At 30.2% G+C, this 130,649-nt stretch overlaps 4 protein-coding genes and 1 long non-coding RNA gene across 6 annotated transcripts; 3 read left to right on the top strand and 2 right to left on the bottom strand.

Annotated features, from left to right (window-relative positions):
- The first annotated feature begins 12,496 nt into the window (after positions 1-12,496).
- Positions 12,497-68,023, top strand: LOC113554379 (discoidin domain-containing receptor tyrosine kinase B-like). Its single transcript, XM_026958196.1, has 16 exons — positions 12,497-12,628; positions 25,871-25,976; positions 36,312-36,543; positions 49,086-49,233; positions 49,343-49,519; positions 50,820-50,953; positions 54,441-54,648; positions 58,325-58,438; positions 58,990-59,412; positions 60,356-60,522; positions 63,181-63,303; positions 63,953-64,062; positions 64,490-64,690; positions 65,230-65,322; positions 65,426-65,567; positions 66,474-68,023. Exons 1-16 carry the CDS (start codon positions 12,550-12,552, stop codon positions 66,777-66,779), a joined length of 2,763 nt encoding a protein of 920 aa, XP_026813997.1. The 5' UTR covers positions 12,497-12,549; the 3' UTR covers positions 66,780-68,023.
- A 728-nt stretch (positions 68,024-68,751) lies between these two features.
- Positions 68,752-107,505, bottom strand: LOC113552902. 2 transcript variants are annotated; one of them, XM_026955919.1, is made up of 5 exons: positions 107,450-107,505; positions 106,471-106,547; positions 85,444-85,663; positions 71,524-72,263; positions 68,752-70,180 (listed from the first exon to the last, which is right to left on the bottom strand). In XM_026955919.1, exons 3-5 carry the CDS (start codon positions 85,598-85,600, stop codon positions 69,803-69,805), a joined length of 1,275 nt encoding a protein of 424 aa, XP_026811720.1. In that variant the 5' UTR covers positions 85,601-85,663; positions 106,471-106,547; positions 107,450-107,505; the 3' UTR covers positions 68,752-69,802. The 2 variants fall into 2 exon arrangements, with proteins under 2 accessions (XP_026811720.1, XP_026811719.1); XM_026955918.1 differs by lacking the exons at positions 106,471-106,547; positions 107,450-107,505 and adding an exon at positions 102,766-103,170.
- On the top strand, positions 83,041-85,535 carry LOC113552903. Its single transcript, XR_003405186.1, has 3 exons — positions 83,041-83,391; positions 85,218-85,345; positions 85,405-85,535. It is a non-coding gene; the product is annotated as an uncharacterized LOC113552903 (long non-coding RNA).
- A 5,644-nt stretch (positions 107,506-113,149) lies between the features above and the next one.
- On the bottom strand, positions 113,150-119,825 carry LOC113554083 (selenoprotein F). The gene is made up of 5 exons (XM_026957770.1): positions 119,649-119,825; positions 119,468-119,586; positions 119,074-119,186; positions 115,438-115,547; positions 113,150-113,457 (listed from the first exon to the last, which is right to left on the bottom strand). Exons 1-5 carry the CDS (start codon positions 119,688-119,690, stop codon positions 113,359-113,361), a joined length of 483 nt encoding a protein of 160 aa, XP_026813571.1. The 5' UTR covers positions 119,691-119,825; the 3' UTR covers positions 113,150-113,358.
- A 1,057-nt stretch (positions 119,826-120,882) lies between these two features.
- LOC113554084 (ubiquitin-like) lies at positions 120,883-123,777 on the top strand. The gene is made up of 4 exons (XM_026957771.1): positions 120,883-121,042; positions 121,244-121,350; positions 123,319-123,536; positions 123,594-123,777. Exons 2-4 carry the CDS (start codon positions 121,248-121,250, stop codon positions 123,723-123,725), a joined length of 453 nt encoding a protein of 150 aa, XP_026813572.1. The 5' UTR covers positions 120,883-121,042; positions 121,244-121,247; the 3' UTR covers positions 123,726-123,777.
- The last annotated feature ends 6,872 nt before the right edge of the window (positions 123,778-130,649 follow it).

Genomic DNA, 130,649 nt, shown 5'->3' on the forward strand with positions numbered 1-130,649 from the left:
TTTTATCGCTTGTTGGTCATGCTTTTAATATTATGTTAAAGAGTAAGTACAAACAGTTTTTATTAAATTTAGTAAATGTGTATATACTTACAATTATTAATAGAATTTATACGTATAACTTCACATACAGTGGCAATATATACTATAATATATTTTATTTAATTACTATCTGCAGTCCCTATTATATAGGATAAAAACGTATATCTATAATGTAGACATTATTAAAACATAATATTATTATTCATAAAAATAACATGCGTAAATCAATGTATGCACACATTATATATACTCATTAACATATTAATTTTTGTGTTACATTATCATTGACACAACAAATCTTTATTTAAATTTAACTTGCTAATTTATTTTTAAAAATCGTATTAATATTTTTAGTCAAGGATTTGAGTAAAATTCGACATTATTCTTCTCGTCTTACTATAAGTATCATATTTTAGTGATCTAGTTTTTAGTAACTTGTGTTCGAGATTACATTATTATTGTCTACCTACCTTTGTATGGTATCCGTCCCACGCGTAAGTATTATGGTTTAGTATTTATGGCCTTATGGAGCATAAATTGTGTGCTTATTGAAAACGTACAACTCTTTGTGCCAAAGGGGCCGGATATTTTGAGTATATCACACGAAGTGTTGAGATGATCGATCTACGGTGGGTGGGTTATTACGATAAATCAATAAACACAAATACTTGTTGAACACTCCAGGAGAGCCCATGGGGCGGTTTCATACCGTATACTTTTCTCTCTTTCAGAACCGCTTTCTTTCGGTGCACCGCGTCGATGGTAATCTCCTTGTGCCTCAGGCTTTATCGGATGTAGTTAGATATCCCAAAACATGGATAATTTATGCTTTTTAATTCAAAATACAATGTGTACTGCATTTAAATACCTACACTGTAGCGATATGGTTGTTCGAATTGTACAATTTTCTTTATAGTCTCTTATATTTTTGACTAGTTTTTCAATTTATCTAATTTTCTCCTTCTTGGTCAAACTTAAAAATAAAGTGATTTAAAATTTTTATGAATCTTGTAAATTACTGAATAGTGTTGTGTAGATACAAAAAATGTATTTATTATAACTTTTAATACAATATTTAATTGTTAAATCAAAACGTTGTAATAATATGAAATATATTGTTAGTTTAGAATTATTAATCTGATTATATTGATGTCAATTTAATTTATATAGTGAATACATATTAACTAATTATACTCCAGATTTTTTTTTAAATTAAATGTTATTGAATGTTAGTCTGATAAATAATATTCTGTTTTGCAAAGAATATTTCGTACCAAACATTAATATTTATAAATTTTATTAAACAATGTTGTTATCATTGAAACAATTTCATAAATTATCGAAACATAATTGTTTTTTAAATGTTGATTGATTGTTAAAATAAAATTTTTGCAAGGTCTAATTCTGCATATTAAAATGTTGTTAGTAAATAAACACGTTCAAAAAGCGTACACATGCATGATGCGTAAACATATTGTTCTGAACATAGTTTGAACATTTGTTTTGTTCGAACATTATGTATTCCATATGGCGACGAGCCTTTAAATACACAATAATCTAAATTATTAAGGCTTATTTTGATACGAAAGAACAAATTGTAGAATTACATTCAAGAATTTTTTCAATTTTATTCGATACAACATTTTGAATTTTTTAACGGAATTTGCACTATAAAATTTCTCCAGTGACAATATATGTTTCAAATATACTCAACTTAATAAACTTGTTTTTAATGTAGAATTTGTTCAAAATAATCTGTTATACAATATTTGGAATGTTATTTACATAGAAACAAGATTATATGTTTAATTATTAGCATTTTATTTTTCATTTTATGTTTTCATCTGGTTCAGCATTGAGAAAAATATACGATTACATTTCAATTTCAAAGCTGTACGTCGAGCGATATAATTTGTGTAATGCACGTGGACGTCGTCTTGAGTCCTAGCCGCCGTGCTGTTACTTTTATCGTCGAGCTCAAGTTTTAACGGCGTCGTAAAATTAAAAAAAATATATTTACAAAAACACATAGTTCGTTCAATCTCATACATAAAACTTAACCCTTTCTGTGTGATAATTAATATAAGTAATTCATTTTTAGTTTATCTTTAGTGAATATATAGCGGCATTTTTTATATCTCAATGTCATATTGTAATTTTATAATATGCATACCTAATATTGAATAAACATGTGAATTTATAAAATACTTCTACAATATAGTATAGTGTGTGTAACGCTTTTGCACAAATTTAGTTACTAATTAGTAAATATAATATAATACAAGTGATAATTACGTATCTAAATACAATTAATTTCTATCATTTACTACATGTCCTAATCAAACATTCAATATGATAATTAATAAATATATTAATATACATTTTGCATAATTACATACAGGAATACGTAGGTATTCGTAGTTGTTGAATTTTTACCCATCAATGCTTTGATCGTATACATCATGCGTATATAAAGATTTCCCAACGGACCCTAGGGGGATCGAAAACCGCGTTAAGCCATAAATATATATATATATATATATTTATATATGTATTTTACGATTCTATCCGATATTTTTTTATGAGCAATGAGAGGGTCGCAAGGCCTATCGTTTTCACTTTTTACGTTTTGCCTTTTCGTTTTTTTATTGCTTCGTTACTGTTCAATTTATTTATACTCGCCACGAAAACAAAATGACGAAAACCTTCGGCTACCGTTGATTTTTGGTTTACTCAGTTCGGGCGACAGATGGACGGGGAAACTCTAAACTGAATCCATCACCACCAACTGTTCCCATACAGCACATGTCAATCTGTGCCTGTGTTCTTGGATCGTTTGATTTCGAATTAATTGCATACGCGTTCGTTGTTCGTTATACTATACGCAATACAAGGGATGTGGACAAATCGTCAATTAATCAACTCTAGTGTTCAATACTTAAGTACAATAATATGTATTATAGTCGCTTCACATGGTATGTGCGTCAACAAAGTCAAACTTTTATTTGATTGAAATAAAATTGGTTGTTCGGTTGAAATGTCAAATTATATAGTAAGTTAATTGATACATGCAGCTACACAGTTTTATTGAATTGGGTATAGATTATGCTATCAATATTCTTAGAAAGTCGTTGATTAAAAAATAATTCCATGAACATTTTAGCTCATTCAGGCCTGTATATATGTTATATGTTCATAGTTAGTTTTCTAGGAAATTGATAATTTCTAAAAATGGTTATTTGATATTTTTAATGTAATGAACCGGAAAACTCTAAACTGAATCCATGGATTCAGTTGCAACTGTCCCCACACAGCAGCCGATATAAATCTGTACCCGTGTTCTTGGACTATTATGCTAGGTTAGTTTACAATGTAACACAGTTATAATTTTTAATACATTTTTATTCATTTTTATTTCTAATACGTTATTACGTGTAATAACTATTAACTATACATAAAATCGAGAATGTAATTCATAATATATATTTATATATATATGTATATTAGAGCCAGTATTAAAATACTAAAAACTTACCTCGCTCGTAATTGTATGATGTATATTATTATTATTATTATTATTATTATTCTTAGTAGTAGTAGTAGTAGTAGTAGTAGTTGTAGTATAGGTACCGGTGTGGTGTGGGTGCCTATCCTATATGTCTCACGCGTATACACATATGAAAATAGTAAATAATATAATATGTGCTCCCCAGAGGCTATAGTCAGTGGCGGCAGCTAACCAAACGTCCTACTCGGAACGGCAACAGACGAGTGTATAAGCGTGTGCGTATATACTTTGTATAACGATAATAATACTTCAGCATATATAATGTTATATTATCTGAGTGTAGAGGATAGGGAACGCCCGTACTGTGCGTTCCTGTGCGCTCGTCTTCGTATTATACCGCGTCGTCGGTAACATAAACAACAATCTGCCGCCGAACTGCGTAGTCATATAATATTATATGTTTCTTGGTAGGTTTATATAACTATGTGTCCGGTATACGAGTAAATGTATTATATTACTGTATGTATATATATAGGTGTACTGCTGTACGAGTTTTTTGTCCAACGACAAGTCCCGAACCACGCGTGAGGCGTTTAGGTAAACACGTAATGTTATTATTATTAGGTATTGTTATTTTTTTTTTCACAAAATATTATAATATCATATCGCCGACGAGACACCCACCAACCAATGCCTATATACACGTTTAGTATACGTATGTGTAGGTCCATGCCATATTTTTATCACATTACACCGGTTACATACTACGCATATGCGATCTTATCTCAACCCCCCGGATAGAGTCGATATATACTATTATATATTACAATATAATATACGAGGTATTTACACGTGTTTTCAAACTCGATATGGCGAAGAGAGGGAGGTACGCCGCGTGTTCGATGATCATAATATACTGTATAGGTATGCGCGATTATTATCATCACTACGCAGCAGCACACCCTTTCGAATCGTAAACACTGGTCGTTGTTTTTCTTTTTTCGTATTTCGTTGAAAAACCCAGCAGTTATTTTTGCCTTTTAACGAGCAAACGCTTCGATCTATATATATATTTTTTTTGTAGTACGTCGTGTGATTGCCACATAGGTAGTAAACGCTCAGCGTAGTATTGTGCAGCACATGAAAGTATTATTTCAGTATAGTCGTTCAACAGCTTATTTTATTTATCAGTTAACATCAATACAAAGTCAGGCTTATATTATATTTAGTATATGAATCTAGTATTTGTGTTTGGTGGATGCAATACAAAATGATTGTTTCCCGAACGACCTAATATAAACGACACGTACGATTTTACAAATCAATTTCGTTGTAGGTGCATACCTAGCTATTATATATTATGTATCACCGACCGCCGTATTGTATTATACAATATTATGAACGTGATGCGTATGCGCATCAATAAAATATTATATATACATAGATTGGGTTATGCGTGTATGCGTTTTCTTATTTTGGGAAAGCGCAGAAAAGGGTTTCGCTGATGTAATTGAAAAGTTCGGAAAAACAGAAAGAAATTCGATTTCGTTATGTATTCAAAGCGTGCATGAGCTCATTTTACATTCAGCTCGCATGCCAGACATCTTCGGTTGTCGAATGTGCTCACGCACGTGTTATAAGCTGATTTCTATACCGCTTTCGAGTAAATAACTTTTCTATTTTAAACGTTTGCTTGGTATTTTTCACGAAAATTGCTTACATTTTAATTATTTTAAAATGTGTAATATAAATTGTTTCGAATTGTCGCAAAATATAAAAACAATACTAACAATCGAATTCACACAATATATTATAGTCCAGATTGCTTTTCAGGTATTAGCTGTTATTGTGCATGTGAATGTCAATATAATAAAAAAAGTATACCGGCGCAGAGAAACTGTATAAATATTTTAAAAAATGAGGATGGGCATTGATAAAATCGTTGTATGTACGAATGTCACTGTAATTGAATAAATAATGGTCAAATTACAAGATGTTCAAATAATACAATCGATCAAGAAAGTAAACGACACGGCAATCCCAGCAGGGCGATTCGGGCGTAAAAGTCGTCTTTTATAATATCCATACATCTCTAAATATTACCAATGGTGTGTATGTTTGTAAATATGTATTTATCTATATATAACATTAACATTCAATGTGACGTTTAAAGGGGAGATGAAAAATAATAAAGATATACGCGCGATAGTGTACAATATTATTTTTATAGATCTTTATATATAGTTCCAAAGTTTACTGAAGTGTTTTTAATACGCTGCGATTCAGGAACAGTAGTGGGTGTGGGTTTGTATAAGGATATAGTAGAAGTTATGCTAACGGTCATCGATGTATGGTAAAGTCGTCTCGGGAAGTAATCCTGGAAAAACAAAAGCTGCCCAACTGAAGTGTTTCGGGTGGTTGTCGGCGTATCGGTGACAGATGGGCGGTAGAAGGGTGCGTGATGTCGTTGTGTGATGGAAAAATAACAAGCAGTCGTCGAGTCGAAAACATTTTTTCGGTAATGGAAAAGTAATCCAATATGTATATGCTCGGGCAGCAGAGAGGGTTAACGTTATGGGCTGCAGACGAGACGAGGAGGAGCTAGCGGTGAATATACCAAGTTGGTGTACGGTAGTAGAGTAGTAGTAGTAGGACGAAGAGGATGTGGTATTGGAGACAGTTGGTCGGGGTCAGAGCGCGGTGGTAGACACGAGCGTGACGTTAACGAAAGACAAATCATGCGACAAACGGGTGACAGGTGAAGGTGACAAATTACCGCCGCCACCGACTGCAGACGTCTCGTCGACGCGGTGGCGGAGCGCTCTCTACGGTAGTCGCCGTTAATTAATATTATTTTCGGACAGACCTCTTGAAGCGAGTGTATAGTAATATATTATTCTATATAAGTACTGCATATATACCACTTGCGATACTGGCTATATTATTATTGGCAGATTTGTTTTACAGTCATACATATTACATATTATATTATAATATATACAGACGTAGATAGAACACGTCGGAAAAGGTTTGATGGAGTGACACGAGCGCTCGGGTTTAGTTCAAACTGCTAAAAGTTATTTCGTTTTAAACAGAAAACTTCATTATAAGTTCCTATATAGAGTAATGTATACGATCACAACTGTGTGATTTATATATATTTCCACGAGATGACGAGTGTGTTATATCAACTGAACAAAAATAAAACAATTCTACGCGTGGCATGACTTTTTATTCTTCACTTTTCTTAAAATATTACTTACACGGGGTTTTATTTATAACAAACCACATAATCATGGTCCACCACGTAACCGCCTCCTCGCCTCGCCTCGAATGACATAGAATGGCTTCGGAAGGCAGTCAACTTTAAGAAATACGTTCTTCGCCACGCCACTGTAAAATATAATAATGCTATATAATATGTGCCGTGTAAATATTTACGTTTGCTTTTGTTTACCTTTCTAAATATTATTTTAATTATTACTACGTTGTGTTGTTATTGTGGTCTTAGCTCGTATACCCGACACGTATTGAATGTCAATGATTAAATGCAAAAACGATTGGGACTATAAGAAAAACTAAAAAATATATCCAATTATCTAGTGGATCTAAATAGAAATACATATACCGTGGCGGATTTTCGCTAAACATTATACAATAGACCAGTTATCCGACTGAAGGAAATATAATAACTTATTATACTACGTATTATAGTCACGTCACTGTAATTGTGATCGAATCGTGTCAATACCTGCAGAAACGCGACTTGCAGGCTGCGTAAGACGAACACTCAATGTATCCCATCATATAAATAAATGTATAAAAAAAACATTGCGTTTCAGGTTCATTAAAATTTGACGTCTGTCCAGTAATCTATGTATGCACCTCCATATACGAGTTTTACCGCTTCATGCCATATGATATTATTATTATTATTATATGATGTAGACCGCGCTCGTATATATGCTTATCCACGCGATTTAGTTTATTCAACGTGCTTTATATTATATTATTATATTATATCGACACGATATCCGAATGTGGACGCGGGGCCAGACGGATAAATCATTAAAACCGTCCGGTCATGCGAAGGAACGAGCTCCCCGTCGAGATTACACCATGGTTATATAATGTTTTCCAGCCCTTCGAAAAACCGTGTAATATTTTTTTCTTCTTCTTCTTCGTCTTTTTTTTTTTTTTTTATCTAAAAGACAAACCGCCGAGTATATACGCGCCGCACGCATCACGACGTCCACTAAAAACAAGTCGTTAAAATAATCGATAGGATACGAAGGCGTAGATTTACGGCGGCATCGGTCTTCATCGCCGTAACGCCCGTCCCCCGCCTTCTCGTTGTTGACCCTAACACTGCGTGTTTGCCGTCTGGCTAAAATGAAACATGTTTGATAAGTAGTCTTACTTGAAAATGGGAAAAAAAACTAAACGTTTAGGACGCTACGTCGTGCATGGTTGTTATCACATCGCTCGCGTAAAACAATGTACACGCGACAGCCGCAAGCGCCGACGCAAAAACTGGGCGTTTGAATATACGAAACGTTCAAGTTGGCCGCGTGCGAGAAAATGTTTTTATTTTTTCCCCCTCATCAAATCGGACGGCCGTTTCTTCGATCGGCCTAATCAATAGTCGTCTTGTGCACACGTAACATTTTATTTTATTATTACGTTCAGACGATGTAAAAGCATCTATTAGACCGGAAATTGTGAAATAAGGAAGTAAAGAAGCTAAGTAAAGTATACAAAAGGTTATTTTTCCGCTTTTCGGTAGTGTAGGTACTTGGTTTTATATTATTACTATGTATGTATGTCCATCGAAAATAGATAGTAATTTTATTTTTTATCGAATATGTACTAAACAAATGGCAGTCGATGTAGTCGCATGCAGTTAAGTATGTTTATAAGAGGTACCCACTATAATATACATATTATTATATAGTATATTGTGGTTCGTGGTTAGGATTTATGAATATTCCCGACGATGCGATGGAGTTTCGAAGAATAACATCATATCGTGACCTAAAAACCCTCAAGGATTATAATTTTTTGTAATATACCTATATATTATTCATTTATATATATATTTATGTATATATTTTTCAGCGTATGTAAAAAACCTGTACAAAAATAATGCGCATAGAAATATTATAGGTACATAGGTATATATTAATATCGAGCGATATTTCAGAGCTAGGTACTTATTTATACACTGTTTTAGAAAACTTGCCAGATACCACCAATGTGTAGGTACCTATCTACAGTCTACACCTATACGGTTATACCTATATTATATTATCATCCGTAGGTTTACACGCACCGTGTCTTTTACAGAAGGCGTTCTTTAAATACGCGCGTGTTATCTAAACTTTATTTTCGTACACCCCGAGCGTGTTTCGTCAACATCGTTCTGACTTTATGGCGCGTATCGCGTACCTATGTAATAAACGTACGCGCGCGCCCACGACATTATAATCTGATTATATATTATCACCGCGCCGCTCTAATTATAGAGCTAGTAAAAGATTAGTACGATAATAATATCGTACGGAGGTGCAATTAGAGTTAGTCTATACGTGTGTAATTTTTAGAGGGGTTTTATCCGCGCCGCATGTGCTGCACAGCGTGCCACGTTGACGTATCGCGTCGTCGCCGTTGCTCTACTTACTTATCAGATCATCCGGGTACAAACACGCGGCCGTGTCTTGTCGACAGCAGCGAGATGAACCGAATATTAATAGGGGTGAAACAAACAAAAAAAAAATAATAATAATATATAATAAAAAAATACACGTATTTCATAACTCCTGTGTGATGCGTGCGGGGGTCGAATGTCGAGACGAGAAACCACGACGAAAATATCGTCATCTCCTTGTGCTCTATCTCTCTCCTCCCCTCTTCTCTCTAGATACACGTTTGACGATCGGAAACGGGTCGTATATGTATAATGTTATATATACATATGGGTGTGTGCCATCGCAGCACACAACACTCGTGTGTTTCTTAATGAGGTGATTTTTTTTTTTACGTAATATAGCACTCGTTTCCATAGATAAATTTTGTTTTTCCAAAAAAAAAAAAAAAAAACACTGAGTTATAAAATTGCAATATTTTTAATTAATTTTTAGAAAAATTTTGTTTTTCATGTTTGACTAGATAATAGTGTATAATTCTTCAAAAAACAAGTTATTTTAAAATGTACAATATTTCGTGTTTAAAGTAAATAAATAACACCTCTAAATACTTTTTTATTATGTATTAATTATTAAAAAAACAATATGATACATATTTTAATTGTTGCTTATGTATCGGTTGTATGAATACTGAAATCTGTACCCTTAATAGACGCATCCTCATCATACAGAGTATTCGAGTGCCATCATGCACCCGCATCGAATGACAGTCGAATAAACGTGGGAAAATGTAAAGCAACCAACATATCATATCATATTGTCTTTCGGGAGACCGATGAATTATGATGCGATAATTCAAAGTTCTCGTGAAATATATTTTCTGCTTGAGATCTTTAAGCGTGTTAATCGAGACAGTGGTATTTTTGTATAATGTATATTTTAGTTTGACTTATAAATAAGAGATAAGAATTAAACTAAATGCAAAAAACTTCAGATAAAATTGTATGCCATTCTACAGCCCAATCTTTAATAGTTATGTCTTGCATTTTAATTTCTCAGAATTTTCAATGTTCATGTGTCATAAATATATATATAACATAACATAACATACTGACCCCGGGCGTACATCGTTACACACGCGACACCGTGCGTTAGAGGTGTTTTCCAATTATCTCGAAAATTATCCAACGCGACCTGTCTATGTCTGTCGGCGGCGGCATCCAAATGGTTCACGTCTATAAAGGATAATTACAACAAAGAAATTTAATTACCGCAGGTGGTAAACACGGTAACTCCTTCGTATTATAATCACGATTATGATTATTTTTTTTTTATAAACGGAAAACGTCCGAATTTCGTTTACCCCTTTCGGATGAACTGGTGTAAACCGTCAATTAGACCGGGCGGTATCCTTTTTCATTGAAATTGGGAAACACCTCGTCAATATAGCGTATAACCCTGGTTTACCACTCTCTCTGTGTCCGTATAATTACGACCCGTCGCTGTCAGGTATCGTACACACCCGATAATAACAACATTGACGTCATATCGTCGGTATCACAATATAATAATATAATATGATCGAGCAACCGTTTTTAAAATCTCAACAATGACCGGCGAGGCCAAAGGTGATATTTCGTGCGCATTGTGATCGATTTAATTCGACTATATGTTAAATATATGTATATTATACGTGTACTTATGTTAAATATGTATAATATTATATTAAATATCGTGCTCCACACCGGTGAAAGTTCTCATCTATGTAACTTATATATATAATAAATAGGTACTGCACTATACCTGCAATGTTCTATGTTTAAACATGATGTTCATTCGAGTAGGCCGGATTTAATCTCAAAATCGAAATTGTTTTTCGGAACAGAGCGTAATATTGTCGATTCTTGATTTGCTGCACGTACTGTTATATTATTACTATTTTGTAATAATAAACGGAATATTTCGTACACTAACGTACTATGTACTCCATATAGGTACCTACTATATCTATAATATCACTTCGTATCTACCTACCACATCGCCAATGTCTTTCATCTTTATTCGCATCATCCGAGTACGAGTACCTGCTAGTCGACTGATCGTATATTGAAGTAATTTTGATTCGGTTCACACAGTAGTTTTGTATTACAGTAAAATATATACATACGTGTGTGTAAATTCGTGGATATGTATAAGTACACTCGTCCCAACCGTGTTATTAGGAGACGTGTTCGGAGTAGGTACCTTCCCACCAATATACATGTTTATAGTTATACTCTATGTAGGACATTTTATTATATTATAATGCTCGCACCCATTCCATTCCATCTGTGAACAATCGTATAGTGCGTACTCATAGGCGCCGCACAGTGGTACGCCGTCTCGTTTTCGATAAATTAAAATATTTCAACCAGTTCGTCAGAATGACGATGGCTGTTTCCTATATGCACATTTATGTGTAGGTACGTTATACGCACAATAGGGACCACACTAAATCTTTCAAAACATCCCCCTAGATGCTACAATAATAACAATAATACCCGGTCAAGAAGGTTTAAAGCTGGATTAAATCACAAAATAAAACAAAAGGGTATTTAAAAGCTGAGTTTTATTAAAATTTAAACCGCGTTCATTTGCATATCACTGAGGTATATGGTATATATTGTGGAACAGCGCTTAGAAACTTGTTATTGTTTTAACAATACACTCGAAACATGAAAAAATATATATTAACGTATACGGAGCGAGAGAGTGTGGTGTAGCGCACGGCACAAAAAAAGTACTTTTGTATTGTGTATATATTTTTTTTCCTAGAGTGTAATTGACCTTAATTTTCCATATATAGAACGTTTGTTTTCCTTTTTTTTTCCTTTTCCGTGTCGTAATAACACAATGAGAACGCACATTATTAATACCTGTTGGTCAACACACATAGAGAATTTTACTATACATATAACATAATATATTATCTACTGCAGACACACACCACATACACCAGTGTGCGTGCGTATAATATTATTATTAATAATACAATGAACGAGTGCGCGTATAAAGGGCGCTCAGCAGAGACGTATATGCAAATGTCATCGGCACTTTATATATATATAATATATATAAGGATAATCAATATATAGAAAACCGATTTACGGTAGAGCAGCAATGGTGTAGTGTAGATAATTATAATGAGCGAAAAAAACAATGACGAAAACACAATCCTTATTGTCGGCTTGTGTACCTTTATACCTTTAATACTTTAAGAAGGCGACGATTAGAATCTCATTGATCTTTACTTTTGTTATTGTTTTAGATCGTATTATATGAATTGGTAGTTGTGAAGAGTCTGATGGCAAAGCAGCAATGATGTCGATCAATTTGGTTTGGCTGTGTTCCCTACTGGTGTTGTTGGGTTACAAATGGACCGATGCTACAGATCTATGTAAGTACAAGTGAAAAAATAACATTCTTACGTGATAATATGTAATATAAACAATTAATTTTGAGTTTCTTTACGATGACGGTTAATATATATATATTTATAGTTGATAATTGGTTATAATCATATAGTCACACATACAATTTAATATTAATAAACTAACAAAAAGAACAATAATTTTTAATATACTATATTTATGATTTTAATAAAAAGTAATGATTAATAATATTATTGTATATTTGGTATATTCGATATATGATATTATAATGTATTATAAATACTTTATTTCGAACCACAACGTGTATTCTTGTCTGGCTGCATGATGGCATTATAGTAAAAGAATCTTGTTAACGTACACGCTGATGAAATGCGTGCTATGCGAGAATGAACATTCACTGACGACATTTTAATGTCACATTAAAAAGGCGAAAAAAAATCAATGTATATATTTAAACGACTGAAATGCAAAATTATTTTCCTCTTCAATAAACATTTTATTAGCGATTGTTATATCTGAGTGATTCGATCAGCACGGGGTGGTATGGAAAACGCAATCCATTAGTTAATAACTTTTCGGGTAGGGGTTATAATATATATATTAACATTGCAATATATTAATGGCTGCAGCTATACGTCATATAATAATTGCAACTTACACTTAACCGTGCTCCGTAAATGTAAAAATAAAAGTAAAATATTTCACCTTACCGAATGCACTTTACTTTATTTTTCCATGACATATTTTTGTTTTATATAATCGTGTTATGTGTATATCAAATGTATTTAATTAAAATTTCGGCTTTTGTAATATCAGTAGGTGCATAAAAAATATTATGTGTTTATTTATTTCTATAAAATAGTTTTAACTATTGCATTAATAATTTATACTAAATTAACTGATACTGCTTGTTTCGAAAACTTAACGGATTTATCGCAGTTGTATAGATAAAATATAGTCGAATTAAATTTATTAATTAATATTAAATATGATACATTTATATAAAAATTATATTATAAAATTAAAAATGTACAAATATTCAAAATGAAAAAAATAAATTAGTTAGGACACAGAATAAAGATGAAGTGTTTGGGTATAGCTTATATTGTGTGTGTAGCATGTGATAAGTAAGGCAAATATTGCCGCAATAAAACAAATTATTTTTTTCCTAGGTTTATTTATAATTTAAAATATAGTTAACAATGAGTTTAATCAAAATAATGTTTTTGATATAAAATAGGCGTTCTTGATAAACTTAAGATTTTTATAATTTGTTAAAAATACTTACACAACATAATTAAAAAAAAAAATGGAATCATGGTCTGAATTTTTAATATAATATTTGCATTTATATTAACATATAATACTACTTTAAAATTACTCTAGATTGTAGATATAAAAACACACAACTTGCCAGGAAAATCGATCTCATATAACATAATACAAATGTCTTCGTAGAACTTACCATCTCAATAAATATATAACGTCTGAATAATGCGTCTCTGATACTATGAAATAAAATTATTAAGCATGCTACTTATTTAGCATATTTCCTATTTTAAACACAAAATACGAGATAAAAAAAATACCATGTCAATTCCGGTATTAAATGATTCAATGGCTCAAATTTGAAACCGAATTGACAACAAGAAGCGATTGAAATGAATAATACGTCACGTTTTTGTCATGCATATTTATTTTATAATAATCAATCGTATTATTTTGTATATAAGCGTATACTCGTCCATTTCATATTGGCACTCGGTAACCGTTATGATTTAAAAAAAAAAAAATAGTGGTCTAAAAACTATATTATATCGATAATTTAAATAAAATCTCATAATCCTACTCTTTATATTAGTTTACGGAATTATGATACTTTTTCAATATAATTTATTTTTCAAAACAGTTAAAGAAAAATAAATAAATATTTTTCGTACCTAATGCCAAGATGAACTGAACGGGTTATGATATGTATTTAATATGTATGACATGTGTATCGTTTTTCTAAAAACCTTGTTTGGTAGCATGCAACAAATAGACATTTTATAAATACCATGTTATTTTTATTATTATAGTATATTTAGTATCGTGTGTTTAGTGTTAAGTTATTATCAATTGTAGTAGTAATAATTATCATATTCAAATCTGTAGTATTATGTTACGAGACACCATTCTTCGGCTTTCATCGACGTTCTAGTCCCCCGGGGGTGATGCTGCGGTAGCTGGGGTGGCCCGCGCCTACTGTGCTCGGTCTACACGCGAAGGGATTCCAATTAAAAGTTGCGGCAGGTGAGCAGCGCCGAGCGAGACGCGGGCAACTCTGCTAGCTACGACGGCGGCAAAAACTATTTTATGTATACACCAACTACACCGCTTGTGTTTTTGCATGTATGTGTTTGTGTATGCATACGTCAGATAATTAATCGGAGGGGGCGCAGCTGTTCTAATTATACGAGTGCACCGTTTATACCTCCACCCACGGCGTGTTCCGGTCGTGTGCGCAGACGGAAGGTGGCGGTGGCAGTGGCGGTGGTCCGATTAATTTTTCAACGTCATGCGCACGCCACGCTAAATTTTCGGAAATTCTCCCTGCAAATTTATTTATCCGTATATATATCAATAGAGCTATATATATATATATATGCATTGAGAAAGAGGAGAGATTATATGATGTACACGTGCCTTAGGCAAACGTTTCCATTTCCACGGTTCCGCTGACCTGCAAGCTCGTGCATATAGTATTAATATTTTAATCTCGAGACTAATAATCGGAGCCATATCATGCGTTGGTTGTGAGTCGTGAAAAAAATGTCGACGCATTTTTGACGTACGTATGCAAGTTTTTCAATTCGTGCCAGTGCGTAATAATTGTTACGCACGATTTCTACCCTGTACATTGTACATGTATATTATACGTGACGGTAATGTCTGTTGTGGCGTTGGCGGGTGGGTCGTACATTGAAAAGAGCAAACATGCCACTGCAGCCAACCACAAACGTCGAAAATTGCCGATCAGCAATAATTATTAGTGTACGTGCGATATCCCCTTGCGAAGGGTAAGCACCTATATATAATATAATATACATATACATAATATATTCTGTACAATGTCTTATGGGCAAAGTACTACGTATTATACTACATAGCTATGAGCTGTATGTTGTACACTTATTTTTATTTGCACGGTTTCCACGAATGATATAATAAATTTCACAAGTAATCAATTAGTGAACTGTTCGTGTAGTCGATTATAAAATATCGGAGGTTGGGAAAGATGTATATTTTTTTTATCTTTATGAATGTATTGATTATTTATAGTTCCTGAATTTCGAGTAATGGTGAATCAATGTTCGAGCGCATCAGAAAATTAACTGAATACTTTAGCAGTTTTTTAAGCAAAAAACTCTAGTTTTATTTCTAAATATTCACTGTTTGAGTATTGAGTTACAAATATCATAGTCGTGTTATAGTAGTATTATAATAATATTATTATGTACGTCTAATCAAATAATGGATCATACGAAAATGTGTACTGAGTTGCCTATTCATAACGCCGTGTAAACACAATGATTTTATCGAATTATAGCTACCAAACCGGAACTTTCGATTTACACACTTAAATTATACTAACTTGATCTGTAGTCCATTGGACGTGTTTTTACGATTTAAAATTAATCAGATGTTATTATGTATAGCTTGTTTAAAACCATTCGCGCGCGTCGTCGCGATTATATAATTTAACGGCTATATTTTAGCATTGTATTAATCACATTAATTTGTGTGGGTATATTTAGGCTGGTTGAAATGTTATATAAATGCTAATTTTACATGAAATATATTTCAATATTTGTATAAACTATTGCAAAATAAGATAAAACATATTCATTTATGTATGACTTAAAAAATATATAGCAAATAGATTTTATGTCATAAAAATATAGCAAATAAGTATACAATCAACTACACACTGATCTGTAAATTCAGTACATATAGCCAATAGAATAGATATGTTTCTATTATAATACTTTAGAAGTGATTAGTACGGTTAACCATGTTTAGCCGACTTCCGTGAAGTCTCACGTGTTCTTTTGGAATAATAATAAAAAAAATGTGTGGTATTATTTCCTTTTTTTTTTTCATTATTATTCCTATTCGTTTTAGAAAAGAATCCATACAATATAACCGTCGTAGCTGCACGTCCGCCTTATATATATATATATATATATATCACCGACGAGCGCGTACTAATTTATTTAATAATATGTTGTATTATTTCTGTTTACTAGCGACATATTATACGCTTTCGCGTCATCCTGTACTATCCTTATTTCATAATAATATAATGAAAAATTCAATATGCGCACATAGTGTATTATATAATACACACATCGGACTGGCGCAAAGTCACGCCGCTCCCTTTCAGGTGAAGGGTTACGCCCGTGGCCGGCCGGAATTCAATCTTTTTACGGGTGACGTGCGTGTGCGTATATGCACGTGTGCCCACAGTACATAATATATACCGCAGCCGCAACCCTATCGCAAAACAAACATTTGCGAACAATGGATAAACTAACCGGAACACAACGCTGCCGGTCATTGATAAGCCTTTCCCCGGCGTAATATTTTACGCATTCCACTGCCGTTGGTTTTATCATCCGGAGCGCGCACCATGTTATCGCGCGTAGGCGGCTCATTCCCGCACGCGGGCGCGACATATAACCCATATCATTCGAAAATATGGTATACGTATATTTTATTATGAAATTAAAAAAAAAAACCGGCGATGTTCTTCTGTTGACTTTTAGCCGTCAAACGTACTTCATCGTTGAGTGGGCCACTGTAATGGATGTGTAAATTGTTATTTAACGATAAATTATTGTATATATAGAAACGATTTTGAGCGGAGACGATCTGTCGGAGCTTTTATTTATAGGAAAATGTAATTCTCATTTATGTTGCTATTAGTAATTTATTTTTATAGACACTGTACTTATAATGTCAAACTTGTGAAATGATAAAAGTTTTGAACAGGTAGAAACCTTTAAACTACAATAATATATAACCCTATATATTTTGATTTTCGACAGAAGTCGATTGGTTGCGATAAAAACTGTAGAATCATCGTGTTCCGTATATACGCTGGCCAGGAGCGAAAACAATTCGATCGATTTACGTGAGCGACCCTTCGAACAAAGTGTAATTATTTTCGATGCTACGACAACGCGCTGTCTACCGCGTGCGCGTTCGATTTCCGCGAAAAACTTTCAACTCGGGCGCCTAAAAAAAGTTTGCGTTGAAGCATCTGTTTTTACATATTTTTATTATAATAATGATATTGCGTTCACAACACCGCGAGAATTCAAATACCATTTCTCGGGTAGATGTATAATTATTATATAAAAAATATTGTCAATTTATTTATTTTGTTTTATTATTATTAAATTGCTTTCTTCACTGTTGTAGTATTATGATGCGGCGAAACTATTTCTCATTAGAAAATAAAAAAAATATTTAAATCAGTTTCGTATCCGATAATCAACAAATTTATGTAACATTATTATACTTCATTAGGAGAAGACTTTCTAAAGTTAAAACTATACTTGAAACTTTTTATTTACTATATTATTATATAACTCGTATATTAATATATGTAGTTTGAATTATAGCTCATACAAATTGTATATTATACCTTTACTACACTTATACTAATTTTGAGTTGATCATATACACTATATAGATAGTAAATATAATTACATATAGTTACAAATTATAAATATTATGAATTATACATTAAAATACGCACATCGTCCGTTAACGAACTTACATCGTGGGAGTCCACATTTATGTATAATTTATAAATTGATGTTAAAAATATTTAAATACGGAATTGTCATAACTATGCAAAATTTAATATAGAGTAGGTATTAAATTAATTGAAATAGCGTAGTCCACATTATTCTAAATATATTATATTTGACTTTCAAACATCAAAATATTGCATTGAATTAATAATATAATTAGTTTATTCTCTACAGATTTACATTGATATAATTTAACAATGGTGATGTTATTTCAACTAAAAATTTAAAACGCATATGTACTAACAGTTATAGTTATACAAAAATATTATGACCTCGAAAACATTTATAATGTTTTAATCTTTAATAACTATTTTGAAAACGTCAACATTCCGTTTTCAATGAACACAAATTTGGTCCTTTGAGGTTTTTAAGAAAATAAAATTAATTAAAATTATTATTACACGTATAATTGAAAAAAACTTTTCAGAAACCGCAATAACACGGAGTTTATGGTTTTCTTATTATATTTGTCTTATTCGATCAACGAATGTTGGTTACTCAGTCCAAGTGCCTTTAAGACTATGACAACAACGATGGTGATGATGACGATGACGATAATAACAACAATAATATAAACTTTAAAGTGAAAAGTTCAAAATCCAATTTCAAATTCTATATAACAGAACATTGAATCTGATTTGTAAGTTGTTACTCTTCCGTCGTCGACTTTTCAATGTCCTATGACAGAATATAATATTTCATTATGAAATAACAATACACATGAGTCTGGCTATTATATATAATTTAAATATGTGACAGTAAAATCTAGATAACGTTGGTTTCACCGCCGACGACGACGACTCATCACGCTAACGCTGCACGTTATCAGACTTACATGACACTGCATCAGGGACGTATATTAATTTTTTATTTTTCGATTTTTTTCTATCCGGTCGGTGGTGCGAACATAATGATAATATATAATATTGTTGCTGTTGTTAAAACATTTTTTATGTTTTTTTACGTCCGATACGTGACCGAATCTTATTCGCATAATATATTGTATAATATTATGGTTAATGCTATAGTGCTCAAACACTGAACGACTCGAGCTTGTGTATGTGTGTGATATAATTGAATGACTCGTTACGCATTCGAATATACGGCAGGGTAACTCCAGGTGGGATCCTGAATAATGCAATTTTGCACCGTCGTATAATATACAATAAAATTTATTTAAAAACAATAATTGTTACATGGATCACTAACTTACGACGATTATACATATAATATGTCCTTTTCTCCCACACTCGGCCATGATTTTATGAATATTATAATAGTATATATGCATTATCGTTAATGCGATACTTAAATCAGGTAAATTCAACGATAACGTTTCCACGGGAAATTTGTTCTTAGGTATCCGTTACAGCGGAACGAACGGCAAAGTGTACTCATAATAATAAAATTATAAAATAGACGGGGCGGCACTGGCGGAGATCATATATAACATAAAATATTATATTAATATACACCGCACTCGTGTCTGCGGAGTGTGCCATTCAAAGTTTTTTGTTTTGTATTCGAAAAAAATAAGAAGGCCGATAAATCGATTATTCGACACCGTCGTGTACGCCGTTACAAGCAGTTTGTGAAATGCGATGTTTAATGAAGCAAAACGCGAAAGCGTTCGGATGGTGGTGTGAGGTTCATTAACACTCGAACAAAATTTTTTCTTCCCCTTAAAAAGAGTAATATCCGCAAGAATGCTGTTGTATGAAAATGATCGTGACGCGAAAGTATAGTGATGGCTGACTGGCCGAGGGAAAATTGGGGGGGGAGAAAAATAAAAATAAATAAATACGTCTCGCGATTTCTAAAGGGGTGGAAAGTCGTCTTGGGGACAAAATGAAGCGGAAATTCGGTTTGGGCGTAATGACGCGTCTGCAGCGGGGTCGGTAGAAAACGGATTTGGTTGTCCTAGTGGTGAGGTGCAGTGTGGGATGCCGCCGTCTTCGTAGTCACGCATACAGGGTATAATAACATTCCGGCAGTGAGCGTATGGATCACAATAAAAACAATTGGGGACGTCCGACGCACCCTGTATACACACAACATGCGCCTGAGTTTCTTCGAGTTTATCAGAAACTAAATAACGCCGCCGGAGAGGGGTGACTTTTGCTTGGCCGAAGAAATCACAAGGGTAAACAAGAGCGTTTGCTGCAAGGCACTCGCGTATATAACGGATTATTTATAACGACTCGTAAAGTCGTAAAGTCCGAATCGAATATCAGGTGAATTATACTGCCCTAGCACCATAATCTCATATACTAGATATTTAAAATAAAACTTAAGTGTACGAGAACTTTATTTCGACAATCCCTTACCGTTCCAAAATACTACAATACAAGGATATATATTTATATTATAATAACAAGTATGTATAATTGTAGTTGGTGACGATTTTGATGCGATTGCTATGTTCATTTAGTGAGTTGTTGCAGTTTGTTTAAATCATCTCCAAAAATATATTGTCTTTCAGAAAAGCAATAAGAAAAAAAAACACTTTTTTGACATTTATCTTTGTCCCGATTTTAATAATGTATAAATATTTTTCACCTTTATAAAATATATTTATCACGGTCTCGAGTGCTGTCGCCCACTAAACCATATAGTATAATATTGTACGTATACGAGTATATTATTATTATAATATTTATTCGGAGACCGACGACGACGACGCGGCGGTTGATTTACGATCAACTCTACTCAGCCAGTTTATAATATAACGACGTTTTAATGACGACCATCGGAGGTGCTAAGCCCCCAAATTCTTACGTGCATTATAATATTTTATGGCATACGGTCGTACGGCGTACGCCATAATCATCATGATTGCGATGCCGATAGAACAATGATACAGAGCTGCGGCTATTATTTGTTATTATTATATTTTGTGTACGGTGGCGTGTGTAGTACACAGGCGAGAACGACCTGCCTATGTATGTACATGTGTGCTTGAAAAGAGTTCTATTATGTACGCGCGTGCATTATGCTATTATACGTCTTATTGTAGGTAACTACGTGCGTTCCTTTTATTGAAAAAATAAAACCTAACCTCTCACCAATCAAATCAAGGTGCGCGTTCATATTATAATAAAACGTATGTGTATTGTACCTATACGACTGGTGTATTATATATAATATATCTACATCATGCCGTAATACGGCCGCATACTAACAGCCGCCGCCACGATAATTGTCCGTTATTAATCAGAGTATTGAATTTTACGACGCGTACATAATGCTGTTAGTGCGTGCGTATGTCATATGATATTACGACTCCCGCCGTCGCCCTCGTCACAACCGCGGTTAGCGCGATGTGTATAGGTATATATACCACGATATTGTTTTGTGTAGTTAGACGTACGCAGACCTTTGACCACTATATTTTCCACTCCGTTTACAAAGATGTACCTCGGTGAACGCGTAATTAACAATATTATATTATAATACAATATATTTATCCGATATAGAGTCTGTGCATCTGTATATTGAGTGTGTATTTTGTATAGGACTTCACGACGGGTCAAGTCCTTGAAATTGCAGTCATAATATTATGTATATGTATGTCATACAACTGCATTTGCAGAACCACTACTGGTGCATGTATATATGCCGCGGTCTACTTCGGCGGGTGCAGCGGTCATTGCATCGCGCATGCGGTTTTATATATATTATATTGTTCGTGTCGACCCGGCTGATTAACGCGTATTATGCAAAACTAAGTGTATATATATATATATAACAAACCTCGTTAATTGAGAAACCCGACTGAAAGTTATAATTCCACAGTTTTGTTTTCCAAAGTTAATTCGGCAATTTTGCAGCTACCTACCTATATATTTATAGAATACTATATTGTATATATTTATTTCCCATACGTTACATGCTTAAACTAATAGATTTAAATTTCGAAAATATTATATCTAAACTGCATACCTTTGTATAGGCTATTTGCATGCTTTAAATTTACGTGTACGAGTATATAGTATATACGAGTACGGTATTATATTACACTGTTACACCAGTAAAGCTTAACACAGTATCAGTGAAAATGAAATAAAAAGATTTTTTTTTTTACTTTTTATCCTTATTTCTTTGCATTCGATATAAAATACAAGACTTTTATTAAACCTTATGCAATTCGTATCTATATTATTGTGAAGGGGGGCAATATACATAAAATTATATATTATTTGACGTGCAAATATGCAGTTGGCTTTTTTTAAATTTTATTTTGCGTTTTCTAATTTATATTTCAATCTACTATGTCTATGCACTACAATTAATACATGTAATCTTATACTAAGTTTAACATGCAAAAAGTGTAAAAAAAGGAGAGGGGCTCACTGCCGCTGTTGGGCCGCCTGAGCATAAATTATTGTGTTGTGATTACGTGGTTTTTTGTTTTGTTTGTTCATGTTGATTAAGCCTTTAGGCTTCTAGGGACCTGAGTTTTGGCCACCACGTATGTACGATTTAGGAACCATCTTAGATTAAGACGTTATTTTCTTAAAGCACTATTTGGAGAAGTTTATTTACGTTATTAGTGATTACGTTGACTTTCCATAATAGTACATGGTTTAGGATGTTAATATTATTTAACGTGGTTGACTTATTTATGTAATCGCGTTTGGCTAAATTGTATGATAACATAATACCATTAACACAGTAAATTAATTTCAAGGTAATTAATTTTATTTTTATTCGCACTTAATCTGCACTGAATATGTTTCTTTCTTTATTTTTCTTAATTAAACAAATACTACCGTGTTGCAGCTGACGTTTACATTATTCAGTTATTACTTGTTGTGTATATGTCTACGAAATATTAATTTTTTTTTATGTAAAATGCGGTTACTTGCTGCACCTGTATTATTATTAATATACAAAACGCAAAAAGTAATACGTATTTACGCAAAAATGAAAATCGTATTTTTTCTTTTCTTTTGTAATCTCGTTTATAACGGACGGCGCATAAAACTTTGTTAATCGATAAACGGCGTTCTTATAATATACATTCTCGTTGGCCAAGTTTTTGAACATAAATATTAAATAAAATAAAAATGTACTGTATATTATAATAATATTATATTTGGCAACTTGTATAGAAAAAAAACCAATACAATCGATTGTTTTTCAATAGAGGTCCAATGTAGTTGCTGATATATCTGGGCGAGTTTTTTTCCCACATAATAACGCATATACATAGTATATATTATAATGGTTTGTGAAATTATCGTAATAAATTCCCATTGTCAGACGGCGGTAGCGCGGCGGCAGTATCTGTAGTCTTATTTATTTACATATTTATTTTACGATCACTATATTATATTGTATTTAAATCCCTCGAGTATGATCGCGACTATAATATATATTTGTATATCGGTCTCCATCGTTTTCGTTTAATGGTTATTATGTTATGCTATTATAATCATATTTATTAAGATGATTTCTAAAAACCGACGGCGATGTCCAGCCCGCCGTCATAATCACCATCGCCGCCGACCATCCGAATTTCCAAATCATCATAATGCGAAGGACTGGGCTCATTATAAGTTTTCAATGAAGCCGAAACTATTGGATGGACTACCCTTGCTGCCACCGCATCAACTTACAACCACGTTTGCTAAATCATTTCGTGTTTCTGCAGAGTCGTCTATAAACTCAGGCGCTCATGATTTCTATTGTATCCCGATAAAAAAATTATTATTGTAAAGACTGTATATATTGTTATCGAATCGTTACGTTTTTAAAGCCAAAAATAAATGACAACACTGAACACAATAAGTGTCTTTTATAGTGCATCAATTAGAAACGGCAGAAACCCAATGTCATCTATATAAAAAAAATCTTTCAGATGTTTATATATATCGCAACTTGATTGAAGTTACAATCAAACCCTTATTTTAGCAAATTGAGTAGTAGAAGGAAAATTTGCGCTTACTTATATGAACAAAATAGTACAGTTAAAGTGTAGAGTTCAGAATTGACCAATATTATTATCTATTATATCCTATTCTATATATCATTTATTTGATATAGCTATGTAAATTTTTGTAAATAATTATTACTAAATTGAAATTTTATACAAATTTTTACGACCTTGTCAGAAAAACTTTATAATAATTAACAATAATAATAAAATAATATTATATTGACAAATCGGCTGTTCTACTTTATTGAAATTAAACGTAAGTTGTGTTATATTTAACGGTGACGGTGGTTACAATTTATTTTGTTATTGTTATTTCAATATAGAATGCATATGTAAATATAATAATAATAATAAACCGAATAACATATTAAGCTCTTTACACCGAACAGACAATATTATTATTTGTGCGCTACTATTGCATGTCTGCTGTACCCGGAATCAATTTATATTCATTTATTCTAGAAAAATCGTTGTGTTTATAGTAAAAATAATAGTATTGCTACCTACGCACGTATAGTAAACTTTCGAATCCATATTTCCGTTGGTCGAACCATTCTGTTTATATGATAGAAGAGAGGGTGTCGGACGACGGAACACCCGGCTATGTCGGACTTATATATATATATATGATAAGTATATTGTATATATTTGGCAAATTTATCATTTTGCCGTGATAAATATTATAATAATATCATCTCCCGTGCAAATCTCCGTGGAAATATTTCACACGTGCCGCGATTTTACTCACCCGTAATCCCGGCTACGGGTTGGGTCGGTTTATTGTTTTTATTTTTATTTTTAGATATTGCTTGTAGCAGCAGTTTTCCGTGAAATTTTTTGCGCGTTTATAATTTAAGTTGCTATTACACATAACCCCGATTACACGTTATAACATAATTTAATGGCTATATTAGGAAACACTCTTAAGAACGGCGTGTATGACAACAGCCAATGATAATATTTAATACATAAGAAAAGTGGTATAATATGCAGTGTTTTATTTGTGCCAATCACCCCCTTCCACTACCATTTATATAGCCTATGGTGGTTTTGTGGTTTTATCAACAAAAATTGTTTTCAATTTCAAATTATATAGGTACATTATATTAATATTATAGTATAGTATATTAATAATATAGTTAATTTTGATGTTATATAATATTGTACAGATACGGTATTCAGAAATTTACGACTATTGCATAATACATTATAATATGCAGTGCCACAATATTTTTTTAATATTTTATAAGTGTACTGAAATATGTATATGGGTTTATTATTTGAACACCAATACGACCGGAACTGTGAAACCCGATCTGCTGCTATCAGCGGGGTTCTTTCTCCTTCCCATGTATTGAATTATGCGTTCATGAGGTCATCGTTTGTAAATTTATTTTATTATTAAAATTATTATTATCATTATTGTTTTCTTTTTTTTTCAGCTCAATGCATGTCGGCACTCGGCATGCAGTCCGGAATGATAAAGGATGAAGATTTAACCGCTAGTTCTTCTTTCGAAATTGGAAATGTTGGACCGCAGAACGCCAGGTGAGAGCCGTTTTTAAACAACAACGCGCGTTACACAATATTTCTCACGCCCCGTTTGCACGCGAAACGCATACATAAGGGTATTTTTTTCTTCTTATTACAACAATGTGTATTTTGGGGTTACACTATACGCGTTATTATATGTTGACTGCTGGACGTGACAAAATGTTTATGGTGGCAATTTCTGCTGCGAATATTGTCCGCTAAATGGTTGTTTTCCTTATTCTATGAAAGATTCGGTGCATTTTATGCTCTATATTACGGGTATACCGTAAACTCAAAGTTTACGGCGTTTTTGGGAATTCTTTTTTTATAAAAATAGGTGACACCTATACGAAATTGTTTCCATTCTAGCATAAATCCTTCTACTTCCGATGGAATAGCTATAGGGGAAAAAAACAATTTTGCACCCTCCTGCAGATATGTTCATTTCACCTACCCTCTTCTTTTATTGTCGTCGTTTTAACACACGACAAAAGTACACCTTCAGGCTACCATTTAAAGACCCTCAAGATACTTTCGATACGTCGATAAAAGCTCAGGTGGTTCAGTTTCCCAGCAGCTTAAAAAATTTTTATTTTTTATTTTTTAGTACTTTACATGGAAATTACTACGCTTAAAGTATACATTATCCGCGTAGTGTGCAAAAATAAATTAGCGAACATTTTTTCTTACACGTTTTAAAATATATTTCGTATTCATTTTACACATTTTATTAAAACATGTATAATGTATTTTATAATTTCGTTATGTAAATCTACATATAAAGAATTTCTCCGAAAAAAAAATGAATATTTTTTCTTTTGGTTCAGTTTAGCTCAAAAGAATAAAATATTGGTATAGTCAATAATGTGTCGTTATTTTTCTTAAACTATATATTTTGTTACTTTATTTTGATAGGAAAATGTGTAATATCCCGTTACGTATATATAGGTATTAGGTATTCTAACTGAGCTTCCCTTCTCTGTCATTCCTACAATATATATGTACACTCCTTATGCAAATATATATATTTAGTAAGTTATTGGCGGTTAGAAAAGGATTGGTGTGAATAAAATGGAACTCAAAGCTTTGTGCTCTTGGTATGGATTTAATAAACGAGAGGGTCAGAATCCCTTGTTTTGAACTCTGACCACTAGTGCCCGAGGAACTCGTTAATTGGAACTTGCGTGTGACGTTTCAATTTGTTTTCATACGTTGAATTAAAGATGGATTAAAAGTTGTATGGTTAGATTTTTCTACGTGGGTATATTATTATGTATTGGAGTAAACTATAAATAAGGATTAAATGTAAAGACTGATTAAAAAATACGAAATGTTCTTAAACCCATAAACTATATCAGTCTAAAATTGTTGTCTTAGCAATATGTAAAACAATGTAAATAAACGACACTAAAAGTTTTTATATAACTGTGAATATGTGTATATTGTGTATTTATGTGCAATGATGTTTTATCAAACATTCAAATTCGAGTAATATTACTTTTCTGTGCATTGGTTTACTTGATGTAGATGTAAACGGGTAAAATATTTTTCAGCGAAATATGTCGCTTGTAAACATTTTTACTATATTATTTTTGATTTTCATAATATTTTATATTGTATTTTGAATAACACATTATTGAGTTTTACTCAGAATGTATAATTATGTCCATTGACTACTATATATTTTCAATTAGAATGCTATACACAATTTTTTTTGTATAATTTTAAATTTTTTCTATTAGTGTTTTGATTTGTTCAAAAATAATAAATGAAATAATATTTTCATGATTATGTTTTATGTTTTTAAGAGTTATTATAAAATACACACTATAATGTTAAGCATTATTAATACAATATATGCAATGAATAATATAATACAAAAAAATATATATATAATTTAGCTTAAACATGACATATTATGTTTGATTCAAAATATTTTCACACATTTAAAAATGGAAAATATATAAAGGGAATTCTTCTCAATCCTTTTGTTAATATTTGCTTTGTTCAAGTCGAGACTTTTGTAACCCTTAAAATACGTATGTGAATGAGTGAATGACATCAAAGAAAAACTTTACTGTGAATAGCAATCAGAGATAACCAAATATTTTAAACAGATTCTTTAACATATGTTTGTAGTTGATGCATATTTAACAAGGCTTTTTTTTTAAAACATTTTTATCCAGTTTAATACAATTAATTAAAAAACCAAAATAAAATTTTTTTTGTTTATGGATTCTTATTTGAATATGGTTTTTTATATGACCGCTACGCAGTTTACAAAAAATATTTTATCCCAAGTGTTTTAGATATGATGTGACATAGGCTTTTTCTTCGCAATTGTGTCCCCTAAAATGAAAATATTTCAGTTTGCTTTGCCATCGGCTTGTCTGATTTATTTTTATCGCAATTCTCTGAGTGTGTATATATATATATATATATATATATATATATATATACACTATTGAGTATGAAAAAACTCAATATTTTCTGGTTACCCGTAGGCGTCGTGCACATATAGAGTGGCAGTAGCGAAAAGTTTCGTCTAATGAATATTAATGGTCGTTACCAGTTATCTATATAGAACAAGACCGGTAGAAAAATAAAATAAGAAAAAGGTTTTTTTTCTGGTGTATTTTTTACTTTTATTTATTTTTTTCCTGGTCGAGTTACGACTTCAAGACAGAAAAAGCTAGTTTTATCGATACGAACTTTATATTTTTATTCTAACGATCTTTTTCAAATATAAGAGGTTTTGCTTTCTTTGCGACGTCGTGAGAAAGACAATCAATCAAAACACTAGAGATGTTTTAGGTCATAATTTTTTTATATATTTTTTTCAAGGGGAGCTCTACTGAAAGGGTACTTTTTGTGTACACCTAACGACAATTTATCTTCGATTATCGCCTGTTGACGTTTTTGTCACTTTTTACGAACACCATTATTTGAGAACATGAAACAAAAATAAAATATTGAATCAAAGTTAACTGATAATTTTGATTATAGTATATCCTAAATACATCTATGTTGTATAAGCATTAGTGTTTTGTCGTTTTTGAGGAATTTTGTTTTTATCAATTTGTCTATATTTGTAAATATTGGTACTTACCTATTTTTATTTCCCTTTTTCGTGTATTTTGTATTTGCTTCAAGGAAACGCGTCGTTTGCAGAGTAAATAAGACAAAATGTAGCTACGGCATGGAAAAGAATAAAATAAATATTTCCTGTGCCGTGATTTCGAAGAGAGATGAAAGTAAAAAGTTAAAGATTACGACGGCGGCGGATGGATAAAAATATGTCTGAGAAACTTTCTTAGCCACACATATATACTCGTGCAGGATATATACTTAAACTTGCTACTTTTATTTTATTTATTTTTTCCACCACCATGGGAATACCATGCGTTGACCGCGTTAACAGAAACAAGAAAAAAACATCTGGGAAAAAATCTGCCAGGAACGAATATAAAAATAAATAAAAAAGTTTTCGCTGTTCGGGTATATTGTAATATCTCGCGACGAGCACGCGGGAATATGTAGGTATACTATATAATATAATTTAATAATAAAATATTTTGTGATCTAAACCTCGTTAAATTCGTTCTTCCGGCAACAGCTCTATCGTGACACGTCCCTCCGATTGCGATCAAACACATTTTTCGGTAATCGTGTGCAACAGCAGCGTACCAGATCAGAAACCATCCTAGCGTCCGTACAACAATACTGCATACAGGGCATAAATACCCTTTGCGGCTCCCGGCGATCGTTTTCCTACGTCGAAAGTCCGATTGAATTTGTACCCAATGGGTTTCCATGATTACAGCCGTGGTAATGAACCCCAGTCACGTTTGATCCGCAGGCATTATCCCAGGACAACAATTCGTTTAGCCGAATATCGGCTGGGTCGATGCTTACGAGTGTCCAGATTTCTCTCTTGTTTCTTGGCATTTCTGCGAGGAGAAAAATAAAAGTTCCCGAAATCGGAAATATAATAAACCACACGATATTATATTACGATTTATAACTGGAAGTAGGTAGTATAATATCCTACGGAGCGGTCAATGAATGTTGCGTTTAAAAATGTGATCGGTAGTACAGTAATAATATATGTCGTGGATGATGTGGAATACTGTTTTCCGAATTTTGCATAGATATTCCATACAAGACTTATTTTAATCGTTAATATCGTAATAATTTAATGAAATTTATCAAGTACCTATAGGTAGGTAAATTTTCCTATTAAAAATATTTGTTTCGACTTTAATTTTATCTTCGTCATTTTTAAATCGATACCTACTTAGTTATTGAGCATTATTGTTTTATTAAATCTATATGTATGTCTGTTCCATTTTATATTCAATCTATAACATATTTCGTTTGTTTGTTACACACTGCGTAATCTTAATCATTTATTTATTGAAAAAAAAAACAATTTTTTATAAAATATTTAATGATTTGTCTGTACGTTTTATACATTTTACCTATATAAATCATTTTGAAATACAATGTATATTTTATCGAATTATTTTCATTTGTACAAAATGTAGATTTAATGGATTACAATATATTTACCATCCATTTGTAAATATTGAAATATGTAGTACTTTTTTATCAAGTGATTGTTTAGACTAGATCTGTGGAAATTTGCACTCCAAAACATTAAATTGAACTATCGTTCAATTCGATTTCATGGTGTTCACTGTAACGATGTCTGTATATTAGGTTGCAAATGGATTGTGTATGATATAAATGATAGTTTATATGTATCACATGTGTATGTATAAAAAACAAATTGATAATGTATAACAGAAATGGAGTAACTATTACTATTTATAAAATATTGTATTATAGTATAGTAATTCGATCAAATGTTATATTATGGTCATGTATATAATATAAAATCCTCGTGGATAGATAAGTTGTATGTTTTTGATAGTTTTCTTCAATCACATACTAGTTTTATTTGTATTTATACTATCAATAGTCAATTATATTTAATTAAATAATTACACGTATCTTTAGTATTCAATAAATCATTAATTGTCAAAATTTTAATAACATTTAGTTGAAATGTTAGTACAAAAAAAAATACATTATTATAATTTATAATATTAATTTTTATTATTTTTACATCATTAAATAATAGCATCATTTTATAAGTACCAATACTTAGTACCATTTATTTAAATACAATTATTTCTAATGATGTTTTTCTCAAAATTTGAATTTAATGTATCACAAGTAAAATCAAAAATTATTGTTCAATATTACAATTACCTACGTATATCATATTTTTTATTTATAGATTACGTTTTTACATCCATTTACACTAAAAATATAAGTACCTATTGACATTATAACACAGTTGATTCTAGAGCTCTAGTTAGTAGTCAACTTTTTGTTCTACCTACCCACCTTACAACTTTTATATAATATACTTATAACTTCAAGAATTATTATTAATTTTAATATTGTATAGACATACTAAACTACTCAAAATAAATCTACCATTTTTGGATTCTTTAACTTAATTATTTCACATAATCAGTATTATTTTAATAGAGGTTGTGATTCTGGGTAAATTAAGAGACTTGACACAAGTACCTACACATTTTCGTATCATATACTTATAAGAAAGGTAAAATTAAAAATATAAACTATTTTATTTTATTCATAAGCACAAAAAATTGTGTTCAACATCGTCACAATACGTTTTTAAACTGAACTCTGTTGTGATTTGTATCCAAAAAATGTTTTAATACACTTGTAAGTATACTAGTATCAATATTTTCACACTTAATCGTAAAATCTTGACTCAAGAACATATTCTCTTTGTGGTATCCATACATTATTATCTTTCTTTTTTTGTTAATAATTACTTTCTTTTTAACCATTGGCAAATTAATTATTGAAATATATATCTGGTTCTGGTACATAGTTTTAAATGTCATTATAATTTAAATTTCTTATTTTAGTTACAATTAATTTAAATTTTAATCATTTTTTCCGTAGACAAAATGCAAATCATTTGAGATGATTTGACTTATGCAAAATTATAATGTCAGTGAGATATTACTGTCAATGAAAAATGTTGTCTTAATATTCGCCTTGTGGTGATTACGTGTATGATTGAGCGCCTCTTTAGAGTTGCCAACGGATGACGGAAACGATGCCAACAAAAACGCCCAAGTTAATTTGCCATCCAAGTTTTTATTATTATTTTTGGGGGACGTCTCCAGCGGTTTATAAAAAAAACATAAAAAAAAAAAAAATACCGTGACTGACAAAATATGGCCGTCGATCCGTTTTGGCTGTCATCTAGACGGGTTTAATTGGTTCCTTGATCATAGGCATGCTCGGTGTTGTAAAAAAAAAAAATTGTCGTTTAAATCCAACGCAAAGACGGGTGTATTATATTATTGTGTACGTTTGTGTCGTTTATGTATTTGTTAAAAATAATATATGTCACCAATCGTAAATTATCATAATAGCCTAGCCGTATATTTGGTGCACGAATGGTGTGCATGTAAGTTACTCTATGATAATCGTTTGTTATAAGACTGTTTTCATATGCATATCGACTAGACCCGTGTAGTCTTTGGTCATTGGTTTAAAAGCAGTAAATAAAAATCGCTCAGGCAAATGGATCAAAATTCGTTGGGCTTTTAAAAGCTGGATAGGTCCAGTAGTGGCATTAAAAAAAAAAAAAAAAAACAGGTAAAAATTCCACTCCCAGTCGTACACTGTATAAAGTTACAACCGTTGCCGCCGTCTACCTATTATTTGGTTGTGCCTTTCAAAACGGAACGAAAGAAAAAGAACTTCAGCCCATCAGTTCTGTATTAGACATATATATATATATATAGGATAAAAAGAAGTCTACTCTAAAAATCAGCTTTACGGTCGGCCGGTTTTCTTAAGCCCGGCTTTGTACGGTATTGAGTAAGAGGACGTTGGGTAGGGAGGACTTAATTTCGAACGGACCGATTGTTGTCGCCTTTAAGCGTTTATAAAGCTTCGAATTTTTTTTTTATTTCTACTCTTCAGTGCTACAGTTTCCAACAGTCGACTTAACTTATCGTAAAAAAAAAAGTACAGTGAATTCAACATGCGTCGCACATGAGTTTAGTGTTGCCAATAGTAAATAAATTGAAGGGGGCCGAAGAGAATACCAAAGTAGACATTTTATTATCGATTAAGGTGTATGCTTTTTAGTATGGCGTAACGCTTTTTCTTCGCAGTGTTTAAATTTATCTGTTGCATCTGTTTTAATGTAAAATAATGACCAACTCCTTAGATAACTAAGATAACTTTGTATGTAAGTATAATATTGAATTATATGGTTTAGTAATTGTGTAAAATTGAACGTCACATTTCTACATTTCTATTTTATATTAATAACTATATTGAGAAGATACATCAACTAATTTGTACTTGTAAGTTTCTACATACATCTATGTCATGAGTTACCTGGTTTCGTTATTCCCCCGCAGCGATTTTATTCAACTATAATGTATTATAGTATAAAAAATATATTATAGTTGCATTATCTGATACAGCGTGACATAAACATAATCATAATATGTCTTGGAAAATTAAACGAGTTGTACGTAATGATTTATATTAAAATTTTAACGAAATGCGTTCCGTAAAAGTTTATCAATTTATTATACAAGCGTACAGCAAAAGTTGTTTTCGATTAAATGTAATATCTACGTGTATCGCATATTGTTATGTATATACTAGTTTATCCTATCTAAACTGTATAATATAATACTGCAATATGTAATATGTATATGTATATGCATATGCATATATTGTGTATTGTATATTGTATGTATGTATATTGTATTCTTTGAATAATATATTAGTCTAAAAACTTTTTATCGTAGTATCCGTATAGAGGAGGAACTGTAATATAATTGATACTTACTGTTTATACGAATAAAACATTTAAAACTTTCCAAATGATTAAATAAGTATTCAACTTACTGGTTATTGTGTTATATCATATTGTATTCGCTATCAATACAGCAATAACTCTGAATTTTAGAATTATATTTAATCTAAAGAAAAATTTTAAAAATATGACATGACATTTAAGAACTCAGTTTGGTAAATAATCACGAGATTATTTTTTAATGTTTATTCATTTTATAATACGTATTTTATGCGCAACTAAAAGAGTTACAGTAAATAATCACGTTGATGAGGCATTTTAGTGAGAAAAACTTGTGAATATTGTATATTTTGTAGCATAGGTATGCTGATAATATTATGCGTCTTATTCTTATACCTTGACACTCGCCGCGCTCGGAAAGTCTTCCGGAAACAGGCAACTGGGACCGGATATGCAGAGGCTTGCAAATATTATATTGTACGTTTATTGAATTCTATAGATTCGCTTCACTAAAATCATTCGTCGCATTGCACAACGTCACTTTTCACGCATACGGTTTGAGATAGACTTGCTGCCTATAAACGTGAAAAGAATGACTACTGCGTCGACCGAACCGCGTTTTCCTCTGACTGGTTAACCAGTGACGTAAAAATCATTGCGTTTACCCACTCGCAAGAAACGCAAACTATATACCTAGTCAACTAATTTCTATGACCGTGGTATACACATATAATTATATCCATATGAGGTATATTCGACAACCGGTATCCGTGGTAATCCTTTATCGTTGATCGATCTGAAGAAGACGCGCTCAAATAGTCTTAATATAATAATATTATAATTTAGCGGCGTTTTTATTGCCGTTTAATTCTCAGCCAAACCTCTTTATCTGTCGTCCGCTATAGCACGTATTAATTTCGGTGCAAATGATGTCTGATATGTCGCCCGTAATATTGTCCACGTGGTGTGGTTCGAGATCGTTTATATTATGTATTGAACATTGTACCTACAAGTGCTTGTGCGTGTCGTAATTACCAACAATTATTCCAGACGATGCGTAATAATTGTTTACTATGCAATAAATATGTACATTAAAAAATCGAAATGATATAGTGCACAATACTTAATTCGATATTGAACATCGACGGTAGGCGCATATCAAACATAAAATATCGACCGGGCTAAAGTTGGTGAATAGAATACTGCGCGGGTCGCACGAAAAATATATATAAATCTGGAGTCAAACTGGTTAAATCAAACTTATTTGATATTATTCAAATTAGTAATTTGTTTTTAATATCTGTGATAAAATCTAACAATTCTTTTCTATTTCGAAAAAAAAATCGTACTATGGACAAAGCTAAGTAACCTTATAGTAATCTGAATCATCTAATAGGAGATTTGTTAATGAAAATAATTTCTCACATTAACAAGTACAACTAAAAAACGTATATATTTAATAAAAAAATATATATAGAACAGAGTTATTGCTGGTAAAGTACATAATACGTCATTTTATACCATAATAATTTTATATTGTATCTCTCTAACATAGTTATGATACAAAATACAAATCGTATTTATTTTTTTCTTAATTTTCTAATGATTCTTGTAGCTGTGGACAGTCAAAAAAATCGATGGCGGTGCATTTGACATTTCTGGTCTACGGTGCACTGCCGATGCCGTCGCCAAAAGATTATCTCTATTTTCAGTCGTGCAACATCGTTTGAAATCGAATTACGATCTAAAAACAGACATTTTGGCTAAAACTCTTATTTTTGAGTGTTAACAATAACCAATATGCATAACGATTAATTGATTTTATATAAATCTAACATCTAATTGAAATAAAATTGTTGCCAACTAATATTTATGAATCTTATTGTTGCCAACAAAGGATTACGCGCGTAAATTGATTAGGTCTGAAACTCTTAACATTAGTATAGATAAGTAATATAATATACTAAAGCACAACGTTATATTTTCACGAAGATCGTGAGCTTTATGATTTAACACCGTGTTTAAAAGTAATAATATCACAATAAATTAGTATTCATAATTTACCACGTTTTTCGAAAAGTTCAGCACGCACGCATTTTGTACCAAAATACATTTGTTTTATACTGATATATAAATATATATACCTAATATAATATACATTAATATATATGTGCGTATACATATAATTTGACCCTTAAACAATTTACATGTTGGTCACGTACAACTTTTAGCTCCAAACAATAAGGCCAATAATAACGGGGAAGGATTTTTTTTTTTTTGGTAGCTCAACTGTCATAAAACGATGAAATGGATTATAATGTCAGCAGTTGACTTTTTACCGATACGGCAGAAATCCTTTTGACATTTTCAGCCTCTGTTTTTTTTTTTAACACAAACTAGGTCATGTTTTAACGATCGCAGAATGTAAAGTTTAATATTTTTCGTTTCAGGGTACGCACAGAAAGAGAAGGGGGTGCTTGGTGTCCAAAAGAGCCGGTCACTAGGGAACCCACTGAATGGCTTGAAGTCAATTTACACGTGGTAAGAGTGATCACGTCTGTGGAGACTCAAGGCAGGTTTGGCAATGGACAAGGTCAAGAGTTCACTGAAGCGTTTCTGATTGACTACTGGAGACCAAAGCTTGGAAAATGGGTCCGATACAGAAACATCACTGGACACGAGGTAAATAAAAATAATATACTACATTACAAATTAAGCAAAATTATACGCGTTTAGTTATTACACATGTGTATCTATAAATAAAATAATAAATATTATATTTTTAAATTTAAGTCGGTAAACATCTTTAAATGAATGATAAAAATCATATTAATCTAAGGCATTGTTTTAAAAATAAAATATTAAAAAAAAAATTATTTACTTGTATTATTTTTTTATTATTTTTTAAGAATTTAATATAATAATATTATACTCATTATACTCTTTGTATTCATTTTAGGTATATTATATTATAATGTATAGTATTACATTTAATATATATGCATTGTGAATTACAATCGTTTATTAATTGTGTTATGGCGTAGTGTTTTATTATGTCTTAAATTGTAATATAAATTAAAATAATAATTAAGTATTCTATAATTTTAAAAGTTATCTTTTTGCTTTGAAAAAAAATCAAATCGATTCTTTGAGATTATAGAACCCCAATAATATTTTATAAATTTATATTAATGAGATTCGATACTTTATTTATTTTAATTTTGTTTCGATTTTATATGCCTACTTAATAATTCTATAAAGATGTTATGCTGGTTGAGTAATCACAGCAGTTCGAAGATTGATAAAAACTTCATTATGGTCATTTTTTTTTTTCATCGATTATCAGTATTCCATGTTGTCATAAATTAGGTATTATTGCATTGGTTAGTTTAACTAGACTAAATCAGTATGATCGTATTGGTTTACTAGATATTTAAATATAATTAATACAATCGTATTAACTTTTTCTTTAAAATTTAAGAATTATAATCCAATTTCTAAATACTAAACCTGATAACATAATGTTTATAGTATCGATTGGCAATTATCGCAGACGATAGAATATATTTTTTTACTCAGCTAAAATTTTTATTTAGATTTTGTTTTTTTAGTAAGTAGGTGTATATTGCATAAAACAAGCCAAATTACTGTTTTAAAAATTAATAACAATTAGTGGTCAAAGTGTTGTAAAAAATAAGATTCTATAATAATATTACCCTTTTAGGTACAGTTTTCGTCTAAGTACGTCTTTCCAGACTTAAATATTATTTATCAATGTAATTAAAATAATGTCTGACATTAAACGCTGATTCACAATGAAACTTAACGGAGCTGTTGATTTTAGAGGCCATTATCTTTTGAAATATAGCACGAAAACAATATAAAAATCTCCCCTGAAACAACTCAACCGTGGGCTTTTTTTATACATATAACAAAAGACGTTATAAACTATACATCCTTCCCTGTGCTATATAGTCACAATAAGTATACAAAGTTTATGTAACGGTAAGGTTTTTTCTCTTCTATAATATTTCCGAGCTATTGCAGCATTACCGAGTTAATATCCCTATACATTTTAAATATATATACATAAGTCTTACAATAGATATACTAAACAAACAATGATAAAGAATGTCCTCAAACAATATTGAATAAACCCTACAGACTAATATAACATTATGAATAATTTAAAAGAATCCCCCGATATGATATTTATTATATTTATTTATTCGTTGTAGGTCGTTAATGCGACGGTTAAGTGTGTGTATTATATTATTTACCTAAATACACTACATAACGTATATACTATATCACATAATATAACCTATATAATATGTATATATTTATATAGGTATTGACATATACGTATTTCACCGTCAAGTGATTTCTCGAGGGAAATTCATTTTAGTGGGTCTAATTTGATTATATCCTTCGCGATTAATTAACGGACCTTATTAATCGAGTATTTTCGAAAATTAAACATACCCCTCGCACTCCAACCCAACAAACATTTTTGCATCAGAATATTTAACAGCAACCAATTTGAATATTATACATAATATTTATGTACCACTATGTATGTATATATGTGTACACTATAATATAATATGACAGCATTCTGTATTTATTATAAATTAAAATGCACCCTACGAGATGACCCATACGATCACTCCAATTTATTTTAGTGTACAGATTATAACCACTACGTCGAGAACTAAGGATAGAGTGGTATTTACTCGGAACTACTCTATACGCTCGTATTATGTGCATATTATTATTTAAAAACTTGTAATCGTTTATCATATTCTTACGGTCAGTGTAAAAATATATTTTTTTTTCATAAATATTAAACTTAAACTACACTAATAAGTAAAAATGAATACATCAAAAATTCCAAAAGAAATAGAATAATAGATTATCAAATATATATTTATAATTTTTTTTTATTTAAATAATTATGCATAATGTAAATATCATATTATATAATAACAATTACATTTTTTTTCAAGTAATGAAATAAAAACTTTTTTTGTTACGTCAAAGTATGAGAATATACAACTAATATTAAATTTCGTCGATATTACTCGTTAAACACTTTTACTTTGTGATTTCAGACAGTTATTCATACTCAAAGTGCTTTGAAAGGTTAAATATTAAATTTTTTCTACTCTTATGCATATATATATAGTTTTTAGGGGGTACATCGTACATGATTAAATATTGTTTAATTAATGTTTCCTTTTTTGTAATTAATTTGTTTTTATACTTACCTCTTATATTTTTTTTATTTTAATTACAAATAGTACAATGCCTAAATTGTCATTACAAACATATGTAATACGTTAAAAAACGTAGTTGGGTTGTAATTATACATTTTAAGTGCATATTTCGATTGCGTTTTTATTAAAACAACCACGTCATTTGAGGACATAAAAATTGAATGCTCTGTTTTGCAGACTTACATTACACGGATTCACTTTACGCACGGTAAAAAGGAAAACGCATAAATGTTTTAACCAAAAGTTTATGTGTCAGTATGTTTTCTTATTAATAATACAATATAAATTGTATAAATGGTAGTGGAAATCACACATTTTAACTTCTTAAGTGTTATTATTATAATTTTCAAAAATCAAATTAAACAATTTACATTGTAAAACAACTCATCTTGAAGAATTTAAAATTATTATATTTTGATTCTATAATTTTTGTATTTTTGAAGAACAATACTTTACTAGGCACAACAGAATCTGATTAATTAAAGTTCTATTATAAATACCTACAACAACAATATCTTCGCAATATAAACAAAGTACTAAATTCTAATCTCCAATTTAATTATAATATTTTGTCACGATTAACATTTGATTTACTCTTATTTTATATCTATCTAATATTATGCCACATCATGCTTTAATCAGTGCAGCTCTTCTCGTTGACCCGCACCTCACGATTTATACAAAGGTGGTGTTATGAATGTGTGCATGCAGGATGTGATCGGGAGATGTTTTAATTTGCGTATCCAGATCGGATAGATAGGTATAATAGATACTCAAAATGTAAATATAAGATGGAAACCCGTCGTACATATAACTAGGGAACGGTTCTAAAAATAAAATTCAGCGTTTCGCCTTATGACGTGTGGGCGAGCGGGGGCGGCATGTGTAAATGATTGAGTAGGTATTCATAATCGCAACTTTTGTGCGTGCGTGAATACGCCTGTCGATCAATAGATATAATATATTAATATGATATACTTCGCCAACTACACACATACACACACACGCATCACACACATGAGTACGCGCGGCACACGCTTGATCATTACATCGTACTTTGTATAATAGTTGTAGTGGTAGTAAGTAGAATGATAAAGTAGTACAATACAAGTGTATCGTCGTCGGGTTAAAGAGATCAACGAAATCATTACTCTTGTAAGTGTGTGTGTGTGTGTGTGTGTGTGTGGTCGCCGCACGGGCTCTCGTCAATATGTATAGACTCGCTGGTATCATTATAATATAATATGTGTATATAATCTTAGCCCCCCCCCTAGTATTCTTTTCTGATCGAGTGAATCGCTTTAATATAATTTATATTTTTTTTTTCGTACTTCCCTCCGACACGACACAACGGCTAACAACCTTTCGCAGAGATTAATGACACGGGACCGCCACTGCCGCATATATCTATATAATATAATGCTCATTGCACACTCTCGTAACCCGTCGCCGCCGTGGTGTCTACGCGCACAGTGCAGTATTTCACTATTTGTTTATTCGTAAACAGCACATGTAGGTAAGATTATTTCTGCCACAGAATCCTAATCCACAAGCCGTATGATGGCGTATGGAATTGGGGGAGAATAAGGAAGGAGTAGCAAGTGCAGGGAGGCCTATACCAATATGGAAGATTCTGTATACGGACGTGTAGGATGCTGCACGTGATCTGTCCGAAAATAATTTGCTATTTTTTTAACTTGGTTTTCTTCGCAATTTTATCTGTGCTCCGAGGGAGAGGTGGAGAAGTTTAATAACACGCAACTCATAGCACGTTACCGGTGAATCGAATAAAACGGGCTGTTAAAGGGCGGTGTGTTAAACCCGCGGGAACACGGCTATTATAATATATATATATATGAACAATGCTGCGAAGAAAAAAACAAATATGGAATTACACAGATTATTATTATTGCGATTGTTTTGTTGTCGTTAGTGTTTTGTACGTATAACGATTAAAACAATGTCTAATTATCATAATGGAATTTGTAAGCTCTTGTTCTATTGTTTTTTCATTAAACGCAACAAGTTTTTTTTTCAATGTTTCTCGTAATTACGTCATATATAATTTTTCGAGTCCGATTCAAAGCAAATTTTCAATACCGAATTTTTTCGTCCATCTTACAAAATTTATGTTTGCCATGTTCATTTTTTTTTTATCTCCCTAATATATATATATATATATACAAACTTTAACGAATAATTTTATTATTTATTACTCAGAAATGGCGTGTTTCATTTTTTTTAATTGTTTAATTAAAATAGTTATATTTTATTATAATAATGGATTTTTAGTAAGCATTTAACAAAATAAAAACAAAAAAATAAGTTTATTTTGATTTATTTTTTTAATAACGCTCCATGATTTTTTTTCTTTTTCCATTATTCATTTAATACATTTCTTTCTTGCGATATTATTATTATTTTCTTTTTCGTTGATATAATGACAAACACCGTTGCTTGTATAATAACAAACAGAAACATTAATGGATTTTTCCCCTTGCAATATTTTTCAATAATATATTGCAATGATTTAACATTTTGTACAAAAATAATATCGCTTGTGTTTTCAATGAAATCGTAATTAATGTTTAGACGAAAAAATACGTAAAATAATTAAATACTCAAAGAGGCGTACCTTTTTATTTTGTTCACATTCAGCAATGTGATTAATTAAACTTCAAGTAAACTTTCCTTTTTCCCGAGTTGTAAGTTATTAATATTTCCCTTCGTGTTTGTATTTGCGTGGATGCACGGTTTTCCTCTTGAAACTTTCATGTTTCTTTTTTTATATTTAATATTTTTTAAGTTCAACTTTTCAAGTAGGTACAAACCATTATTTATAACGAGGCCGGTAAGTAAATAAGAGGAAAAACATAGTAAAGTTTATTATTATACTGCCAACGATTTCGCTAGGTTGATAAGCTAACAATTATTGCGCGCTGTACGTGTGTATCATTAGCCATTTCTCGTGTATCGTATATCTATAAGCTACAGTTAAAATATGAATAAATTACAAAACTCCGAGTGTAGGATACATGCAACGTGAAAAAATATAATACTAACATTTTATAATGATTTTTTTTCACCTTCTAGAAACAATTATGTTAATCCTCATATGTACGCTCTATGTACGCGTATACACGTAGGAAGTCGCTCAGTTTTTGTTGTGCGATGCGTACATGAAAAGATATTCAAAAATTCAAAATCATTATTTTGTACTGAAAAATATCACAAAATCACATTTTCTTTTTACAATATACCTATATATGTTGAGTTTATCGGATTGTTTTTAAATATAAACTACATCATGCGTATACAAATGTTGGCGTGATATAGAAATCAGAACGGTATTACAACGCCCTTATTGTTTCGCAACCTGTAAAAAGCGTAAAACACAACAACTATCAAGGTAATTAACAATGATTATTTTAATTAAAAATTATAATTATAAGTCGTTCCGGTGGTTATACTCGCGTGTATCTAAAACACGCTAACTCCGATCTAGTGATAAGCGTAAAATAAAGAAACCAACATAGGTAGATATGAAATGCTACATATAGATGTTATATTATTTCTCATGAATTATATAGTTTGCACAGTATTTTGAATCTGTAAGTCTAGTAATATTATTTAATCAAAAACGTTTTAATTATATCGATTATTAATTTGAGTAATTTTATATAATATATTATGTTATAATGAAATGAAATGAAAATGTTTAGTTCAGCGTTATGGAGAACATCCCCCCTCCAGTCTTTTTTTGAATTTCTTTGCTCATCTCAGTTTTAAACGTTCATGCGTATACATAAATAAACATATTATAAAAATATGAAAACATACATTTTTTAACAATTTATTTTCCGAACAACTGAAAAAGTGTAAGAAAAATATTATCTGTTATGCTACTTTGGTGTTAAGTATTTTTAAATGCACAAAAATCAACTTGTGTAATGTGTGTTAGTATGGACATGACATGAATGAGATATCTAGATAAATGACATGATGTGAGTACCATATTAATTGAATGCGCAGTGTTTTGCTCGTCCTTACGACAAATTACCGGCCATTCGATTGTAGCCTTTCGTTGGAATAGAGTTTAACATATTAGATATTATTATACTAAGTACAATACTATACTGTGCCTCGCCTTACCTGTAAATATGGATTTAAGCGACCTTTAATACGATGGGCTTAACAAGGTATACCTATACCCGAAGGCATGTTAGCAAAATATTCTATGTATTATTTATTTTAGGTATACACATTTCGGATGACGATGATGTGTACCGCGTACACATTATATCGTTATTGTACGTAATTTATTATATTGTTTATACTACAGGAAACGACGAATGACTGCCGACTACGAATGAACCGTGTGGCTGTGTTTGCGTACAAAACGTCGAAGCGACGAATATTATGTTACATATTATATTTAAAATATTTCCCATTATGAAATCTACCCGATAAACACTATATTTATAATATTATTATAAATTTTTCGATATTCCTCTCATCCAGGTCACGCATTGATGAAACGTTGTTGTTAATTTATTATGTTTATTATGTTAAAGGTGTTATGCATCTTATCCTATGTTAATTATTATTATATAATCGATCGTATCTCCAGTGCCGTATATACAATTAAATATTATACTATTATCTCAATCCGATAGGTACGAGAACATGAGTATATATATATATATAATTGAGTGTTCTATTACACACACACAATTCATTCGTTTGTTTCTCTATATAGTCGCGGGCAATTTATTCGAACCCACTCGTTTACCCCCGACCGATTAGAAGTATAGTGTTATTATTATTTGGCGCGTGATCGGCAGCCGGTAAGCAAAACGAAATATTATTATTTGCTCGCAATATAAATATCATAACGATAGGTGTATAATATCATCGTATATAACACAAACATACCTATATATTCGCAGATTGCAGTACGGTGGGTTCGCTGACGGTCGTTGTGTGGTTTGGCATCGTCGTAAAAATATATATATATATTACGCCTATCGCGTTTCGTATGTATACAGAATATTATTATCATATGGTATTTATACACATTTCACCATATGACCGTAAAAATACCATAATGTTATACATATATATAATTAAATACGTAATATATGTAATTGTATATATTATAAACGTATAGGTACCCACTGTATGCACAGAGCTTTCAAATACCGATTTTCCAATTATCGTAGATTTGATTTTTGATTTTAATGAGTTTTACCTTACAGCTATACGGAATAAATCGCGTACACAACGCAAACACATATTCGAATATAACTATATTATGACATATATATATATATATATATATTATATCACCTAGTTGCCTGCATATACGTTGTATAATATATAAGTAACGTCATCATAATATTCATAGTTATTATTATATATTTTATACAAGCACACATCGGCATAAGCAACTGTAAAAAACATCGATTCGTCGACAACCTTAATTAATTCTGACCCTCGGGACGTTTCGTACTCATACTTAATGAAGAGTGTAAAAATCTATGTTGTTAAAATTATGTATAGTCTGTTGTTGTTCACCTTATTTTCATTCTTAGTGCAAATACACAATAATATGCAATATTTTATCATGATACACGAGGTAGTTTCGGGCTATTAACTATTATTTTAATAACGAATAATATAATATTATCGGTACGCTGTGCTTTATTATAGTGTTATAAATGTATAATAATACACGATTTTAAACGTTCATTTTTAACCTGTAATCATCGTTTAACAATACGGTATCGTCATGGTTATTATTTATTTTTTTAATATTGTACATTTCATATATTATCATGTTTAGAATATCTCGTTTACGCCAAAAAATTAAAATTCAAAATACGTCGAAATTCGATTCTGTCTTTTCCATTAGCGGTGAAACGCATAAAATAATAATATTTCGATTAAATTATTTGATAGTGCTGTGTTGTCAAGCGAACAAGAATAAATAAATTCCTAAGAAAAAAAAATCTAGAAAACTAATGGACTCGCTATTTAGCTGTGCGAAATTAAAATAATATATACATTATAATCAGTTATTTTTAAAAATAAGATTGTATCGAATCGTAATAATTCTTACTACTAATATTTTTAAATACCATCGTCGACGATGCAGTATTCAGAAACAAAAGGCTCATTTTACAATACATGCACAATATTTGTTTATCGATAGCTCGAGGCATCTTCTTAAAAAAAAAATTATATTATAATATTTGTATAGGGACGATTTAGTAATAATGCGAATATTGATATGACTGTTTAACCATAACTTTAATAAATACTTTTTTTCGTGTATGAAATCTATGCCGTTATAATTATGTATAGCAATGTTAGCTACTAAAGTGGAGATGCATTCAAAGTGTATTTTTAGGGATTTTTTTTCTCTTAAACAGAACCGTGATATTTTATATTTGTAGATCTCGTATAAAACTACCCTGCAATTTCTATGCATGTGATTACATAGAATCGAGAATCTGAATATTTATATTACTCGTATCTACCGTACGTTTAATAAAACTCTGTATGTGGCGCATATTATGTATTAACTCGTTAAAAGTTGCATGCGTCCCTCGCCCCTCCTGCCGCTAGCCAACATGTCTTCGAGATACGTGCTTGTTATTATTAAATTACCTGACCCCTATAATAGTCGAGTTCAACACAATATATTCATTATTTATTTTCGGCTTTTCATCCCAATTAAAACGCTCAAAGACTAAAGAGAGAGAGAGAGATGAACATCGTGAGAACGTCACGACCTTATAGCTGCTCTCCGCGTCACCGCGTCCACAAGTATAAAACATGCTGCCCCGCACTCGCTGATGTTTACACGGACACTGCTAGGATCAAATTTCGACCATCTTCTCTGGACCACAAAAGGATTTTTTCGTCGTCCCTTGCAAACTATGTTCTTCAAGATAAAAAAATAATATTATTAATTTAATATACCATCATCGATTCGAATTGTAATGAAATTTGGTTAGGAAAAACAAAAAACGACGTGCTTACCTGTTATGTAATACGTTTTTTTAATATTTTAGTTGTATTTTTCTATAACTTTCTAATTACTTTAATCTTGACTAAAAAATGGTTAAAAACGTATAAAACAAATACCATTTTTGTATGATAAAGTTATCGAAATGACTGGCGCAATTACATGTACCTACATCTTTTTTTTATTTCTAAACCTATCTTGGGACCAAATTTTACCAGCATTTACAAAACAAATAACCTAAGTTATACATTATTAAAAAAATATTTTAAAAAAAAGATCGCTTTTCTTCTCAGGGATTAGCTTTTGACCACCGGAGTTTACCCTCATACATATATATATATATATATATGTACATATCTATGATACGGCCTGCGGCCGAGAAGACGTCGCAAACCTCGAACGTCTGCGAACGACGGATACTGCAGCCGCCACCGCACATACGGTTATATTATATATATATATACATATTAAGCGAGCCCCTGGCTTCTAAATCATGCGAGCAACATCTGGTGACGAGGAAACTCTCTCCAGGCTAATTTTATCGTGTTTTATTGCCGCGCGCTGTGTTTCCCGTTCCGCACGCATATTGAAGAGAGATCGGTCCATGCCACGAGAATGATTCATAAAGCCCAGTAATCATTATTATTATTATTATTATGGTTTGGCAGGGTGGTGGTGCAGGGTGTGAGAAGACGAGAACTTCAGAACGAACACAGGGATAAGGCGTATGGCTGTAGTCGGCATATATATCTACTGCCGTATAGCTGCGGTGTCGAGCTTTTGCTACCAGCGAACGGTTGTACATTATGATATTTTATGTAATAAATCACTGTAGCGAAATACAAAACTGTGTGTAACAGATGTACTCTCGTTTAATAAACAATCCGCCGTCGCCGCTGTTGTTGTCGTCGCGGATTGTACGCACATTACACACGTAACAAAACATATTATTAATATAGCGTATGTCTGCGTAGTATATTATATTATTATTTACATAGTGTCATGCATACGTCATAATAATATAGTAAAGTAATATAATAATAATAATAATAATAATAATCTCGTCGAGCAGCCTGCAGGATGACACAAACAATAGTTATGCTTATAATAGTACCAATATGCATAAGTTTATGACATTATAAATGACCAAAGAAAATATCGAAAATATTATTATTATTATTATTTCGTAAAAGACGAAAATAAGACTAGGATCGCAATTCTTCTCGAAAAAATACTCATTAATGTGTGTACTGTATATGTAATTATACATATACTATATATAGGTCAAAATTCGATCATGCGAGACGCCCTGGAGTATATACTTATGATATATAGTACTGTCGCTTGCTAAAATATGTATACATATATATATATATTAGGTTCAGTAGAACACGCGCGCGCGATACCTACTCGAGTGAAATGTGTCTATTGTGAGTACGTATTGTCCCGTCGCCTAGAGGTCTGTGTGTACATATACGGAGTTCAAAAGAAGAAAAAACTCGTTTCGACTTCTTTTTAGACACACTTCGGGACGTCTATACGGCTAGCATACACACTACACACCATTTATTATATACATTATATATTCTTATATACGCGAGGACAACTACAAACAATCCCGAAAGTGTGAAACGCGTTTTTTATTCCGTATATTATTTACACGCGAATGTTTGAGCTAAATACGTTTTTGTATTTCGATCGTGAATTTTAATAATAATTCTGTATTATAATATATAATAATATGATAAGTAGAATCGTTTATTGCAAAACTATAGCTGTATAATGGCGGTCGAAGTTTGGTGATTTATTTTTATGCGTGTCTAGTTAAAAAAATAAACAATATAATTACAGTAATGAAATCATTTGCATGCGTGGATATTACAAGCAGGAACAATATAACGGACTGTTAGAATCATCGTTTGTAAAAAGATGTAACGGTTTATAGTATGTTTTGACGATGATAAATAACAATTATTTAGTATTTATTTATAAAATATTATATCGTTTGTTTTTAATACTGGTTTACGTTAAATCTCCATGCAGTTATTATCATAAATTCTTAGCCGTGTAATTTAGTTATGGCGAAAACATTCTCACCAATAATTATTTTCGCCCGAAATATTTTGTGAAAATAATATTCCATACGCAGAATAATATTCCTAGTTAAGAAAGAGTATAATTTATATTATAAATTCTTATAGACGTATAATCAGCGGTCGAGTCGATCATAATATAAACGAGTTAAAGTCATGTTGTTAGTCAATATTTTACATGCCTACGCTATAATAATTGATATTGGTCGGTGTACAATAACAAACACGGGGTCCGACGTTACTCTTCGTCGGACCAACAAAAATAATCACGTTCGAGAAAAATATGGGTTCCAAACGCGCAATTATTGATTATGGCGAGTAATCATTTCCCGTGCGGTCGTCTACGATCAATCTCAGAGGTACAATCGCCGCGTGTTTCACATCTATGTATGTTTTACAACACCTCAGTTGAACGGAGACCCAAAAGCCGATATTAAATATATAATATTATTATAGTGTTCTGTAATTTTGTATAGAAAACCTCCCCTATACGTAAACATTAATATGATTCCGATACGTGCGTATTTTCTATTTATCTTGGCGTATTGAGCTTTATTTTTCGATTTCATATCAACCACGATTTCGACACAATGTTCACTATATTCGATTTATCGTAAACCGCCGTGTGAATGATATAGGTATCGACTAGATTTGTAGTACTATTACCCAAACGTTAAACAAGAATGTTATTTGATATTACAGACTATAGTGAACGCTATTTTTCTCGCTCACCGGATTGTTCGATTTGGGTTTACACCCACTTACTGGAAGTCATTATAATATACGGTTGTGATTTAACGTAATTTGTATTATTTACAGATACTGATCGGCAACATCAACACGTACTTAGAACACAAACAAGAACTGAATCCTCCGATTTGGGCGTCGAAAATTAGATTCTTGCCGCACAGCTACCACACCCGACAGGTGTGCATGCGAGTCGAGCTCTACGGATGCCCGTGGACAGGTTAGTAGAGTTAATATATTGTTGTTCTCGAATAAATTGTTCGTGCGAAGGACATTTTTAATTTTCATTATTATCCAAATTTATAATAACCCGTGTATATTGTGTACAGATGGCATTCTTAGTTACTCGATGCCGCAAGGTGATAAACGCAGCCCGGAATGGGAGTTCTATGATTCCACGTACGACGGATATTGGGACGACGAATTGCAAAGAGGTCTTGGACAACTGACCGATGGCAAAGTTGGTCAAGATAATTTTAGAATGGGATACTATGACACCGAAAGAGGTACATATTGTTTTTTTACATGATAATTACAAAAAATACCAAAATAGGAGAATAAGTAGAAATAAGATAAAAATAAAAAATAAGTAAAGCTATTTAATATTAATCTATTAGATATGGTGATATTATAAATTATTTTTTGTTACCAACACAATATCTTATTTTGTTTTAACGTAGTATGTGGAATACTCGATATAAGAGATAATACTGTAATAGAAAATAATATCATCTATAACCTATATTATATACTTGAAAAATAAACCAAAGTAAAAATCAATATCCCATGTATATTTTATTGTATAAATCAATAATATTGTATTTACTTACTATATTATTATATAGTTAAACAGTAAACAAAAACGTATTCCTGTATACACCGTACATCTAAAAATGTTTATAGATGTTTCTATTCAGTCCAATGATAAAACAATTTTTTTATAATATTATATATAAAATATCCTAGTTTTAAAACAAAATGTATTTAATATTTATACATAAATATTTCGCAGTTTATCGTTTGGCGTTTGACATTGCACCATAGTTCAAACTAATGTATAATAAACTACTTACTCGCCCATACTATATACCAAGTTTTCAAACCTAAATATATTCATGGGACAAGTTTTTTCGAAGTCAGTGTAAATATTCCATAAACCACAATCGTTATGTTCGTTGCGTATTTCTAGTTTTCATGAATAATTCAATAAAAGCTTTTTTCGTATAGGAAAAGAGAGACAACCACTTACTCTAGATCTGCGTGGTAGAAATAGTTTTTTATTCCAATTTTTTTCAACAATGCCCGTGTCCACTATACAATCTAATGGACCGTGGTAAACGATCACTTTATTTTCAAATTATATGAGAGGGTAAAACGTTGATTTTTTCCGATTCATATACTCAGACGATTTGGCTAATCGCAACAATGTTATGTATTTACCGCCCATTCTCTATCAACCTTATTCCATATAATATTTCATATTTTTTTTCATTCAAAAAATGTTGGCATTATTTTGATCTATACACCAAAATATTATACGTAATAAATATTATTATTTATAAAAGTTAGGTACTTATTTTTGTTTATCACAATACGTTTTCTGTGTAACGTACTAACGTCATATTGGAATATTTACATAGAACTATAGAAGTATCAAAATATTCAGTACAATATATCAATATTTAACAATATGATTATCGGTATGATTATAATTTTATTTAGCTAATTTTTAATTTGATTAATCGATTTGTGTTATATTATTAATATTAATGTTGCATACATTTCTAATAGATACAACTCTTTCAGGTCAAGGATGGGTTGGTTGGAGAAATGATACGAGGAATGGTCAAGCGATCGAGATCAAATTTGAATTCGACAAGGTCCGAGAGTTCACCGGGGTTCATATATATTGTAACAATCAATTTCAAAAAGAAGTACAGGTAAAAGTCCTCCATATTCATAAAATAATTTAAGAACGGTCTTACTGTTGATCTTTATTCGGGCACCTATACTCCAGTGTTGTATGAAACGATAATTTATTCTTTCTTAAGAACGCTGTATTTGCTGACATCTAATCGAACCCATTAAAAAGCGCCCACAGTGGTAACACAATTATAACTCGACGTTGTCTAACCCCAAAGTGGAAACGAATTCAAAAATCCGATTATAAACTCACAATCTCCCCGGAGATGGTTGTTGTCTGTATATATACTATATACTACGCAAAAGGTGATGGGGAGAGAGTTAAATCTGCAAACGAATGCAAATTGCGTCTCGAAATTATTAATAATGATAATAATGACATGACGAAATTATATTAGAAAACCCAGTAGTAGGTCTCAGGGATGATGTCGACGACGACTGCTGGGTCTCTTCTCTCACGTCTAATATAACGATATGACGAAAACGGGGCTATAAACAGATTAAAGTTATGTATTTCGAAAATTCGACGTGTTCACAGTGTGTATTGAAACATCGGAAGACCATCAGTCGCGAGAAATTAAAGGCGTACCTTATGCCGTTCATCAATAAAAGGGATGTTATTAAGGGAGATTTGCGTGAAAAATCTATATAACTATAGGTGATACTTATGTATATACATAATATATATTTGTTATATGTATATAAATTCGTTCGTGTAATATGTTTATGGACCAAGGGTGACCAAAGTGCGGTTCTCGTAGTAGTAACAAAAAAATAAATTAACATTATTTTATAATTTGACATTTTTTATTTCAATACTTAAACATGTTATCAATATTACACAAGCATTTTTGTAAATATTAGAATTACGATTTTATAATATACATTTACTCAACATCTTAAGCATCGTAGCAATTTTATACGACTATTTTCATATTAAACAGCGTAGATCAATTGTAAATATTATACAAGCCTTCGTAAATTTTACTGCAAATCCGAATAATCTAATCTAATTTATGATAATGACCACTTCGTCGTGATAAATCTTTGATTTTTCGAGGCACTTACCGCGTGGCTCGCGAAGTTTTCCCATTTTTGGTCACCCCTGATTAACCCGTACGCTGTACACCTATACCATTATGTTTGTGCGCGCTGGGGATGGGCCAATCGTAGACGCATTATTGTTATATTGAGCTGTTTTACAAGGGGATTTTACGATAATTAACAGATAACAATCTATGTTAGCGTATTCTCTTGCACCACGTCCTGCACGTGTTACGCCGAGACTATTGTTTGGCCGTATAGAAACACGGAACACACACGTGACCATTCGCACATTGACCTTTAAAAATGTAATTTTTTTCGAACTCATTAAGCCGTACCTATATTAAAATTTAGAACAACTTAAATAATATATTTTTTCAACGCTCCAATCGTTTCCCTACTACAACAAGCCCGAATGCTGCAATCGATTAACGGATATAATCGGTTTGCCCATTTTGGAGAGTTCAAATCATGCTCGTGCAATGACAAAATAGGAAATACTACGATCGCATTAACTATATAATCTGTAGATGAAAAACAGTTTGCCTAATCACCGCTACGATTTTCAGGTACAAGCGGTCTAAATCAATGACATCGTTATTGTATTGCAAAAACGGCAAATCCGTCTCAATTAATTTATTAATTTTAAATGTAGCCGTAGAAACGTATATTATCAATTTAATTACATCCGTATTAATAACTACTATACATTTTACACGAGTATCGTAGGGTCGTTGCCAACTATAATATACCAAGAGTTGTATACATATCTCATAAACTAGTTTTAACATTTCCCATTCCCGCTGCTTAAAAACGACTTAAACAAGTCGCAAAAGTTTTTTGTGCCTCTAATTGCGTTATTCATTCTCCGTTACAAATCTGAAAACTTTTATGGGCTATTGGCCAAGGCAAACTTCGCGCTTTCTAGAATCCTGTACACCACTGTCCTAATGTCTGAGTTTTTTTTTCTTGAAAACTAATTTCTTAAAACTTTCTGGGAGTATTATTGGCTTTTTTCGCATTACACGTAATTTAATCAACAGCGTTTGTAATCTTAAAGTGCTCCTTAAAATTAGACACACCCTATTACAGTGTTTTATCTTACTCTATCACTTTCGATTAGTGATGCTAGGTTCTTTAATTTCCCATCTGCACACCGAAATGAGTTTTAGCACATTACACACATACCGAATCGTCAAACCTTATCATGCGTACATACTGTGTTTCAAGTTTGATAAAACAACGCAATTGCTGTCACATCAACATGCCTGCACGGTGTTATATTAACATCAGAATATTACAAGGCCCAATCGAAGTGTGCAGCGTCGTAATAATATTCTGCGATAAACATACAACACAATGAAATCCCGTCGAGACCAAAAACTTCTTAATCCCGTTATACCTACTCCCATCATTGCCGCGTTCCTGTAATCATTAACTATTAGATTTTGATCGACATACTATATATTCACTTATCGATGTAATATAATAATATGTATAATGTGCACAAAGGTACGTATGTGATGTTTTATTTTAAAATATCATATATTTGTGAACTCGTAAGTTTAGTAATTGTATAATATATAGATATGATGTATTTAATCAAAAAAACCACGCGTATTTATGAAATTTATACATACCAAACACCTACCGAAAAACTGGCGTTAATATCGTTGTTGTCTTGCTGGCAAGGAGGTAGAAAAAGGGTGCAGATCGATTTGTAAAACAAAACGTTAAATATTTATACTGCTGAGGATATTATTCCCGACAAAAGGAATTTCGAGTACACCAATGATTTACGTATTATTTTAACAGTATTTTAACCGACGGCACGTGGACGCTATACTAAATCTTCCAGCGATGTGTTGACACTGCGTCCGCCAGTAATGAAGATTCATGTGGTACATTAACTAAGACCGTCCTACAAGATATTTTGATACGAGAATAAAACCTACTGCCATAGACTATTAGCATGTACGGGGCCAAAACACGCAATAAATCACTGTATGCTCGAGGTCCCGATATACATAATACACAGACAATACGCCGTAATAGCCGTTGGCGTGGTGATGTGTATATATTGTCACATTTCTATACTATAGTCACAGGTTATTGATTGGTGTGGTTGGCGACGGAACGCGAAATATATATTTTCTAGTTTGGAGATAGTCTCGTCTTATATAAAAACGAAAGAAAAATCGGTATTCCCTGTAGACGTGCACAACTGCGTTGGTGTTCTAACTGTTCTTACACACGCACACCAGCACTGAATAAAAGTGTTGTTAACTCAAAATTGACTTACAATCTACAAACATTTGTAGAATAAAACCATAGAAGGTTTATTTATTTATTTACTTTTTTTTTATGGGAGAGCGACTCATCGTTGACGGTTATATACTTTTCCGTTTATATAGTTATTGAGTTGTATACAGAGATCTTAATAAAAACTTTGAATTTCAGGTGTTCTCCGAAGCGAGCATTTTATTCAGCGTAGGAGGAAAAGTTTACTCGTCGGAACCGTTGACATACACGTACATGGAAGACAGAATATTTGAATCGTCCAGGAATGTCAGCATCAAATTGCACAGGAGAGTCGGTCGTTTCATTAAACTTAGACTGTCTTTTGCCGCCAAGTGGATTATGATCAGCGAAATAACATTCGATTCTGGTAAATATAAATAACATATTTTAATATACATACAGAGTACGACCACTTCAGTTACTTAAATAATACAATACACACAATACATATCAACTGTCGACGGCGACGTTCAAATACGCACATAGTTTATTTTATTTGTATACCTAATAATAATTTATCATTAAACTCAATGCAATTTTTAATTAATTATAACAATCAGAAAAGTAAGTTACTAGGTTGATTTCTCGATTGCAAAATCAAATGGGGGTCGTCTCGCTATAATACATATATGTGACTTTTTATACTTTGTCTATATTTAAACGCATGGTTTCATGAACTCTGGTATTTTTAACACCTATTAAAGTGAACCATTATTATTATATGGTCGACGATTCATACTCATATATCACTACTCCATCACATTTCAAAGCACAGGATTGATGTGGTCTGTGACTTTTTTAATCCCGGTGAATTTTTGTATTCTGGATTTTACTTGCTCTCCGCTTTTAATCAAATAATATATAATATGGTGAATATGCCAGGTCGGCGTACCAGAAATAACTCGAGTGTGTTAATCGAAAGCATCCGACTGAAAACATGCTTATTTATACCTGCACGAGTACGTCCTTTCCCTACCCAAAATGCACCTTCCCCGCTATCTTGTGCATTCCGCGTGCAAACAGTGCACTGTATTTTATTTTACGAAAAAAAAAAATCAGCAATATATACTCGCGTCTTGTACGACCCTCATACATGCATTTTATAGTGTATATATTTTTTAAGTGAGATGAATATGCATATATTATAAAGGTAATATAAAGTACTACTACGAGCGTGAATACGCACTATAGTGACTACATTATGGTACAAGGTACATAATATAAAATAAAAATGAAATCTTGACGGACATGTTTAATATTTAATAAGTATACTTATTTTTAGGTAATAATAATATATAAAAATGTTCTCCTACCTTTCACTATGAAAAATAAGATAATATTATAATTTTTATTGTTATTAACTATTATAAAAAAAATAAAACAAATGTTTAAGTGCAAGACGTAGTGAAATAATGATATAAAATTATAAAGTATATATTTTTACTGTAAGGATTTAACACTCGGACAGGTGACTAAATGACGACGGTTTTTAGGAAATTAAAAAAAAAATAGGTGTTTTATATATAACCAGGAAATATGACATCCCCTCGTCCCACGGGGAACAATAAGTAGTCGGGAAAATGGAAAAAGTAACATAAATCTCGAGAGGGTTACGTATTTATTTTCATTTTTTTCCATCTACTTTTGTCTTGTTTGGTTTTTTTTAATATATATTTTTTTATTACACTACATAAGAAGATTTATAGCTTACCTGAACGTTTTCGGGGTGTAAGGCAAAAGTGGTAATGGGAAAATCGCCTGGGCCCCATGCCGTATGTCTGCGAGAATATATACGAGCGCTGTCGGCGGCAAATGGGAAAAACGGTTCGGTAACGGAAATATATAGTTACGCTGTAGGATACAAATCCCTCAAAGATACATAGTATACATATATACACGACGTAGTTGCAAAACAAAATTGTACAAAAACGCAAACGCCACACGAAACATCGTCTAATTTATAATATATATTAGTAGTCATATACGCTTTTGTTGGTGAGAACAAAATGCGAATCGATTTTCAACTCACGTCGACTAAAACATCATTGCTGCGCTCAATATTTTATTATTGTGATTACCTTATATATTTTATAAACTTTTCGTGCCGAATACTTGTGTGAGGTTTATTTTATTCATGCTTGTGTTATTTAAATTCCAAACCTCCTGTTTATTCGCTGTATACAATTAATCTGTTTGATTACCTACGTCGAGTTTGTAGTTATTCTAGTAAAATTATATTTACTTGCGTCGTTCTGCTAAATTTTACTTGCTGTTTCCGTTGTTATGTTGGCTAAGAAATAATCTTCCAATTATATACACTATTCGTAGCCAGTTTTACGAATCGTTGAAACCGCTTAAAAATAACCACTAACTCCGAGATTTAAGACTTTAAACTCGTACTCGTTTCAATTACCAAAAACAAAGGTCATAAACGTTGTCGGCGTCTTCATTTGGACACCCTCGCAGCGGAGACAGATGTGTGTAATGGGCAGGGGGAAATGGTTAAATGGCTCGCGGAAACAACCTTTTTAATATCGACCCTAATAACGGTTTTATTTTCTCTTTCCTTATTTTTGCCCCCAAAGGATCCAATGAAGGGCATTTAAAAGAATTTCTGCCAGCGTGCTCATAATATTATACGCGTTGTAGGTTATGGTAAGGTGTAGATTTATGAACAAAGTTTTGCATAAAGATGTTACCATGATATACTTTGATCTGCTTGTACAATGTGTGCTTTACATCATCTTCTTAAATGTTTCACATTGTGTGTTATAATACTTGTAAACTAAAATCTTAAATCAGACGGTTTTGATTATCTAAGATTTTGCGAACATTAATAACGTGTATAAATCTGTTTTAACAATATCAAAAAATAGTCATAGATGTAACAACATATAATCTATATTATATTATTTTATTTTCCATTCATACAATCATATTTCTGTTTTATTATTAAGATTGTATTCCCAAACTTTACACATTTAAAGAATAATTGTAATTTAAATTAAATTTAAAATTGGATTTTAATTTTTTATTTGTACCAATAATAAAATAATAAAAACTTTAAAATATTATAATAACGTTTTTTTATTCGCATCAGTAGTTTTTTATTCACTCAGAAGCAGGATAACTATTTTATTTCCATTATTTAATTTCCCTGAATTTTTTGCGCTTTATTCTTATATTTTATTAATTTTTGGTGCTCGCATAACAGTGCAAGAGCCGGGAGTGGGTTTTTTAAATCGTCGAACCGAGTATTTTTTAATTAAGAACTTTTATATAAGTTGCCTGTCCACTGGGATAATAATGACAACGAAAATTGTGAGACCCTTAATTGCCGCGGTTTTTGAGGTGCTCTTGAACAATGGGCCTACGTAATTGCTTCTGGACCCTCCTACTATCCCGTTCCTATTATCTCGGTCTACCCGCTTTAAATTCGTTGCTTTTTAACTGCGAAAGACATTGTTATGCAATGGTGCCAAACCGCATGCCCCTTTTTACACTCTTGTACACATGCAAATTAATTGTCACACACAATACTGTGTATGAGTAAAAATGCGTTTAATATAAATGGTTACTATTCCAAATAATGTCACAAAACACAAAAATTAAACGATAGATTTAAATAATTATACATTCAAATGTGAAATATTATTTTCATCATTATTAATCTTTTAATATTTTCACAAAATTTGAGTTATCGTTATAAAAAAAGTATTTTCATATATTTAAGGTCCCCCCCCCTAACCCTCCCAACTATTGTCATCGCATACTCACCACTTATATACTATGAAATATTATTTCTAAGTAATTAAACTTACTTGAATTTCATCAAAATATTAAGAAAGCTATGATAACGTTTTCCTGGCTTTTAAATATTTGCTAAAATTAATATTGTTACAATAACGATATCAATATTATCAATTAATTATCAAATAATATTAAAATTACTACAAAATGTTATATTTTCTGATTTTCATACCACTCGTAGTCTGTTTCAATGTAATATGGGTTATAATTTTCGGCTGTTTGTTTTTTTACAGATGTCGCACAAGGTAATTTCTCCGAAGAAAGTGTTGTACCGCCAGAGCCGCCTATTCAAAGGAACGGTTCTACAATGAAAGATCATCAGGATCCTCTGAGACCGGAACTTCCAAGTACGGCTACCACGAAATATAATAATAAATTATTATTAGCAATGTATTAATTCTTAAGGTTACTACGTCGTTAATTTTTTTAAATTGCTTTAATCATACGATTTTAAAGAATTTGTGATAGCAATTATAATATTACCACCTTTACTTAAATTAATTACATTTACAAAGTTATTAGTAAAATTATAAGTGGTACAATGTCGGGACCATTATTAGTTTGTTTTTTTAATTATTATTGCAGCTCAACTCTGTACATAATATTCATAATATAACGATAATATTTCTATCACAATAATTATATGTAATTACATTTGTGATAATATAACGTTTTCAATTTTTCAATAATTCATCTCAAACACAAATGTTTACAACTTTTACAATTTAATTGTAAATATTTAATATTTTAATCTTCATATTATATGCCATCCGTAAAATGTAATCGTTACGATATTGATTTTGGTATAATAGTTATTATTAATTTATTGTTTATTGATTCATCGTTGCCTAATCACGTGCATTTCGTTAATCCTTCTCTCTGCGTGTGTCCTATACAGTCCCTACTGCCAAAGACGAGGACCAGACGTACATGGCGGTCATTATCGGCGTGCTGATGGCCGTCATCATACTACTGGCGGTCGCCATTTTCCTGATCGTGTCCCGACACCGGAGGAGGAAGTGCTTCGCCAGTCCGTTGGTAGGCAAAAGCGCGCTAGCCACGGGCAACGGGTGTCCAGGAATGTCGTCCGGTAGCAGCTGCGGCACGGGCGGCAGTTATAAGGAAGCCGGCACGGGCAGCTCGGCCAGCCACCACGGCGGCACCGGCCACGGACATCCGACCGGCACCGTCAACGCTCACCTACACGACATGGACAGGCTAATCCAACTGGACGCTGAGCCATACCAAGAGCCTTATCACGCACATACGCCGTTCTACAGTTACAGTACTGTAGTAGTTGGCCGCAACGTGGATTCAGGCAGTAAGTAATTATAATATTATAGTGATGAATCTGATTTTGGGGGAACAAGTGGGCTTTTTTATTATATCAAATGTATTCGAACCAAATCAAACTTTTTTTATATAGAAAATAAATATCGATCCCGTTTCAAAATTCTATAACATTCGATTTGAAATCTTATCGAGATGAGATGTCGATTTTACTTGTGTAATTGATATTTATAGTTTTCATTTCTGTCACATTTACGCCTATTCACTTACCAATCATATCTTATGACGCACGTGCGTCAACTCGTTTTTGGTTCGTTACACGCGCGTGCGAGAAACGAGACAGACTTGACAAATCTCAGCGTTTGTTTAACCTTAGAATGAAATGTCATCTTAATAAATATTTGTCGACAAAGCTTCTCAAGATTTCCAGTGTTATTATATTAATAGTTGCCAGTAGGACACCGGTACAAATATTGTCTAAATTATCATTGCAGACGTATTTCAAATATTTCGTGTTTATAATATTATATATTTATATTCATCGCTGTATACATTCTACAAACATCGCATTTCTATATTATACTGTATATCGGATATCGAATCAACATCATATACTTTAACATTCATAATTATAATGATATTATATGATCTGCCGTTGTGTTTGCCCATTTAGTCGACGTGGAAAAACAGAAATACTGTACGGGTGGTCCCAACCTCATGCTATATATACACATTAAAAAAATCGACATTTATCAAACTTTTAAACAATCGAACTACTCGTTTCGCGTTTAACTGTTCGCAGTGAATAGGTAGAGGACAGTCTTATACTTTAATTTTATACTTAAATCCATTAATTAATTTACAAATGAATACTATTTTTTTCTTCAACGAAAGTTGCAAAAGTTAAAAGATTTAATGAAGTCGTATTGTTTTTCGCTTTTGTTGAAAGCAACTTACCATTGTTTACCTTTCAGACTCAGCGTACGAATACGCCGTGCCCGAGACCGGAACCATGCCATTACTCACCACTTCGCCACCGCCACCACCGCCACCGTCAGCTCCTCCTATAGCTCCTGTCACGACCGACACGTTTGCCAGGAACAAAATGTATCCAACAGACGAAAGCAGAAGTAGTAAAAAAGTAAGTTTTAACATATGTTTTCATAAGAGTGCCAAGTCCACGAACATAAATCCACAAGTGTTCTTGACTTGAAGGAACTCGAAAACAGTGCCGACACAAACGTCCACTTAAGAATAAATAATAAAACTGATTACACAATTTATGAGTCCGACATAAGCATGCAGCTAGTAGGGTAACTCGGTAACGTAACAATTTATTGATTTGTCTTTATTTAACGCATTTCCGAGCATCATAAATAAATTATATTTTTCCACTTTACGACGATTACACATTATAAGTAGGTACTTTGATTTTAATATGGGATATAAAAATATTTAGAACTTATTTACAATTATATGAAGTACATTTATATGAAAAAAGTTAAACAGTATTAATTTTTAATCACGCCATAATATTATGGTTTACGCGATCATTTTTTTTTTCATTTTGTATAATTATATTCATGCCAATATCCACAAATCAATATAACATATTATAATGAAAATGAAAATGAGTTGTTTTATATTTTTTATTATAAATTAATTATTACATTATGACTGAAATTTCTTTTCAAATCATTTTATTTTATTCCAAATCATATTTAATACTATTTAATTTGGTTGGTATAGGAAGAAATACTATAAATATAGGTAAGTACTTTTCACACGTTGCCTTTATGCTTACATCGTTATTAGTATATAAAAATTATGATTTTATTTAAATTATTGTACTTCATTTTCTTTTTTCTCGGGATACCACGTCCATCAAATATTTCTCTCTACCCATATTTATTATTAATCTTTCTACTTTAAATGTTACAGTATAATAATAAGACTAAAGATATAATATTTCAGTTATATTTATTTATCAAAATATATATACATACTAGGTAGTATAAGCACATAATTTCAGAACAAAACTAAATATTATTGCATTATTTTGTAGAATAAAATATTTATATTCCAAAATGCCACAAAAACCATAATGGTACATAAAAACTGCGCAAAAGAAAATCATCCAAGTTTTTCCTGGAATTAAATCAGAAAAGAAATTTATAACACTGAGAACCTGCGCGAATGGATTAATATTGTGTTGTGTGCTTAGGAAGAATAATAATTAAACACTTTGTCAGTCGTAGATGTATAATTATTATAACATTGAAACATGATACACAGTTAGGTTTTGAGCGAATAACTAAAATTAAAAATGTATAAAATAAAACGAGATGGGCATTTTTACAAGATTTGAAAAGAGAGAGGGGAAAAATAAATGAGGTGTTCCTTTCCACGTTCCACCGGCCGCGCGCGTGTCATCGTCGTGTGCCATCCCCGCAGTCTTCGAAATAATTTCGCCGAGAGATGATTTATACTGCAGCAGACTCGGCAAACACGAAAACACGCTGCTCCGCTCTCGTTCCCTACTCCACTTCTCCACCCATGATTTCCTCCTCACCCACCCTTATCGTGTGTCGTTTCATTGAAAAGATTATGAATAATGAGCCCGAACACGACTTGTCATGTCTCCTTGAAAAGCGACCGTTTGCCAGTGAGTGTGTGTGTGTGTGTGTGTGTTCGCAAGTGTGTATCTTACACGTTGACTTGACTTATATTCGTATTGTAGAAACCTATATATTTACCTACACCGAGTGATTGATACAAATAGCTGTTATGTAGTGTATCTATACAGTGATATAGGTACACGATATTATGCTCACGAACGTTAGTACATTTTCGGGCGTATACGTTTCCCGAGTACAATGTCATTACCTTTGGACACAATGTACCCGGTCCGCTAAATGTTAACAACACGGCAAATACATAGTACGCCTACGTAGTATATTATCGTCTGTCGTGTGAAAACGTCATCTGTGCGGACCACCGCACTGCCATATTATATTGTCGCCGTGTGTACAATAGCCGTTGCCCGTTTGTGTAGCATAGCATAATATGAGTATACCTATAGGTGCCCAAACTTGTAATATATCACGGTGATGACATGTATCGTACACGGTGTGTGTATTAACTGCAGTATTATACAGGGTGATATTATAAAACGGGAGGAAACCATTTGTTTTCTCTGTCATGTTTAATGGTTTACAATCATTAATACTTGTTTAATAACACCTTATTATTATTATTATTATTATTAAAATCGACTATTGAGGAAACAATCATCATTATGTGTATTGTAAAAATGTAAGAACTCACATGACGAATATTGAATAAAATCCTAGGAATCCAAATTCAATTCAAACCTACTTAAAAAATATCAATCCTATAATATGCCTATATTTATTTACCTTTTTTTCTTTTACTCGTTTGATAAATGGTATATTTAACTAATTTTATAATTAATTTACAGTTTTAATATTATATATGGTTTAGTATCATAGGTCAATAACTTCTCTAAAGCATTGACGAAAAATTAGATAAAATAAAAACTGCTAAGAAGGGAAGCAATTTTTAAAAATTTTCCTTTTTTAACAAATCGTACGTAGATATAGTAAGAAAAGATTTGGCATTTTTATCGTTCACCCCCCCCCCCCTCTCACTCATCGTCTTCGACGATGACCTATTAACATTTAACGCTTTGCAGGCTACGCGCATTACTATTTGTATACATAATACAGTCTATATCCACTAAATGTAATATGTATTTATTTTTTTTTTATTTTTTTAGTCTTCGCAAAAACAAGAATCTCAAACCGCATTGAAACGCCGGCTCGAACAAACGCCTGTGCCCGAATTCCCACGGCACCGTCTGCGTATGTTGTCCAAACTCAGTGAGGGTAATTACGGAGCGGTAAGTTGTGTTGTCTCAATCCTTCTATAAACTAGTACTCGACAATACGTATATTATATTATTATTATGATTTATTTTTTTCCACGCAATCAAATCAACTTTAAGTGTTTAACTATACCTTTTTAAGAAGTTTATAAAATAACAAATATTTAAACATTTAAGTATCAATATTTTACTCAGTTATGTAATGTTTTACAGTGACTGAAACGCATATTTTTATATTTTGTAAAATTCAAAGATAAAATATAAGAATTTAAAAAAAAACACCTTCAACTTTTCACGTGTACGAATCAAATCAAATTAATAATTTAATGTGTGTAATGCACTGAAATAGTATAAGCACAGTTTGGTTAAAACATAATAGTTGAATTTAAATAATAAAAACCACACAACCATGCATTAAATGTATACTTATTTAAGTTTAACGATAAAAAATTTGTCTATCCATAATAATATCTTATGCATAACCGATTTTTATATTATTTGTGGACAAAATAAAAGTAATTTTCCTTATTTTCTTTATATTTTATTATATTTTGTTATTATTCATACTACATTGTTATAAAACGCTATCCAAGGTTATTTTTTTTTTTTTGATAAATTAAAAAAATATGACTAACAAGTAACAATATTATTTGATTTGTTTTAGATTTATGTGGCCGAAGCGGACGGTATAAATGAATACAACTCAAAAATAACGCTGGGTAAGCGACTGGTGGCCGTAAAATTTTTCTCACCCGCGTTATCGGAAAAAGAAAGGTAAGTTATCGTGGTAGATAAAATAGATTATTCAAAAACACATTGCCAATTATAGAATGGCCTTTTATAATCTTAAATAACTAATACAATATTCTAACCAACATTCAAAATTTAAATCAAAATAACCCATTATTTTATTCAGATTTCATCTGAAATCCAAATAAATAATTTAAAATTATTTCTTATCAACATATTTCCTATGTATTTATAAATATATAACAAGATATACAATAAGTATAATAACTAATTAGTAAATTCAATAAAATAAATCTTAAATTTATTATTTTAATTATAAGACTTAATTACTGACGTTTTACTTAATATTTGTTACGAAAACAAAAATCCAGAGAGATAAGATGATATTAATATGCATTTATTCTATGATTTAATATTTATACAATTATTATAACGTTGTATGGTATTTTAGAGCTGAATTACAAAATGATGTGAGGATTTTGGCCGGTCTAGAAGATCAAAACATCGCCAGAGTGTTGGGCGTGTGTACCTCCGAACAGCCACTATGCGTAGTCATGGAGTATAGCGAGCACGGCGACCTCAATCAGTTCCTTAAAACACACGTACCCGTCGAAGCTGCTCGGAACCTGCCGCCCACTGTGAAAACCCTCAGGTACTTATCTATCTCAAAACATAAATGATAGAATAATATCCTCGACACTCGTCTTTTCAATCGATTTCTGGTATTTTTGAAAAAAAAATTATGGGGTTTTGATTTTCTTTAAATAATGAGCAACCATTATACATTTTTAAATCGTTTAAAATTATCGAACATTATACCAAACTATTATCAATTATCAATAATTATTCTGTGTTCAGACACCTGTGCAATTAAAATGTTTATTTAAGGAGTAGCAATTGGTAACTCCACTCACATCTTAACTTTAAATGCTCATCGTAAGTGGTTATATTATATTTTTGATATTTTAAATATTTATGCATATGATTTAAAATGACATCTTATTATGGGCGTTTATAAGTGTAACCAACTTTGAACTATAATTTGAGTATAATTTAAAAACATATATTTTTTTTTTATTTTCAAAACACAGATATTGAATGATAAATTGAGCGTCTAATTGTGAACAGTATAACAAAACCTAGAACACTAGTTTTTCTAACGAACCTGTTTTCCATTTACGTAATTTTCAGTTTCCAATGTCTGCTGTATCTCGCAACACAAATAGCGTCTGGAATGCGTTACTTGGAATCATTGAACTTCGTCCACCGTGATTTGGCTACCAGGTAAAAACATAGTGAATTTGACGTCAGCATATTTCGTTATAATTTACAACTGTCGTGGCGCTCCCTCGGCAACTGTTATAATTGATTTTCAAACGTGTTTCAGAAACTGCTTAGTGGGAAAAGCGTACAAGGTAAAAATTAGCGATTTCGGCACCGACAACGAAGCGTATTCGGCAGATTACTACAAACTGGACGGCAACCTCGGGCTTCCCGTTCGATGGATGTCGTGGGAATCGGCGTTCTTGGTGAGTTTAGCCTTCTCCCTAGAATCGATTAGAACATAATACTATTATAATAATATTGTATGAACGGTTTATAATTTGTATCATATCATGATTACCTGGTTTCTAATCAAAATCTTTAATAAATTCTTTTCTTTTTTTCGCAAAAGATACCTAGAAACCTACGACGCGTCAACGTATTCTGAGAAAAATAATCCGCAGAAAATGTTTTAGATTGAAAAATATAAATGTCCCTCTTGTTTCTTGTTTTTCTATGAATTCATATATGAATATATTAAATAATATATCCTTAGAACATTTTTATTTCTCAAAATACGGCAGGTATACCTGTATCAAAAGTGATAAAATGCATACACAGCCACTCGGTTATTTTCATAAAATCAACAAATAATAAATATTTTATTGGATAATAAAATAAATTGTTATTTCTTTGGAAAAAATATCACAGTGAAATAAGTATGTAGTGGCTAAAGTAGGTGATAACCTATTGGTAATTATACTAATTCACGATCGAGTGCACAGTCGTTTAATAGTATTTATCGTATGAATATTATTGAATTTAAACGACATTAAACAAAATTAATCAAGAATTTTGATGGTTGGGAGGGGGGGGGCTATCCGTGGCCACAAATTTCACCACACCGCCCTTCGTCCGACTGCATTATTATATTATAATTGTATTATATGGCGCCTCATTTTTTGTTGTTAATTTGCTATTTATGCACATTAATTTTAGTTAAGTTCTGTTACCCCCTATCTCTAACACAAGCTTTTAGCTTAAAAGAGATAGATAATCATGTAAACATTTTTTTTTGTTTAAAAATTACACTATTGTAAGTTATGATGACTTTAATAAAAAAAAAAAAAAAAAAAATAGTGCACGAATATAATATTGTGTGATTTCCACAGGACAAGTACTCGACGAAGAGTGACGTATGGTCGTTTGCCGTGACCCTCTGGGAGATCCTGCACCTGGCCAAGTCGCGGCCGTACGAAGGGTTCTCCGACCACCGGGTGGTCGAGAACCTGTCGCACATGCACGTGGACGACGGCCTGTTCGAGTACCCGCCCCGGCCCGCGTGCAGCCGGGACATCTACGACCTGATGCGCGAGTGCTGGAAGCGGCAGGAGTCGGACCGACCCACGTTCCGGGAGATCCACCTGTTTCTGCAGCGCAAGAACCTCGGCTACGCGCCCGCTGCCGCCGCGTCATGACGGTCCAGCGGTGGCGACGGCAGTCGGCGCGAAGGATGGCCGTTCGTGCTCCGGCAAAACGCGTCCTATCTGCCCGGATGCGACGCAGACTGAACGACGCCGAGAAACCCGACGACGGATCGCGGCTGCCGTGGTGACGTTGGCGACGTGGGTGGACGACTCCTCTCTCCGGGGACGCTCGCCCGCGGCGTCTGACAATTTACTGTTTCGACAATCTCTCATTTTGGCGCGCGGGTTTTATAGGATATATAATAGCTCGTGTGCGTCGTTTGTTTGTTTATTAAAATAATACTGTTTGTTTTTATCTTTTATCTATCTGTTCATTAACTGACGTCTCTGTAAAATGATAATTAGACATCGTAATCGTAATACATATTATATTAACGAGTCTCGACACCTTACCATCTCATATAATACCTATCGCATACCCCTATCGCCCCGCGTATTAGTAATCTACCGGACCGTTCTTGGTCGACGTAAACTACTCGGTAGGGTCGCGTGCCTAGTTCGTACGGTATCTGTTTTTTGTTACCGTGTACATACAAACCAACGTTAAAATTATTTATAAATATTGTAAATTGTAAACGCTATGTATAATATTAATATAGACTGATAGGAAAATAGGCAATATCCACCGTACGAATATCGCGCCCGACGTTTTCTTTTAACCGCCATCGTTCAATCAACGGCATTGCGCGCAAATATACGTATAACCATATTAAGTGTATCGTATTATAATAATATAATATTTAACAGTAAACACGAGCTTGAGCGGGCGTTATCATTTTTATATAACTGCACTGTTGCTTGTTATTTTAGAATCTTCTCGTCGTGATTAGAATGTCTCTGTTATACATTAAACGTTTTTGTGTAAAACGCTGATAATCGAATGAATTAACATATCTGCTATTTCCGTTTTAATCGCTTATATTATATTTATTATGGCGATTCTAGTGGAGATGTAGTTTATATATATATATATAAAATTTTTGGACGGTTGATTTTGTCTCTCGTCCTTCGCAGCTCCTCTCATCAATCGCTCGATGTTATCCTCAAATGTTCAGACAACCGTCGAAAATACATATAATAATCGCAATAATGTACTACCTAAGTTGTTAAGAGATTTAAATCATTACATTATAATATTGTACATATAGAATCATTATAAATATTAATAATATATAATAACTAGTCAAGCCTTTTTATATTTTTTTTTTTTTTTTTACTCAAGACGAATAATGTGTACATAAATAATTAGTTGTTCGGCTAATGTACAATATTTTACACCTGTTTAAAGCAACCTGTATTATTGTATAAATATATTTTTCTTTTTTATAGATTGTGATATTTAAGTTACTTTAAAAATGTGACACTTTTATATAGTACACTCTAGATATATTATTATTATTATTATTACAGTATGTAAAATGTTTATTGTTAATTCATTAACTTACTCGTTTTTGAACATTGTATATATTATTTAATTTTGATTTATTTATGAAATGTACACATTATATTTTATATTTCGACATATCATTTATTTTGTTTTTGCAAACATTTTCAAAAAGAGAAACCACCGCTTGACCCGAATTTATTTCGTGTCAAAACCTATTCCCATCGCAATAACAATATATTATATATATATATATGTATGTATGTGTGTATATAATATAAACTATAATACTGTGTAGTTAAATTGTTTTGTTTTTTTTAATATTTTAATTATTAATTGACCTCTAGTGTACATACTTGTTATAATAGTTACAATATAGAGATATTATCATATCACTTTCTTGTAAATCAAAATTATTTATAAGGTGCTTTAAATCGTCAATCGATTATCGAGAGAGACCATTTTTTTTTCAATATATCCGTATATTAATTAGAGAAAATAGTTTTACAATTGAGCTTAACTCTATGGCCAATACATAAGTATAATATAAAGTACACTAAAACAATTAACAAGCCCGAACATTATACACAATTATGTTATATTAATAAAATAAAATAATAATAGTTATAAATTATAACAATGTAGAATAATTAATATTTATCACAAGCCTGATAATAGTAAAGTTACATCGAAGCAATCGAAAAAAAACAAGACTCATATTAGGAAGGCATTGTTCATAAGCGCGTCCCGGGAATAACTTAAAGTTTTAAATATATTTTTAAGACGTGCTTGAAACGTTTCAAGACTACAGCTAGTTAAAATTGAATACAACGCACAGTAAAATTGTCTCGTGTTGGTCATGTACATTTTATGATTGAATATTCAAACATTAAGAACGATGTCTAATAAGTTGTTACTACATTTTTCGCGGTATAGATGCGCGCCGGGTACTCGGATTTATAGCTAAACATTCCCCGTTTAATAAGTGATTTATTAAACTAGTTTTTGAGATATTCATTACTATTACAGTGCAGTGCAATTTTTAGTTTACTTTTGCAAATTGTATGTAAATTAACTGTTTATTGCTAATGTTAATGACATTACGGAAAAACGTGTTTTGCTTGCACAAAAATGTAGTTTAACATACGAATTAATTGTAATATCACGTCACTGCATTATTGATTACTTATAATACATATTATTACACGATATTGTGCTGTGTATATACGATAATATGAAAACCAAAAGTATATCATTATTTTATGAAACTGTAATAATACCATAAAAACTATTATTGTTACAATAGGTTTAAAGTTTTATCTTCACTACCGTATCTACTTCTATAATAATAATAATAATTATGATAATAACATTGTATTCAAATACGAAAGAAGTCTTACGATAATGATAAAATAATTATGTAATATAATTTACAAAAATACGGTCGCGCCGTCGTCGCTGTTCGATGCCGCCAATCGTTAAAAATAGGATTTTTATTTTTATTGTTCTTTCACTTTGTTTACATTACGACGTTAAATACCGGTGCGCACTTGCCGCACTAAATCGACAACAGATAAACCGGTAAGTAAGTAATAACTGCGAGAGCGGCCCACGTATGTACAAAACCGCATCAATCGTCGTCCGACCTCTGCCGGATGTGCAGGATGAGCGGTACCGTTCTGGTCTTGATCACCGGAATCGGCTGCTTGCCCTGGTAATACGGTTGGTGGTGTCCGGCCACCGCCGGCCGGTACACGTACCTCCACGTCTGTGTCTGTCCGATGGGCGGCGGTCGCATCACCAGCAGGTTCTTCAGGTCCTGTCGGCTGGTCAACTTGCGCCCGTGCTTGCTCCGGTTCGGCTTGACCGCGGGGTTCCTGTGCTTGAGCACCTGCTGCGGCTGATAGTGGTTGTGGTGCGCTGCCTGTTTGCTCGTAGCCGTCGACGACGCGCTCGTCACGTGGTTCTTGTTGCTGTAGTCCTTGGAAAGGTCGTCGGTCTCGTGTACCTGAAACGAATAACGCCGTTTATTATGACAACAGCGGGTTGCGGGTTGTCGTGGGATACCGACGACAGTTCCCTCGTCACCCACTCAGATTGTTTCGAATTCGAAGTGAATTTCGATCAATCTATGGTTTTTCGGTAGTCTTATCGTCCCAGTGAGACAGAGTGTAAATAAAAACGCCGCGGCGCCCGTAAATGTAGGCAATACATGTTACGTTCGTGAACAGAAGTCACGGACACACGATAACGAGTTTACACGAGTCATCGGTAACATCATTGGCGACGTTTTCAGACGCGTTAAACGTGATTCCGATCGTTTTCGACATAATATCTATTACGGCCGTATTATCTGACAAGATATTGTAATCGGCATACTTATTTATTTCTGTTAAAACGTTGTCGAAAACTAACTGAAATAAATCTGTCGGTTTTTTTGCACACGTCCACAAATACGTAGCACCATCGACCCACTTACGTATAAAATAATAATCGATGCGAACCCCCGAGTCCATTCTTCCTTCCATAATCCTATCACGTTAATTATAATAGGTATTCGTAAACGTAACGCGTGTCGAGCAAACGGCGTTTATTTCAATTTAAACGACCAACAAATGAAGACAATTTATATTTTGTTTTCAATCTGTAGAAACCGGACAAGTTGATTGCGATTGTCCACGTCCTTTTACCATTAGCTCTAGGTTTTTTAACAATACTTTTTATTGAAAATCGCAAAGCAAAAGTTGACAGTAAAATATATGGTTTTTCGAGAATTAGACATGACATAATTCTGTCCTCACACGACCGCCGAAATGTTTTTGATAACAATTATTGTACAGCAGTAAAGTCGATGTCTACCTACAATAAATCGGGTAACAGTGTTCAAAGAGCGTTGTTGAAGTCGTTGACAATTTTAATCGAGACGAGCTCAAATTGACGAAAAATCTTTTAAAATACCAAACCAATGTATTATAAACAGTATGACTATACTATAACCGTAATTTTTAGTTGTGACTTGTAATACCTATTTTAAAAGAATCTATCGCGCATATCATAAATCATATAAATTCTCATAATACTATATCGCGCAATAGTCTACGTGTACGATGTAACTATACCTACATCGTAACGCTGATCGAATAATGATAAAGTAAAATCGATATTGTCAACAGAAATCAAGGAAAACAGGATTCATCTCGATTCGTGATAGTGGCCGACAGCGATTCCCGTTTTGTGTTACGAATTGAATTACACTGCTGCAGTCAACGCAGTGCCGTAGCCAAACCAGTGGGTGGGGGGGAGGTGGGTCGAACTTAATCCAACGGAAATAAACACGAGAATCACACAAACCTGGTACTGATGCGGTTCTTCGGGCACAGGGTTGGACGGGGCCTCGTACTCGTGATTGTGGTTATTGTCGATCCCGTTGCCGTAATGGTCGTGCAAGTCCTGGTGTAGGTGTTGAACGGTGTCGTCGGTTATCGTATAGTACGACGTCTCGCCCGAGTGTCCGTTAAAGTTACCGTGGTCGTGGTCACCGGTCGCGCCCGCCGTGGCGGACACGGGACCTTCGCCTGTACCGCCGGAACCAGGAGTGCCCGACTGGCTCGACCCGCCAGCGGCAGTCACGTCGCCGACGTGGAACTCCGACGACGTATCCACCGAGTTCTGGACCGGCGACGCCAGTGACGGCCCGTCGTCGACAGTCGTGTGATAGTTTTTCACTTCGGAGTAACCAGCCGAGTGCATGATCGGCACGTAAATATGCGGAATCAGGTGCAAGTGAATCATGTGGTTGTGTTTCTTAGCGATTCCAGCGCCCACGCCACCAACGCCGCCGCCGTTCCCGACGTTGACACCGCCACCGTAACCACCGCCGCTGTAGCCAATACCGCCGCCACTAAACCCGCCGCTATTGAGTTCGGCGGATATGTGTTCGGACGACGGTGTCTGCGGCGATCTCAAGTGGTTATCCACGTGGTCGCCTACCAAGTTCCGGTAGTGGGCGTCTACCTCTTCGTGGAACGCTTCGTGTTCAGGGAACTCGGTCTTGAGGATTTGCGACGGTTTGAACAGCGGTCTCCACGGACCTGCGGAAAAAACAAATTCGTAAAATAATAATTCGGCGAAATGAAAACTTTAAAACCGCAAACGATGATGTTTGAAAGATATTATTATCACATCGTACGTGCAGAGTACACTTCTATCGTTTGCTCCACTAGGAAGTCAAAATTACAATTGCTATTTGTTTGAGATACGATTACACTTGGACGAGACACTTCCGAAGGATATTGTTAATTATTCAGAAATATCTAAATTAGTACAAGATTTATCACGAAGTGTATAATTTATAATATATAGCTACTATAATCAATTAAAATCGGCAAGATAAATTCAATGTAATTAATCGCAAATAGTAGTCGTACAAATATACAATAATAGGTACACAGTAATACTATGGTTCATAAAACTGAATTATTCGTGTACTGCAATATAAGTACACATGGCAGGTCATTCGATATGACCAAGTGGTAGTAGTGGTACTATAATTAGATAGTAATCATACATGCCTATACCTTAATAAAACAACATGTTTAATCATATAAATAGACGGAGTAGTCGACTACATGCTAATATGCTATAAAATAAAATAAAAAATCAATTATATCTACCTAGCGTTAGTCGCTACACAATAGCAACAAAATTGGAGTATAGAAATAATAATATTATTTAAGGAAAAATATTAAAAATGCAATACTTTCGATAATATTATTTCCGTTTGATTTCTAAACATTAAATACAACAATTATTGTAGTTTTAGAGCTTTTATAGTTTAGCGTGAAAATCGAAATAATCCACCTGATCGGATTGAATACAATGAATGGTGTACCTAACTAGAAGTACCGACCGCAATGACATTAAACCGTAGGAAAGTTAACGTACATGAATTCAATCGCGTTTTTCGTGGGATAATCAATGTTTTCTATACAGACAGTAGTGCAAATGACATGATTCAAGACTTTGAGACTACCGCGAATCGAAACAAACACGTACCTATCTCGGACGAAGTATATACGATTTTCGCTTTAAATTGCAGTCGAACGAATCGCCAAACGATCTGCTGTACATGTTATTGGGATTGATAGCAAAAAAAAAAAAAAACAATATATTATTGTATTGTTATCTGTATAAAGTACCACACACAGTATGCTTCGAAAATAATATATATGATTACGTATTATTAAATAAAAAGAAAATTGTTAAGAAACGAGCATAAAATAAAAAAGGACCAGTCACAAAACAATGTGATTGTAAAAACCACAGTATTTATAGTCATTATATCATATTTAAAATTTTATTTTTATTAATAATATGGCATTTTGAATACGAGACATTAAGTGGAATATAGATACCATAATCATTATTATATTATAAATTACGTTTGTAATATACTTGAATGGTTAAATAGTTTGATACTTAACATTTTGAAAAATTAGATAATTTTCATAAATGTTTTTATATTGTTTATACTTATTTTGTAATGATTACGTTTTAAGATTTAAAATGCTCTGTAAAATTGTTGAAAAAAAAAATACAAGCAAATAATAGTAACCGCTCTGCCGTACATTGAAGGTTTCGAGCGTACATCGTTATTAAGTTTGTTACTGTAATGTATCATGTGTATTAAATTTGAATTCAACTATAAATCATTACGTATTTGCATAATATGAAAAACAACCCTGAGCTAAAACAGTCTGTCAGCCTACATATTTCTAAAAATATTTTATGAAATTATTCTATTGTTATTATAGTAATTTTTGTTTTCATATTAAAGTAATACAGTAGGTTGAATTAATATTTTACAAAAACGTTGCATTTATCATAATATCAATATTTAATTATTGTTATATAATATTATATGTATAATCAATTAATTTTAATGTTTTGAAAATATCACCGTGTATATAAATTACAATAATATAGGTAAAAGTTTTAAATCCCCAGAAAAAAATATTTTAAAATTACGGTTCAAATGTCCAATTTTGTCCTACACATTTGAACTTCAAATATCTATATATTCAAATGTTTTTTAATAACTCAAAATATTTTAAAAATCATACCTTGAATAGAAAATTATAAAATAAAAATGAAGTTAAAATGGAAAGTAATTATTTATGGTTATAGATTTTTCAAGTATAACAAAAACAATTTGTTTAAAAATTAGGTTTTCATAAAAATTTATTTTTTCCAATAATTAATTTAAAGTACTGGAAATTTTTAATTTTTACCTTCCAAGATAAATTTGTTGATAAAAAAATTATTTAAGTTAAAAATCAAATAATTTTATTCACAATTCATAAAAAATAACACACACACATCATTGTAAAATCAATACATTCAAGTTTTTAATATATTAAAAAACAATAACACGTCTTAAATAATTGTAGTATTTTTACTTTTAGAATTTTACTATTTAAATTGACTAATAAATATTATAAATATTAAAAAATAAAATAATATTAATATCTTATTAGTTATAATGTCAATTAATTACTGATTATATATTAAAAAATAATTTTTCATATTTTGAGAACTGATTAGTATATTTAAATTTAAAAAGACATGCAAGTTGGTATCACTCTGCTGTAAATTATCAGTCGAGTAGTTCGCTATTATAGGTGTGTTAAATTTAAATTCAATGATATAAAGCTCAGAATCTAAAAAAATGTCAGTAGGATATCATTATATCATGATACAACTTCATGATTTTATAATATTTTTTAAAATGTATAAATATAAATCCAGTATAGTTATTAGTTTATTACTTATTAGTTACTAGATAATTTATGTAATTACTTATACACCGGAATAACTAGTTTTCTGATTGAAATTATATTTATTTATTTTTTGATTATTTGTTGAACAGTTTTATTGGTACTAATAGTATTAAATTCTTAATAATACCTAACTAGGAAACTAATTTATTTTTTCACATAAAAATTCTTCAATTACATTTCATGAATCCAATTTATAGTCTTAGAAACAAAATAATTTAAGTATTTTAAATTGTACCCGAAGAAAGATAAATATCATTATGCTAACAAAAAAATTAATACAATAAAAATTCGAAAAATTAGTTTTTATAGAAATTAGATTTTTCAATTTTATAATAGATCATATTATTTAATGTGGTGTTTTATTTTCAAAGGCAAAAAGTGTTTCAAAAGCTTTATCTGGTAAGATAAAAATCCAAATCGCGGCTTTGCACAAATATTGATTAGAGTGAGATGGCGAAATCCGTCGTAGATCAATATAAGTGTTAAAAAGAAAACTCGGTTGAAAAAAAAAAAAAAAAAAATAATAAATAAACCGTGACCGTGACATTGACGTTATAATTTGTTATACATGTGTGCCGTTCTTGCACGGTGGACGCGTGCGTGTGACGTCTTCTTTTTATTGTTACCTATACTCGTATACCGTCAGACGTATATGTGAATTCGATTTGAAATCGTTTCTGCGGAAGGTCACCAACCAATATTTACGTATTTTGTTGTCAAACTTTCGCCAAACGTACAGAGTGCGGCGCGCATTCGTGGCTATAGGTGGGTACCTATGCACCAATAAAATACATACATGCTATACATATATATACATACATACCTATGTCAGTATATACTATATGTCCTATACATTTTGTGGTCTAGACCTGCGAAAGCAGAACGCACGCACATGCATACCCGTGACACGTGAATATTATACGCCTGTGCGGGTGGGTAGTGTGGGGCGCGGTAGGTTGACGACGGTTGTGATGCGACCACGACCGCGGTAACGCGATATTGCTCGATCGATGATTTCGACCGTATATCCTCGACTATAAATAATAATAGTAATAACTGTAATAATATTATATATATGTGTGTGTATTATGTAGGTATACACTGCAGCCGACTGCCTGCCAGCGCTCGCGGTTTATTACGCGTACGTGTAGTTTGCGGTCGCGTTAAATTACTATACGTACGTACCCATCTGTACATATCACACACACACACACACACACACATTTTAATATATATTATTTATATTTTATAGTTGCGATCGAGCACTACGAGCTATACCAACCATTACGACCGCTGTTTGTTTTTTCACTACGTCGGACGCGTATTGTTTACTGCGGCGACACGCTTGCGGTATTTATGCGTTATAGCTCATAAGTCATAAGAATAAACGTAGGTACATATATAAATAAACTAGGTGACAGGCCGCCGTGGGTCCGTTACAAGTTGCGACCTTACAAGGTACACTCTACCCGTTCTCATCTGTCGACGGTTTTATAGTATATACTACACTAGTACAGTAAATACCTATTAAATAAAACATTACCTATGTATCAAGTTCCGTGCGTCGTCGTATACGCGCAATAATAGTTCCTTTCAAAAAATCTGACTGGGAAAATGTTTTCTGGCACGGCACGTATGTTTTACAAATGAGAACTCATACCGACTGCATGAAAACACGATTACGCTTTTTATAATATTTTTATTTTCATATCAATATTACTTCTGTATCAGTACAACGACGCGAACGTCGCCGGAATCACGCGATGTCGCGATTGATATATATATATTTATGAAAATAGAATTAGAATTTTAATGAAACTCGACATTTCTTTGCGGTTTTAAATTGTTTCAATGAACCTACTAATATATCTACCTAAATACCGTCCGATATACAGAATGTTTAATCGTGTCTGTAGTCCTAAAAAAATATTATTTCCGTTAGGTTAGATCGGACTTTAAAATATGATTTCAGATAATTATTGCCGTATTCTCAGCGTCTTTACCGTTGTTATAATTCATATTTTTATTTTTCTGGTTCGCTTAAATTCAGGTTAGGTAATTTTAAGTAACTAATTTTTTAAACTATTTTATGTAAATACTATAAAATATAAAGTACCTTATAATAACTGTTAATTATATTCAATAAATTAGGTTGTAGTTTAAACTTTAAACGGGTATTTGGTTGATTAGTAGGTACCACCTACCTACCGTATATAATTTCATAGAATAGGTCGTGAGTATGAAAATAGACTTGTACATGATACATATTATATTATATTATATTTTTATAGATCAAATCAATTCAAATGAGCAATGAACATTAAACACGTAAAACAACAAGCACAAATTGTAATGAAAAAATTGAAAAAAATATTGTTTCCATAAAATTATAGTAAAACAACGCGCTTAGGAAATGTGCAATACTTGTAGTTGTTATAAACCTGAATTATGTTATGCATAGTCCTACTCTATAGAGAGAAATATACGTATTGCATACAGTCATATTATGATAGGTAAATAAAGTATTAATGGAGATAATAATGAAGTAGTATATCTGCTATCTCCTATAATTATAAGAATCGTTTTCGTTATATTTATAAACAGTATAAAACTCTGTAGATTTGTTGTCAATTTTAATTATTATTTTAACAATATCACACTCTTATTTTTATCTGTATCCGCGGTCTATTCGCTATATTGTTTGCACATTTAAAAGTTCTACAAATACTTCGTATGGCCTCATAGCCGCTAAAAAAAAGCTTTTTTACCGCAGCCCGTAGATACTTGGCCAACCTAACCTAATCTATACCTATACAATATAACGAAAATAATGTAATATTGCATTACCTATACTATGTTCGTGATAATCTGTGATCTGAAACATTTTACGCGCTCTCATTCAAACGTTAAGTACGTGTATGCAGTATGCGTCCAGTATCCTGTATCCACATAACATCATAATATATTATTATAATTTATATTTTATATGCATTGGTGCATGATACAACTATAGGTGGGATGATCGACCGAGATCCAATATGCATATTTTACACCTACGCAGTAGGAAAATAATACAAGTAAAAAATAACTGCACACGGATCTAGCCATCATGCAACGAATAAGGTCGATTTCCGATCTGTGGTATTTTGGGTCAATAAGACCAATGGTAAGGTTAAGTTTTGCTATTCATTAAATTTCATAAAATAAAATAAATATAAGAAATATAATAAAAATCATAACAGAAAGTAATTTTGTTAAATTCATATGTGTCTACTGTCCAATATAATATAAATATATATTGATATTTAATATTGAATTAAAGAAGTATTTTCAAATATTTACTTAAAATGTTTTTACTTATGGGTTATATTAGATATTATTATAAGCAAATTTACTGATTGGAATAGATAAAAAAATAAACCTTAAATCACTAAAATTGTAAAAATGTTTTATATAGATTTAGAAACAAAGTCATATAATGCCAAAAGAAATAATTTTAATAAAATATACCTACATATACTATATATAAAGTAATAATATAATACCCTCAAATCGTACTCATATAAATCATTTTTGAAGTGATAAAACCAAAATAATATCTACATTTTCTATATTATTGATAAAAGTAATCTCTATATATTACTCAAAGATACTACTCTCTTTATATCTTATATTTCTCAAATGTTTGTAATTTATAAAGCTTTTTACGTATTGGTTGGTTAATAAAATTTGAAAAAGACTATAAACAAATTGAATTTGTCCAAGATAATTTGTTGTGTAGTAGGTATAGAAATAATTATGATATTATTATAATTCAAAGCAAATATGTCTAAAACGTGATATTTTCTTATAATTCATTTTTGTCGATTAAAGAATAAAATGTGACGTTCGTGCAAACTTGTAAAGCAATAAATAAAAGCATTATTAAATATGATTAATCGAATTGTAATTAAATAATAAATAGCGCTATAACTGTTAAATATGTATAAAACAAATTTAAAGTAGCCTAAAGTGTAGATCGGTACATATATCGGGTATCGAAAAATCCATTAGAGCATTAAAATATTAGTTACATAAATCATAATATGATTGATAATTTAGAAGATGATGATAATGAAGAGAAGTCCGGTAAATATCCGGTTAGGTTAGGAAAAATATATGTAGAGAATGTAAATAGCCGGGATCCTGCTGAGCGCCATTTATACACTCGTATATTAATAATAGTATGAAAACTGCATCGTTTTGCACTTCCTAATTTGAAGGTAGGTATACTAGATACATTTTTTACATTTACGAAAAAGTTGGCCGAGAGATTCGGCACATCCGGGTGATTTGAAAATATTAGTCTATCAACATTTTTTATCCTTCCATACACAGATTGACAGATCTACTTAATACATTTTAATTTTATAATTATTACAATTTTGATTTTAGGCTGGATGTATTGATCAATACGAATCTGAATCGAATGATGTTAGTGATTAACTGAGAGTAGTTCTTAAATATTTTGGCTATTGCTTCGGGAAAGTTGTGTTTTATTCTGATGATATACTATATTTAGCATTCTGTAAATATGTGTTTCGTAGGAGAGAATGACCAGATTTCTATGTTATGCTTTGTCTCATTTAATTTAGTCTAAAGTACTGTCCATTGGTGATGCCATTTGTTTATGATAAGTTTTTTAGACACTGGTAGTGGACATTTTCAATCAGATTTTTAGTAACTCTATTCTTAAAGAAAAAGGAGGCGGGCGTCTTTGATGAATCATCCTATATATGGGCAATTCAGTAAATACACAACCATATCATATAATAGTATACCGATTTTTCTCGTCTTCTATGCATATATTAGTTAACTGTATAGACCAATATAAAATACAAAATATCGGTTGCTGTTTACTCTTCATCAGGTGTGTTTATATTACAAATATATCCACACTATACAATTATTAACACTGTATATATGCACGTGGGACCTACGTGCATTATAATATAGCCATATAGGTACCTCCTTTATAATATTATAATATTTTGCGGCACGATATTTTCGTAAGTATACTGCAGTTATGAAAAAAAAAAAATTAGGAAGAATGATTTTGATTAAACACTACACCGCGTGAGAAGGTTAAAAACGCGTTTCGCGTTCCGGAAGAGTTGATTACTCGTTTATAATCATAATATAGCGCATATAGACATAAATACATGTTATATCATATACTATATAATATATATATAGTATATGGCCATACATGTACTCTCGCTGCACCAACGAAATTATTGAGAGGGTTACTCGATAATACTATTATTGGGTATAATTGGTCATCTGCTGAATATAATACAATGCGTACACTATATTATAATGTAAAATATCATGTATTATGTGTTTCCATATGATAAATTCTTTTTTTAAATGCACTTATATTCACAATATACAGGTATAATATACAATAACACGCGTAGTGAATATTGAGAGTTAGGTATTCGAACTTTTAAAATTCAGTTTTTATAATGATTCGTATTATAATTATTTATATTTTTTGAAATACCACGACCTTAGGCTATCACGAAGCTTAAAAGAATTATTTTGTACAAAACAAAAATAATATCTGAAACAATTTCGTGAAATACAGCACGTTGCAAGACGTAATAATGAATTGATACGGATTAAAAACAAGTTAAAAATATTATTGTTGTACAATAAAACGATTCGCTAAATTAAAAACTCTAGGCAAGTTTCGACAAAATGGTCAATTGTTTTTCAAGAATTGCAATCATTAAATCGAAATTGTATAAAACGCGTAAACTCTCATTTTTTTTCTGTCAAATCCCAATTGAGAATTTGGACGGAACACAAAAAATATAAGTCTACGTCTATAATAACAGCAATTTCCGAAATCTTATAAATCATATAATATTATATTATAACATACCTATATCTCCGATACTTTCAAAACGAATATAAATATATATATATATATTTACCTAAACAGTGATTTTTTTCTTTTAGATACAGATAAAAAACTAATTGTTAAGATATTTTATATTATAGGTACCTACACAGTACAAGGAAACTATTTTTTTTTCAATAAATCCTTATTAAATGATACTGACGGTTCTAGGATAATAATTCAATATTGAGAGACAAATATAATAACAGTTTAGGTCGTGGATATTCAATACGGGCATTGGGCAATAATTTAGTTAACATCGGTACATGATAAAAATTGTAATAATACGTTTAAAATGTTAATGCAATTATTTATCATTGCAGTCAAAAAAATATTCTGAACGGTTCACATTGTTTTACTATAGCTATATTATAATATTAAGATGTTCTTTAGACGTCCCGTTAGATACTCATAAAAAACTTAATCGTTAAGATATCTTAAATATTAATTTAATATAGTATTTAATAAATTGATAAAACCCATAAAAGAGTGACCTTTCATAGTTGTAAAATAAAAAATCTTAAAACTTAATAACTTTTACCTAAAACTACAAATTCTAAAAGCTAACCATACAGTTATCAAATTGGTATCAAAATCATTATATAATCTTTAATTTAGATGCTATAAATACACTGTAAACCAGCCATACTCAAACTTTTTTTTTACTTGGGCCACATAAAATATTTTAAAATATTACGCGGGCCGCAAGTCGAAATGAATGGAACGGAAATTAAAAAAAAAATAAAAACTAAAAAAAATTTATATATTGTGTATATTGTAAAACATTTGGAAATGTATTATAAAAAAAATTAAATTAAATATTTATTCTAAATTAGTGTGAATTTTGATATTGAGATAGTTATCCTTAAATCCATAACCATCCTTATCGTAAGTGCGTGCGACACATTTTGATTGTTTTGTTATATTTTATATTTATAATAATATTAGTTTTGAAATTTATATTTTTTTATCAATTCAATGAGTTCGGTTCGGGCCACATATAAATCGTTGGAGGACCACAGGTTGAGTATCGCTGCTGTAAACCAATAAAAAACAATTTCCTCCTTACCAAAATATATCAATATTTTTAAATTTATTAATATTATCTCTATACTTATATAGTTTAGTTAAATAGACGTTCTTATACCTAATAATTTCGATTTAAGTTTGATCCTCCTTTTTTAGACATATCGAATAAAGCAATAATTAATAATATAGATAACTATTCTCTTTCTCTTTTTTCTTAAAATGTTCGACACGGTTCAATTTATGGACGAATCTATAAAGAGTAGAGACTGGTAGACCGCAACGATGAAACTCATCGGCGTGCGCGGGATATCTTTTATTTTAAACGTTTCAATAACGTATTTACATCATATTGAATTAATCGAATACACCAAAAGCCTCGAAGAAAAACAAAAGAAATACCTATTATTCCGTCGAAGTTATTATAATATATATTATTATGATGACGACCCTCACAGCAGCTACTGTTGCGCGCGAATACACGTCAATGTCTTTTATGAGTATAATATTATAATATTATACTCCATTACTTTGCGTTCCTGAAGTTTATGACTGGTTTTCATTTGTGCTATTTTTTCTTACTATTTACTCGATTTTTTTTTGTTTCAGTCTGCAACGCTTATCATGTTATACGCATTCAGCAATCGACGGCGGTCGATTAATGTGTAACAAAAAAAAAAAAAAAAACTAAAACGCATATCAATACGTCATATAAATTATAAACGCACTTGTACATTTAATATATATATATATATATAGAAGTACGATTGGCGTCGTTTTGTCGTGTATCCATAAAATATCAAGGCATATTTAATAGTTGTGTATTAAATACGTACCGCAGACCTGTAACCTGTAAATTAATATATAATAATGTATGCTTGCGTACATATTAAAAACTCATTGATGATATATATATATATATATGCGTGTGTGTGTATGTATGTACCTATGATAAGTACTATATATAGTCGTATTAATATCATAACTGTCATTTCGACGTTGTATTTCGTGCGATTCAATTCCGCCGTGTATATCTACTATTATACTATACGACGTTACCCACGCGAGTTTCAAAGCCGTTTTTCATTCAACGCCAAACACGTCGCACACCGCACGTATTATACAGGCGTTAATGTAATATATTATCGTCGATCTGCAATCTATCCGATCATTATTTTCAGTCAGAAATATCCGTTCGAACTGTGCACTTACTTTTTTTTTACAGACGCTAAAACGCGCATGATACGCAAGTATTCATCATTTACAATTTAATATTTATATTTATAGCCACACTGTACCGTTTACTCGTTTGTCCGTCGGAATTAGCGGTTTGGGATTATGTTGTTAGAAAAAAAAATCATTCAGTCATCAAAACAACACCACTTTATGACACATCGTGATGTACACGTATGTATGTCATATTATGCTTTACGCGTGCAGACCTAAGCAATTGGGTTAAACGAATACCACCTACTCGACATATTCAATCCGACACAATCGAATGTATTTTGATCATCACCAAATTTCTGGTCCAATTCACTATCGTCAATATAATATTTGCTTATACCTGGATAATCTAATATCGTTCGCTCCGGCCGGCTCTTTCGCTAATCTCGTCTGTAATAATAGTATGAAATTCAATGATGATATGACTCGGACACATACATAATACTTACACACTTAAGGGTACCATAGCACTCCGCATGAAGGGGGCAAATATAAGTGGCATTTACTCCCAATAAAATAAATGATATCCATTATTAGTATGGTTTCCTAAGTTACAATTCATATGATCAAGATACGTCGATTTTGATATACCAAAATACCTAATCTAAATATACTTATACTAATTTTGCCTTTAAATTTTGATCCTGTTCCTGCAGATGATGGGATCTTATTCTGCGAACGTGCGTGCATAACACACTATACAATTTGTCTACAAAATACCGATTTTGGTACACGCCTATATAGTCATTATTTACTGTATTTACGAGTAGAGTGTAGTGTAAAAAAAAAAGTACAAAGTTCCTCTAGACGATAGGCGCATTTCTGTTTTAAACAGGTCAAATCCTCTACATAATAATATAATACACCCCTCCCGCCACCAACGCACACGCATCCGTCCCCCGAAGCGACAATCTTACGCGGGTGTTGGTCAAAGTCTCGTCTCAAAATATTCAAACGAATAACGTTCGTGCTGATCATTATAATCCGTATTATTGGAAGGTTTACTGAATGCACGTCATATTTTGCCACCAATGTCGATAAACTCAAACTTTCACTGTACACGTCCTTTATATAGAAATAATAATATGATTTATTATAAATTATAATAATTTTTTAGTATAATAATATAATACTAGCAGTATCAAAGCGTATAGGTGAATGTAATAATATAATATGTATATATATGCATATATAATATGTTTAACTTCTATCTATGTAAATGAGTAATTTGATATATATATACTTTGAACGTCGATAAACAAATCCATTTAGTGACTCTAGAATAGCACTGTATAAAGTTGTACGAAACCGCAATGTATTAATACCTACTCTAGCAGTCTGAACGCGTCTTGACGTCTTATTAACAATATTAACTGACAACGCACACGGGCCGATGACTGCCTTTATTCGTATAATAATATTATCAAGCAAATAATTAAATATGTTTTAACATGCTTATGATTTATAACGTAAATATACATATATAATTTCAAATGTTCAACCAGAAACCAGAATAAAAGTTAAACTGTTTCAAAACAGTATTGAGTTCCGACTCCTGGTGGTAGCAAACAATGTACGATGGTTACAGAAAATATCGAAAATTATCAATAAATAGAAAAAATAATCAAAAAAACTTAATTAAATCTGAGTAACTCTTAATAGTATACGAATAGCATTAATATTTTCTTCGCTTTTATTGAAAATGAAACTCAAACAAACATTACTTTCTCGTTTTTTGTTGATAATAATATTATACAGTACTAATAATATTCTTTATACTTGAACTCGAAAATTGGCAAAGTATAACTGATCCCGTATAAAAAATATTAATTTCTGTTCTAATTTGTCATACAATGAATTTTGATTGTTTGATTGAGAATTCGAAAATAATTGGACAATTTACGTGATTAATTAAGTCAAAACTAATAACTAATATTCTCTGACAAATATTTCAATAATGATTTATTACTATAGCAGTAAACACGAAGAATGTTTCTTGTGTTTAGAAAAATTCGTTCTCTCCGACGGCTCGGAACACGGATGACTTATTAGCACGGATAATATTACAATTCGCATAAAATATTTACTCCAAATGGCCATTTCTAACCGGTTTCTGCAAGCATCGGAGCATAAGGTATGTATCAATTAAACGTACTGATTTTTATTTTTCAAATGTGCGATCACCCTATACAGTCTAGAGTCTACACTTCACCACACCCAGTTTGTACTCACCCTGTCCGTTACAATCACAAATGGCCATCGCGTGCGCGTGCTTCCGCCCATGATGATCTTCGCGGATCTGGACCCGAGCACCGTATCCATTGCCTTTTGTCATGGATATCCGGGACTGCGCTTTTATCCGCATAGTACTGTCATTGTTGTTGTGCATGACCCGTTTTTCGGCCTCGTGATTGGAACACTGCACGCCAGCTACTATCACTGCGGCCAGTACCTGTGTAATAAAAATTCACGAAAAGAGACTTTAACAACCGTCAAAAAACATGTCGAAACGCCCACGCCGTGCTAAACGGCGAAAACACGTCGTCATTAAATTAGTGTGCACGTTCAATTTTATTTTTAAGCATATTTTATAAGTTTTCTAAATCTTGTTCATTATTAGTATATACAACATACGTACATAATAAACTGACAGTGTTCTTAGTGTAAATATCGATTTTTGAGTTGTTTTCGTCTGTTTGACAGCTTTTATTATAATACAGGCATACATCAGAATATAAAAGTAATAACTATAGTTATATACTATATAGTGTATACCTAAACTAGTCATAAGATATAAGCATTTGTTTTTTGGTAAAACCTATTCAACGCGTATTGGCCGGTGAAAACGTTTTATTTGATTACTTTGACCCAGAGAACCGGTTGGTAATTTTTTGAGATCATTAATATTACCTAATATCCAAAAATTACCATTTTCGCTCCCTTGAACATATTATCAAACAAATAAATATAATTTTTTGTGTACACATTACTTTTAACGTTTTTTCAATATTATTTTTAAAAAAAAATCGAAAATATTATAGCATAATTATATTTTACTGATATTCTATTCTCGTTTAAAACAAAAATGATTATGATTAAAATATTTTCTGATGATATGTAGACGTGTTAATAATTAAAAATTAAATTTTAATAATTGTACTCATGATTATATTAATTAAAACATATGTATGATAAAACAAATTTTAAAACAATATAATAATACGAATAATAATTAATAATTTAATATTATAACAAATTATGATGGCAGCAATTTAGAGAGCAAAATTTTTTAATTATACATGATGTGGAATTCTACGGTATTTGACATTTATACATAATATAATACATTTAGAACATAATGAATCTCTGTCATCTATCTATATGTTTATGTGTAACTGAAATATTCGTTTAACAATTTCATTTAAGATATCATTATCGAATTATGGTTACCACAGAAATGAATTACGCCTTAACGATTGATCTATTGGTTTGACGCTTTCACAAAAACGAATTTTCATAATTATTAAATTAGTATAACAATAACCTAACTTCGTGGTCATTACGAAATTATAACATTATTCAACATTAGTAGGTATACCTACTATATATATAAGTACTCTTAAACATTAAGAACAGAGTATACTAAACTTTATTATTTAATCTTGAATCAAAGGCAAACACATAACTCATTCTCGTACATTACACATTGTAGTTTTTAACTGACTGTTATACTCAGTTTATAAATTATAATAGAATTTCAAACGAGACTGAATTTTCACAACGATAAATAGTATACACAAAACACAAAACACGGACCAGAGTATAGAGGCCGTGGCCGTTCGTTCAGAATAAATTCGATTAGCAACGACACTATAAAAAATACGAAGTATAAGATGAAATTCGCGTCCTTGTAAAAAAAAAAAATCGATCTCAATAGTAATATAATATCGTGCCAGCGGCGGAAGAGTATAAAAATGGAAATCACCCAGTAACACCATCGTGTTATTCTATAATAGATGTCATATTTTACATTCCATTTCGTTTGCCGTCTTCGTCTGACCGATTGGCTGACCGACCGACCAAGTTTCTATAGTTTACAGTGAGAGTCCCCCAGCAATGTGTCGGGTTTGACAAATGAATTTTTACGTGCGATATTGTCCGTTTGTATTATTGTGCCATCTGTCACAGACGGAATAAACGAAGAGCAGGAAAACCGACGAAGATGAGACGACGACGGAAAAAATAGAAAGTGGTACTCAATGATATTTTCACAGACACACACACGTCAGTACGGTATAGCCCCAGTAAATAATTAACTATATCTATAACAACGTGTAGAATACACACATTATATTATATGGATATAATATAATTTACAGACCACGATGGACTTTTCATTGCGATCTCCGCTCCCATTGTTCGCATCCGGTTCTTCTCTAATGATAATAATATTAAATATAAACCCACTACATAATATATATATTTATGTATGTATAGGTCCGTCCAAAGCGCCCGTTCGTATCCAATTCAATTAACCGTTTATTTATTTTTTTTTTTTTGCATGCCACAATGTCACGACGACGTACAAACATAAATAGTAGCTGACAACTTGTAATCAATTCGAACGGTTTAGTTATACGTATACGTTAAACACTCGCGCCAGCCTCGGCGATAGGGTTTAATGGAGAGCCAGGTGTACGACTATTATTATTATAATTTATAATATACTCGTATTATCATTCGGTGTCCAATCAACTCAATTCTCTGCCTCTTAATAACGCCTCGCTCAACGTATGTCATGTATATAATATCTTACCTGTGTATATTATACGGACCGTTCGTTTTATTAGCCCAACACTACGCACCTATTCGCGATCTGTCTTCTTATCGCATGTCCACGTTGACAGCGGAGTGTTCAAGTGTGAGTTTCCATACATAGATTTTGAAAACATATAACAATCTGTTATGAATAATGATATGTAGTCGATGACATTTGCCCTACATATATAACATGTATGATATCAAATGTCGACAAAAGTGTAATTAATCTGTTATTTAACTCGTTAGAAAATCTTGACTTTAAATCGTCATATTCAAACGGAAGTTCAATAACACGAAATAATTGACTTTGGTTTAAAATAATATCACTACTTCTGCGATAGAAATAATATTATTGACTAATCGTTTTAAATATACCTAACATCTATGATCCGTATATTTTATGTTTGTTGCAAATCACTAAAAATTAGTACATATTTTATGGACAAATACATTAAAGTTATTTGTGTAAAAGTAAAATAAAAATAAAATTTGTAGCCCCGGGTGTGAGGTACCTCGACATTTTAAAAGGAAAGCTTCAAAACTTTAGTACCTTCAAGAATTTTTTTGTTTAATATAACTCAGAATATACATTTGCGAGTATATAATATTATATATGAAAAATAATAATAATAATAATATTAGTTTGTTATATAATTATCTAATTTTAATATATTGCAGTGTGATCAATGATAAAAGTAATTATGCAAAACGTATAACCTTTTGATCAATTGTTGTTTTTTTTTTTATTTATTATTACACTAGTTTTTGAAAAAGTCAAATTTTTAACCTTTTCTCTTAATGTATGCGTAACAAAAAAATATTTATAATTATACTTCCCTCCTCATTTCCAGTTTTTATTCGAATTAAACTATTTTTTTTAAATAACTTTGACATATAGAATTATTTTTTTATATTAAAAATTTAATTTTTTAGAGTGAGTTAATGCACGATTGAAATATGTAAATATTCATAAAATTTTAATAGTAACAAATCTTAACAAATTTCTATGTGATTATTTCATATGATTTGTTGAAACAATAATTTGTTCTCAGTTTGGCAATTTTAAGATAAAAACATGTAATACGTCAGAGTTATTTAAAAAAATATGTTACTTGATTTTGAAATTAAAAAGAATGGATGAAATTTGTTTGTCTTGTTGTACATGTGAATAATAATTCAAGTTTATAGGTTTAAAATATTATCTATTACCATTATCATTCAATATACTGTAAAACCTAAGAAAAAATACACATCCCTATTGTTGTATACGCCGTTAAATTCACTCTAAATTTCACTCTTTAGTTTATTCAGCCTTTTAAAGTATTTTAATTAAATTATTGTTTTAAAATTGTATAAAAAGAAAATAATAATAATAATATGCATAATATTTAAATTAATAATAGTAAAAAATAAAAATGTAAGGGGTTTTAGTAATGATAATAAACAAACTAAATTATTATTATTATTGTGAATAATGAAATTCGTTTTTTATTTTCTATAGATTTTAATAAGTATTGTTCTCTCTGCATTACTATAGAAATATCCAAAGAACTGAATAAGTTTAAGTATCCATTTGGTAAAATGTTACCAATAATATTATTGTGCAAATACGCCCAGTAGACTAACCGCAGTTCCATTTCGATAATTGGATGCAAAATTGTCCATCTCAGGAAACAGATAATAATGCGATGTGGATTTGACATATTAAACTGTACATTTAAAAATATTCAAATTATATTCAAAACTATTTAATTTTATGATCAATGATTTAATGATGATGATGCTATTTGAAAGAAATTACAATTTTTATTTTTTTCCTTATAATTTTTAAATAAAACAAATGTGTTTTCTATGGTATTTGTATGTTATAACTAGTACAGTCTTTACACCAGTCCTATTCGATAAAAAAAAATTGTATTATAATTATTAACAGTGGAATTTTTACTAGTATAATAATAATTAATATTTTAACGTCATCTTCTGTCTTCTTCTGCTTATTACACCTCTTCCATAAGATAATAGACATTTTTACGTAGGTATATAGTTTGAATATTAGTGAAAGTAATTTAGATCATGTTTTATATTTTATAATTCATACACGTCTATGTATGTGTGTTTATAATATATTATGTATTTTTTTCCACACGAAAAACGGTACGACAAATTTCGCTGATTATTACTGTTATTATTATTATTATTAGGCACCTATTATTATTAATATAAACTGTATATTTACGTGGTAACGTGAGATATGAAATAATTTCTACAAAACAAACGAAAGAGAAAACTGACGTATTTACACTATAGTACATATGGCCAATACAATACAAGTATTATAAATATATTATATTCTGACTGTTGCTGAACGTCTAAACATATATTATTATATTATGTAGACATAGTAAGTTGGCTTACATAAACATCGTAGTATAATATTTTATATATATTTTTATTCTTATTGTTATTTAATCAATATTTTTGAAATTTTTGAAATCAACTGAGTAGCAACAGCATTGCTATAATTAATACCTAGTTGTTTTCGTTTACCTTAATTATCAATTAAAATATTATTATTTGATTTTGTATTTGTTTAATTTTTTTTTAAATTTTTTTGTCAATTTAATATAAAATTCATACACATTACATATTTTAAATGTCTAAATCACTCATTTAAAATCTTTTATGACTTATTTGACATTTTTACTATTCCTTCAAAATTATATCAAATATATATCTTTTTAGTTTTTAATATGTTCTGTATTCACGTTCAACAGTGTTATTTTTGTTTTAAACATTTAATGCATTCATTATCTTGGTAAATTTTTGTGGACAAAATTAAAATAAATAACTAAATTAAAATGGACGTTATGAGGATTCAAAAATACTTAATTATTCTTTGATTATTCTATAACATTATACTTCTCTATGGTTAAAAAAAAAATACCCATGATGAAAGCTAGAATAAAATCAAATAACTTTTGAAAATATTTAATTAATGATAAAGTGATATAAAAACAAAAAAAATACTGACATACTGATTTAGGTACTTAAATAAGTTCAAAGTTGATATATTATGTATATTTAATTAGCTAATGTTATATAGAATATGTAAATACTGTCTGTACGCTAAAATAAATGCTAGTCACAGTCGTGAGTCATTCGGAACGTGAATTCATTCAGCGTAAAGCGTGAAACAGACGAGGAAGACAAAGTATCTATAGTTCGTATCCACTTATAATATTTAAATATTGATGTATTTACATTTTTTTTTTATTGTATTGTGTTACGTAGAAAAATATTCTTTTGATATTGTCCAATTCTTATTATGATAGTAATCTAAACTAAATTTTATATTCCTCAAACAAATTTGATTTTAAATTCTATTTTTCATACATTTTTATTTTCACAATATTTCTAATTTTTTCCGCCATGTGGTAGATATGGTACCTATACGTCATATATCTTCTGATATCTAAGCCCATAACAAATTCATAATTACGTCACTGTAGAGTCTATAGTATGTGCGATATGTATACCTTCATAGCGTTTAATATGATGAAATTTAATATCCCATACGTTTATTCAAACAATGGAGTTTGGTATTTTGGCGCTTGTCTATTTTTCATTAAAATAATATTATATTGCTACTAAATATAATGGCCAACGATAAGCGTAAAAATACTAGGCTCGTTATTAATTGGTAACTATTCAGTATCCACTGTCACTGTTTATAATATAGTACGACTTTTTACTATTATATCATTTATATTAATAAAAAAAATCCCCACTGCACTTACAAGAAATCAGCGACAAATTAAGTAATGCATAACATTATGTATTTTGTACACAGTTTCTGTACTCCATAATGATTTTATAACAGAAAGTCACCAGAAATGTTTGATATTATATTAATAAGCTTTTTTATTACTACGTTTAAAAAATATATTAAATGCTAAATTGATCATAATATAATACTTAAAATGTAATTTTATGCAAACAGTCGTTTTTAAGAGACTTGTGGCCATTTTATACTTTAGGTATAGGTACCATATCTAAATATAAATAATACTGTTATTTTATACTAATAGGTATATTATATTATATGTACTAAATATGCATAAAAAAAATGAATTGAATAATTATTCAGAAGTATACCCTAATTTATAACAAATAATAAAGAACTGCGAGTAGTAACTAAAAGGGGACAGCAGATACACAACCAACGTTTTTTTCAAATTTAGAAACATTAAGCCTCATCCACTTGTCTGTACTACAATATACTCGAACTCAACGTAACAAGTTTTAATATTAAGAACACGAACTTTCATCGGTGTGCTTAATTCTTGTTCTCGAATAACACTTCATTGGCAGCTGTGTAATATAATATAATATAAAATATAATTACTCGATTATCTTGTTATGCATAAAATCTGCTCACATGAAAAAGTTCCAAATACGCCAAACACGGTTGCGTGGTATCGTAGATATAGAAAGCCAATATATAAAATCAATGTCGTGTACGGATGAATAACAATCATTATCATTATTTTCGGAAGACGGCGCAAGACGTATGGGTCGAAACAATATTATAAAACCAACACTATGTTATACATAGGTATTAGGTACACGCTGTACGCGGGTGTATAACACAATAGAATTTTAAATATACAATATTAAGGTCGTTTTATACGTAGATGTACCATAATATTATGTACTTATTAATTTGCGTTCGACTTTCTATTTCAATCGGAGTTAGAATGACGACTAGAATAATGGAATTGTATTCGTATTTCTTATTCTCTGTCGATATTATGTTATCTGTTTGCGGTATACAATAAATATATAAATGTACCTATAGTATATCATATTATATGTATCGTGGTTATGTTCCCGCTGTGGATGTGTATGTAATGGCGCGTCCTTGTTTTCCTCGAAACTATCGAACTTTATTCAGTCGACTCAAAGTATAAAATAATATATTATAATGAGAGAATATTATATTATTGTCATAATACGACGTCGATTATATTAGACCACATGCGGACAAACCGAAATAAATACCCGATCATTTAGTGTACGCACGTATAGAATAATAATATAATTGATATTATAATACTATCATATAGTATTCAAATATACATGTAACATACTCGCTTGAATCACGTACGCATTAATAATGTTTATAATACGCGTGTCTCTTAACGCTACAGCAGTAGTGTACTATTATATACCAGCTACCGGGTTTACAATCTGATATATATATATACCTATTACCTTCTACATCGGTTTCGTTCCGATATATTTTCCTATACCAAACGTCCGTCACAATAGCCGCGCGCAGAAACGATGATTGCAGTCTCGGAAGCGGATGCTACAATACAATCTACGTACACCTAGATATCATTATTATTATTATTATTATTATTATTATATATATACAGTACGCATGGAACCATAAATACAATAATAGAATATAGACAATATAATAATACGTAGATATGTACCTATCGTGTGCATTGCGTACATCAACGAGATATATTCGTGTGTCGTGTGTACGGATGTGTGCAGTACGCGTGGCCGAATAGAGAAGAGCGGCTCTCAAAATCGTGTCGGTGTATAATCTCGAGATGGAAATAATAATAATAAAACGCGGGTACAAAATGTTGTTGTATTGTAAATTTGTGCTACATCGTATACATCTATATAAAAGCAAAAACTATTTCACCTAAAGCGATTTTTCACGTGTTTTACACGGCTTATGGTATACTTATTTGCGTAAACGTTTTCTACGAGTCAAAAGTGGTTTAACATATATAATATATACGAAATTAATAATAATTATTATATTTACGTTCGTCGCCCGATCAGCCGCGTTTAGTGCCGGGCGTTGAATAAAAATGCATATTTTTTTGTCGAAGACATTGTCTTGCACAATATTGCCAATGCTTTAAACACTGAAGTGTTATTTTCAATCGCTTATACAAAAGTTTCTCCCACATACTTATTCGTTATTTGTATAATATACGAGTACTTCAATAAAAAATGCACTTATGAGGAACCGCATGCATTAAATCTTCAATATTTCGATTTACAAACGAAAATTTGATTACACATAAGTCGACAAGAACCTAAAAAAATTATAAATTTTAAATGCTATCAATAAAACGCACAAAAAAGCCAAAATACTTTTAAAATTATTTCATGATGTCAATGAGATACTAATATAAACGTCATTATTATAAAAATATCGAGTCTCAATGGTTATTTATTTGAAAATTACAAAAAAACAAAATCAATTTAACCAAAAACATGTTTTGCGTAAACAACATTTCCGTTTATCTATAACTTTTTGTTCATCCCATTAAATGAATTGAGCATTAAAAAATCTCCAGCTCATTTACTTTTTACCACCCAAAGTATCTACTAATTAGATCCGATTTGCTACCAAAAACTACTCTCAATATTGAATATTAAAATATTGACTAGTTCAAAAATGTAAATACTGATACATAAAAAATTTAAATAATTTAAATAATGAAAAAATACACACATTAATTTTATTTATTGTAAAATTAGTACTTTCATCGTTCCTCTTAGAATCTGAATTACTCAAATGTATGGAATGAAATCCTATTTTAAAACTCGATCATAATGCTATAATATTATTAAAACTATACACGTTTTTACGTGTGTTTTTTGAGTGACAATAAAAAATTTACACATTTATCCTAATTTTAGTATTGCAATTTGTGTGCACTAGACTGTATAGACTGGCACTTCACTACAATACTACATATATATTTATATATATACAATATAATATATAACCTATAGTGTACACTATAACGTTATATCATAAATCACAATAACATAATATTATTTACCTATAGTATTTCGTAACACATAATAAATTATTATATGATTACTTAAAAATAGATACGTCGATATCAAGATGGTTTACCCGATTTAAAAAAAAATTGTTGGTAACAATATTATGCACTGCCCTTTATTTCAAAACTACGATTATTCATTCGTCAATCTTTGTAACACCCCACAATAATACATAATACAATATGATATTATACCATCTTAACTTGTTTTGTTTTTTAAATTTTTTATTTAAACTTTGTTTTACAATTATTTTTGACAAAATAAGACAATGTAATTTACGTTGTTTATTTGATTATTATGTATTTGCGCATACTGCACGCGAGAACTATGATCCTTACTGTAAACTCATTAACAAAGTCTAAAAATTATAGTTCAATTTGCTAATAAGTATAATATCGATCATTTGATTCGCAGCGTCATATTCAATTTGAAAAATACGCAATATAAAAATTACGGACTACTGCAGATTACCAAACATTCGAAAACTGCAGTATAACGACTATAATGAATCTGTTATACAATAACTCATTTTCCATTACGCTGATGTTGGCTATATTATATATACACACACGTGCACTGCAGCTCACTACGTATTATCAACGCCTGTTTATTCTGCAGTCTATATGCAATATCGGTAGCTGTCAGAAGTATAAAACAATCAAAGTGATATAGGTACCTATCATATTATATTTTATTGATTATGATTGATTAATGATTATATATTGATACGGTTCATTACTACCAAAAAAACATGTACAACATAGATAAGATTAAAAAAAGACAAACATCAAACAAAGAGTTTGAGCAACAGCGCCTCGGTCAATGTGTCTCAGCTCGATTCCAATTTAGTTGAAAATGACTACATAATAATATTACATATACAAATATATTATTTAATCGCAACACAAACTCACGCGAGTTTAAACGTCCGATTTTTTTTTTAATAAATAAATAAAAAATACGATATTCGATCGATCACCATTATAATAAATATAATATTTTCGTCTAATGCGTGATTACGTTTCACGGTGTATGACGATTATTGACAGCAATAGTCGCCCTTTGACAATTAAAAAAAAAAAAATGCAATTTAATCGTTGTGCGCTGCGGCCCCAATCGAATTCGATCACCTACGGATGTTGGCAATTTTCGGAAATTCCGGCTGTTACATAAACTTGTCTGCGCAGAATCGAATAATATTCTGTGAAAGTGTAGATTGCTTTCTAGATTGTTTGCCAATTAAATTAGTTTAGTAAAACTATTTTTGAAGACAAATCGCGGCGCAAGGTGGCGACGTCGGCGGTCACGCGTTACGGTACCTACTGATGACTGCATTTATATCTCATCGGCTGTTGTCCGATATTAAGTCATCGATCATCGCCCACAAACATATTATTGATGGTTTCCGTTTTGCATTTAAAAACCACAATACAATTGAAAAAATCACCTTCGCGCGTCACATCGCTATAATGCTAATAATAAAAATAAAAAAAAAAAACTAACAGTCTTACGATATTTAGAGATAATTTCTATCATTATTGTTGGTCACTTATTGATTCGTAATTAATACATACACTTGTTGGAACTTTGGGCTAAATTTAAAGTGGGGTAATTGCACATATTGGATAATATATTATATTATATTATATTATAAATATTAATTAATAATAAATTATGGCGTGGAGTTTTCGTTTGCATATTATGTCAATACGTCACGATCAGAAGAGCTGAATCCGTCGTGTTACATTTTAAATCTCAGTTTTCGTATACAAAGGATGCCGTATAACTATTAGAAACAATTAAGAACAAATAGTTCGGCTGATTGTTGAAAAAAATTACCACTACTATATTATTTATTCGATATATTTTATAATATTATAGTTTTAAGAATACATTGCCTCACAATAATGATAAAAACAATTATAGAATGATATGTATACATCATACTATCAAAAAATATAACAGACAATTTTTTTTCTCGGCCATACAAATAATACATAGGTATAAATAAAATAAAATTTGTATTATTTAATTAATTAAATATAATTTTAGACAGGGTTTTATGTATCTTTTATTTAAATAAAGATTAATTAATTTTAAATCGTTCAAAAATATAAAGCATATTTTAATTTTTAATTTATATTTTTATTATTATACATTAGTGTATCGTTAATTACCCAATGGTAACTGTATTTTTAGGTGTGACTCGCAAGATAAAACGCAAATTGAAATCTAAACTAGAAAGTTAATCAAAATATAAAATGATCAATCATTTTAATTAAAACATTTAAAAATATTAAGCTTTCGCTAATTTATTACTAACGCAAAATAGTAACCATGTTATTACTTTGTATATTTAAAAATCCACACTATTTCAACTACTATAGTCTATACAACTTAAATAAGTAGGAACTCGTATTATATTTATTAATATCGTTATATTATGTTTAATGTATTTTAAACGAGCACAACTTATCGAATCAGTTAATGTTTATGGATTTTGTTCGATTTTAATAACTAATAAATACACTATTACAATAATTTATTCTTCATTAAGTTAGCTGGATTACCTATTGAATACTTATTTTTTTGAAAAGAAAAATTTATGATAGATTTAAATATTTATATGAACCAATATTATTTCTGTTTAACAGAATTAAATATTAATATATAACTGATTTGTGATAAATAATTATAATATCTGAATAAATCAATCTGCAAAAGTAAAACATTGACCGGTTTTATCGATAGCTATAATATAATGGTCATTATTATTTATTTAATAATAAAACTTTCAATCGTGTTTAAATGGCTCAAATTATTTGTATTCATAATATGTATATAGTATAAAGTATATAATATACTCATATAATTAAAATTATAACAAACAAAAATAGATAAATTTGATAATTTGATTATTAAACTATAACTATACCAAACAAAAAAACTTATGGTGGTGTGAAAATATTATTACTATTAATAAAATTATTAATTTTTGTCGAGTTCGTGTCCAACTAGGATTACGAGGCGTACCTATATTATTTTAATATCTTTTATTATCTTATTTTTATTGTATACTGTAATTCTCTGTACTACTAATAATTAGTGATTAAACTGGTTGAATACTGTAAGGACGTTAGGTTCACATTGTTTCAAAACTACTTTTCTTTGTCGAATGAATAATGATTATAATAAAAAGCAACAATAAATAACAATGTGCAAAATTCAAGAAAAACGTTCGAGTACAAGTGCGTGTATAATATGTCTAAAAGAATGGCAATCTATAATATAATGTTTGCAATTTGCGAAGAGGCGCTCCGGAGATTAGGGTCGATGGTCGGCGAAATGGTCGTATATCGTGTGTATACGGTACACGGAGAGACAAGATAATAAACATAATTACGTGTTATTAGAATTTCTTTTAAGTAGTCATTTAAACCGATTGGGCCTTCCCTCCATATAACGGGAAGCAGATTTTCTGCTGCAGAGAGATTGATTTGTGCGCGATTGACAGTTCGGTCGAGTCGGATACCTATGGTCGGAATATATATATATATTTATAATATCAACATACCTATAGTGTAAAATAATACGTTTTATAATAGTATGTAAACGAACTCGATTCTACTGTAATTTATTTAAATGAGAAGTTTGTTTTCATTTAGATACATGACATTGAACAATATATCCACGCGCGCACTCTTGAATATATAGTGGTTATTTTTTCTGCGCGAGACTATTAAAGAGGAATTATGAGAACATTTCGAAATCGATTAAAAACTCTGCTGCACTGACGTAGGAGGTAGGTACGTACCACTGCAATATAATATATATTATATATATATATATATATATATATAGGTAAGTACGCTTTAATAATATTATAAAAATCATCGCGATAGTATCCTTTCATACAAAACGTCCTGCACGTTATTTGATCATGCCATTAATAGTAATAGTAATAATATTTATTATCGTAATTAGGTAGGTCGTCGATAAAAGAAGAGAATAATCGCAAATCACGATTGGCGCCGGAAGGATTTAAGGGAAAAACGCACGCACACATCTTTTGTACAATCGCACATACCTACAATCCACGTGCCGAATTAAAAGTAATAACAACAACAATATAATAATAGTTCTAACAATCAGCGATCCATCTATTAAAAAATATAGAAAATATTTATCACGACGTTTCACCTGATTATTGTGACGACGATGCGGATTTTAAAACACTCGTTAGTGGTACTTTTTTTAATAATTATTGTTATAATATAATATATAGTATACTGGTATACAAATTCTGAGTAATAATAATAAGTTTAGTTAAGCCGCGAACAGGACGCGTAACACCTGTGGAACTACGTTTCGATTGTGTATTCGTTTTTATATATTAAAGTATAATCACTTTAATCCGTATAGAAAACGATTAGGAACACGATCGAAAGGGTTCATTGTTGTGTACAACTTCAAAATATTGTGTATTATTATTATGTTTGTTTATAGTAATCTTTTTTAAACTTTTCAGTTTTATTCTTATTTTTAGAAGTCAAAGCAAACGCAAACAGTGGAGAAAGGCATCGATCTCCGTGCAATGGCGATTGCTCATTACGCAGTTTGATTTGAACCTTCAATAACTTTTTTGTCCATTAGAAAATTTCTAAAACAAGATAAGTCAAGCCATTAAGCGTCATAATTCAAACGCTCGAGTTCATTAATATACTATATACGTAAGTATCTAAATAAACGATAACTGATAATAATATATATTCACACCTATATGCATTATTTAGAATTGCGTGTAATGCGTGTACAGAATTAGTTGAATAATTAAACTGCCTTAATTTTAAATTAAAAACAAATTATTTAATATTGATTATTGCTTAACAAAACACCTTCTATAAAACATGAATTTAGAAGATTAGAACTGTAGCAGTTAAAAACTTCAACTGTTGCTTGAATAAACTGATAAACAAAATATTATATCCGAATAAGTGTTTAAAGTTTTCACTTCGATTTCTTTACTATTTATATTTTATATTAGGTCAAATTGTATTAAAAAATATGTTTTTAATGTGTAATATAAAATATGCTTAATGTATTATATTTTGTACGTAAAAATATTTTTAAAAAAACAAAAATTTTAGTTTATATGATATTTACTTAGTTAACTTATGATAAATATTATATTGTATAATTAACATATAATATTTTACACAAAAAACATATAGCCCAGTGTTTTGATTTTAATAGTATCTATTAAGATTTGATTTTTAGATGACCAAAATAATGTATACAAACATAGCAACGTATATTTAGGTACCATCCATATACGTACTTTATTTTAATACATTATTATACATCAGTGTACATTACTATAAACAAAAACAAATCAACATTTCAACGGGTTTCAATAGTAAGACTTTAACGACTGCAGGTTCGTTTTACGACTAGTGTTGTGCATATTATATTATATAGTGTCGTTTTATTTTTATTTTCCATTTTACGATATGAATCGAATTTTTGGAACCGTTTAGTATCTGACAGCCGAATAGGATGTACGGTTGGATGATATCCGGCAGAAATTTTTCGATTCAACCGCAGGCAGTCTCGGACATTGGAAAGCATTATTATTTTTGTATACGGTGAAATTAAAAGCAAAACACAAAAAAATGTGAAAAATAACTCCCACGGATCGATTATCGGATTTTTCATGGTAGCTAACGCGTTTTTAATATGGATGAAATTGAAAAATTATATCTATAGGAAGCTAACCATTTAAATGGATTAAACTCCCGAAAAATATTAGCTAATAAGTACCATTAATAATATTTACGATTTTACAAATTCACTTACACTACTATTGTACCTACATCTGTACTCTAAAGTTACAAAATTGTATTTAAATTATTTATGAAAAATATTCTATACATATTAAATTATTACACCTTGGATTGGATGTTTGCATTATTAAATTGTATGGCGACTAGCGAGAGCTTAATAAGAAAAAGGATACCTATAGTTTCCATTTGAATAATATAATTAATATATTATAGACTTAATAATTTATCAAAATATTGTTTTAAATTATTTCAAGATATTTTGCTCCAAAAAAAAAAAAATGTATAGGGGTTAATTAATTGTATATGGCTATTATATATATTATTTGATTTTATACACCAATGAGTTTGAAATAGAAATCATACAGCTTAGGTATATATATATATATATATATAGATTATAATAATTAAATCCATAACTTATCATTTTAATTATATTCCAAAAAACTAAAATGATTTAAAAATTCTTGAAATTTAATAATCATGTAAAAATGTTTTAAAGACCTGCAAATTGTTAACAAGGAATATTAACTTGAGTTCATTATATAACTTGAAAAATATACCTGTCTTCGTGCTCAATAAACTAAAAAAGAGTTAAAAGAGTACTATATTATATTATGTATAATGTATTATTATGTATTATATTATATTATTTGAGTACGATTTATGTAGATATGGGTAGACATTAAATTAATCTAATAATAAGAAAATTAATAAATACCCATTATAACTTGTAGTACGTAATAATAATTATAAGTTAGAAATACATTTTTGACAAAATAAAAATAATTATTATTCCACCATGAAAAAGCCGTTAGTATAAATATTCTGATTTTATGAAAATAAATAACTCTTTATATCATAAATTCAATATTTATAATTTTTAAATTTTTAAATTAGTTACTAAAATAACGATTCATTTTCAGTTTAGTGTAACATTAATACGGTGATAAAATGAGGACAACTATAGAAAAATACATTTTTTGATCGTCTCATCGTCTACATTCACTCGACTAAAAAAATTATTTCTTCAATTTTAGCTTCATCCTTTTTAAATAAAATAAAATAATTTCTTTATATTTATAATTGTATCATGAGTTTTTTATTCTATGTCTTTACTAGTAAATCACAAAATAAAATCTAAAAATCTACAGTAAAAAATGTTTAAATATTTTGAAAAATTCTATATTATACATACCATACATACTACATAGTATATTTGAAATAAATGTATTCGTTTAAAAAAAAATTCTAAATGTAAACCAATATATTTTACTTTTATATTAGGTACCTACAATACACAAAAACTAAGATAAAATTATATCAATTTACATAGACGGGAATACAAGTAGGTATCATAATAATTTTAGAGAAAAGCTTCATGACCTTTTTCAAAAAAATTTACTAAGTATGATGTGTTTATTTTTTTTTTAATTTTATTCTAACTTTAAATTATTTTATCTTGATAATTATAATAAAAACAAAAACATTATAGCATAGGCAGAAAGAAAAAAAATAAAAGTGTTAAGCTCATAATATTGTAATATTACATTTTTAGGCCTGTCTGTAATGTAAAATTAAGAATATACTTTATTATATTATTGGATGAAAGAGCATCAATAAAAGAAAAGTTGAAATCTAGAGAGGAAAAAGTGTTCTTTAATTGAGTTTTATGGTGTGAAAAAGAAGGATTAAGTATCATGTTATTTTAATGTTTTAACTCATATTTAATATATTCATACTAATTATTAATTCTTTTTAAATGCCCGACAGCGTATACTTAATTTTTTTAAATTTAACTATATTATATAGCTGAAATACTTGGGATACAACTTTGGCTTCAAAAATTACAAAAAAATTAAAAAATTATTTAAACATAAAACCTAATAATATTATTATAGTTTATTGTATATCTACTACAATAACAGATTCATAATTTTTTTCTTATATTTTACCGAATAAAATATTTGTAAGTATGTATATAATAATAATGTAAACTCACCACAAAACTCATAATTTGCTGAAGTTTAGTCACATTCACAATCATTGTGTTACGTGCACGTGCTCGCGCACTATAGGTACCTATAAATATATTTCAAAATCTTATATTTTTTTCAATATGTTTATTGTTTACCAACACTTGCAGCGTAATTAACGGATAAAATATACGCGTGTGATAAACTTTAATAAATATGTTTTTTATGATTATTGTTATACAAAATACGAATAAACGAACATATAAAAATTATTATAACAGTAAAACCGAAAACAAACTAGATTGACAATATTTTTAAACACGACTAATAATAATATTTATACGTTTATGGAAACCGATCGACAGAGTCCAGGATTCAACAGCGGTCATGGTTGGGCAGCCGACCCGCCAAGTGCGTGAATGGACACCTCGTGGACCGCGGAGACTGCGTCGGATAACAACTGGTGCATCGTTGGTAGAGGAGGAGGTGGCTATGGTGGCGGACTAAGACGCTTCGCATCTTATGGCAGCACTCCTATCTATATACAGTATCATAAACATACTAATATATAAATTAGCTCACTTATATACGTATTGTACATTTCATCTGTAGACGTAAATGGTCGCTGATACATATTATGACATGCATATTATGCGTGTGTCGGGAATTCGCGTATTTTATTATAATATTATACACAATTTTAATATAGGTGTAAGTATTGTTTGCACATACGTTAGAAATCCTGTACAGCGGTACAAAAGTTACTCGAGTTACCAAATTATAAATAATTATAATTTGTACATCGAAGACTATTGGAGATGAGGTGTGAATTGTGAATATTCTAATAGGCTATAACCTACACTCTGAAGGTATGCATAAGAAGAGATTTATAATTTAAACATTCTTTGAAGTTGAATGTTTAAGAAATCTCGCTTAAGACGCACTTGGTTGGTTTTATTTTGTCTTAAGTATAGGCAGTATAGTGGATTGAAAATTGATCTTACCGCAGTTGATATAATGGGCAGCAAACTAACAGAAGTTTAAAGTGTTCACATAGTCCTGACAATCATGATACTGTGTTGGATCGCTCTTGGTTTTACATGGTATTTCGACTTTAATAATTCAGTATAATAATGATAGGTTGAGTATTTTTTTATTATTACCATAACACCAATAGGTGTAGGTAAGCCGTAAGAGGTCTAAAAAAAAAGTAGTGAATGTCGTTTTTTTACGTTTTCAACGCTTCGATTAGAACTCATTCAGGTATAGTCTTAGAAATATCGATGGTGAAAATCGTGTATACTAAGGTTTCTCGTAATGACCCTATAGGACCTAACCTATAGTATAGGTTCTAAAGAATACGTGGTAGTACATTTGTATTGATAACACGATTCAAGTTACCATTATAATCAAGCGTCCGTGAGGACGAATAATTATAAATAAATATGTAGATTTGCGCGAGAATTCATTATAGTATCCGTAAGTTTTGCTAACATGTTGTTTAATGTATCTAGTGTCTTATTTCTAATATAAATTGACGGAGTCCGGGAATAGACCATTTGTGCATTACAAATGGGTTGCCTATACAGATATATTATTCGACGCATCGAATACTGTTAATTTATTATCGTTCTACATTATTTCCATTAATTGCTATTTTTCCTTATTGTTTAAATAAAATTACAATATCGTTTGGATTGATGGATTTAGTGACGCTGACATGTCCGTAAACTAATGATCATATAGAGGCGCGCCACGCACCGCACACTGCTTTTGTTATTATAAAGCTGAGCGACTTTATAAATAAAATATTTACATTTACATAATATCCGTTAAAATATTTACTATAAAAAAATCTTTTCGAGCTTGAAGTAAGTAAAAACTTATTTGCGTAATTCAATAAGTGAAGTAAGTAAAATATGCAGCATTGCAGTAACAATTATATTAAATTATAAATATTATTTTTTTTATACGCAAATATATAAAGCAAAAGCTGTTTATAGGTTGGCTGTAATGTTCATCCATAGAAAAATTAAGTATATGTAATTCCTTAAAACCACAAAACCTATAAAAAAAATATACAATGTAATATGTATATTATACATATAACATAATATACTATTGTGTTGACGTGTTACTAATAATAAATAAATAAAATATTTGAACAAATATACTAATCACCATTCAATATACGAGACATGTCTAATAAGTACCTATTATAAGTCTATAACAACATTTAAATATAGTTTAAATTTGTGTCTTAAGATTTATTTATATAAGAGTGAAACAAAAGTTTTTTCTAGTAGTATAAAAATTGTTATTGTAATAGAATATTTCATTTTATGTTATATGCCATTATATAGGAACAGAGTTTTTATAAATACGTTACCAAAATTATATACAACTCTTTACTAGAGATGTGAAATATTTTTTCCTAAAAGAAAATGTTATACCTATTACAAATCTATTTATCTGGATTATCATCCTTCATAATATACTGTTGTGAATTATAAAATATTTATTATTATTATTACTAAAGAGAAATTTACAGTGTACAATAGAGAACAATAAATAAAGTAAATATGATAAATTATGATTATTATAAATTTACATGAGTGACATGATTGGAGGAAGAGGCCCATTAGCAACACGTACCCTCTTAGATTGTTATTCAATAAAGTTTTTTTATTTATAATAGGTCGCTGGACCAGGTTTTTTTTAAGCGTCGTATAGAGTTTCCGGATAGAGTGTGAGAGAACATATTTTTGTGGGTTTGTGTGGGAGTTAAATTTGGAATGGAATCGTTTGTAGTATGTAGTTATTAGTTTTTTAACGCTTGTAATGTTAAGGTCTTTGTAAAAGGAAGCATTACTGATGTACCACAGTGTGCCTATGAAATAAATTATCTATGTTTAATTTTTATTGAGAAATTTATATTATCTTTATTTTATCTCATAATATTATTTCGATTTTCTGGTTTTATACAAGTTCAAAGTTTGAATTACTCATGTCAAAATAGACGATTTAAAAAAAAAAAATTTAACTTTCTATTTGTCTCAAACCTATCATTACACAAAGAACCAAAAATCGAAACAGTTTCTATTACAGCTAAAAACTATATTACAAACAATTTCACACCAAATAATCAACCTCACAAATCCACTCGTATCTAACTTAGCCAGTGAATTCATTCCAGATAACCGCTCACAACGATTAAAAAGAAGCCACTGATGTCGGGATCTCTTGAATCCTGATCTATATTAATTTGAGAAAAAAATTTCTCCCCTCCCCAAAATTGATGGTTTCCACGCTAGTGAACCTTCCTTCTCTCATTATTCATGTTATTGTTATCCAATGCTATTAAAGTTACTTTGATAGCATTACTAAATATACTTAGTTTCAATAAAAAAAAAAAAAAACTTTTCATTTAGGTTAAAATGTATACAGAATATTGAATATTATTATGTATTCATAACATATATTTATTTAGAAGATAAATACTTATGTAAATATGTTAATATTATAAATTATATGTACAATTTACTAATATTTTATTTTAGGTATTAAAAATGATTTAATAAATTAGTAAATTATACTTTTTTTAATATAATCATTTAAATTATGAGTTTTAATTTTTTTTTCTTAAATACTAAAACATAACAATATTTTAATACTAATTTGAGCTAACAGTAGTTTTAGCTGATTTTTTTATTAAGATGATTATAACTTACCAAATTGAAAATCCATAATTTCAGCACAGGTAATCTTTTAAATCTTCAAATTCCATCAGTCGGTTGTCAAACTATTCCTATAATAATGTATTAATAATTATAGGTATAACCTATACAAACAATCAATCAACAGCATAAAAAAGAAATTATTTTCTTTCAATATCATTTTTCATAAACATTTATTCAATAATTATTTAACTTATTCCATATTTGTAATTTGTGTATAACTATGAATGTGTGAAATAGGTTATAATATGACAGTTTACAATAACTCTGTAAATTTAAAAATCAAAAGTTTTTTTTATAAAGTGAAAATCTATTGCTGTAGTGTAGCCGCAGCGTGACTTTCGTGACTTGTGCCCTCAGCATCTATCAATCGTAAATACTGCAACGCCATTGGAAATATATTATTTACAACAAAATTAACCTAGTATTCCAGCTATCAATTGGAAACCATGGTCCATGATAATATATGACGTATGGGTTACATAATTTAGCCCCTCAATAATCAGTACTGCACGCCATTCTCAAAACGAAATTTGAGATGAAAATAAATAAAAAAGGAAAAGGAAAATAGTTAATGTTACAATAAATGTATAGGTACAGTGGATATTATTATACGTGTATATATAATGTATATTTATACAAATATTTGTACATAATCTTAACCATTCAAACACAAATATTATTATAAGTTGATAAACTGTCCAGAATTCGAAGAAATTGTAAACGGTACTGCCACACTCTACTGCTTCCGGATGGAAAAATTCATAGCGTAATAAGTAGAAATGAAAATAAAAATGTCTTAACTGTTGCATGCGTGTATGTGTTACATATACAATTGTAAACAAACAACGGCCGTTTTGGGTTACGAAAATTAAAATAACAACCGTAAAAAAAAAAAGTTTCTTTTTAACGAATATAATCATACATTATTACGAGTATATTATGACGTATTACTTACTAAATTAATAGGTACCTGTGCGACTGTTATATTATGATACACCCGGCGCGCTTGTCGCTGGCGGCACACACGAGCGCAATAGCATGTGTGGAAAACGAATGATTTGAAGACTTAACTCAGCACGAGATACTCTCGTGAGTTGCTATAATCTGTGTAGGGTAGGTGTATCGCACAATTATCGCGAATACTAATGAAAAACGGTATTCCGACTACTATACATCCACGACTTGCCGATACATTATATTATTATGATACGAGTGGCAAACGCACTGATCAGCCGTCATTATAGGTGCAGCCCAACCGCTCTACGCAGGAATTCGGTTACCCGGTTCGTGGTACCCCCGGGAACGGGGTAAACAAGTCGACCGACGTCGCGATAATTGCAGACTACCAACAATATCATAATAATATTTGTAGAACCGTGTACGTGCGCCGAACGGACGGGATAGGCTAGTTGTCGCGTACCGATTTGTGCAGTAGACAATATCTGGCGCATAGGTATTATAGCAGCAGCTGCAGGCCACGGTGCCTGTACAGTGTGCGTAGTATGAGATTTGATATAATATCACACCATATACACAACTGCTGACACGGCACCGCCGTCCGATTCTCGGAAACGGTGAAAATAATAGTATAATATTATTCCGGTAATACGCAACGACAACAATAATAACGAAGAATAATGGGGATCGACGACGACGTCGTCGTCTGCCGGCCGCGCAGTGACGTCGTGATTTATTATTAATTCGTCGCAAACGAAACGGAACCAATCGGTAATGTGACCAGTGCGGCGTGCCGACTGCGCCGTATAGACGTGTCATATAATAATCATATTGTAAAATAATATTGCGATGGCCCTGCGGTGACCGCCGACAACCATCGCCAGAGTACCAGACGTTCTGTTTCGAGCTGAACGTTTTCGGCTATAGCTGGTATATACGCGTGGGTAGATAATAATGTTGTCCGGTGTGACCCGCGTCCGGCATCCTATAAATGTACGAAAAGCCGTCGAGAATAGGGACGGTACTGCGGTAAAGCGTAAAATGAAACCAGATGCGCGGTGAGTGACAATAACACTTGGTAGTCGGTTCGCGGTAAATTCGGAAAACCGTTTTTTGTTTTCTTTGAAAAAAAAAAAATGTCGGGGCCGGCAACGACTGAAACTAAAAATTCAACTGTGTTCCGCACTACGAATTTGTACTCGTAAACAAACCCGTCTATGGCGTCTATAAACCGTCTAACTGCGGGTAAACTAATACGGATAGGTAATAATAGGTATGTACCTATACCGTTTTGATTTGTACTATTTGTAGGTTTGAGCGGTTAATACTGCCGTCGCCCATACCCGTGTAGTATAATAAAACTAAAACATTATTTAAATTATAAATTGTACACGGGATATTAAAGAAACTTTGTTTCCTAACACTGTATAATTTGTCTACATTTAATTAGTATTTGAAATACGTATCTTTGGATTCCTCGAATTTACCTTTTTTTTTTTTATCGAAATTGTTGTGTTAAAAGTTAAAAGCCATAAAAACTTTTTTAAAACCTCTTTTTTTCAGCACGCAACGTACAACGTACTGTTTGTGAAGGGGCGGTGTCTATGAAGACTATTTGTTTTTATAACTTTTCCTAGTAATATAGATTATGGAACCTATACCTCTATTCAATACATAACATTACAAAGTACACGTACTAAAAACCATATAATTATTAAGATTTGAAAGCAATAAAGAAGACGTTTTATTTCTAATAATATGATTTTCTCGTTTGCGCTCGATATCGGGCCCACGAGGGTTATATGAAAATTAGCGCAGTTGATGAGTATTTGCTTGTTGATAAGAAAATGGCTATACCTGGTATACCTACCTACCATTGAATAATATTAATCACGGGGTTCGTAAAATTTAACAAGACAAACCAGTGATAATTAGTTTTTATTTAAATTTTTAATTTATACTTTGCCAATTTGTTTTGCAATAAATAATTTGATTTAGGTATTACTTAATGAATTATTATAAGACAATTTTACTAAAAAATACGTGGACTTAAAAAGTAAAAGTATGTGGTTTCATCTACACGTTTTGACTTTCTATAATAATATCAGTATATAATTTAAAAATGTGTAATAGTTTTAGTATTCTAAATTCCATATCCCTTGGGTTAAAATATTACTATAAACGTGAATATTTTAAAGTAACACTTAAACACGTGTAAGAAAGCGTTTCGTACTATATATTATTACGATTGACAAAACGTGTATTTTTATTAAATACAGGTTTCCGTCCACCATAGACTGAAAAATACTTTGTAATAATAATAATATGATGGTAGTTATAATAATTAATAGTTATACAACAAGTTGATGACAATAGTATTATATAAACACAAAATTATAGTAATAGTATATTAGTATGTTATTATACATATATTATATAGTATACAGTTATTGTAATATATATCTATACCATATTATATAAAAGACGCACGCCGGACGGACGGACGTGCACAATGCACACCACTGAGTGAGTGTTTCGACTCTCAGTGCAGGCCACGGGGTTAAAAACGGCTCAGCTTAATTCGTACGCGTTATATCATTGTATTACTAAAAACAATACGTGTATATTATGTTTATTATACCGTATGGTATACAAGATGTAATATTAATAATATTAATTTTACGCGTTTTTATTATTGTATTATGTCCCTATATATGATTATTTTAGATATCCATATCTCCGTCTAAATGCATACAGTTTTATATTATAGTACTTATCTTATCTAATACGTAATACCTGTTACATATTATGATAATTTTAACAATATTTCTATCCATAGATAATTAATATGAAAAATTCGTAAATAAGTAATCAATTAATTACAATATATAATGTCAATAATGCATCGATTTTAATGATACAATATTAAATGTTTGCTACACGCTGTACTGCTGTAGTAGTGTAGTATAATAAATGGGTACGCAATAAGTACTAGAAGTAATACATAATTATAAATATTGGAAATTTGTACATTGACATTGTGGTTTTTTATGATAACGGATAACGATTTATGTTACTACCTTTGTATTTTTTAAACGTAATTACCTATAGGTGTTCTATGTCTCTATATCTAAAAGGTTTCAACTTCTAAATTTCTAATAATAACAAATTAAGTATTAACAATAATACTTATTTTTACATAAGTGCCTACATAGGTATAGTTATGTTTGTATAACAATACGGTTTACAATTACAAATGTCAATATTGAAAATCTAAAGACGATGAAAACAAATAAAATACAATATTAAGACATTTTTCATTTGATATATATATAATGGAATCCAAAACCACCCGAATTGAGTTGTAACTGTAAATACTTATATTGTTTGTAAAAAAAGAAATCATATAAACGCATAATGTCGTAATATATGAACAATAATAGACGTGCATATAAGTCATGACTGCATAAGAATGATTTTAATTCATCATTAAAAATGCATTTATTTTGTTTAATTGTTTCCCACGATGTTCAAATTATGAATTTAGTCGTTTGTATTGCATCGTTAAAATAACGAAGATGAGAAACTTTTATGTAAAGATAAGTTGTTTAAAATCCGCACAGTATAAAATGGATTTCATCGTTATTATATTTATTACTCTGTGAATAATGAAAACATTCTAAGCAATAGTCGTAAGAATAAAAATATGTAATTGCCTTAGGTAATGTATAGACATACGTCAAAAGTACCTACAACAAGAATTTAACTATAACATTTCAAATTAGTAAATGTCGCCTATAATGGGATTCGCGTGACAAAATATTCTTCGTGTCCTAATATTATATTATACTATAGTTGATTACTATATTAGTCTATAAAAGTAAAAATGTTATATATTTTTTTATTGTTATGGTAGATTGCTCGTAATGAATATTAGATTGATTTGAACATTACATATACATAATGTACTAATGTATTTATAATTATAACCAGGGCGGCAGGGTCCGGGACTTAAAATTGAAATTGAACAAAAATATTTAATCAAAATATCATTTTACATGAAAAGTAGGTACTAGACATAATTTGTAACTGTGCTAAAATAATAATATTGTAATAATTAAATATTACAAAAAATATTAAAACAAAATGATTGGGAAAAGTTTCTAACTAAAAAATAAGAAAAAATTAAAAATAATCTTTATATTATAAAAAAATCAAACTTCACTTTCGAGCATTTTGTCTATTGTTTATAAATTTTCCGAGGAATTTTCTAAAAAAACTATAAAAGTAAAAAAACTGGAAATAAGCAGCATCGTTTTAAAAAATCGTTGAAAAAATCAAAAAAACACGATATGTACTTATGTATTGCCGTATAGTAAAATGTTAACGGGTTAGAAAGATTAGTACGCCACACACTGAATTAGAATTATATTTTAGATTTGGATATGAAGCGATGAATATATTTTCAGTTCAAAATTAAAGCAACCTAGATAGAGATCTTGAAATCAGTCATTATCCTCGTAGAACAAAATAAATTATAATCTTACTAAAATAAAATTTGACGTAGACAAGGGCGTATTTGAGGGGGCGAAGGAGGCGTTTGCCCCCCCACCATCGCTCGTATTTTTTTCTATATAATACATTAATTAATAATTTATTTAAACAATTTTCCGTTTGATAAAGATCGTAAATTGTAATGATATATCATACTTAACACAATAAGAATTTTATGCCTATTTAGATAATCAGCTGTAAATTATTTTTAGTTTGTATAGAAGAAAAATTAATTTCGCCCCCCCCCTTCCCCGCCAAGGGTCTCAACATACATAAGTGAATATGTGATCGTGATGTTTATACCATTGAAAAATACTTAAATATAATAATCTATACCTACTATTTACTACTATTTTCGTAGTAAATCGTTTTTAGTTTTTCGCTGATAACCGAGAAAACTACTCAACCAATTTTTCTAAATTTTTGCACAGGGATTCCTGCCGCCGCCAATCCCCAAAAGGTTTTCGTTTTTATTTTATTCTTCACTATCCCATCTACTAATCTCCCTAAAATTGTATGGGTAAAAAAGACTTTTTTTGATTTACCTTGGTAAATAAATTATTTTGTTATTTTGGTAACATATCACATGTGTCAAAATATGTCTGGTTATACATTTTTGCTAACATTACTTATTAGAGACATCGTATTTATTATTACTAATAAACGTTGAAAAAATCTATTATTATTGTTGGAAATTGATTTAAAAATGATCTAGTAGATAATAACGTACAAGTTACATTAAATTATATATTAATATTTTGGTTGTGGGGGGGTTAAATAATCCCCTAAATAGACTCTTTGTCTTTTATTTTATCAATCATAATACTCAATGTGTAGATAACTCTGTAAGAGTGAAAAATACATATCGTTTGTGATTTCGTAACATACCTTTTTCTCAATGTCTGTGATAATGACGCTCGTGTTCAGTAGTTCGACCAAGATAATAGAATTTCCATTTAATTATTGAGCAGACGCCTACGCCGTCGTGATATAAATCACAGTGGTAGGTACATATTATTATATATTACTGTTATTAATGTTATTATTATTCTAATCTGTATACATTTGTATAACATTTCATACATTATATATTTATATTATATGGCTTCACGCTCTCTCCATACACTTACAAAACAATAATAATAATTCAGTGCAAATAAAAAAAAAAAGTACACGAAGTTCTATTATTCGTATAACATATAATTCTCGTAAATAAGGGATACTCTGCCCGTATGCAGCCGTATCTATTCATGTGTAATAATTATGACACTCGAACACGAATATTATTAACATTACAAAATTGTAGTAGTGTGTATAAATGAAAAGAAAACACGTACAAAAATAAAAGTATTTTTTAAACAGTTAAGTTTACACTAAGTTTGACCGGTAATCATCTTCGATGCGTTCTAAATGGGTGCTCAGGAATTCATCCACTGTATCGGTGTCCCATCGTTCAATTGCCAAAACCTAGAAATTAAATATTATGTTAGCGCAATAATTAATAAGTAGGTGCTTTAATAGAAATATGCTTATGTATAATATAATAAATTATAGTATTATGTAGTTGTTAATTTTTTATCTTCTAATATTAAAATTGTATATTATATATTTATACATAAATGTATAAGATGTATTAAAAATGTATACTTAAACATATGTATATATATTTTAATATAATATGCAGGGCCGGATTAACGTATAGGCAGTATAGGCAATTGCCTAGAGCGCTAAATTTTGAAAGGCGCCAAGCAGAATCTGTGTCAAGTCCTACATTTTATTTAAAAAAAAATAATTTTTTTACATTGAATTTTATTGAAAATTTATTAAAAAATGATTTAATTAAATGCTTAATAATTTTTTTTGTTTGCATAGAGATAAATAATAATAGGTTTATTTTTATCTGTATTTTCCATTTATTCATTATTGTGTATTTATATTTTGTGAGTTAACCATACAGTTTAAAATCGTTTATTTCCAAAAATGATTAGACAATAGCCGCCAGCCAGCAATGGGTATTGTCGAACGTAAGTTATAATAATTATCAAACAAGACAACATAATTATTTTAGTATGTTGTTTCCAGAATAGTGTATGTACAATAGTTTAGTACTAAGAAATAATGCATACATCAGGCATCAAAATACTTTTGATGGGTGTATTCCAATATTATTTAATCTACCTATCACTCAAGATATCAGAGACACTTGCAATGTTGTAGCCAAAAATTAGAATAATTTTAATATTTTACATGTCTTACAAATTTATAATGAATAGTTATATTATTAATCAAAATATTTGTTATAAATTTCTAATTTTTGATTTAGGTTTGTTTCAGATACTGAAAATGACTCAATTTTAACAGACGAATGCAACCATTTTGTAACTCTTTTGTCAAAGAAGATAGAATTTAACTAATTTAAGAATACTGAAATTTACTCAGTGCTACATATGTATTTATTTATAAATTATAATTTTGATGAGTTGTTCCCTATTGTATGTATAGTTTTTAGAATATATTTTTTAGCTGCATTGACAAAGTGTTCGGGTGAGAGATCATTTTCAGTTCTTAAAAGAGTAATGAACTATTTAAGATCAACCACTCTCAGCAATTGGTTAAATGCTTTAGCTTTATTAAACATTGAAAATAATATGTTGAATAATATAAATGTTATAAGTTTAAATGTTTAATAACTTCGCTGAAAAAAATTGTTAACAAGTTGATTTTTCAAATAAATTATCAAACTTTAACACAAATAAATGCTTCATTATACTTAATCTTATCTTAGATATACTATTATTCCTTTTACTATAACTGTTGTTATAATTTATTAACTTTAAATTCGTAGAACTTGCTTATTCCATAAGTGTTGTAACTAGGTAATGTACCTATTAATGTATATTTAATATATTATAATACCTATTGTGATATTTGTATATATAATTCTATAATATAATTAGTATAATATAATTGTTTATATATTGCATAATATTAATATATAGATACAATGGTTTTTATAATATGAGATTATAAACGTTAATGATTATTGGACAGAGTACAATACAATTTTAGGGTATAAGGGCGCACATAAAACCATTGCCTTGAGGCGCATTTTTCCTTAATCCGGCCCTGTATACATGTATATATTATCTCAATTCCGAATCTGTAGAAAAACTATGACTTAATACAGAGGTTCCCAACCTTTTTTAAATCGTGTGCCATGAGTCATTTTCTAAAAATCCGGATGCACCCTATGCCTTACATGACCTATAGACTAAAAATATATTTTAAATAATTTCGAGGCACCCTGGTTGGGAATCTCTGAAGTGACTTAACAGTTCGCGAATAACAGAATGACGAATGTCATGTCTCACATTAGTTAAATTAAACAATTTAAAGGTAAGTTTTAAATTATAATGGATTTATTATTAATGCATTATACATTTATACCTCTTGCACATTTCCACTGCTATCCATGAGTTTAATTAGTGGATCCAATCCACGTACATATCTGATCGTTAAGTTCGGGTACTTGTTGGGACGATCGCTTTTTATAAACGCTAAAACAATACACAATTATATAATTCGTACAGTACTTCGTATTAGTTATTACTTATTTATATTAGATAATAAATAATATTTGAACATAAACCATTAATAAAAATCAAATCTCTTTTAAAAAAAATATGTAGATTGGTATTTTGTTATGAATAACACCAAATCAATTGACTACATAATACAGTACTGACTTATATTCTATAGATAATCATTCACAAAACGAACCAACTACTCACCTTTATTGAATAGATATATATTATATTTGTGTGTTTATGAAATGTATTTAGTCGGGTACGCTTGATCAGAAGTAATAGTGGCTAAGTTGCCAAGTGACAAGCAATTGCCAAATATTAATAACTCATTATTAATGAATCACAAAGATCAATTTGATGTAGGTATATATGTAGTATAAGTAGTATGACGTATATAAACGTGATCCGTAGCCCGTAGGTGATTTCGTATATAATAATTCAAATAATCTATTACACATTTTAACGATAGTATTTTTGGATATACGTTTTTACAACAGTACAGTAAAAAAATAATTCACAAATAAATATATAAGATTTTTATTTAGATAAGCTTTTTGTACTATTATTAAAATATATATAAACCCAACATACAAATATATACAACTACAAAAGGTATCAATTATAGACCTGTTAACTAGTCGTTACGCTATGTACAAGTATTGCATATACATTTTATATTTTGCATTCATTATCAAACATTATGAATAAATAATATCGATTTTATATAACCCAACAAAATGTCGAGAGCGCTGACAGAACATTTTTGTTAAATAAAATTTGTTAAGATTTATTACAATATGGCAGTTGTAATGTACATGTGTAACAAATATAGGTATGCCGCATGCAAATTTTCTGCTGAAGGGCAGAGTGATGGCAGTGGCGAGGAGCACTATATTATTTATATTATAGTAAAGTTTGAAATCACGCACAAATAATAATATTACGTATAGTTATAACTTATGATTTGGCATATATTTACAAATAAAAAATTTACCTTATACCTATATTAATTTCTTCTAGCTTTGACCTATAATTATATCACAAAATAATAAATTATACATATTCGTAAATATAAAACAAGCACAATAAATTATAAGTACTTAGTAACCAAATGCCAATGATAAGAAGAGAATTGCCTAAAATTTAACATAACTAAAAGCCTGTACAAAATTTCCAAATTCTCATCTTCTAAAAATTAGCCAATCTACTCAACAAAATATGATTTTAATGTAACATATTGTAAATACTCTAAACAATTATAGGTATAACTAGTAATGAAGTAACTGTAGAATAGCATTTGCAGCCAATTTATTATGACCAATAAAAAAAAAAAAGACACTATGAAAATACACATAACTGACTCGGGGTAATAGTACAATGATATAGTATGTCTCATAAAAATTTCATAATATAAATATCCAATAAAATGTCACAATAAAAATGTTACAAGTAGTAAAATATTTCCGCAATTATCGATATAACTATCAGTTTTGGTTTTAGTTAGTAGGCCGTTAAGACCGTTTAGGCTGTAAGATTAGATTAAATTAAAATACCATAGACATGGTACTGTTAGGAACCCTTGCACATATTTTAGATGAGTAAGCATATTATACAATAATATAGTAGTGTAAGCAATATGTGTATTTTTTTTTGCAACTGCATCGCCAAGACGAGAACATAGAATAACCAACAGTTAGTCGTGGATAAGTAACCGATTCGAATAATACTGTGTTGTTAAAATATTCTTATAATAAAATAATTAATAAAATATTTTCTTAAAGTAAGACAGATTTTGTGTGGTGTTTTAAATACAATCCGTAAGTGAACGAACTCTTTTACAACATATATATACTTTTTGGCCTTAACCGAAAGAGTATATAACAGTAACTACAAAAATGAAGTTTATTGTACATATCAGTGTGCAAGCTGCAACTAAAGCAGAAATTTGCCATGTTATTCGAGTATATAATAAATAAAAAAAAAAAAATGGAAAAATTACTTAGGTTAAATTCTTTTATTTATAGAAAATAAAGAGTAAACAAAAATAAAAGTACATGGAAATGGGTAGAATATAAAATATAATAGGAAAAAAAATCGCAGTTGATTACATTTGTCTAAAAAAAATGTGGTTAATAGTTAATAGGTACTACTATCAGTATAAATAAATTAAGTTTTTAACTCAGATTAGACTATGTTATTATTACATATTGCTGAGTGATTTCCTCTAACCATATTTTTTACTTAAATAGATTGTAAATTAACAAATTTTAGTAATAAAAAAAAAAGCTTTTAATTTTAGATTATTCATAGCCATAACATAATAGGACACTTTCCGAGTATAACAAGATTAAAATGCACTATTCAACAAATTATAAAAATTAAAAGACCACATCCTCAAGGCCAAAAACCAGTAACTGAACTTCAAATACCAGATAATTACACAAAAATTACATTAATTAGTGCGCTTTTCATAAAATATAATAGCTCTGATACCAAGCAGTCAAAATATAACTCTAACACTAAACAAATACATATATAATAAATAGATTATACTTTTAGACTGTAATCATTTCAAACCATGAACAATATAAGAAACATAATTGCTGATAAATTAAAAACAAATCAAGACAGAGTTAAAAAAAAAAAGTTAGTTACCAATACTCAACAATGAAAATATAAGATATCCACATAATTATCAAGTTAACAAAAATTATAATCATTGATTCAAAATAAAACAATAAGAAATTTAACATTAAAAACATCGATTTAGACGACACAATGATCTTTGTTGAAACTAAATATTTCTATAAACCACAAACTTCTAAAAAAATGGTCATCGGTTTTATTAAGAGGAAAGGGGAAACGCTTAAGACAAAAAAGTTTGGGAACCGCCAGGTTAATTTGTAATATATTTTATATTTTTAACAATATTTAACATATATCATAGATGTGCATGCTATCTAACATATCTAACTTGTCATGTACTCATGTATAATCATAAAGTTTCATGTCACCAAATTATTTTTTTTTATTGCCTTACATCTTTACTAAATTTAAATTAATAATTGTTTGTTTCCAAAAAAATATATAATGGGCACATTTTATTGGAATATAATATTATGTTAAATTATATTTTTATAACTAAGTGTCTTGTTAAATTTTATACTAAAATCTTTTCATATTTCCCAGTAATTTATAATGACATAATATTCGATAATTACAACCATGTAGCATATCAAAATATAATTTCTTTTAATTTGTGAATGGCTAACCAGTAACCAAAGAAATTATACTTTGTCTGGATTTAATGCACTATTCGCCAATGGCCTTGTACAGTTACACCAATTAATATGACCATAATTATTTTATGGAAATCTTTTAATTTCTTACTTAATAAATTTGAAATACTAAATGTGTAAATAAATTGTGACCTTAAACAAAAATATTTACATTTATGATAACCTAAATCAATTTAAAAAGGAACTTTATTATATACCTTGTATTTGAGGATAAGCACCAAATTTACAAGTACAGACTTCCAATCTGGCTTTTGCATATACTTTAATAGATTTTTCTTCATCAATTTGACAACAATTCACACAGTGTTCTCTGTAATAAAATATAATTATTTTAATTTATTTTGTTTTAAATTTAAATTTTAATCCTAATCAAAATTAAGAAAGAAAATATTTTTAAGTATTAAGGTATATATTTTGTTATATAAATTATTTGTTTGATACTTTAATTTTAAAGCATATCCTATCATATTTTATTGTTCATAAAATAGAATATAAAAGTTTATATTTTATATGATTTTTAATTTTAACTAATTTAAAATTACATATTATATAGTTTATTATGTTATTATTTATTAACATAATATTTTATACCTTAATGATGTCAGTTGAAACTTTTTAAGTTGATCACAAGATGAACACAAAAGATTTGCTTTATTGAAACCCAATAATGAACATTCATTAGTCGTATAATCTGCATTGCATCCATTTCCCTGATATAAAAACAAATTAATGTGGTTAGTTATTTAAAAAAATTATAAATAATAAGACATACTAATAACATTAATAGTGGAAATATTAAAAATTTGATCTGCATATTGGAAATAGCTTTTAAGTAGATATTAAATATTTTAAAATAAATTGTCTCAAAACAGTGAATTTATCAAAATAAGCAAATATGCTGTAAAAATTTTATAACGAATTCAATGTTTTAAATGTACAGCGAATTTATATTTAATTTATTATTGTACTACATAGTAAAAATATTTAAAAATTAAGAATTTATATTCAATTAATTTACATTGTGTTTTGATTACGTTATGGTTATCATTTGCTATCAGAGTCAAACCGGGTTCATAATCTATCGTGTCGTATACCTTTTATCGTATTCTGATTGGCTGTAATAACCGTGGTATGTTTACTCATAAAGGTATTACTCTATGGCTTTATTTAAAAAACATTGTAAACATAATAAATAATAATTATTATTTACCTATACCCATTATAGTATCCGAACGGCGAATATTTCAAAAGCAAATATATCGAGCTCAACTTTTGGACGTAACACGACAAACGACAGAGCTGGAAACCATGATTTAAGATACTAAATAAATAATAATATCGTAATATACTAATATGCTAATTCTAAACTAATACTACCATATTTAAGATCATCTGTATCGTGCCGTTGTATAGAAATAACTATATAATATGTTAATTCGATACAAGAACATCAAGAACTATTATACATGACACACGTATTTTAAACTAGTATTTTTACATTTTATTAAATTTAAAGAAAAAATATATTTAAAAAAAATGTATAGTAAATATAGTTTATAATGTGCAGATTGTGCTATATGCTTATATTCGTTTATAATAATAATATTATACTCGCATACCAATAGTTTTCAAAAACCCCTCCAAAATAATTACAAGCTTGTGAACATGACAAAAAATGTGTCATGCCTGTGATATGTTGAATAGCATTCACTACCGCCTACCAGTAGTCCCAGAAGACAAAACATTTTAAAAATTATTATCTAACTGGCAAGACTACCTACTACTTGTTCTGTGCTACTAACTATTAAATTAAATTAATCAAAAATAATTAAATTAGTTAATAGTTTGATTAATATATTATATAAATATAATAACTGGTATTTTATTATTAAGTATGCCAAAATCACGAATGTTTGTGTTCACAATAGAATAATAATAAAGAATCAAAATTAAGATTACATACTCTTTGATAAATAACCTCAAACATTTAGTAATTCCCTTCAACCCCTCGCCAGCCTAAGTATTGTAAATATAATGATTAGAATTATCAAACTACATATTTTTTCTTGTTGGTAATTATTCCATTTGGCATTTTGAAGTTTCCTTTTTACGTGGATTTTTTGGACCATAAGAGTATAAACTTCACTTTGCGGATAGAAGTAAAAGGTAATTTTTAAGAATACTAACCAGTAATCATTTATTAATTTCATTTTTTATGAATATATCTTAATCATAAAGATATTGAATTATTGTATTATAATTAATGCCAGAAAACTATAACCACGTGGCTTATTATGTTTTTAACTCGTTTATTACAAACAAAATTTTTTTTTATTTTGCTAATTTACTATAATTATTGATTTATAGCAAAATGCAAATCTTCGTGAAGACTTTGACGGGGAAAACGATCACTCTCGAAGTAGAGTCATCGGATTCAATTGAAAATGTTAAATCCAAAATTCAAGATAAAGAAGGTAAATACTACAATATTATATAATTTTAAGGTATTATAACTATTATGATTTCGGTACTAGTCGAATTCGATTGCTCAAAATGTATCTGCTCAACACGAAATTCTTCTATCTTTCATTTTTATCATTACTGATATTACCATTGAATTCCACTATTAGTTATTAAGTATAAATACATGAAAATTGAAGTATTTCAAAATTCATCGTTATTAATATGTTGATGAAATTTTATACCTTTGTACATATTTTTGCGATTTCATTTGATAAAAAATACAGTGTGTGTTTTTAGTGTTTTCATTAACTTGTCTGTTTTATACACGTGCATTATAATTGTTTATCATTTTAATAAATGCTAAACCCCTGTATGTGCTGTTTCTATCTTATATATTTCTAACATAAATTTGGTTTTGTTGAACACAAATTAACTTAAAGTTTTACATTAGTAAATAGAATTACCATAGCTATTTGAATTTTTCTATACCAGTGTTTTTCATATGAATAATTTTTATGATATTCGTATGTCTGCTTAGGATTGTATTGTTTAATGAATGTATATATATATTATATATTTTATTTTTAATAGGATAACTTTAAGTAATAAGCTATTTCAAATAAATTTTGATCAGAAGTAGATTTATAACGCACAAATGCATTGCTGATTTACATTATAAATAGGTTTTATACTAAATTTTTTAAAATAATGAAATCAATGTTAAAAATTATTTTTTATTAAGAAAATTAAAATTTCAATATATAATTAATAAATGTTGTACCCTTTCAAACACCACTCCATGCATTCGGATAGAGTTAATTGTAATTGTTTACAACTCAACTTTTTCCAACATTTTATTGAGAAAAGTTATCCAGGGATGGGCAAGATACAAAAGTCAGTATCGCGATACTAGATACTCGATACTTACATTTTAAATATTTAGATACTTGATACATTAGGAAAAATTAGGTAAGTTGTGAATTTAAACAAATGCATTTATCTTAAAATGCCAAATATTAATTAAGTATAAATGTATTTTAATAAATCAATTATTAAATTACATGAATAAATAATAATGAAAATAAATTGTAGATATATCATATTCTTATTACTTTTAAAAATACTAATTTTTCAATTTGACAATTTATTCCTGGTAGGATTATGAATAAATCTTGCCAGGGATATACAGATAAAACTTAATATGGCTAATAGGTTGAAAAATTATTTTGTACAAGTTGTACTCCAATTAAATTATGGATTTATAAATTTAATTTTTTAAAGTAATGAGTATTTTCCGATAAAATTATTTTATGAAATACTCGATACATTGACTAAAAATGTATCTTGATACAGGATACTTAATACTTCATATAATTGTATCAAGATACAAGATATATTTGTATCAAAGATACTGCCAACCCTACCTATATCCTTTAGACTATAGATAAGTATGGTTATTGGTTAAATAAGTTTTTCCCAAGGCCTCGCAAACAGTAGCACTGGCCCTGGATATAATCTTCCAAAAATGTATCGTTACTAAATTGTTATATCATATTATCGACAACATTTGTTATTAGTACTTAATAAGAATTGTGACTTCACTTGTTCCCCAGTATCTTACAATTTAATGTGTAACTGATAACTCATTTGTGATGTAAATGTTGAAGTAATTTTATTATTTTTTAAATTGCAAACAATTATACTTACATTTTAACTTATAAATCATTGTTTGAATACCAAAAACTATTAAAAATAAAGGTATATTTGTTATTTATGAAAATTAACTAATTTTAAATATCAATACTATTTCTGTAATTTATGTCTTATACTCTTATTTCGTATTTATAAAAAGGGCTCACTCGTAAATATACATCAAATCATTGATGACTTAATTAAATAGATTGTAATTGAAAATAATTTTGAATACTTTTCATGGCCCAAATATATTATTTTATTATAAATTCAAAAAATAAATTTAGGTATTCCTCCGGATCAGCAACGTTTGATATTTGCCGGCAAACAACTTGAAGATGGGCGCACTCTGTCAGATTACAACATTCAAAAAGAATCTACCCTTCACTTGGTTCTTAGATTGAGAGGAGGTGCTAAGAAACGTAAGAAGAAGAATTATTCTACACCCAAAAAGATCAAGCACAAGAAAAGGAAGATTAAGTTAGCTGTGTTGAAATTTTACAAAGTATAAACTTTTCATTTATAAATATTAGGTATATGTTTTAATCTTTTATCATTTTAGGTTGATGAAAACGGTAAAGTTATCCGTTTGAAGAAAGAATGTACTTCTGAAAATTGTGGTCCCGGTGTGTTCATGGCTGACATGCCAAATAGGCATTACTGTGGCAAATGCTCAGCTACTGTACCTAAGTAGAGATGACATTTGTATATTTTAATACTTAATATATAATTAAAAAAAAAAAAAATTGTTTTAGTATTTATTATCCATTTTGAATACATCTCTTTATCCAGTATAATAACTTATAAATCAGATTTTCATATACTAATAATTGTTAAATAATTTTAAGTCTTAATTTTTTTATGATTTATTTGTCATGTGCTTGTGAACAAATTCAGTACCCGGTGTATTTTAACAATAATTATATGTGTAGTTATCTTAAATATTAGAGTGAGTTTACCTATCATCAAAATTAAAGACTCAAACATTATCAATGATATAGTATTGGATTATTTTTGATATTTTAATTTTTAAGTTTGATATGAATATTTTCAATTTGTAATAATTCACATCCTCTTTAAAAACACATTAAAATATTGAAAAAATACGAAGCTTCACCACTAACAAAAAGTTAGTGTGAACTCACTTTAGTAATAAAGATAACAAACCATGCAGGTATTGTGTCCTCTTAACTATAATAATAATTAAATTAAATCAAAGTACGATATATTTGAGATCAACTATCTATAAGATAGCTTTTAATATTTTTGATACTTTAATTATTATTACTACTAGGGGGCGCTTAGAGTCTATTAGCCTCAACTATATTTTTTTACATCACATTCAGTAGCATTTCAACATTATTTGCAAAGTATGAAGAGCTTAAGCACCCTCCATTTTTATTAAAATTGAGCCTATGACATGGATTTAGACAATATAAATCAAGCATATGCAGGGTATGCAACAATTATCAGTGTGAATACTATTTTAAAAAAATTACCCTTAATAATTATATATTTATATCTTAATATCCTATCGCAACATTACTTTATTAAAATAATTTCCCCATTAAACTAATAATACAATAGTTGTTATTAGTAAAATACTAATCTGATTAGGTTAATATTAATATAATTTCTTTATTATAATTATAATGTTTACATATTTTTGATGCAAGTAATTAAGACTAAGAATTTATTACAGACTCCGAATACATGGTCTTCTGAAATAAGCGTTCTACTAGTTGTTGCCGATACTGGGATTTTCATTTTTTATTTCTTGTTTTAGTATATATCAGCCATCGGGGGTGACAAATTATGGCTTGCATCTTATCGTAAGATACAAAAATTTTTAATATGAATTTATGTAATTTAAAAAAGTATGATATTTAAATATGTATTTTTTTGAAGCCTGGATTATACATTGTTAAAGCAGTCCTTAACAATTTAAAGAAATTTATTATTAGTAACAATATTGTGTATATAGAAGAATAGAACTGATTTTTAAGGCAGACTGACTCAATCAGTTGAAATATTATACTTATTATTTTAAATTAATAAAACATGCACAATATTTTTAAGTTATGTATAAAATAATTTTACTGAAATGAATGCACCCTCTCATAAAACTTAGAACCCCTATATAATGCCTGGTTATTATTTTGCTCCCAGACCCAACTTTTGAAGTTATACCCCACTGCGTAAAACCTATTTATTATCAAGTGTTCGTCGAAGCCGTTAAACTCAAATCATAAAAGAAAATTACCGTGATACAATAAAGGTCATTCCAATTGCCCAGTCTGATGCAAGAGCCAAGAGTAGGTAGTTGACAGATGCGGTCATTTTAGCATTTAGCATAGAAGAAGGCTAATAGGTGCCTACAAAAAAAGCTACTAAATTGTTAGTGTGTCAAGCAGTTTTGTTGGCAGTAGATGATCTACTTCAGACATCCAGCTGGGATGAAATTGAAAATTTATATAAACAGAGAAGTGGTTACGAATCGGAAGTCGACAACTAACCAATGGACAATGATCCAATAGGCTAACTGAGAGAATTATCCCCCCACATCTAACAATCAACTTTTTGAAAATATTTAGTAGGTATAGGTGTATAATCATAGGCGAAATTTAGGGGGTGCTTAGCACGCCCAAATTTTCAATAGAATAATCGAATTTTTGACCGATTTGTCAGTTATTAATATTGAGAGAGATCTAAGCAATAAAATTGATACAGATAAAATAATAAATCATTTTGCTACATCTCAAAGACATATATCTTAAATATAATAAAAATATATTTACCTGTACATAGTGTACACTAATGTTTTTTTTTTTTACTTTCTTGATTTTAAATCTAGTAAGAATGGTAATTGAAATGAAAAAAGTCTGAATTTTCGTTAAATAGGAAAATGATAAAAATGTAACTCAGTTGTAATGAGTAGGTGGATAATTAAGCTAACTTTAACATAAAATATTAATGAGAGAAATCCGATATCACACTCAAGCGGTATAACGATTTGAATCCACAAAAACATCGGCGTGAACAGTCCCAAAATTTCTATTTTTTAACTTTTTTCTAAAACTATTATAACTAAAAAGTTAGTTGATAGGTCATTAAAAAGAGATTATCAATAAGTAAATACAAAATGTGAAATTAAAAATTTTCAAAAAAAATTATTTAATTTTTCAGTTAAAAAAATAGTTATTTTTTGCTAGATTTTTATTTAGTGTGGTAGATTACCGAAACTGGAAAATGGATTTTGTTATTTGGGGTCTTGTTAGCTATTCTCATTAGCTAAGAGAAGTGCTGTGAAGATTTTCAGAACTTTAACTTCAATCGTTAACTCACTACAAAGCTATAAAGCTGAAAAACATAAAAAACACCCAATTAAATGTGTTTTAATTTTTTTTCGATGCTCTGTAGTGAATTTACTATTAAAGATAAAGTTCTTAAAATCTTCACTGCACTTCTCCTAGCCTATGTGAATCTAACAAGACCCCAAACAACAAAATCCACTCTCCGGTTTCAGGTTTCAGAGATCTATTTCACTAAATGAAAATGAAAATAAAATACATTATACATACATATTGCATACAATTATTAAATTTCTAAAAATTGAAAATCAAGAAAGTTTACAAGCCAATCTCTGACCTGGTAAGCGTTTTTTTCTTATTTTCTTATAAGCTATTAATAATAATAGATAATAAGTTAATACAACGAATGCATGAATGGTGTTAAAGGGTGGTGTGGGGTGCAAAGCCTCCCACGGGACACTTTGGTCAACATAAATTTAGCCCAAATTGCGCCTATGTGTATAATGTATTTGTAAATTTTCATCACAGAAAAAGTACAAGTTGAGAAAGAAAATACATTTCAAATTTTTAAAAAATATTTCATGCATGCTCAACAAAACAATTTTTTAATTTTAACCCTCTTTAAGTTCGAATTTGAATTATTTTTTTTTAAGCTACTGACGAAGTTTTTTGTTGTATCAAAAGGGTGCTTAAGCTCTTCATACTTTGCAAATAATGTTGAAATGCTACTGAATGTGATGTAAAAAAATATTATACATTTATACATGTTACAACAACTAACAAGCTCTTAATTTAATTTTAAACTCTTGTATAAAAATAATGTGTGTATTGTGTTCAATTAAAAAACTTATGATGTATCTTATATTAAAAATTCCAATCATTCCTACCAAGTAACTAAAAATTTATTAACATTTAAAAAAATGGAAATTTAAAAACGTTTATAAATAAACCAAAAAGAACCAACATGTTTTCGAAAGTTTTAGCATGTTTATAAAATCCTTATACTATTATACTGGAAAAAGTTTGAAAATCGCATAATGTAACATTTTTGGATTATCATTGGACACAAATAAATGCAAAATTACATCGTTCTACCGTTCTCGGAGAAATCTCGATTTTGATTATTGTTTAAACAGGCAACCACTTGAACGTGTTAATCAGGTAAAAGATCTCGGATTTATTTATGTTCCATCACTAGATTTTCGTCCATACATTGACTCTGATAGTGTGATGCTGGTAAAGCACTGCACGTTCTCGGCTTTATTAGAATACATTCTTCAAACTTTGATAACCCAAAATGCCTTTCTATACTCTACCTCTACAACTCCCATATAAAATCACTCTTGGAGTACGGAGTTGTTGTCTGGTTTCCTTACACAATAAGTAACACTCAAAAACTTGATACTTTAATAATGTCCAAAACCGCTTCCTAAATTTCGCAGGGCACAGCCTCAATGTTACGCATCCTTCTTATAATTACAGTAAAATTAAGGATTTTTTTTAAATTCAAGTCACTTTCTGAATGACACATTAATTATGGTTGTATTGTTTTATTCATTCATTGATTGATGGTAAGATCGACGCACCTCGTTTATTGGAACGACTGAGCATTCGCATTCCTGGTAATACCCGTAATGAAGATTTTTTTATATACATTTAGGCCGTAGCAATTTTGCAAAAAATGCACCCCTTACAAGAATGATGTCCATATTTGCTCTTAATTTTAACACATAAATTATATTATTATACTATATTTACGTATATTTATTATAACCTTAATATTTTGTTTTATAACATTTTTATCTATACTGTTATAAAAGCCATTTGGCGTTAATTAATATATATATATATATAATAAATAAAATAAATAATTTCACATTTGCAGGGAGCTGGGGAAATTCACAACACCAGAATATGGATTTATAGAGGGGAAAAGTGATGTGCGAATTTTAAGTTCAGTGGTTAGGTTTATTATATTTAGCAGCTAAATTAGCTAAATTTTAGTTAATATAAGTAGAATTTTAGAGTTGTTAAAATCAATTTTTAAGCAATCTGTGAAATGTTAAAAATTAATAATTTTACATTTTTACATTATATTTATTAAATACTAGCTGTCCCATCCGGCGTTATTGCCCGGGCAAAAGTCACCTTAGGTGAAAACCGAGATTTTTTTACATTATATTAATAATAGCTGACCCGGAAAATGTATATGTATTTTTTAATTGTTTAATAATGTTTGTTATTTCTTCTAAGCGGTTGTTAGGATACTAAAAATATGTCTAATTACTTTTCTTTTTTTTTTTTAATTTTTTTAATTGATTTTGTTATAATATATCGATGTTTACTTTTTTATAGTTGCGGTCAAAATCAAAAATTACATACTAGTTATGGTCAACCAACTAAAAGGTTACTTACTATTTGCAGTCATTGTTTGCGCTTTTATAACTCAATAGTGGGATAAAAGCACAAAAATAAATAAATATTTCTTAAATATATAGTATTTTTATATTTCAAAAACAACAGTGATCGACTTCAGTTGAAGTTTAGCATTATAATTATCATATTGTTTTTATCGTTGCAAACTACGATGACGGTTGATAATCATTTAAGATTATTATACAGTATATTATATAGCATAAACTTACATCAAATGGTATTTAATAGCTCTAAAAGAGCTCTAAAGTTAACTCCAATATAAAAGCATTGAGCTTGTACATACCAAAACCATTTCCAGATTGGGCTATTTAAAAACCGCTGGCTTTAAATTTCAATTCTAAATTTTTTAACTCATTTTATTATTACTGTAAAAGCTCAGCCTTTGATGTGACCGCAAGTCCGCAACTTTTGTATGTAGTTATCTCAAAAAATCATCCATGACCGCAACTAGTATGAAGCAAGTAATACATACCATCCCCTATTTCAACCCCTTATAGCCCTTTTTTAGTATTAAAAAAATAAAAAATAGCTTATGTCCTTTCTCAGTGTCTAAACTATCTATGTACCAAATTTCATTTAAATCGGTTCAGTAGTTTCGGAGCCTATTCAGTACAAACAATTTAATCTTTCCTCTTTATAATATTAGTATAGATTATATCTATTAGTAAATGATTACACATTTTAAATTCATACTTACGTGCATCACAAAATAAAATAAATAAATCATCTTGTTTTTAATAAAAGTTTTGATTCAAAATGTTACAAGTAAATATATTACAATGAAAAAACATGTTAATATACGTATGTACTCATTATTTTTTCAACAGCATGTTCATCTGCTCATCGTTTGTAATATTTTGCGGTTTCCGGGTCGTTTGTTTGGCTAAATAAACGATCATGAAAATACAGAAACGATATTCTTATTTTCTACCGGAAATCTATAAACTTACAATAAAATCAAAAAAGAATACGTCTTATACTTATAAGAATTGTGAATACATGTTTTATTAGAATGAACAGTATTGCCAGACAGTGTGGTACCAACAGCCGACATACAAGCATTGTATTCGACACGAATTGGAAAACATTTCTATGAATCGAACTATACATCAAACGAAACGGAGTAAATAAACACTTTAATTCCTTTAAGGGAGACCCGAACCAAATACCTAATCACGTTACTTGTCTCATTGACACGTTTAATTAATTTATAAGAATTCATGAATGGATTTCAATAAAATTCAATTTTGAATAAATTTGAGTTAAACGTATATAATAGCTTTTCCTTTCGATGATAAGAATGTCCATTGAATACCTAGACTATATTTTAAAATTCGTAATTTTATGTATAAAAAATATAAGTACATGTTATAAATAAATAAACAACAGTGTAGCTTGTAAAAACTGCAGATATCACGAATGGCTGTAGAATACACATTACACACCTACTCCTAAAGCCGATATACCACTCGACTATAAATTGTGTACTCAGCGAATATTAGTCAATCGTGCTTACGAAAACAAGTTATCGACTCGTATAATATAAGGTTTAATTGTTAATACAGGTATATAATCGTAAAAACACCACGATATATGTAATATACATTGAACTTTATATTAAATATTTATATCATATAATAATAAATTGGTTATTAAAATTTATTAAAATATTGTTTTATATTAATATTAATATTTAAAATCGAATAACTAGAAGTACCTTAATTTTTGTCAGGTGTATATCTATGTTCCACGAGTGTTAGTCAAAGACAGAAAGTCACCGCTTCCAATCCCCTTAAAGTTAAATTATGTAGTACCTATATGTGCTTTTAAATACGAACAGACCATGAGTCACTTGAAGGTTTTGCAAATAT

The sequence above is a fragment of the Rhopalosiphum maidis genome, chromosome 2, assembly GCF_003676215.2.
Source record: "Rhopalosiphum maidis isolate BTI-1 chromosome 2, ASM367621v3, whole genome shotgun sequence".
In the NCBI taxonomy this organism is placed as follows: domain Eukaryota; kingdom Metazoa; phylum Arthropoda; class Insecta; order Hemiptera; family Aphididae; genus Rhopalosiphum; species Rhopalosiphum maidis.

Bases quoted from the DNA above. Each gene is read 5' to 3' on its own strand.
- LOC113552902 (XM_026955918.1), bottom strand. From the start codon at position 102,810: ATGATTGTGAATGTGACTAAACTTCAGCAAATTATGAGTTTTGTG. The intron at 85,664-102,765 runs GTGAGTTTACAT...TTTATTACACAG, and splicing joins AGCAAATTATGAGTTTTGTG to GTACTGGCCGCAGTGATAGT. The intron at 72,264-85,443 runs GTGAGTACAAAC...TTTTTTCCGCAG, and splicing joins TTGTGATTGTAACGGACAGG to GTCCGTGGAGACCGCTGTTC.
- LOC113554379 (XM_026958196.1), top strand. From the start codon at position 12,550: ATGATGTCGATCAATTTGGTTTGGCTGTGTTCCCTACTGGTGTTGTTG. The intron at 12,629-25,870 runs GTAAGTACAAGT...TTTTTTTTTCAG, and splicing joins GACCGATGCTACAGATCTAT to CTCAATGCATGTCGGCACTC. The intron at 58,439-58,989 runs GTACGGCTACCA...TGTCCTATACAG, and splicing joins TCTGAGACCGGAACTTCCAA to TCCCTACTGCCAAAGACGAG.
- LOC113554084 (XM_026957771.1), top strand. From the start codon at position 121,248: ATGCAAATCTTCGTGAAGACTTTGACGGGGAAAACGATCACTCTCGAA. The intron at 121,351-123,318 runs GTAAATACTACA...AAATAAATTTAG, and splicing joins CAAAATTCAAGATAAAGAAG to GTATTCCTCCGGATCAGCAA. The intron at 123,537-123,593 runs GTATAAACTTTT...TTATCATTTTAG, and splicing joins CTGTGTTGAAATTTTACAAA to GTTGATGAAAACGGTAAAGT.
- LOC113554083 (XM_026957770.1), bottom strand. From the start codon at position 119,690: ATGCAGATCAAATTTTTAATATTTCCACTATTAATGTTATTA. The intron at 119,587-119,648 runs GTATGTCTTATT...TTTTTATATCAG, and splicing joins TTCCACTATTAATGTTATTA to GGAAATGGATGCAATGCAGA. The intron at 113,458-115,437 runs GTATAAATGTAT...TTTAATTTCTAG, and splicing joins GCAGTGGAAATGTGCAAGAG to GTTTTGGCAATTGAACGATG.